The following is a 144,179-nucleotide window of genomic DNA, read 5'->3' on the forward strand; positions in this document are numbered from 1 at the left end:
TGTCGTTTGCCTTCCATATTCACCCAGTCTGCTAAAATTAGTATTACTTGGAGCTGTCTTTCTAGGGAAGAACAATAGGACAGAATTGAATTTACACCACCTGAGGGCACTGTAATACTATTTACTTTAATTTACAGGGCAAATACAAAAGAGTAGAGTTTGAAATGGTCCCAATTTTTCTTCCTCTTATGATTACTATCAACTTCTAGAACAAGCATACCACTGAAATGAATCAATATCATTAGTAAAGAAAAGATGTGTTGTTGAAGGCAGGTATCTTGGAAAGAAGGCCATCCTTTTCTCATGTCAGTAACATTTTTTCCTTGTACCCACTGTAGAATGATGGTAATTTTAAATACAATGCTATTATTATTTTAAATGATGTGTTACAAGTGTGGCAGTGATTGCTGTATAAAATCATGGAATTGGTTGGATTTAGGTAGGAAAAGACTTCCAAGATCACAGAGTCCAAATGCTGATCTGTACTGCAAGTCCAAGCACGACGGCATTCTCCACTGAACTTTACTCCTGGGCTGCAGTTCTGGCTGTTTACATTTGCTGCCTCTTGGCTGTGTGCAGAAAAGTGCAAAGCTGAAGTAAAAGCATCCGATGATTTTGCTGTGTCCCTGTACTTGCACTGCTTATTCTACTTAGCTAGAATCAGAGAGTCACTGACTGGTTTGGGTTGGAAGGGATCTTAAAGATCATGCAGTTCTAATGGCAGGGAGTGCCATGGGCAGGGACACCTTCCACTAGACTGAGTTTTTTTAAGAATATAAAAAAGTGAGAAATAGGAGCAGTAAAAATTCCCTACATGGACACTCGAGATGTGGCTCATTTTCTCTGTCTTGCCAAGTTTACGTTCTCTCTCAGCACATTCTAAACTGCCATCTCTCTCTTTTCTTTATTCGTTACTGTTTTTCTGCCTGGTCTCTAGTAATTTGATTTCACCATCTTATTATTTTCCCTGCTAGTGCAGGAAGAGGGTCTCCAAGTATAGCTCAAACAAGAAGGCCCCTGTGCAGATCAGGAGCTTCTCTGCAGGAAGATCTGCTTCCAGATGTCACAGCCTTTAGCACTGGTCACTCCTCCCTTCTTACAAGGAAGAGGCTGAACTCTCCCAGTGTATATTCACTTGAAATCACATCCTGGAACCTTTTTGTTCTCTTTATACAACATGAAACACAGTGAAACCTTCATGTCAGAAGCTAGACAGTATTTAGAATTTTGTTAGAATAATAACCAAGCGCATTTCCACCAGAAAATTGCCTCAAAACTGTGCTTTTTCAGTTTGATCATTTCAGCAATCCAGGAGTACATTCAGGAATAGTTCTGTAGATAATACATTCTACAATGACCTATTTGACAGACATAAATAATACTTTTAAATTGTGTATGCTAATTGGATTAACAAGGGAATGGAACAGTTTCTTTTGCAATTGAGGACAGAAGTGAATGAGCTCAACTGTGCTTTGCATAACAGGATTTCTTAGTATATATAGTAGAAAACAGAAAGTTGTGTCAGATAATATAGTTTAAAAATAAAATCATTGATAAATTATCCCATATTAAAGAAAAATGAAAGTAAAAAAGGATTTTAAAAGCTTCATTTAAAGACAACCCTACCTTTAAAAGGCTTGGTATGTACCCTGTATTGGAGACAGGAACAGATATATAGTTATTTAAGAAATCTTAGCTTTTCCAATAAAGCAATTCCAATAGAATAGAAAAAGACAAGGATATCCTCTGTAACTAGTCCTGTTGGTTTGTATGTCTTAACTTGTCTTTATATTTGCTTAAGTATCTTGAAGCAGTGAGATTTTCCTCCCTTGAGATCTGATCAGTCTAATACATTATTTTATTACATTAAGATCATCAATATCAAATAGGTTTTAAATATATTCCTGAAATCTGACCAGGAAGTTAGTTTTTGCTCCAGTGAGAGACTGAATTACTGTGGAGGGTATATGTGCTGTGTTTCACAGCAAGTGTTTATGAATGAAGCAGATGTTTGGGCAGTTTTATTTCTAGCAGATTTTCTTTTATATATGATATTAGCAAACACTTTCCGGTGATATTCTATCAGCATGGAATGTAACTTTTTTTCCATATATACACATACGTACTGTATGTGAAATCACGAGGCTTAACTTTACTTTCCCACATTCTAATGTGCACTTTCTATCCTCTCCCATGCAAAATGACCAATACCTCTTTTTTTCCATTCTGTCATTAATTTTTGCTCATTTGACATCCAATTTGCCAAATAAATTATGACAGTAATCCTTTCTTCTGTACTGTGGCTTCACTTTATTCCACACTATGTATTCAGATTTTCTGAGGTCATTCTTCTCCCCCACTACCCCTTGTTTTGGTAATGAAAGATAGGATTTTTTAATACTGGTTAAAATAATTCTGAATTGTTTTACATTCATTTTAGCTCAGATAATCTGAATTGCAGAAATTAAATGTATCTTGTAACCATTTATGCAGAATGTAAGGACTTTTTATTTGTTGATGATATAGAAAAACTCTGTATGAACTCACATTTGGAAGGAACAATACTAACATGATCTGTCACTGGAACAGGTGCTAAAAGACTAAGAAGCAGTACTTTTAAGACCTCATGGAAAGAAGGGCTTGAAATTACCTTCTCAAAGGGAGAAAAGATTGTAGAAACATAGAATAGTTGTTTCTTTCCGAAAACAAACATTTAGAAAATGTCTGCCTCAATAGGAAAGATAATTAGAATTGTAAATTAGACATAAATGTGAAGAAGGCAGAAAACATCATGGATTTTGAAGATTAAACCATTTTTTTCTGTACAGACAATATTTCTCTTGAAGTACATATATCTTAATTTATCCGCAGAATAGTCAGGCAGAAGGAGATGTGCTTAGTGCTTGCCTGTTAGTGCAGTTAATGCAGAAATGTCTTACTCAGTGTATGCACACCCAGCAGAACGGAGGGGAGAGCCCTGTGCTGTCAAAGGTTCCTCCTATCAAGGGCTGCAAGCCTGCCCACCCACCCTGGCCAGCTTCTAGCCAGGGTCCCATGACTGTGTTAATGCCAAATCAGAGCTGTGAGAGCTGCTTGCTAGTCATTTATCAAGTTGCATAAGTAGTGAATTTTTTCCATGCATAAAGAAGATTACTTTGTGCTGGATCTCAGTGTTACCCTTACTGTTCTGACTCTTCTCCTCAGCCTGTGCTTTTTGCATTTCCCTATGATTATAGAGGAAAACTATGTTCTGGGGTGTAATACTTCTGGTGGAGGAGTCAGCAGGATCAGGACAGCTATTTTTGTGCACTGCCTTTCACTATGGCAAATTCATAGTCAGTCCACCCTGCATCCTTGCCTGAGAAAGCCTCATCCCCTCTCTCAACACCTTTCCTTTGCTTTGCTCTCCAAAGCACTGAGTAACAGAGGTGTTTGTGGGATTTCACGCACAGGATGTCTCAGGCAGTCTATCTGCAAGATATCTGCCTATGCTCTGAAGCAGCCTGTGCAATTTCTGCTGTTTTGAATCTGAAGGACTGGTTGGCAAGCTTCTATCTGAAGTGTCACAGTCCCTGGCTCTCCAGGCTGGTGCCCAGCCCTGGCAGTCCCTCCCCAGGCTCATCCCTCTGCCGGGCCAGAAGGGAGAGTGGCACCGGCAGCGTTCCCACAGCACGGGGAGAAGGTGCTGGCTCTGGTCCTTCTGAGCATCCCTGCCACTTCTCTTCACCCCCTTTTTGCCCTGATTTAATGGGACTCACTTTTGGTGATAGAATTTAATGGCATTTGGATCAGTATAAGCATTCATTTAATGGTCTGCAAGATATGCAAACTTTTTATTTACAGCTGCAATAGATAGTCTTGTTTAAAAAATTAACCCTGAACAATCTGAAGCATACAGGGACATATATCTGGGACATTTGAGCTAGGAATAAGAGTCACTGAACTGAGAAGTGAATGCTCTTTTTTCATGGAGCTTTGTATATGATGAAGTGACATATGGCTTGGTTTATACAGGACCTAAAACTCTTAAAGTAGTATCTCAGAGCATTTTACTTTCTTCCCATAAATTCTCAGCAATAAATGTTCTATTTCAGTACAAATACAAAAATAAAATTTATTTGGTAAAAACTAATTCAGATGGGCAAGAAAGTAGATAAAAGATGTTATGCCATCAGAAAAATCCAATCACAGGCAATTATGAACTCCATTGACACTGGAGGAAACAAGATATGTGGATGATAACTTCTGGTGCATCTCAAAAGGAAGTACTCTGGAAAGATTTCGATGTTCATTAAAGCACCTGCAAGTGTATTCAGTTTGCAGAAATGGAACTTATGTTCAGATCAGCCCTACTTGGGGAAACCATCTGCAAAGAGACTGAAAATAATTATTTACTGATAGGGCAGGAGAAATAAAAAAGCCCCTTTAATTTTTCAAATTTCAGACTGTTTTTTTCAAAGAGAACAGAAAGAGATAGGAATGTTTTATGTAGGCTCTTGAATGCTCTTAATAATATCCAAAATTGCTATTTAGAGCAGAAGCACATATTAAGTCATGTAGGATCAAGTCAGGGTCAGTTCGTAAAATCCATATTTGCAATTAACTTTCAGTAATGCCTCAATTCTTACTATTCTGTTAAATTCCATCAATTTAATCAGAGGTTAGATGACATGTTAAGCAACAAACTGACAAATTCTGCCAGCAAAATGATACAGCACATACAGTTCTTCCTGTCAGCAATGTGCAGTCAAGTCTTTTCACCAGCTACCTACCTGGGCTACAGGAATTGTTTTGCATAAAGATAGATTCAGTTGTTGGTATGAAGCAGAAAAACTGGCTGCTTTTGTTTCTGTTGATGCTGAATTTCAGTTTTTAGTATTGTAATTATATTTAGTAGGCTTTCAGAATATTTTTCAATTACCAGCCGATCTAAGAAAACAAGACTACTCAGAAGCTGAGCTAAAAGTAATGCATTTTGGGGCTAGAAATTAGCAACAGAACTTCACTAAATATGGCATGTATATAATGAGATCCCATGTGTATTGCACATATCACTACAGCCAGATGTAGGTTATCTTTACATCAGTCATTATAAAGGCCTCTGAACAAGTGAAATATTTAGGACATTAATTTTCATTTATTGATTATCTGAGATCATCAGGTTGAATAAGAAAAAAATAAGTGCTTTGCAAAGAGACAGTAGGATCTAATCTTGTGCAGCTAGAGGAAAGGAGTCCCTAGGTCTGGTTTTTGCTCCCTCTTGGTTCCATGTGTGGCCTTATCTGTTGGTTTTGAAGGTCTGTAGAGAAAAGTTCATCCATGGAGAATTCTTTGGAAACCACCCAATGAAAAGGGTCAGTACAATGTCAAACATCACATTAATTTGATTTCAACATTTACAGTCATTTTTCCCAAATTCCTCTAAGCTCTCTGGCTCACCAAGGACAACTCCCTCTCACCAGGTGACCTTGCTTTTTAAAGTGATGGAAGAGTGGGAGGCTTCCAAGCAAACGCTGATTTTTTTCCTGACGGAGCAGGGCTGAGCTGAGGGGTATTTCTGCACTGCTGGCTGCTGCAGGAGGAGGAAACCTATTACAGATAAAGGCACAGCTGCAGTGAGAGAGAGGCAGTGGGCAGAGAGGGACAGAAGTTGCTCTGAGATATTCTTGCTAATCCCTCTTCCCACTTTCACTCTGCAGCATTAAACTTTCCTCCAACTGAAACATTTTTCCTCAGTTATTTTTGGAGAGACAAAGGAAGGGGAGTTTGTTCACACTTCTGTTGGAGAGAGCAAACATTTCCTTTTAATCCCGAATATTATTTACAGATTTGAAACTCCAATATTATATGATATTATTTTTGCTACTGAACAGAGTAATGGATGCATTCAGAGCATTTGAAAATGGGTCACTCTTGCCCAGTTACTCTGCTCCTGCCAGATGGGATCCCTTCCGTCGGCCCTTGGACTCCATCCAGCCCTGGCAATTCAGGCTTCTGGCAGCAGTAATGTTGTTGGTGACCTCCCTGTCACTTGCTGAGAACCTGGCTGTAATCCTGGTAACTTTTAAGTTCAAGCAATTGAGACAACCTGTCAATTATATTATAGTCAATTTGTCTGTGGCTGACTTCCTGGTCTCACTGACTGGTGGTACCATCAGCTTTTTAACAAATCTAAAAGGTTATTTTTTTATGGGATACTGGGCTTGCATATTGGAAGGATTTGCTGTCACATTTTTTGGTAAGCTTGATTTTGTTTGTAGTTATACGTTCTTTTGTAAAAACTTCCTTCAATGTATTCTACTGTAGCTTCCTAAGTCACTGACTTTGCATGCCTTTGAATTCACTGGTATTTTCCCCTGCTACATGTATTCGGTAGTGGAGAGTGAAAAATATATCTCTCTATCCCTGTTATATACATGGCCTGTTGCATGTGTAGTAATCATTGAATATGTTTCACAGAATGAGGAAAAACTTTCCAATAGAATAGCAGTGTTGAGGGGCTTATGGTAAAACAATTTCAGGACAAAAGTCCTTATGCATAGCTATTTTCAATATTTATATTTAGGTGTGTGCATATATGGATAAAAAAGAGAGAGAGGAAAAGAGTGAATGGCTGCCCATAAACTGTGGAAAATCTCAGGGCACGGAACATCTTGTGTTCTCTGTCCTCCAGGGGTTCTGAGGAGCAGGGACACACCTGTAACAGTCAGTCTGCACACCAACATCTTTTTGTGATTTTTTTTCATGGCTTTGTTCACTTACTACAAAAAAATTTTAGAAGTACTCTAAGAGGAAAAATCCTCACCACAAAGTACCCCATGTAAATACACCTCTGCAGAGTAAATGGGAACAGGGCACCTACTCACTTGAGACAGATGCTCATTCCTGTCCCTGTCTCTGAAGCTGCATGAAGACAGCCAGGAATGCTTGTCCCTGCTCTAAATCACACAGTGCTGATCCTCAGCCTGAAAAGGAGTCCCACAGCTGCTCTCTGCCTGTTTAAGCTAGAGAGAGGGAATGTCACTGAGGGACAATGCTTCTACATTAGTTTGTGGCATGTAAGCCATGTCCTATGGAGAAAGATCAGGCTATTTCAAGATTTTGGTGTCCCACCAGGTAATATTTGCCTAAATTGATAATTTGATGTTGTGGGCACCTGTCTGCAGGTTTGAGTTTTCTGATAGCCTGAAATAATTTTTGCAAAGATAATGTTTGGAAGATTTTAGTTAATTAATTTGGATGCTACACATAATTTGCAGCTTTCCAGTGTAGAACTAAAAGTGCAGGTCCAATCACTTAACTGGCCTGATTAGCTGCTGGGTTTTGTAGCCCTTATACTGTAGACTGGCAAACTGGACAAACATGAAATTCTTATGCTCTTCATTAGTATTAGAATAATGCACATAAATTGCTCATCCTTTCATAACTTGTGTTGATAGAAAAAGTTTCTGATGTTGTGGGCAGTCAAAGAGTGTGGGCAGTCCAACTCTGCCCATAGTTGTTGCAGAGTCTTCATCTCCAAAGATACTCAAAACCCACTGGACTTGGTCCTGAACAACCGACTAGATGGCGGGGCTTGAGGGGGAGTGATGACCTCCAGAGATGCTTTTCAAAATAAACAGTTGAGGGGTTCTGTAATTTGGGATGGTGTTTGCTGTTCAGTGATCTACCCAAATTTGATGCTGACTGTGTTCTCTTGCCACAGGCATTGTAGCTCTCTGGTCTCTTGCTCTGCTGGCTTTTGAGCGGTACGTTGTGATCTGCCGCCCGCTGAGAAATGCGCGCTTGAGGGGGAAGCATGCAGCTCTAGGTATTGTCATGGTCTGGAGTTTTTCCTTCATTTGGACCATTCCACCAACAAGTGGTTGGAGCAGTTACACCCCCAGTAAGATTGGAACTACTTGTGAGCCTAACTGGTAAGGCCACTCTCGCAGAGTATGGTAAAAAGAATGAAACTTGCAGTTCAGGATGCCTCAGGGCCGCCAGGAATTTAAAGGAAAGAGTGAAAGATTATGTAAATCTCTGGGAAAAAACAGATATAAAGAAAGTTGTAATAAAACTGATCAAAATTTTCTGTGATCAGTTTCTAAACCAAAAATTTCTAAAGGGTGGAGCCTCCATCTCTAATGAAAATAATCCCTCTAGACCTTGTGCTTTTTGTAAGGGGTCAAAGGACAAAGAGATAGATTTTTTACATAAAACTGGACAAAGCTCTGAGCCAGCTAGTCTGAGCCCATAGCTGGCTCTGCTTGGAGCAGGATGTTGGACCACACATGTCCCTTCCCACGTGATCAGCCCCACAGTTCTTTTGTACTGTACCTATAGTTGTAGGATTCCCTCCAAGCCCCTGGGCAGGGGGATGGCCCAGGGCTCCATCTGGGGATATGACTAGAGCTGCAAAGGGGCACGTTGAATAAAAACATTTGACAAAAATACTAGTGACATCTTTGAAAAGAAAGAATAATATTCTAAGAAGATAAAAAGAACACGTAGTAGTAATACATACAAAAGTGTTTTGTATTTTATACAGGTACTCAGGAGCTTATGCTGACCGTACATACATTATTACATTCTTCACCACCTGTTTTATAGTACCCTTATTGGTGATTTTGGTATCCTATGGAAAATTGGTGCAGAAGTTAAAAAAGGTAAGAAGAAGCACCCATAAGTAAACTTTTAAAATGTGTGTACATGCCAAAGTTTGGAATTACTGTGTTTGATTTTCTATACAGATCAGACATAAGCAGGTCAGATTTGCAGACAGCAAACACACTCAGTTACATCCCTTGTTATATAATTACCCTTACGCACAAAAATTCATGCTATGGTTAGAAGTGATGTTTTAGAGTGTGGAGTTCATATCACTTATCAGTACATCTCATTAGTCAAACATCATACAAGTGAAAGAATGTCTGCCTCATAAATAAACAGAATGATCCAGTACTGCTTTATTCACAATTATGCTTCAATTTGGTGATATTTCACAAGACTCAAACCAGGCAAATTAGAACACAGCTTAAAATGATTGCAACTGTAAATTTTAAGAGTGCTGCCTACTACTTAGCAATATGCTCAGAATAAGATGTAGCCTTTGTAAATAATGCAATGCTGTTTAATAAACAAAATATTAGATTGTCCAGGAATATTTAAAAGACTTGAGAAATGCTTTTGAATTTTCCTTAATGGTTGTGTTTACCTGATCCAAAAGTGAAGCTGCAAAAAGTGACAAAGAAGACAATAAAACAGGAAAATTCCTATTTGGTCCAGGATTTGGGAGCAAGATTTTGGGACAACATTGATATTTCTATTTACTCTGAAAACTCTGAAAAGCCGGTACCTGCAATGCATTCTGCAACTCTCTATTGAATTGCCATATGATTATATCTCACAACTAAGCTAATTTTCAAAACTCTGACTACAGTGAGCGGGGAGAGATCCAAGCACCAGAACTGGTGTCTTGATTTTCCCAGCCATCCTTCTTCATACGTTTTGTTCCACTCTTGTCACAGTGCAGGCTTGTTCCTGAGTGGAATAATCAGCCCTCAGTCACAGTGACCCCAGCTTTACAATGCTAATTGTAGCTTTCACTTCAACATCAAAGTTGATGAAGAAATTAATCTTTGGGGAAATAACAAATCAGTAGTTTACAATTGAGGTAAATTATTATGGCAGTATTCCTTTGCTTGGAAGATAAAGCACCAGTATGTTTTTATTTATCATTATTTAGAGAGAAAGGAAAAGCTATATGTGAAAAAAATACTAGGCTGATCCAAGACAAAGATGAAACCTTTGAGAGTGCAATACAGGAGATAGTGTTCCTTTTCCAGGGGACTGCAATTCTGCTGAAAGGGAGGCTGGGCTGCTTTCTGTGTAGGAGCAGCATACATTAAAAAATGCTATAGAAATCTCATATATTGGCAGGGACTATCTTATCAGTACCAAACACAGCCTTTGTTAATGCCTAATAAATTGCAGTTATTGTAACAATTAATTACTGTTGTTGTTGATGTTGTTGTTATGTTTATATTTGGTAAAAACTGACGTGAATTGCAACTTTCTACAGAGGTGAGGACATTGCCCTTCCTAGGAGGTGCATCTAATGCCTCTTTAAGCACAAACATTGAATTCTCCGAGTGCAGTTCAAAAGTATTAGGAAAAATGTCTCCATACAGTCCTAATATTACTGCAGGAAGTTAAAAGGCCATGTTATGCAAACAGATCTTATTTTATTATAATGTAATATTGCAAGACCTGCCATCAGGTTTTTCTGGAGCCATACAGAGTTAATTATTTCTCATGTAAAATAACATTTCATAACAGCACCTTGTTTCTCTAAGTCATCAGAAACCAAACAGAGATATTTCCCAGAAAGACACTGCTTGACATCAGCTAATTTCTGTATGAACCTCTGCGCTTAAGTTTCTTGCATGATCGCTGAGGAAAAGAGGGAGAGCATTCCTGCTAAATGCCCCAATCCCACTTTAATTCAGTTATGATTAGATCATAAATGCTCTTCTGGGGAAGGCCATAAAGCACCACGGAGCCAGACAGACTCCCCTGGTGTGAATCTGCCCCTCGGTGAGGAGGTTGCACAGCCTCGGCAGTGTGCTGTCCGTAATACCCGTGCCAGACACCCAGCTGTCTGCAAAAGCTACCTGGAATGGAAAGTGGTCACTATCTGCTTATGACCCATCATGATGTCCTCCTTTTTCACTTTGACAATAAAAATATGAAGATGCTTAAGCAAAGGAAAATTTCCTTTAAGCAAAGGAAAATTTCCTAACGCTGGTATATGGTAATTTGTGTCCCTCAGCAGTAACTTGGGCACCTGTCCCTCTGTGCTGCTGCACTTGGGAAGAGCAGGGCTTTCCTTCTAGCATGGCAACTGCACAGCTCACTAAAGTCACTGGTTGGACACCTTTTTTTTCTAGAATCTTTTCTCTTTTCTTAAAAGGTGTCAGATGCACAAGGCAGGCTGGGAACCACCAGGAGGCCTGAAAGACAAGTGACTAGAATGGTTGTTTTTATGATCATTGCCTTTCTAATCTGCTGGATGCCATATGCCACCTTTTCTATCCTAGTCACTGCATATCCCTCCATTGAGCTGGATCCTCGTCTGGCAGCAATTCCGGCCTTCTTCTCCAAAACAGCTACTGTTTATAATCCAATTATTTATGTCTTTATGAACAAACAGGTACTGTATGCTCTCAGAGTGTTTCTAACACTCATATTTTGCTATTTTGTCTTGATTTATAACAAATTATTTCTACCTACCTATGTGTTAGCTAACAAGCATTACGGTATCCAGCATTTAGAATGAAAAAATAATCTGCCTGGTGGAAGATAGTGTAAACCTCTGAGCATTATGGAAATTTGAATGTTAGTAATTATTAGGCTTAGATATTATAAAGGAAAATCAGCCCTCAGGGAACATGAGTTAGCTTCCTGTATGAAAATTATGTTCTCAAGACTGTCCCAATATATTTCAATCATTCTTTAAGAATGCAACACCATTAAGTTGATCTTGAGGTGGAGTGCACATTTTCAAAGCTTGAATTTGTCTTGGGAAAATGAGGCGTTTGTGGTTCCTGTGCAGGGGGGAAAAAGTATTGCAGATGCCCATTTGACAGGGAGGTTTTTTCTCTGGAATGAGGGCAGAGGATTGGATGCAGGAAAAAAGAATTGACATGTGGATGAACCAGAGTGCTGTGTGTTCACAGTGATAACAGGCATGATAATAAACATGGGCAGATTTCTGCAATGAATGCAGCAACTGAGAGTGGTGGTGTTAAGCTCATAAATTAAATAAAGAAAAACAGTTAAGCAACTGTTGAATACGAGATGTTGAATTTATTTATCCCGTCCTACAGAGAGAGCTATTGCTTATCTCACATCCTGTGGACAGTGCCCTGATCTCCCAAACCATGTAGATGTGTGCTACACTTTACTGTTTGTGGATGAGAACAACAAAAACCCATCTTTGAGTAGCCGGGAATTTAGTATATGAAAGCATGAGTCTGGAGAAATGGCCAATCATGTCCATTAGATATGATTACCTAAAAGCAGAAAAGAAAAATTGTTTTCTAGATTAAGATTGGATCTTTCCAGAACACAGTTAATTTTTAGGTTCAGAGTTCTCTGTGATGGCATAGGGTTAGTTCTTTATATTCCCAACTGAATCATGGGAGAATTTCCAAGACTTTTAGCTAATATGCAGATTGATTTATAGAATTGTATTTACACTTCTTATGTGTTTTGACTGATCTCCTGTTTTTTCACCTTTTTAGTTCAGGCAGTGTCTGATTCAATTGTTCAGTTGCAGTGCCACAGGAACTGCAGAGTCCAACAGGAACCTGGCTGCAGAGGGAGCAGCGCTAACCCCGGACAGAAGAGGCAGCGAGATGGCCCCCATGGCAGTCCACAGCACCATTCCTAAGAGGAAAACTGGAGATGAACACAGAAGCCGACAACATTTGGCTCTGTTGACAGCTTCAGAAAACAAAAAGCGTCCCATGTAGAGTGGGAGATGAGGTAATTTATGCAATGCTACAGTGTATTTAATTGTTACAATCACCTAATAGAAAGATATGTTGTCACCGGGGTCATTGTGGTCCTGTGGACGCACAAGCTGTTGAAGTCCCAGTAAGAGCTGCTTGGTCTATGGGTACAGTCAAACACCCAGCCATAAGGTGAGTCCCTTCCTCCACTGCATTTCTCTTCCCAATCCACAACCAGCTTGCAGCAGGTAGTGGCACCACACTGCTGTGTCTCTCTCCCTGCACTCCTGAAGTGCCTGTTTCTGCTTAAGTCACATCCTCACTGCTTTAATTGGGCTGCTGATTCCAGAATAAATTATTAACTTGTTACCACACCTCTGCTTTTACAAGCGAGAACTATAACACAAATACTGCTTCTGCAAACAGTGAAAACTAATGGAAATTGCCAGCTTTCCATGTCTGTATTCCATCTCATATTTAATTCACACAATGAAGTGCAGCAATATATTTAGCTTTAGTGGAATGTCACTCGCACATGAAAAGTCAAACCAGGTTATGAGTGTTATAAAGACAGACCTCTGTTTTATGAAGTGTTTGGGATCATTGTGTGAAATGTTGCTAAGAACTAAGCTTGTGCTAAGGCACATTGGAATTTTAATCCTATATAAAATCCATCTTTAATTGAATGCATTTTAGGGGAAAAGGCAAAGGATGACTGTATTTAAATGCTTTAGGATGGAAAACCATTATTTCTAGAGAAGACATTAGAACAATGCTAGCTGGAACAAATGTTGTTCCATAACGGTATAGTGAAGCTACACTAGTTCCACCCTGTATGGGCCTTAGCTATAGAAATGTGATTTGGAAGGAATCATCCATGGTTCAGTTTTCCTTCCAAAAAATAGAATTATTTTACACAGAATAAATAAATTTTGTTTCTATCAGATTTTTTTCCTGCTTTCTGTTAAGTTAATGTTTGAAAAACTAGATTGCCTTGAAAAAGAGTGGGACTACCTGAGATACCTGTGGTCAAAGCTAGTCCCTAAGCAGTACCTTGCTGACTTAGAAGTCAAGAACCATTCCTGCAGCAACTGGAGATGCTGGAGGGTCAGGAAAAGGTAATACAGACACCCAGCACAAAGCAGCACATCCTGAAGCCCTGGTATGTTGCAGAGACTGGTTTCTGTATGACTCCCTGCTCGTGAGGAGGAGAGCTGTAGCGACTGCTGGGGTGGAGGGACCGGCACGGGAGCGTCCCTGAGCCACTCTGGCCCTGGCACACCAGGTGAACTTTGCCATGCTTGGCCCTCTGCTCCTGCCCCTCACAGCACCACACCCACGGACAGCCATGCTCTTTGTTTTGCCTCTTACAAAAGCCCTTGGGACCTTTTCCACAAGGTGTCCTTTGCAGAAGAGGAGGAGAGGTTAGGGACCATCAGATCCTTTTCTGTTTTCTGATTAGAAGGATGTTCAGATTCTGTTGCCCTGATTTCATTTTGGGATGGTAAGAGCCAAAGAGAGGAGTTAGTCTACAAATAAAATCATGAGCTGAACATGTGAGAACTCGCTGCAAAAGACTGTACAGTTTCCCTATTCACCTCACAAAATTTCATGAGGTGACTGCCTTTTAGAGTGCAATTTTGGCTTGAACTTTTGCAGGGCTCAATCTTAAACACAAATGTTGATCCTTATTCTGACAGGCACATTCTTTACCATTATTTAATCCTGTGTAATCTGTAGCAGAGCAATGAACAGATGTATATGCCTTTTTACAATGTTTTGGAAATACTGTGAGATAGGAAGACTATGGTATTCAGTTATTAATTCTCTGCACCTTTTTGTGCTCATTAGTCTGTTAAAACAGCCAGATATGATTTGAAAGTGAAAATTCTTGCATTTAAGGCTCAGATTTTCTCTTTCAAGGATATATTGACCTAGGTTAATCACAAGTTAATGGTATTACATATATTAAATCATGAAGAATTGGCAGAAGTGCTAGTGTTTAATTAAAAGCAACAGAATTATTTTATCTCTGGAGAAGGTGAGGATATGTAAAGTATAGCTCTGTAGTAGAAAGCAACAAAAATTAAGTAATCAGAAAGAAAAAAGAAATGTAGAAATGCATGGAAATGATGTAAAAATGTATGGAAAGCAGTAGAAAACAACAAGCTATGAGATGTACCCATCCCTGATAGAAACAAGGAATAATAGAATCAATGGGTATTTTAATTTAAAATGTCTTCAGTAATGTTTTTCAGGAGGAGGAGGATACCTTTTTCCCAATTACTGGTCAGTACATTTTTAAAAGCGTGAACACCTTGACACATTGTCATAGTGGGCCAACCAGAGCAGTATCAGCCTGTGAGAAAAATGTTACAGGGCTCCCAGGAGCTGGTTGTTGCCTTTCAATGTAACATAATAAAAAATTTTTTAGAACTACAAACAAAACTAGAGGTTCAGAGTTGTGCACAGTAATTAAAGGGACACATTTTTGCAGTATGTGGTAAGAGCATGACATGAACATTTTACCATATACAGAAAGTAATTTAGGCAATGGATGGTTTTAAGACCTTAAGATTTCATTAATAAAAGGTGTTAACACTGCCAAAGTCAGCTTGCTTACACTTGATTGGGAGTTAATAAACAGCATCTTGTGTTCTTGAATTTTCATTTTGCCAGCAAGATCATGCCTAGAAATCACATTTTTTAAAAAAATTGTAGCATTGTTTATTGTTTGCAAAACTAGCAACATAACAGTACACCCCTTTCTGCTTTTTGATCATGGCATTTTAATGATGTAACCTGGAGAAAGATACTGCCCTTCCAACAAATCTTCCATGGCATAGGGGGATAATTGCTTTGTGCTTTTTCTTAAAAATGTCAGCAATACTTCATCAATCTACTTGTTTGTAATGGAAATCGGGCTTGGGTTTTTTTTGTTTAATATAAATGATGGTTGCCAGGACAGTTGCTGTTGTGTTATGAGGTCATGTTGGTTCCTTTGGGATAACAGCAAGAAAGACACCGACACTGAAGCCTAGCTAAATGATTCACTGAGTGAAAACCAGAAATTATGGAAAAGATAACAGCAATCTTAGGACCCTTCTGGTGCTAGACATCTCATGTTTCAGCACAAAATTAATCTCTCCTTTTAGGTCATGACACGCTACCCAGACCCTATCCAGGATGAAGACAGCCTTGTTCTTGACATCTTTATAGCATGTCCCAGTGAACAGTTACCCATCGTGTGCCTGCACAATGCTGGACTTTCTAGCTGCCCACCACGGTTCTCTCTGGAGGAATGAGCCCATACAGGTGCATTTTTAAGGCGAGTGCATCCGGACATCACGGCGTGTGCGCAGGGTGTGACGTGGCCACTCAAGCTCACGAAGGTGTCTGTAGAGCTGAGGCCTCTGTTTAAACTCTGCTCAGGCTCTGTCTGAAATCACTATCTCCTCATTTCCATGTCGTCTGCTGTGGCCCACCAGAGCAACCCTGCATTTATAGCTGTGTCAGCTTTTTCTCGTGGAAAAGCTAACACACAAATCTGTTCTTAAAGTTGTATATTCTTGAAAAAAACCCTGAACAAACAAGTGGATTTGGGCACGGGGGAAAATATCCAAAATAGCTTTCAAAAGTCATTTCAGTGAGAAAAAATACTGAGGTTTGAAAGAACATTGACCAAGCTATTTTTCACAGCCTCAAATTTAAAGAAAGGATACATTTTAAAAGGTCATAAGATCAGCTCACCTCATCACCCACTTGCAGGTATAATGGTGAAAGCTTAGGCACTGAATGTAGTGTTGGTGCACTTTACAAACTGTTCATGTTCTTGCTTTGACAACAAACAGCACAGCTTCTCTGGGGATTCCTTACTGCTTTTTGAAGATATAAATGTCTCAACATACAGATTTTGTTTCTCCTAAAACCACATGTACAGGAGCACTGCTGGAGGAGTTCTTTTTCAAAGTGCAATGGCATGGAAAGGGGCAGAGATTGTTACTGAAGGTCAGCTCTACCAGAAGTTTACCATAAACCAGATTATTCCATCATAGGTTGGATGCAGATTAGCTTCTAAAGCATCTATTTGTATCTCATTATAAAGATATAAATTAATGTAACATTATAAAGCAATTATAATTGCTCCTTTTGCAAATATTTTTGCCTTTTTTTTTTGGTAAAAATGCACTTAACCACATATCTGAGTTTCTTTCACTTTTGAGTGATAAGACCTTGCCCTTACCCACACTGAACCTTTATTGCCAAGGGCTCCGAAAGCAAAAATGCAACAATCAGTCAAACCAAGTTTGAGAAACACATTTCTATTTGTTTCTGAATTTGGATGAAATATTAATTCCTGCCTTGTTTTGTTTTGTTTGTTTCCTTCTTTCTCTTCTTTTTTTCACTGTGTTCAGAGCAACACCTCCAAAGTAAAACACTTCTAATATTGTCCTTTTGGTTGCTCTTACCTGCAGATCTGACATCCCACTCAGAGGAGACTCCTTCCCCCAACAAATGCACTTCCAAAGGACAGAAGGGTTTGACAGTGAGATGAGGCCCAAGCCTAAGCAGGCTCAGCAGCCACCTAAGTTTAGAGTATCCATGATGTTCCTCCACCCCTTTTCCAGCCTGAGTGTTCCCACAGATATACACAGGGCAAATATATTTGACATATTTGTTCACAGTCTAGCTAGAGGAATAATATACATATTATATGGGTAGAACATTTCTGTTTAATTATGACCTCAGTGAAAATGATTATCCAAGAAAACAGAGTCATGAACATTAACAATAATTCTCATCTCAATTATTAAGAAACATAATTTTAAATGATTGGTGAAGATTCCTAGAAAATTTATGATAATGTTCTTTATTATAATACTTAGTATTATAGATTGTACTATTTTTTCTCTTTATTACATTATATTGAAGTCTCTTTCCTTTTCTATGTCACAAATAGTTAAAAATCTGTAAGAGAATTTAAGGGCCTTTCAGCAATTTGGCACACCAGTTTTATCTCAACTATTATCTAGCTGCATCAAGATATTAATGTAGTCATCTCTCTTTAGTCTCAATGAATTACTATAAAAATGTCAAACAATTAGATTATATTGGCCAACACAGCCCTGTTTGATTGAGTGCAGATGTAGGCCATGTCCCTTGAATCACACTGATGAAGAAGCAGAAAGGTTTGTGGAATTCCAGTGCAAATTTATTTCAATGTGGATCCCACTTCATAGTCTAATGCCATCTTGCAATACTAATAACCAAAAAATGCTAAATATGTATTTTCAGATGAAATAAAAGTCAATGCCATTCAGGAGAAATACCAGTGAACTGTGTTGGAAGAGAAAAAACCAAAAACTATAAAACAGGCACAGATGCCAGTGTGCTGTTGCAAACACAGATACTGCCCAAGGGCACAGATGTGACTATACCAAAGGAGCAAAAGGAACATTTCTCTAACTTATGGGAATAGTAATGCTTAAATTCTGTTTCTGCTGGACCAGAAAATGTAGTATGTGCTTTTGTGTCAGGAAGACAACCAGTCTATAGATATTTGATAGCAGTACCTTGTTACAAATATCTCAGTGTTGGCTTCTGTGCCGTTCTGGTGGCCCCTAGGACTGTGTGCATGGGACTTTTTCTGCATACACAAACTGTGCATGCAGTTGCACGTGTGGGCCTGTCATGGAGTGGCAAGGGACAATTCCTTACAGATAAAATACTTCTCATTTATCTGCCACCCACACAGATGTGAAGAAAAGCTAAAGTTATGCTGTTATAACTTAAAAGCTGGAAACAGTTTCTCTTCCATATATGATAAAAATTCAGAAGGTATTTATGTCAGTGATATTTTGCTACAGCAGGCACACCAGAAGCAAAACATACTGACAGTGTATCTCCATGGTGAAGTCTGCCTCAGCTGAAGAAGTCTGTTCCCACTGTATGCCTGCACCTCTGTATCCACGGGTATCTGAGCTTCTTGAGCAGCAATGCAGGAGAAAGCATGCACCTGTGTTTTTACTGACAGTGACAGGATTACTTGCTAGTCATCAGAAACAAATAATGGCCTGGAGAGGCTCAGATGCAGAATGACAAGTTAGGAACTCTGTGTCAGTACCATGCACAGTGACCTATGCAGTTTAGCTGCTGCCTCGCTGTCAGGTTTAACCAAAGTACAGGTGCTCATCTACATACCTCAGCTGCAGCATATTCCATACTCAGTTTCTACTCGGGAACCTACTTCAAGAGTTACAGGCTCCAATAAATTTTGAGGATATGACAGAACTGCAAATAATTCTGAAACCTAATCTTTTGTTCCATCAGGAAACCTTAGTTAATTCTCTCCACTGGTGTATTGACAGGTAATTAATACACATCAGTGGGAGAACAGACTGTTCTGGCTGCTTCTACAATAACGAGAACTCCAGCAGACAAGCTCATTACCACCAGAATGAAGGTCACGATGTCTGCTCTGAGCAGATTAAATGTTTTCAACACAAACTTGTTTCTCTACATTCTTCTTCCAGGATACTGCAGATCACAGGTCTTAAGTGTAATTCCACTGTCGCTGTTCTCTCATCAAACCCACTTTGTACTTAAGAGGCTGTTCTCCAAGCCATTGCCTGCAGTTTTCCAAATGAACACTTCTGTCCTACAATATGAAATTGCTCTCCCTTACTGATGGATGATGACCATGTCTTCATTGCACTAATCAAAACACATTGGGAACACTGATCTCTTTCTTAAAATTTTGCCTTCAAAAAGAAGACAGAGAAGAGCAGTGTGGACACTGTTGCTATGATATAAATTTGATCTACTACCCGGTATCCAGTCAGATAATAAAACACCTGTATTACATAATATTTTCGCACAGAAGGCAGTACAGTTTATGATTGTCAAGGGATATTACCATCTGCACTTCTGAAAAACTGAGGTTTGTTTTGTTTTTTTTCTTTGATTTCTGAACCTCTCCCTGAACTTCTTTCACAATTGACATACTTGGGCAAAATTAAGAAAAAACCCACTCAAAATTAAAAATAATTTTAGACAAAAATGAATCTGGTTCTTCAGTTCACTGTTATTATCTGCAGCTTATCTCAGTGTACCTATAGCACAGAAAAGTTGTGTCAACTTGTAATTGTGAAATTGTTGATTATGGTCATGGTAGGCCCATAAAAACCAAAAGTCTTAACCATCCACCTTGTTAAGAAACTTAGGACATTAACTTCAATTTCTTTAATAAAATTAAGTCATCACAAAAGTCAGAATAAAAATATTTTTAGATGCCTTTTCAGGAAATAAGCACAAATCCTAATTAGTGCAGCCCTAATTTCTGGAAAAGCTGTACATCTTTGTAAACATCTAGTTTCTCCGACCAATTTCAAATGCTAAATGTCAAGTATGAGACTATCAAGAAAAGTGAAAAGCCATGAACATTCAGTTACTGGAAAGGATGCTCTACTCAAGCTCAGTACAGACTCACTTTCAATTTAATCTTGACAGTTTTCACCCTCTTCTGCCATCATATGTGAGGCTGAGGAATATTATGAAACTAAGGGAAAAGAAATCACAGTAGTTATTCAGTGACAAAGAAACATCTTCCTAAATATTTCTCATAGTAATGGACACTGTCACAAAACACCCTTTTAACTTCTTATACCTTCCTAGCCCAAAATATTGGCCTTTACTTCTGAAAGGGGTCCTTATTTTGTTGACTTCAACTGTTTTAACTCAGCACTGACTTGGAGCACTCTTTTGGCAGAGGAAGAAAACATTTCTTCACAGATAGACTATTGCATTTACAATGTTTATTTTAGTATATTTAAAAGTAAACATACATATAATATTAGGTATCAAGATTCATCTTTCAGGAATATTAGAATTGATATTTTATCCATCAGCAATATTGTTAACATTCCATACTGCATTTTTATTAGAATGACATTAAGTGACCTAAAATTGTTCCTCTTAAGTAAGTTGTAAGTAACCATAAGCCTCAAGTAACCACCTGGAAAGCTGCAATATATTAAATACATTTCCTCTCTTCTTATTCTGAAGTGAAGATTGTTGTGCCTGCTACTTTTGAAAACGCTACTACCGTGTTCTTGAAAGATCCCACATGCTCTTCTATCACTGGCTGAGAAGTATTCCATCAATTTATCACCTGAGTACCAATCTGGGTCTTCCACCAACCAGTAAATATTTCAGGGCACATAGACATGCCTTCAATTTTAACTTGACCACATCCTTAAAACCCGTGCTGATAACTATCTGTCACTATATCCACACAAAGACACTGCATTTGGGGACCTGAATTAATACCCAAAAAGGACTTTAGGATTGAGAGACTTCCTGGTGACTTTACAGCGATGAGCTGGTCTTTCATCCACATGCCAAGAGAAGAAAGGATTTACACTCATACAGGGTGGCTGAATTCCCTCTGATACCCTATTCTGGGAGAGCTTCCAGGTCAGATGGTGCCAAAGCACAGGCTGGAAGGCTTAGAAGGTTGTAAAATCACAAAATTAGTGTTCAGACTCAAGATGAATGGTCTTAAATAATTATGGGAATGATCTGTACACCACACTCAAATCTGCTGTAATTTCCCTGCCTATGAACACCTGCAGCAGCAGCTGCTCTGCTTTGGTATCTGCTCCTCTGCATCCCTCTGCAGAGCACACAGCAGCCTCGCCGGCAGGACCAGCCACGGCCCCTCTGGAGAGAGGGACACGTGTGGCATGAAATCATGAATACTGGTTAAGGAAGTATGATTTTAAAGAGGTTAAACCAGGGACTAAGGACCAAGATACTCTTATTTTTGTTTTACCATTTGGTAGCAAACTTGCTGCAGCTTTTTACTGCAGACTATTTAGAACCACACACTTTACTTGGACAGCTATGTACAACTGCAATGATGTTCTTGTCCTAGAATCTCATTAATAAATTCACCACGATTTTTTTCTTCCTCACATTTTTCAGATTACATAAATTTTAGCTGACCAATTCTTTTCATGCTAAAATATATTATGAAATGTCATTTCTGTTATAAAAGCTAATTGATAGTGTGATTTGTTATGTTGCTGAGACATAAGTCAGAAAGTTATTTTAAAGCCCTTGATACATGGAATAGCACTAACTGCTTAATATTTCTTGTATGAATGAATACAGTGCATGGGAATGATGTAGTGCCACGTAGATGAAATATTTTCAGAAGCTCTTATTCTTGTTGTTTGGGCTTGTGCCAATGTCATTCGACAAGAGAACTCATATGTCCTAAGGTGTATCTAATGTAATTTATTTCTAGGTCATTAGTTGGTAGGATTTTTTTCCTCCAGGTTGCTGAACACTATACAGTATTTCAAACATTAAGAGCTCATAGTCAAAGAAAGATGTACATTAGAATTCTTTTAAAAATCAGATAAGTATTTTAAATTTTAAATTATTTTAATTTAGTATTTTTATTTCATTAAAACAATTGACTGATTAATATAATAAAAATAATTTCTCACTCTTGTGAAAGTCCAGATGGAGAACTGCATCTAGCTCAAGAGTTCCCAGTTTTAAGAGTGAGTCCAGAGGAGGCCCTGGAGCTGCCCAGAGGGCTGGAGCTGCTCTGCTCTGGGACAGGCTGGGAGAGCTGGGGGTGCTCACCTGGACAGGAGAAGGATCCAGGGAGAGCTCAGAGCCCCTGGCAGGGCCTGGAGGGGCTCCAGGAGAGCTGGGGAGGGACTGGGGACAGGGATGGAGGGACAGGACACAGGGAATGGCTCCCACTGCTGAGGGCAGAGATGGATGGGAGATTGGGAAGGAATTATGTTAGGAATGTTATTAAAGAAAAACACAGGAAAATAAAGAAAGCAAAAATTATTAACCATTTTATTTAACGCTAATTTGTTTTCTAATTAAACTACAACTACTTCCACATAAAAAGACCAGTTCATTCAGAATAAGGTCACTTGGTAAATTTCCTAGATATGTTTCAGATGAATTGTGCATGCAAAAATAAAATACATAAAGGAAATGTTTTTCCAAATGGAAGCACTGACATTGATACATTCCAATTCCATTCATGCATCAAGACCACTTTTCTTTAAAATATGTTGGTACTTACCAAATTTTTAAAGGATTCACTAAGTTAAAAAAACCTTAGCGCACTAACTGAAATTTCTGAGCTTTATATGCTATTTTCCTGACATGCTAAGATGAAACTGTTTACATCTGAAACAGTAATATGTACATTTTCTTAATCTCACCTCTCCTTAGATCAGCATGAAAATATTGACACAAATTACATCAGAATTATGTTGGGTAAACCATAGAGCACACAATTAAAAAATGATGGATGACTTGCAGGAGGATCTGAGGAAGTGCAAACAGTCTGCTCTTCTATTTTGTCTCCAGGAGAGCTGTGAGAATCTGCTTCCACTATAAAAATATATTAAAAACCATTGTTATTTCTGAATAGGACTAAATAGAAGAATGCTGTAAATGCCATCATTTAACACATCTTCTCTTTGATTAATAATTGTGGTTCTTTAAAATTCTTTAAAAAATATTAACAACTGTCACTATATTGAAGAAGCCTTTTCTGAAAAAAAAACCCCAGAAAACTAGGAAATATTTCCAATCTGAGTTCCTTCTTCAATTCTATGACAGTTCAAGCTATAAATAAAATTTATTTTATTAAACCTTATTTTAAAAAGTAGGTCCTGTACATTGAAAAATAGCAGTACAATTTTATAGACAGTATATTAGAAATTATTTTACTCAGAAATTCTTCCCCTCTCTCCAACAAGATGCCAGATATTTCTTATGTCTAGTATGCCCTGTACAATGCAGACTGTCTATAATCACTGCAGATCCTACTGATCTTTTTGCAGTTTATAATCCCATACCATATATTGTCTATGTTGTGCTCCTGATTTACCTTGTTAGTAACGCTACCTTACTTGTTCAGTGGAAAAAAAACTTTTAGTCTTTAGTCAGCTATGTCAAAGCCTCCCCAAAATTTTATTTATATAAAATATAGCTACTCCAATTATGATATTGTATCAATGGTCTTCTGACTCCCAGCTCTTTTAAGAAATTTCAAAGAAAATTGTAATAGCTCATCTGTAAGGTTTCACTTACACCTGTGAACCACCTATCTACAGGCTGGAGTTAGTGTTTATAGCCACTGTTTTATACTAAGCCTTTTAATTCTTACTTTTAACGGAACTCCTCTTCCTGTGACTTCTACTTTTCTGAAGAACATGAACTGTCTGCCCAGTCGTTTTACCAAAGCTTAGCAAATCTGGAAAGAAATGTTAGTTTCTGTGAGTTTTTAATGAAAGTTTTGAAAACCAAGAAAATACCAACCATACAGCCTGTTGCCTTCACCATGAAATGGTGAAAACCATTAAATGGCTTTTCATTTAAAATGTAATGAAAAAGGACATCACAGATTTAAGCAATGTATCTGGGCAGATATAAGTCACACCCAGGGGATTTTTTCCCCCATAGTTTATGTAACTACAGATGGCCATGTCCTGGGGCAGTGCTTCTCACCATATAAATCCTATTCTTACCCTATGACCATAAACAAACACCCCACCAAATCTCTTTTAAGTAGGTTATTGTTCTGTGTGAAGGATCAACCTGTCAACCCCATGGTGGCTCCTGCCTGCAGTTCACCTCCTACGGAAACTGCAGGCAGAGTTTGGTAAGGAGCAAAGAAAGAGACAGGAGACAGGCAGATACAGCCCTGAGCACACTCACACACCAGGGTCTGGAGCAGTGCACACCCCAGCTACGGCAAACACAAACACTCACTCTCAAACAAGGTCTCCAGCCTTCCTGCATTCTCCTCCGAGTTTGTGTACCACTGGGGGGCTATTACAGAACCAACACCTGTAAGGCTTAGAAGCATTGCTGTCTCTCTTGGTCTCTCTAGAGCAATACGTAGACAACTAAAGAAGATCAGAATTATGAGATCAATAAAAGAAAAATGTACATAATACATAAAAATATAACTAAATAGACAATGTTTTTTGATAGAAGGAGAAAGAATGTCAGAGTGAATTTTCTTATATGCTGATCACCAAGTGTTTTCCAACATTCGTATGGCACTTTGAATTTAATACAATGAATTCAGGTAACCTTCTCTCAACATTTTTGCATGATGCAATTTTACCATGGGATTTACTCTCCTGTCATATGACTAGAGTTCTGGACATCTCTGGAAATCTGAAAGGAGTAGTAGGACCCTAACTTTTACAAAACACTGCAGAATACCTTTTAAAAGAAAGTCAAAAAATTGAGAATCAGGTGTGAAAAGACATGTTTAGACATAAAATATTGCAGGAACGGAAACCTTGTTCTTTGTCATAAGTATGGTGTTGATTAGGAGGCTTAAAAGGAAATCACACGCAATGTGGGATTAGAGATTTTACTGCTGAATATTTCAGTAAGCATCTTCAGCAAAATTATGTTAGTCATAACAGGGGAGTGATCCTCTAAGGTTGAAACTGCAGTAAATAGAAGGCCGCATTTTGGTTTTATTCAGACCTGCTTTTTATAGAAACTTTATCAAAAGATGATAATGAAAGATTTCTGCAATCTTTTGGGGAGATTCTATCTGATGATCTATGTGACTCATTTTTTAAATGAATGTTATTCTAAATTTTCAGGAAGCTTTTGGACTTAAACATGTAACTCATTGATAAATTCACTAAACTATTGAACTGAGACTTCAAAATTTTTGAGTTTGAAAAACTAGTTTAAGGAATCATGTTTTGGTTTACTTTAGGAAATGGCTGTTTGGGATAAAAAAGGATATCAAAAAATACCAGGAGTTTGTTTATATACACTCAGACATCTGCATATTTACACATGTAGATACGTGCATAACCTATTTTACACACAACTAGATTTACCTTATGTATTGCTGCACTAATTAAAGTTTTTAGAGATTTTTTTTTTCTATTTCTTCCTCATGGAATGAATAGTTAGAAAAGTCAAGAGATATTTATGTCCCCAGGATGTGCTTTGCTCACTTGCTGCCCCGGCACAGTGCTACCTCAGCCTCAAGTGCCTTTCTGCAGGGCTGCTCTCCAGCTGCCCTCTCCAGGTTTTCACCTGTGTCCAGCATTACTTTGTCACCAGTGAGGAGTCTGTCATTTGCTCTTGCTAAATTTCATGTCACTGTCTATTGCCCAATGCTCCAATCTATCTGCAACCCTCTGCAAGGTATCTCATCCCTCAAGTGCATGACCAGGTTATCTGAAAATTCAGCATGGTCTAAATAATTAATGAATAAAATTAGGACACTGTGGCATCTGTCAAGAATTCATACTGGAAATGCAATAAAAGAATGTAAACCCTACTACCTGCCAACTCAAAAGCAATGAAAACACTGAAATTCTTTTAAAGATTAAAAAAAAGCTGCAATCAATACAAAAAATTCGGAACAGTTTATTTTACATGCTATAATAATTTGTTTAAATAAAAATCTGATTGTTAAACTTTTCCATGTATGAACCCTCTGAGGGACTCTTAGCAGTTTATCTGTCGAAGGAAAATTTTATATATTCAATTAGAACATTTTGAGAATCTTGTTCTCAGACTTGTGAGGTATGTGTAATACAGAAAGGTTTCTGTGCCATATTTTCTTATCATTGCCATCTAACAGAGCTTTCATCCTATTTAGTCCTATAGAGAAGCTCTTTTTGTTGCAGAAATAAAGGATAATATTCATAACTCAAAATTTTAACTTTTCTTTGAAATAATCTACTTTAGTGTAGACCTTACTGAAACTGACTTTACCTACCTTTTGTGGAAATCAGAGTTTACAATTCTTTGGTAACTTTTCTGTGATCTTACCAGATCCAGAAGAATCACCAAACGGCATTCTGGAAGAAAATATAGCAATGGTGTTTGCACTGATAATAATGGCCAGCATAATAAATAAAGTAAATCAGGCCTTTTGTGAGTTAACTACTTTCTTGAACACAGTCTCAACCACATATTTCAGCTACAATTTTCAAGTATTATGTAAAAGTACACTAATAGTCATCTTAGCATTATTTCATGTAATTTTGCTACATTTTACATAGAGTTTTGCACGGTTTTTTTTTCCCTATGCCACATCAGCATAATTGGTAATGAAGTCCACATACCATCTTATTACAGCCAATGATCTGTATGACCCAACTGTAGTTATGAACTCTTGGAAGTTTATGGTATGCAGATGTTGAATTTTTTTTGTACCACAGCTCCTCTCCACAACGTACAACTAAGTTACATCCCTAACATACCTTATTCTCCTTAAAATTCTCCAGTGAAACAACTCAAAGTCCTCTCAGAATTAAAAGGTTTTGCCTACTGTTTGGTTTGCTGTACCTTAAATCTGTAACTTATTCTCCTATCCCAAGCAGATGAGAAGTAAATTACTTCTCTGCCTGGAAAGTCTTTGACACACTTAAAACTTCTATCACATCTCCTCTCAATATGTCAGTCTTTCCTCTGAAAACATGTTTTAAATGTATATAAACTTATCAATGCATATATATTTATTAATAAAACTAAGCACAAAAGCTGTGGTGCAGCCTTTTGACCACTCCTAATGTTCTCCAGCAGTAACTTACTCCATGTGGTTGATATTTTTCCCCAGCTGAGACCTTTGGAATACTACACAGAGTGGGAAATTATTTCACACAGCTTGCACGTGACACCCCTGAACAGCTACCCCTGTACAGACCTCGGGGGCTTTTTACAACTAGCACGGGTATGTTGCTTAATTTGTGATCCATCCCTTGATTCTGCTCTGTAACTCTACCCCCTAACCAGTCATACCTTAACTTATTAATGATTAACTGATTATTTTCCCTGAAGTATAATATCTCCCATTAGACTTTCCCAAATTACACCCTGCATAAAGCAAGGTTAATTTGTATCATAATCTTGCATTTCAGGATTTTCTAAACCACTGCATCCTCTTTGTCAGCCTGGTCTCATGCTCAGATTTAGCAATTATTTATTTTATTTCCTCACCTAAATGACCAAACCAAATACTTCATAATATTTGGCCTAGGTTAGAGCTTTCAGAAATCTCAGACAGAATTGATCCTGGCATATTTTAAGAGTAGGAAAAAGGGCAAGGTTTAACAACTTTCCAAAAGCTGCTAGACCTGTAAATATCTGGTCTATGGACATCTGAAACACCATCTTCAGACATGATCCATGAATATAGAGAAAAGATATTTTCATATTTCTTGTAATATTTACATATGGATATTTAAATCACTTTTAAAATCAAAGCTTCATAAAGAAGCTTCCTGTGGCTCTACAGTGCTTCACAATCTGATGTGTACTGTCCTCACTTTCACATGTCAACACAATATAGCTACAGTGACAAGTTCAGCACAACTCTGAAATCAAGCTTCTTCCAGATGTGCAAGGAAAACAAGGGGAGAAATAAAGATTGTTAATCTGAAAAACCAGTCCTGAATCCAAGCCTTATGCTACAACAGAAGGACTAATTAGTTGGAAGAAACAGAGAAAAAATACCCTCTACAGAGATTACAGAGATTTTACAGAGTCTACAAATGCTCTGTAATACCAGAGTAATCCTTCAGCATTAACCTAGCCCAATTATTGCTTGCCTCAGCAGAGACTTATGAATTTTGGCACTTGAAGTGGCACTGCAGAGGTTGTTCTTACTATTAAAAAATATCTTAAAACCAAATACTAAATTCCAAAGAAAATGAGACGGTTTACTGAGGAAAACATTAGATACTGACTTAATTTTTGAAACCTATGAAATTCCAACCCATGGAAATGAAGAAGGACTAAGTTTATTTGTGAGGATTTACAAGAAAGCTGTGCAACAGAATAAAACCTACATAATGCAAAGGTTTTCTGACTAAAAACCCTGAATCTAGAAAAAAGCCCTTAATTGCCTACACCAATATTGTGATAATGATACAATAGGGCACATTCAGGAATAAAAGTTGGTGGAATTAAAAATATTTCTCAATTTGCTTATCTTACTTGGGATGTTCATAGCAACCAACCAATCAAGCAACACATGAGACATGAATCTCTCCATCCCATAGAACAGAAATGCGCTACAGTTTGTCAGCAGCTGCTCCCATTCAGCTTGGCTGAAAGGAAAGAAGAAGGAAGAAAGTAAGTTACTTTCATGTTACTCTTTTACAAGCATACTTTTCAGAAATTATCCATAGCAAACAGATCAGTGCTATTTACTCCAGAAATAATTATAACAAAAGTCAGCATGCAAAGCAAGAAGATAAACATGGCTGCAGAATTCTGTGAGAAGTGTAATAACTCATATGAATTATTAATACTAAGCTCTTGTATTAAAATGATTAATCAGTAACATCTCATAGTGAGCAAGAGGCATAGTGTATTTTTAGATAATTACCAGCCTCTCCATCAAAAACCAAAATTTTAAAAAATCATCACTGTATGTATGGTACAGCTTTAAAACACAGTCTTTGTCTAACATTCAAATGGAGTAGTCATGTGTATACCCACCAGGACATGAGCAATTGGGTTTTAAAAAGAGATGTGGATAATCAGGCCAGCTGGCAGCAAAGACTGCCATTTGGTAATAATGATCTTCTACAATTTTTATGAAAAAATAGTAGAGTACCTACTCAGTGGTATTAACTAAGTAATCAAAATTCCCAAGGACTGACTGCTGAACTAGCAGTTAGGAAGCAAGGTCCAGTGATGGCCATGTTGTCTCATGGGGCTTGCCCCAGCTTGACCTCTTGAGTTCCCTTTTATTTCCCTATGGCTACCATCTTAAAATAAAGTATTTCTATAAAGAACAAAGTGTGTTTATGAGTAGACTACATAAAACAGTAGTTGCTTCATGATCAATGGTTGAAATTGGAAACTGTGTGCTATACCTTCACTACTCTGCTTCTGAAATCTGCGCTCCCATTTGCAGCTGGCTGAAGGTGCATGGAGATGCTTTGGTTTTATGACTCAGATTTGCAAACAATTATGAGCAAAGCCAGAAATTACACTTCTGCTCACATGTGCGTATTCATCAAAGACTGCACCAGAAGACTTTCTATCAAAATTAGATTATTTAATATACAGCAACTCTGACAAAACCAGCCTGCTTAAATCACTTGGCAGCACTCTACTTCAGATCCCTAAAATAGTCTGTATACAAACCTAGATCTGTGTTTGATACAACAACAGTGGTTTGTTACATGCTTATCAGCTCAGCAAAATGTGACCCTATTTTATGGACAAAGTCTCTGAAAATAGGCACAATTTTAAACAAGAAATATGGATAAAACAAGAAAGCAGATAGAATATTACATACCTTGGAGCACGCATATTGCCAATGACACCTTCCCACTGCACTGTAAATAGGTCATGGTATTTTTCTAGTATTTCCTGTATTTTTTGGGAAGGACTGGAAGCTTCTGGAACAACAGAATTTCATCATTAGGAATGTAATATACTACAAACTACTTTGGGCAATCTCAATTTCAATAACTTTAAAATGACACGATCATATTTATGGGATTTTAAGTCATCATTAGATTTCATGTTTTCTGAAACCTAAGTCTGGCTTTTAAAATTAAAACAACTGGGACATTTTCAGAATAAAATCAGCATGCCCATTTGAATGGTGTCTTTTATAGTGAACAAGGATTATTTGGTAGACGGGTTAAGAACACAAAGAAAAAATTTTAGGTATCCTGAAAAAAGGGTAAAGATTTGAAAACCAGTACTGCTCATACAGTTCTGTGGCAGAGGCTCAGAGAGGACTTTAGTGGGTGGATAAACTGACTGAGTTTCCAGAGTCCTGATTTCAGGAAACAAGACTTCAAAATCACCTCTTCTCTCCAAGGACATTGCACATTTAACGATAAACAATTTTCTCCTTTTGACTACATTTTCATACTAGTATAAGTTAAAAGATACACTCTAGAGTCAGACATTGAGCACATGAAGTGTTTTATATTGATCTGCTCTGAAGGAGAACTGCAAACACATGGAGACACACTGTCATGCTACTGATTGTTCTTTTGCATGGTGTTTAGACTTAGTATCTATTTCAACACCCGAAGGGAGCCAACAAGACAGATGGAGACTATTTACAAGAATAGTGACAGGACACAGGTGAATGGCTTCACACTGAAGCATAGTGGGTTTAGGTTAGATATCAGGAAGGAATTGTTCCCTGGCAGGGTGGGCAGGGCTGGCACAGGGTGCCCAGAGCAGCTGGGGCTGCCCCTGGATCCCTGGCAGTGCCCAAGGCCAGGCTGGACACTGGGGCTGGAGCAGCTGGGACAGGGGAAGGTGTCCCTGCCATGGCTGGGTGGCACTGGGACAGGGGAAGGTGTCCCTGCCATGGCAGGGGTGGCACTGGGACAGGGGAAGGTGTCCCTGCCATGGCTGGGGGTAGAATGACATGAGCCTATAGGTCCCTTCCAACCCAAAGCAGACTGTCTTTCTGGAGCTAAAAACATCCATTAACTCTTAGTTGTGCTGTTTCACAGGGGATAAGCTGTGCTGTTCTGATGAAAAGGAATACTTTTTTTGCCAACATCTTGATGTCACGACTTCATTTTTTGGTACAAAACAATTCTAACTTCCACGGGTAGATCGTGAATAAAAGATCATTTAATATATATTACCTGCTTCTCTTCCTTCATTACAGGGGTCCACAATATCTGATAAACAGTTAATCACAAACAATGTATTCAAACAACAAAAGAAGGGAATTTAGCTGATACACTTATACAATAGTTTGTGAAAGGATACATTTTAAATTACGTGTATCAACAGGCAAGCAATTAGAAGGTAGATCACGATTAATTGGTGCCTACGATTAAAAATAATACACATGTTAAAGTTTCAATTAAATCCTAACAGTATTGCATTATTTGTGTCAGACAACTAAGAGAAAAACATGTCAAACAATTAACAAAGTTTTGAATCTGGGTTTAAAAGCATCATGGCATTCAACTGTCACTGAAAATTAATAAACTATTCTGCATTAGCTAGAATGCATACACATATGTTACATAGATATATATGCAAATATAAATATAAATTTATAAAAACATACGCAATCACTATCTTTCTTTGCAGTATTATTTTCAGTATATAAATTACTTTAAGTAACTTCAGTTACTGAAATAAATAGCATATATATTATTTTCAGTAACTTTAAGCAGCTTCCTTTGTGGGTTATTGAATATGTCCCATGTATAAAGCGTGATTCTTCAAAGAAAAACTCCTTGAAAAATCAACAGGAAGCAAGATTCTTATGGACTTCTGAGACATTCACTCCACTTCAGAATTCTAGCACACATAATGAGCTTTTATGCAATCCACTTTCACATTTTTCTATGCAAGTTCTCTGGTTATTTACAAAAAATGTGGAAAGTTCACCATATTCTTTTTCTGATGAGCTTTTGTGCTTTTTTCTTTAGATGTTTCAACTTTTTTTTTTAATTCAGTTTCTGTGAAAATGAAAAGAAAAAAAATAATGTATGGGCAGTTTTAGCAAATAAATGTCTTTGAAGGACAGTATATATTTAATATAATGAAGTAGTAATAGTAATAGTACTGCTAGCAGTAATAATAAAAATAATAACAACAATAATTAAAATACAAACATAAAAATTCATTTCAAAACACAGCAAGGTAAGGACATTACCCAAGCCTTCTTGCCTAAAAATAAAGGCATTAAAGTGAAAAACAAGGAGGAGATGTGATCCCTTAGACATGAAATGCTTCATTACACTGCCAATTTTGGATAGAGTTGAACAGTGATCATCAAAGCATTCTAAGTAATTTACCATATCTATTAATTGTTGAGGTTAATGTAATAACTGAAGTTTCTGTGGGACACACAGAGATCTAAAGGAAAAAGGAAGTTTCATATTTGAATTGGATTTTTTATTTCTTTGAGGGAATTTTAAAAAGCACAGAAAACTGTCTTATGTTTATCACTGTACATATGATTATCACCAAGAGTACATCTCAGCCTGTTTTTACTGAGTGCCTTGGAAGTTCATGGAAGCTTGAGATCCTATTGCTCATGTTTCCTCACTCAGTGCCCTCTGTCATAATTGAAAGAACAGAGACTTTTCAACTATGCTGCCTCTCATTTATCTACTTCTAAAATTATGTAACCACAAGTTCTGCAATGAAAAAGGGAAAAACAGGAATAGAAAAAAACCTACATGTTCTAAAACTTGTATTTTTGAAAGGCCCCTAATAGTACGTAAACTAAAACTATGATAATTTCAGATTACTTACAGTTCTTTCCCTTTAAAAAGAAGGAGTGAAATGGAAAAACAGAAAAGGCTATACTGGAGGCTAAATACTGTTAAATATTACAGATATGGACACAATACAAGAACCTCTCTAGAACAGCATACTTTCATGATAGAGTGAGATTTTCTATACTTGGTCTATTTTTTTATCTTGGACCAACTAGTTTTAATAATTTTATGTGGCTCTCTCTACGTATGAGAAAAATGCAGCTTAAAATTTTTAACTTTATTAATAGAAGGTATCTTTGACTCATACAAAAATGGCTTGCATTTATTACTCATTTCTAGACCTAAGAAATAAGTTTTAAGATGCCATAAGGAGAAGTTTACCAGCTGTCCAACTAGCTTACTTAACCCCAATTTGCTAGAGTTTATGTATGGTATAAGTGTCAGCAGTAGGAAAAGTTCATAAAGCCGGTGGGGATTTGATGTTGCACAGGTGTAGCACAAGAACTGAGAGGAAAGTGTTTCAGAGAGTAAAATTTTACATTTGGTATTTTAAGCAAAGTCTTAGAGTAGCGATCAAAAAGAATACAGAAGTGTAAATTCTTACTTCCTTTTTTTCATTGCTGCTGAAAATAGCTTTAAAGTTTTAACAATATGTTTGTAAGTTCCTTTACAATTTTAGATTCCACTGAGTTTTACATAATTCTGTAATGTGTCAGAGTTTTTTTAAATTAGCTACCACTGCTCCTATAATTAGCCTGTACATTATTGAAATAAATCTACTGCTCTATCTAGTCCACCTAAGGTACTGGAAACCTACTGCATGTGCTTGTCTTCCAGTAAAATAGACACCACAATTCATACTTAAATTTTTAAGTGTCTTTTCTATGCATCATTATGCTAAAAGAAAAAATATTTATCTAATAGTACCTGACTCAGCGCAACGTAGTCGATTGTAGAGAAACTGTAGAGAAAAATCTCTGGAAACAGAACTTATTCCTTCTTCCTTAAATATGCTCAGAGCTTCCAAAGGCAACTCCATCAATAATGTATCCCCTAGCAATACTACACACGCTCCTAGATCCACAGGTGTATCTAAAGAGATGTGACAGAACATGATTGAGATTGAGTTCTCAGTTTGTCTATAGACAATTGCAGTTAGACGTAAAAAACCTAAGTTTCCTCCATTGTATGACACAAGAACTTCATTGTACTGTGGAGTAAGTGCATTAAGAAAAAATATTTCTTTTTATATAATTACTCTTAAGATGTTGTCCAATTTCTACGCACTTGTTAGCACCAATTCTTCAGAGGGAAAAACATCCCTTTGTTTATAACCAACCATCTCAGGTCCAAGTTCAGGTCTATACAATACATTCAGGAAAACAATATTTGGAAATGCAAAATTGCCACAGCAGTGATTGGCTAAAAAAAGTTAGTTGTAAAGGCACTCTTATCCAATACTGCGTTGTTCTGTAGAAAAATTCTGTTTCTGTTATTTAGGGAAAAAAGTACTAAATATTATTATGGCAATATTTCTGCTCTACAGAGAAAGAGCATATGCATGGGAGACAATTTACCCAGTTACTGCAGATGTGTATTCTTGAGATGTGCTTAGAGACATACTGCAGCATTAGGTTTGTATGCAAGCTACCATCCTGTGAGAGTCCATACAGTTAAAAGCAAAAAAAAAAAAAAAAAAAAAAAGACAAAACAAAGACATCTACTGATCTACCGACTTGAGAAAGTTCTTTATTCTAGCTCTTCTCCTGAAAACTGGTTTGTGATAAAGCCATTTCATTTAGGTGTCTACAGAAGCATTGCTCCAGCATCTAAATCTGCCTTTGAAAGTATACTGAAATATTTGACTTGATATAGAAAATAAAACAGAGAAAAACAATGCTAAAGCCTTTGTCCTCTCCTTGTTTTAAATAAAATTAAAATTGAAATTACTTAAAATTGAAAAATTGAAATTGAAGTATCTGTCCACACAGACACACACACACAACTCAAGGGATCACATACCCTGCATTCCAACTTGTTTGGTGTCCTTATCTTTCACTTTCTTTTTTCCTGTTTCAGATGCTGAAACTGATACACACTGGGATTCTCTGGGAAGAGGAAATTAATGGAAAATATTATGAGCTTCAATTTCTGCATCAGTTTCTGTCCTTTAGAAATCCCATCTTTAATCATTTTAATTCTACTGTTGCATCTTGAGCTTCAACTTGAGTATAACTTAAGCTGGAGAACAATGCTTCTCAGAAAAGACCATTTGTCCTTCACATTGCTCAGTGTCTTAGTCTGACATATCCTGAATATACTCTCTTTCAAGGCATGACACCTTCATTCAGTAGGGTATGCTTTCTAAAACCATTCCTTTATTTGAGGGACTTGAGTCACAGTTCTGTTTTCACAAATGATAATCAAAGTCAATATATCTTACCCGACAGCAGAAAAATCAAACTGTGACAGGGTTGGTTTCAGATAGTCTTCCATAATTTCTATTATTTCAGAGAAATCTGATGTCAAATCAAGCTCACTATCACCTGTTTTCTCTGTTGGAGTCTTTTACACACATAGAAACAAAAATTAGAATACTTTCAATCTCTATTCTTGTTAAATATCATATTATGTATAAATTTTGTAATATTTTAAATCAGAGAATAAATGAAATAATGTGAAAGATCATAAAATAGAAAATAAAAATATAAGAAGTTGGTTTCAAAACTACTTTATTTCAAAATTTTGTACCATCATTTTGCAAAATACTCTAACATTAGAATTACTAGAAGGTGTCAATACTTATTATTTAAACAATTAATATACTTCAGCAATTTCAATGGAGAATGGCAGAAAACTACAGCAGAAAGAAATTATAATGTGTTCTTTCAAATAATGAGAAGAAACTGCATAAGGACAACTTTGAGAAGTGACTAGAAACTGTATGATGCATATAAAAGAAGCAAATGAAAGCATATGGAGAGATCAGTGGAGCCAATTAAGGGAAAAAAATTAATCAGAATGAAGAAAATAGAGAAGGAGAAAACAGAATCATGCAGGAGAGAAAGACATTGAAAACTGAGGTTTGAAAAATCAACCTAGATGGACAAAAATCCACTAACTGAACAAACTCAACTAAATGGTGAAGATGTTGCTATTAATGATTTAATCCTCATCCAATGTTTGTGTGGCTCAGTATAGGGTGCATGCATAAGTTCTAGGAGTTTAATTCATATGCTTTTTAAAAACCTAAGCCACTTGTCTTTTTCACCTGTTCAGCCTGACACTATCGTAGCACCTTTTTTTTGACTTACCCAAATACAGCAATCTTTACAAACTTGCCAGTACAACAAAGGCTGGCCATAGGCAAGAGAAAGTGATCATCAACACTTCAACCATCTTCAATATTTGGTATTTTAACTGAAAGATGGCAATGTGATGAATAAAACAGAATTATAATTCAAGAACCAGATCTGTCAATGTGCAGGTTAACCCAGACTATTACTGTATCCTGTATCTACCTGTGCCCAAAATTGTCACTGTTCCTCTCAGGCCCTGCAGCCAGAACCAGAACCCCGGGGCAGGGGAGTGCCAACCCCTTGTCAAAGTCAGCGGCCCACGCAGAGCTGCCTTGTGCCTTGGCTCTCTCTTGCCTCTGGCTCTCTCTTGCCTCTGGCTCTCTCTTGCCTCTTGCCTTTTGCTGCAGAGCTGAGGCAGTGCAGGTGGAGGCTCCCCTTTTGGATTTTCTCCTGCGTTTTCTGGGAGGTTGCTGTGAGAGCGGTTTTTCACCTCCCCTCCCGAGAGGCTACATTTCACGGTCCTGGGTGTCCTCAGGGCAAATTCCAGGAGTGCCTGTCTGCAGCTAGCAGCAAGAGAGGGGAGCAGAGTGGCCCTGCTCTGCTGCCACTCCAAGTGCCCAGCTGAGGTGAGAAGGCACCGAGTTTCCCCAGCCAGCTGCCCTGCTGTCTTCTCTTGAGAGGAAGGCAAAGCCCCAAGTTCTGACCCTTCACCGAGTGCCAGTCGCCAGAGTGTGCCAGCTGCCTGAAATCTCTGAAATATAGCCCACTTTCAAGTAAACTGATCTCAACTGCACCATTTTAATTCTGATTAACTACTGAACGTTTCAAAGCTCCTGAATGACAAATACAGCAACTATAGCACAGTAAGATTAAATTTTGAAGCAGAGTACCAAGCATATAGTAACTGTGAAGACCAGGGATGCCACACTTGGAACGAACTGAAAAATTCTGCAAAAAGAATGTCTATGATATTTTAAGTACATGTTTTTCACCCAATTTTAAATATAAGGTAATAAAATACATTACCACATCTGTTTTGGAGACACACTCTTTCAAGTCGTGAATAAGAGTTTGTTTAAGAGGATTCTTCATCCTTTGCTGCTTGTAAAGACGCATTTTTTCCAACAAAATATGAAACACATCCGGGTTCACAGGAAATCGAGAAACTTTTGCCTGTACTATTAAAAGAAGGATAACACCCTCGTAAGAGTCTTTTTGAGACACATTTGTACTTGAAGAAATGATTGCATAAACACCATCAGTTCCTAGTCATAGTATTATTTGAAAATAAAATCTAGATTGATAGACAGATAAGCACAAACTATATACAGATATGTACAATAAAAAAACTCTATTATTTGTTTTGAACAACTTCAGCCTTCAAATATAAACAAAAATAATATAAACTGTGACTAGATACATGACGTCTGATAATGAGACACGTATTTATGAATTTATGTTCCTTGAAAATTAGGAAGAGTTAAAATTCTTTTTTAAAGTATCTAAAATGTTTACTAGCTGCAACAGTGAAAGATATGAGCCTTCTCATAATATCAGTGCAATGATGTTTATCTCTTAAAAGTAAGAAGTACTTACCCATCCGCTGAGTGAGTTTTCCTTTCTGCCTTGCAGTACTTACTTTGGGCACTTCAATCAATGAACTGTACAATTGTGATCTGTGGAAACCAGAAAATTGCTGAATAGATTATTTGACTGTCTAGCCTTGTTTATATGACTCAGATTTATTAGATGAGTAATTATTGCCCTATAATTTAATGTGCTCGCAAATACTCTCATGATGCATGAACTACTCCCACCTTGGGTGCAAATTCTAGCTGGAACAAACTCAGAGTGGTAAGGTAAATTCTTTTATCACTGTGTAACCCATAAGATAGATTTCTATTTGTCCCATGACAAGTGTTAAAGACCCTTTAAATTGGTGAATGCTCTCATAGTCTGTTGCTCAATTTATGAGCTAGTTTATTGCAGTTAATTAGGCTGCAATAATCAGATAATTGGTGGCTTTATAAAGCTAAATATGACCCCTTCTAACATTTCCAAGAGCATAAACAATAAAAGCAGAAAACTCTTAACAGAACTTAGGAATCCTATTAAGAATGGCTTGAAACCTTTCAAGTGACCTCTGGGGATTTAAGAGATAATTAGGGAAATGGAAAGAACAAAAAACATAACATTGAGCTGCAGGCAATTTTATTTATATATTAATTAGTTCATTATCCTAAAATTCAAGTCCATCAAAATTAGAAGTGAAAGGCAATATTCAACCACATTAAAAAAAGATTATATTTGTAACAAACAGTGCTAAATCAAAATGATGAAATTTTATACCTGTCTTCTGAATGCTGGAGAATAACTATGCAGAAACTGGATGGCAATTCATCCACTATATTAAAATGTTCAACAGGAATACAGAGGTTTCTCCATGCCTGTACAGTAGTTCAAAAGTACTATTATTTTCAGACTTTATAAATCCCATTCTCATTTATTTCATTATTTCTATCAAATTGATAGTAATTCTAGGAAAGAATGCACTTGAAGTCCCACACACTCAGCAGATGTGCCAGGACAGGAGGCTCTGTCTGAACAACAGGAAATAGTTTCCCTGCAAGGGAAGCAAGCACTGGCACAAGTTGTCCAAGGAGGCTGTGGAGCTTCCATTCTTGGAGATAATTCAAAAGCTATCTGGACATGGTCGTGGACAACAAGCTCTAGGTGGCCCTTGCTTGAGGAGGAGGGGTTTACAAGTTAACCTTCGGAGATTTTTTATAGCCTCAACCATTCTATGATCATGTAATTTTTGCGCAGTGCAGAAGAACTTATAACTATTAGTTAAAACAAATAAAAAATACTGCATCTTAGTCCAGTCTCCATACCAACATGACCTGTACAGCCACTACACAGTTTCTGAAGTTAAAATGCTATCAAATAATAGCAGAGTATTAGCAAAGGAAATTAGTAGAATAATTCATAGTAACATTTACTTTTGAAAAAATGTTTTGCTAGAGACAGTTCACCAACAAGTAGTATATAAAATTCTATTTGGTTTACATGGCAAGATTTGGATAGCAGGGGGAGGCACAGGGGTGGCTTTAGAATCTCAGAATTGTTCAGGTGGGAAAAGCCCTCAGACACCATCGAGTCCAACCACTCTCTCAGCACTGCCAACCCACCACCAACCCCATGTCCTGTATACACACATATATCTCTCTGTGTGCATTTATATAACATATAATAAACCCCTAATAAGTAGCTCAGAACATTACCACTGAATTAGCAGTCAGTTGCTGTTCCACACATTTTAGAAGATCACTTGTGTTTCTGTTTTGTTTTAACTGATTCTGCAGATGTAACAACGCTGCCAGCTGAGAGCTGCTAGTGTTGGATGTAGCAGTTAGAAGGATATTCTTCATCATCATAGACACTGAACAACTCTGCAAAATTTTTACATCTATTTATTTTCCTTCACAAAAGTAAAATTAATAAATACATAAACTATGTTTATATAACATATATCTATGTTGAAGAGAAGTTCTCTACCTTGAAAGGTGAGATGGACTAGCAGAAGACTGCTGTTTGTAATTACATGTTAATGTAAACAGTCTGACAATAACTAAGGAAGATTTCTTAAATACAAATAGCTGGAATTGATTTCTTTGTCTACATTTACCATCAAGGTTCCTGCATTTAGTCATCTAAGGTCTACATGGAATGATAAATACTGTGTTTTTAGCTTAGCCTTTCAGGTAAGCTGAGTCTTTTCTGTTTCTGTGCTTTAATAGACACCCACCATATCAGACAGCAGACTTCTATGAAATGCAAAATAATGGGTAAGACTATATAACTTTTCTTTCAGCAAACATACTAATCCTGTCATTTGAACTAGGAAATATGGGTTATTTGTTCCTGATAGAGGGAAAAGCCCTACAGCTTTTCTGCATCTTTCTTTGATGGAGCACATACTCATATGCATACACCTTCAAGCCATCTATGGAAACATGCTGTGCAGGTATCAATCCGAGAAACTGAATGTCAACTGAATTATCTGCTTCAAAATAATGACTGAACAAATCCAGAGAAACATTTTTTAAATTATTTGTTCGGGAAGGATGAAATTATTTTGTGGCAATGTCTTATCTTTGCTAATGACAATATAGCAATTTATTCCTGTTAAAATTTTTTCATGTATGCAATCATCTATGAAAACATCAGGTCAAACACAGCAGATATTAGAATTGTTAACAAACCACTGATCTAACGTTCTGAGCTTAGAAGATATACCATATATTTGATGACCTATATTACACTCTGGTTCTTATAGGTGGAACCCTGCATGTGCTCTCTATGGGCAATTTTCAGACTATGCAAATACAGTTTTGTTTTTGCAACTTCAAACATCCTCCCACTGAAAAGCAGCACAAACATTAGTTGCCTTACCTGGTGAAGTGCCAAAAACTGGCTAGTTGAAATTGGATCAAACTGTCGAAAGCATTCAGCCATTTCCAAACTAGCAAGAGCCAGTACATCAGTAACATTATGACTGAATGCAATAGCCACAGACTGTAGCAAAGCCTCGTTGGATTGAGATAGACACTTTTGAGCCATCCTTTGTTGTGTCTAGATGACAAAAAATAAAAAGCTTTACATTAAAATTGGTTAATATTAAGTATTTGTTACACATACACCAATTACAGCATGTTAGAGAAATGAATTTTCTTTTTAAGGCACTTTGTGTATGATCAAAAAATGCAAATACTGATTAATTTTTTAGCAGACACCAACACTAAAAAATATTTGGTCTAACAAAGAAATTTCTTTTAATACAAAATGTGTACTCAGCAGAACAGACTTTAAATTCCAGGCAATACGAGCAATTCAGAACCAAGGATCAATACAACTGTTTCTGCGGACAGTTAACATATTTAGTCCAAATTAACCCACAAATTTCTTACCTCAGGTATTTATTGATTTTACTAGCAACACAAACTGTACATTCCCAATTCCTAATGTGCTTTCAACAGCAGTAATTAACAGAGATCAGCTCAGTGAATTTCACAAATGTTTCGCGATTGAAGTAATTTCTTTCTTTGTTCCCAGTCTGCAAAATGTTATGCTCCCTTAAAAAGTCATATCTGTGAGGCAGAAAGAAACTGCTTGCTCATTTAGTCTTGGTTGCTACATGCTCAAACAGTGGGAAACCACTGAAGGAGAAATTATTTCTTTCTGAGAGCAACAACTGGGTAAGCTCATTCAGGAGCTCCCACACAATCTACTGAGGAGCAGGACTGGGCTACACAGCAGAGAGGGAGAGAAAGCTCTTGGTTGGAAGGCATTTTGTAGATTTTTTTCTTTTTTAAAATCAAGTTTGTTACAACATTTCCATTATCAGTTTAAACAGAACTGATAAGTTGAGTATTATTCCATAAAAAGAAAGCACTCAAATTCTAATGCAAGCTTATAAAGTATTATACCTTTAATTCCTGTATTTTCCTCCTAAACTTATCATTATGACATTTATTAGTTGATAAACCACTCTCTGTCACGCCCTGTTCACTGCATTCTGCTGAAGTCAGCGAAGATTTTCTGGTGTCTGATACAGCATCTTCCTACCCATCACAGTTAAAAAAAAAAATGAACAATTAATCACTCCATTAAGTAAGGCAGGCTTCATTTCTTTCGTGAAAGCTTATATGGAAACTGAATTAATCATAAAAGAAATCACTATCTTAATTCCTTCATGGTGAGAGATTTAGTAATACTATCAACCATCAAAATTTCTTAGTATGTTATGAAGGCAATATAGTGAACATAAACTAAAAAAGCCCCCCATAAAACTTCAGAGAGTTTGACTTTCTCATATTTGTCCTCCACTCATTTCTTCTGAAAACTTTAATTCATCACTGAATTTATAATGCCTCTATCAATTTTCCTTTTTAAACAAGGGTTCTTTACCAGGGTTCTTTACAAGGGTTCTTACTGCAACACAGAAGGAACTTGCAAAACCAAGCTTTTAATCTACATACCTGATCACATGGGTTCACAGACTGTACCTCACTCACCCTTTAAGGCATTCGAGGAATTTTTCTTCTCTCTTTTGAAAATGTCGTAATTAGTATATCTCACAAACAAATCAAAAATTAGCTACACAAGGATGCAAGCAGAAGCATGTTTTTGAAATTGCTCATTTTGCCATCCATTTTTACTATGGCTCACATGCAATATATAAAATCTAGCCCTACATAAAGAGAAGCTTTTATACAAATGTATATAGAAAAAATATTAGAGCAGATAAACTTTACACAGAAAAATAAATTTATCTGAAGAAAAGAATGCATACCATAACATTTGGCTTCCAGTAAATCTCTGAATATATGGGATCTACATTGATGGCAAGTAAACGAAGGGTTTTTCCAGTTAGATACAGGCATTTGCATTTGATGTTGGGACAGCCTTTGCAAAGATTCTGTATGTTTGCTAACTGAGCCAGTGTAATATGAGCCATGGTGCGTTTCATATACTTCCAATCCTGGTAAAATACATATTTATATTTATTTGCTCATATATCCCCACACAGACAGAAGAATGCATTTAAAAAAAATGCAACACATATATATTCACATACAAATTCATACGTTAAATGTGATTATACTTTCAACTACAAATGAGCTGTCTTTAACAGATGCACAAATTCATTAAAAACTCATTAAGGAAAAAAAGTTCAATGTGACATCCATAAGCAAAGTTCAACCAGTGCCAAGGAAAACGTGGGATAAGGGTAGGGAGGCCAGCAAACCACCCACAGGACTAAAACCACACACTTCAACCCCCGTGGCTACAAAACAACATGACTGCTCTGGGAACCCATTTCCTCAATAGTGGAAGAAGTTGTGCTATGGAAAACCTTGTTATACCTTTTATGCAAATCATAGGACTAAATATTTTGTATTACCTGTTCTATTGCATCATCTTCAATGATGACTTCCTCCATAAATTCATAAAATGATTCTTCTTCTATCTTTTTGAACTTTTTCTCAGTAATGACAAGATGAAAAATATCCAAAAGAATTTCCACAAGATTTATTTTTCTAAGGGCTAGTTGTCTCATTAATGGGATACTAACATTTTTACTCTGAAATACAAAAGAAAATAAAATTTTAATTTCAAGTCTTTTTGCAAATTAACCTCAAAATAAGTTAGAATGTTGTATTTATTTTAACCAAAGAAACCAACATTTTAGCATTACCATCTTGATAGAGCAGAAATATTGCAATGAAGATATTTAAGCAATTTTAAACAAAAATTTCAATGATGTCAAATATATTACAAGGCAATCAAAGTAGCTCCATAGAGTAAGAGCAGCTGGGTTTTTGTTTTTCATGTTCTATGTACCTGGTACAAATATGTAATATCTAATAATGCTACATACACACTAGAAAGTAGGCTGCAGGCTTTTATTACCCAAAATACACTATTTTGAAGACAGACATTATTTATAATGCTTTGTGAAGATTTTTTGGTTTTCCTGAGAAGAGACACATTTTGAGGAATTTTACACTTTCAAGGTATTTAGCAAATTAAAAATATCTCCAAATTGATACCTTTTTCTTTTGTAGCTATTAGATAAATGCCAGAATTAAATAAACTTGACAAAGACCAAACAAACCTCTCTTCATACCTTTTTCAAATGTAAATTCTTTTGGCATGCAATTTCTCCTTCTATATACAAAGAACGTTTATCATTACAAGAAGATAAATCCTGGAAGCCCCAAATGAGATTATCCAAGAATGAGTGAATATTACAACTGAACCAGATTTCCTTTCCACAATTAAGGTAAAAAAAGTCAATACCTCATTAAATGCAAATAAACTACAAACGTTATGAAATACTTCCTCTGTTTTGGATACTGCTCTCTGAGCTAAGCTATAAGCATCTAGATAGTGACTGTGTCTGTTTCTTTTGTTCCTTTCCTGCTTGGCAGCCATCCTGAAAAAAAAAAAACAACAAAACAACACCATAAACTTAAAAGAACTAACATAAGAAAGTGCTTATTTTTAAGGTATCAACACCATTGAACATATATAATAAAATGATTAATCTATTAATTAATAGATCAAATAGATTAATTATAGATTAAAAAAGATTTAATTTGTATGTGTGTTTTTGAAAAGTACAAATAGGGCAAGTGAACTTTTACAAGTTATTTTTCCAATGTCTTACTCTTAGAACTGTATGGCTGCAATGCAAGAAGATGCCGACTCAAAGAGAAGAAAGGCAGATCAAATTCTAGAGTGTGTTTTTAGCAGGGACACAATGGCAGTATATCAGGTACAAAACATATCTCAGTTGTTTTAAGGGGTGCCTTGCAAACAGCTGGGATTCCAGTATACCATGTTATGCACTTTTACTATTGCAGCAGTTTCTAGAAAAACATTGACTTGGTTTGGAAAGACAGGTGTCTGCTAAGGAAGGCAGGAGCCTCCCCTAAAATGGAAAATGTAAACCCCCTCTCTCTGAATTGCTATAGATTTGAAATTAAGGGGCTCTCAGGCAAAAAATATGGGAGTAGGAATAACAGTTCTTTAATGGGGATGAAAATAAAAAGATAAAATAAACAATGCAGTGAACCAAAACAACCCTGCCAGCCAGAGCACAGCCTGACACCCTGTGGGTCAGGGTGCTGCAGCAGGGCCATTGGAATTGTGGCTCAGCCCTCCTGCAGGGCCAGGGGTGGTTCTGCTGGAGCAGGGATCCTGGAGAAGGGGGCAGAATCCTCTGGAGATCCAGGGGCAGAGGCAGCTGCTGCTCCTCTGGGAATGCAGTGCAGAAGCCGTGCTGGCGTTCCAGAATCTCCAGATTCTATCCAGATATGAATGCCTGGCTCCTCCCTCTGGGCTCACATCTCCCAGTGGGATGTGTAGTTCTTATCAGCCATGCAGGGACATTCCATAGCCTGTTATCAGCAGGTGTCTCCCCAGAGGGAGGAGTGGGTGTGGAAAAGATAAACTGCCCCCTGAACAGAAGACAGCTGACGTAGAGATGGCAAATAGAACACAATTCGCTTTGCAATCCAGGACAAACATTTCAACAGCAAAAATTGTAAAAGCCTGTAAATACTAGAGAATGATTGGTGTGGCTGCTAAAATATGTCTACAAATGGGAAGTCAAAAATCTGACTTAAGAGACCCGAACACTTTGTTTTGACCTCAAAAGAGAACGAAAGAGAACTCTGCCTTCCGTGAAAACAATTTTTGATTTTACAGTACGTTTCTGAATACAGAACACATGAGCAGTGCAAACAGACATCTAGCACCAATATATAAAACCTAACTATGTTATCTGCTCTTTTCCATCTTAATTAGACTACAAAAAAGTAAACAAGACACTTCAAGGACTAGTTTAACCTAAATAAAATTTTTCAGTAGAGGTATATTCTTACCTACAAATATTTGCACATTCCAGCAGTATTTCAGCACTGTAGTTTTTATGCCCATGATGAAGAAAGTCCTTCTCAACTTGAACTAATTTATTGTAGGATTCCTGTAGAATGTGTGGCAACTGAGGAGAATTGGCATCTATTGTCATATGATCCTGGGCAAAATGTATCTGAATAAGTGTTTTTCTGGAAAGAAAAATGAAATACAAGATAGCAATCAGAAAGCACAGGCTATTTTTGAGAACAAGCACATTTCTCTCTGCCTTCCTTTAAATTCTAAGAAGTCTACAAAAAGCACCACAATTGTGTGTTTTACAAATATAGTAATTCTGAAAAAATCCAAATATTATATTTTGAGATTAGAGATATCACTTGTTCCATGCATCTAATTATTCCATCTTACTCCTAATTAGTCTTCTAAGAACAAATTAACTGAGAAGAGTGATAACAGTCTTCCTTTTCTAGTAGAAAAGCTTCCCATCTATGGAAGGACAGGAGTGTAACTGTTGTACACATCTCTCCCTTCACCAACACATTTTAAGGTCTCTGCTTGGGTTTTAGTAGAACTGAAATCATTGTTCAGTTTCACCATAAACAGGCTTCTTGGTTCATGCTGAGAAGCCAATACTGTAGACTGCAGTAGTGTTGTGGGAGTGTTCAAACAGATACCTCTGCACAGGCAAATATCCATTGCACCTTTAGGTAACCTGCACTGCAAGCTATGCACAATAGGCTGTGGTGTCAGGTTTACCAACACAACAGGTAGTGGGGCTACATGCAAGCATTTGAGAAGGAAATACAGAAATTTGGAAATAAATTTAAACTTTCAAAAACCAAACCACCACATAAATTACTTTGAAGAAAAATATTTGAAAATTTGCCATACTAAAATAAGACAGTATTGTAAAAAGTACATATATTTGCAATGTAGCTGTGTTTTAGAAGCTGGGCATATTTTAGAGAAAATACAGCTTACCTGGCTTCAAGGGATGCAATCATAAAGCCCAATTCTGATTGCCTGCCAGGTCTTTTCAATACAGTAGATCGAAGCACACTTATAGTATGTTCCAGTATCTCACAAGCCTGCAGATAACACGAGAATTTTCATAATTCTATTTTAAATGTCTACAAATAATAATAAACATTTATTTAGAAAGCTTAAATTTTGTACAGAATATGTTAGTTATCCCGAAGATGGCTGGCTCTTGATAACTGTAAATAAGTCTAGAAAGTTTGAGTTACAGAATCACTGAATGACCAGGTTGGAAGAGATCCTCAAGATCACTGAGCCCAAACCAAACACAACACCTCAACTAAACCCTGGCACCAAGTGCCACATTCTGGCTTTTTTTAAACACATCCAGGGATGGTGACTCCACCACCTCTCTGGGCAGGCCATTTGAGTACTTGATCACTCCATAAAAAACCTTTTCCTAATATCCAGCCTATATTGCCCTTGGCACAACTTAAGACTCTGTCCTCCTCTCTGTGTTATGATCATACTTAGATACTTTGATGATTACATGAATGGTGCACACACATACAAGGAAAGAGGATGGAGCCAGATTCATCTTGGAGGTACATAGCAAAGGACAATAAATAGGAGTTTCGTCAAAATCAAAATAATCCCTCTACATGACACAGCCTTGAACAGTTTATCAAGACAGGTTAGATCATCACAGACACAAGACTTTATTTATGCTGAAACTCATGAAAGTTAAGGGTTTAACAGTAAGTGGCTATTTTGATGTTGTAGGGCTTTAGTAAAAAAAAAAAAAAACTGCTACAGAAGTATCTTCCAGAATCTAGAAATAATATTTGTAAAACTATTTGAAACACTTGGGAAGGAAAAGCACAACAGAAAATAATACTGAAAGGTTTGATTTTTATCAAATACAAAAAATAAATACCCCAGTGTTAACAGGACTGTCTGAATACAAAAGATTTCCAATTAAGAGAGTCAGATCTCTGGGAGTTAAGTCATACATACTAGGTTATACCTGGTTTTATTCCAATAGGAGAACATACAGCTTATCATAAAAACATCCTAAACTTCTGTGGGCAGAATCTCATTCTGAGTGTCCTGCATCTGTTGGAACCTGTAATTAATGTCTGTTAAACGCTCAGAGAAAACAACATTAACTACATTTAACACCTAATTTTGCTTCTATTGGAATGGAAAGACTATAATATTTCACTGAGAGAGACCATTGCTGAAAAAACCCCAACCACAATCTCCAAACCCAAAAAATTTCCTTACCAAGTTCTGTTTTCCTTCCCCCTCTTCCTCTAGAATTGCTTCCGTTAGACTAAGAGTACTGTTATACCAAAATTGTTCATCTCCTCCCAGAAGCTGTGCCTTCTCAAGGAGTGCTTTAGCTTGTCTGTGGTTTCTTTCCAGGTTAGCCAACACAGCAAGTAAGTACAAGCACCTTGACATATCAGATAGGGCCCTCAATTCCTAGAAAGAGAGAGATGTGATCTATACACTAAAAATCCACTACTGCTATTCATAGTTTTGTCTGTCCATATTTTATATTAACCTTAAAGAAATAGAAAGTGAATGCTATTCCCCCAAGTTATCTGCTGAATTTCTTAGTTATTCCTTATGGTACATCTACTTCATATTTCTTTCTGTTCCTGTACCTTCTATTTCACCAGTCAAAGAAACTATTTTTCTGCTATTATTTAGTATGTATATATCTGCTAGTGTTTGTCAGCATCTGATGAAGAAATGTGATGATGAAAGATTTTTTTTTTTGTCAACTGTACAGATACGCTAGAGATCCAGGAAATTCACAATGTTGCTTTACACTAGTACTGTATAAGGAACAAATATTGTATAATATTTGTTTACTAGCATACAGACATACAGGATTCTATTGACAAATTACATAATTAAAATTACTGTCCTCCCTAATGTATTTTGAACTTTCCTCAATACACAATGCCTATTAATGCTTTATAAAGGGGCATGTATTATTCATTAATATCATTCATATATTATTATTCAAAGTATTCATGATTGTACTAAATTTATATAGGCCGTGTTTTCTTACAGGAGAAAAAATATTACACAAAATAACAGGATATCAATTACATTTTCTTTAAGTTTTACTGCAATTATTATATTTCAAAAACTTTTAAAATGAAGCACAGGGCTAAAGTTGATAATGTTAGATATAGGGAAAATATCTGTAATGTATAATCTTCCATAATAATGAGATGAGGTGAATCTGTTAGGTGGAACACTTATATGGACACTTATTCCAGATCTAGGAAATAATTTCAATTTTATCAAAAATTGCAGTAAATCCATAATAAATCTCAAAATTAAATAATCAGACTTTCAAATGATCAAAATATTGAGTGGATGGGACTAAATGCTCTCTCTCTCTTCTGAACAAACCTTGAACTTTTCCCACCTATTTAAACAAATAAGGTTGAAATATACCTATATCTTCCAAGGCTATTGCAAAGCAGACAGCTGACACTACTTCAGAAATTTATATAACCTTCAGACAACTCCCATAAAGTTGGACTGAAATGCCATATATTTAAATGTACATATTATATATGTTGAAATGTAATAAGAAATTGGTTTGGGGTGGTGGGAGACGGCTTAGCTTTGCAGTTTGATTATTATTCTGACGAATAATTGCATTTTGCCTACACATGTTATTAATGTTTCTTTTCCTATTTAATTTGTATTGTACCTGAGTTGCAGCATGGGCCTCTGAAAGCAGAAGCCTTGCTGGTTGATACAAGCCTAGCTGAATTAGTACTTCAGCTTTTTCAACCCACAAGTGAGGGAAAGAAAGTGCACTCAGTCCTTTTCCTGTTACTGCATTTACCTCAAAACCCTGAAAAAATTAAAGAAGTATTACATCTTCATAAATGTCAAAAAAACCTAGACAGAATACAAGTTGTTAACTGTGATATCCCACACCTCAGCTATACTTGTATTTTCTAACTTCAAAATTTAACATTATCTTGCAAAAACAACATGTAGTTTATGAGATTTGGATTTTATAATCCTCAAAAGGCATTTAACTAGTAAGTAGATATTATTTAAATTAACTGTATGACAGATTAACTACTTCAGATATGCTACTGTCACAAAGTTGACTTTTAGTAATAACTAAAAGAGGAACACTATTTACAACAGCTAAAAGAGGTGATTTGAGAGGGATTAGTAATTAGAAAAACAACGCACAAGTATGGAAAAAATATACAAAGAGAGCAAAATGGTGTGATGACAATCCAGACAGCATTGCCATAATAAAGAGCAAAGTGGAGGTAAGCGTTAAAGAATCAGTAAGGCAATTATCTTCCTAAAAAAGAGACAGGAAAGACAGAGCTGAAATGCTTGCATGACCTTGAAACAATATGGAAGCAGAAGCAAAACAGTACATGCTGATGTAATGGAGAAAGAAGAGAAAAAACAAGAACAAAAGTGAATACAGTATCTTTTTTGCTTCTCAGTCGCTTTAATCCATTTGCATTAGTCCCCAAATCCATTTGTAGGAAAGTAGTTTTACTTTGTATGAATAAAGATTCCAATCTTGTTTCTCCTCGATATAAATAATAAGCCACGCAAACCTCAGCTTCAGATGATTGCTAGCAGAATTTAGATAGCATGCTCTTTTAATTATTTTTGTGTTCATGTATTTCTCAAGTATTATCTGAAAGCAAACTAGCAAGTGCATTTAAAAAAAGGGGAAGAGTAACTTATAGAAACTGAAGTAGAAATAAAAACCTTTTCCCTTGAAGTAAGGATATTCTCATTCCTACTACCATTAAGCTGAGCATTTTCAAATAATACTTTTCTTTCTTCTGTCTTCATGCATACATTTTTTTCTTTTTTCAGTGCAATCTCTTGCCTACACCTAAATCACAAGAATGAAAAAGGAAACTCAAGTATATTTGAAAAAGCATTTCATAACAAAGTATTAGTGCATTAGGAATCTTCACCATATACTTACTACTCTGTAGATAAACGCTAACCAAACATGCACAGAATTTTAGGGCATAGCTAATATACCAAAGGTGTGTTCCAAGATAAATTTTTTCACTATTTTCCCTCAACAACACTTATCATCTGTAGGGAAAACAGTCCCAAACAGTCCCCCTCAGCAGTGAAAATACATACATTGCTTGCTCTAATTCACTAATGTATACGTCTCCAGCAGCTTTCTCATGATACACAGATGCCTGACTCAGTTTTAAATCTGAGCATATCAGGGCAATTCTACAAATAAAAAGAAGAAACGTTTAAGAAACAATCTGAATCCTTCATATGTTGCTTCATATAAGCACATTATATACACATAGCACATATTCCCCATTTGTCAATCCTGCCTTCTCGTGTCTTGATTAATGCTGTAAATAAAAACAGGGGAAATTACCCATGGACAGAGGTCACAGAATCAAATAATAGTTTGGGCTGGAAGGAGCTTTTAAAGATATCTTATCTTTAGATGATCTTTGTGAAAGATGGCCTTACATCCAATCGGACTTTGCCCAGGGATGGGACATCCACCAGTAGCCCCAGTCTAGTCCATCAAACCTGTATCACTCCAGCTTAATGGCAAAAATTATCTACTAAGACTATAAAAATATTTATATGGTTTCACAATGGCATGCAACCACCTCCACCCTGCCCCTCCATGTGTATGTGCTAATCTACTTTTCTGTCCTGATTAAAGAGTAATATATTCCTACATATCTGTCCAATCATATATAGACATCAGGTCACAGATATATATAAAATACCATGAAATAAACACAAGTCTTGAGGAATCAACAAAAAAACCAGTCTGGCAAATCTTGGCTGAAAATAATTTCCTACCAGAAAGTCCCTTTTAGTCTTGTAAGAAAGCAACTGAGTAATCAATCGCAGAGAAACAGGTATATTTGAACACATGAATATTTACTCTGCCCGGTGGGATCAGTTTTCAGGCATTTTAAAGATTCATGATGTGGTGTTTCATGAACCATCAGAAAATAAGCTAATAATTATTGCTTATGAATGTTACTTATTAAGCAAACATTATTTAATGCCTATTAAAAAAGCATGATAAAATGCTTTAACTAAAACAGCAAGAATTTTCAATTGCAAGCATATTAAATACTTTTAAATCCCAACTTTTAGGGGTTATCATCCATAAAAAAATAACATAATTTTGGTCACAAAGACAAATCTCTCTAAAAATGGACTTACTATGGCAACCACTTTGCACCCTTATGGTGGAGAATTTATTTTTGATACAAATAGGGAGTCTGCCTTTTGAATACTTAATAGATAAGACTTTCATAGAAATTTTTTTGACTTTTCAGTTAGATGACAATAAGGCATTTCAAAAATTTTTCACATGAAAGCAGCGTGACTTCATAATGTCATATGCTTTCCACATGGGAGATGATTTTTTCTAACAAATAAATTTAGTGGCTTTAATTCCACAAACCTTTCACCAAAATTCTATTAAAATGCACTAAAAAAGAAAGGAAAATAAATAAAAATCCATTACAAACACAAAACAGTAAGTCAAAAAAAATTCTTGTTACTACTTGGTGAGATATTAATGGATGGTCCACTCCATTCAGTTTCTCTTTTATTTAAAATAAATAAAGGATACAAACCGAAGGTGATAGAGATCAGATAGACTTCTACATTCCAGCACTTCACTAGCAATAACTTCAGCTAGCTGAAAGACTGGAAGAATCAAGTGGGGGCAAAAAATTTTCTGTAGTTCTTTTGATAAAAGGTCCATAAAATACAAAGTGCAAGTCTGAAAAGAAATTTTTTAAAATTCAGTCAGTCTAAACATACTTTTGTAGAAAATAAATTTTAAATTAATGATTACATCTTCAGTTCCAAAATAAACCTGAAAAAAGACATAATGAAACTTTCTAGCTGAAAGAGCAGCAAGGTACACAGAAAGCTGGTAAATGTTTTCTTTAAGTTAGCTTCATTTCAGCATGCAGAGAACAGGCTAACACCTCGAAGTATTAATGAATACTACAATACAAAAGTATTTGGGACAACTGTCTGAAGATACACAGACAGAAAAACTAAAATGAAACCATTTTCTGGTACTGATTTACTCCTAAATAGTAAATGCTCTAGATTTTTGAGGAGTATACTTACAGGTTTTGGGAAATTATCCCAGTGAATACCATAACTATTTGTTTTCTGCTTAAAAATATCTCTGATTTCATTGGGACAGTCATACTGGGCCCATTCTTCCACATCTGCTGGTAAGTTATCAACTGATTCTTTCCCTTTACGTTTCTCCTTTGTAACTTCAACCTATAATAAAAACAAGAACACTTATGAGATCAAATTAACAATCCTATTAGTATTAAATATTCAGCTAAAAAATGAACCCATTTGCTTAATGTTCTTTGAAGTTTTGTCAAATTTGGGGTGGTTTTTGGATCTCTAGACTATGGGTTTTACAAAACAGCAGCATCTTGACCAAGGCAACAAACAAAAGAAAAACTATTTGTAAATTCATGATGCCTTGAGACTGTGATCAAGAGTGGAGGAATGATCCACAGACTCACGGAGAAGTTCTCCCCAGGTTATGAGAGTTGGTACAGTAAGGCATCTGAACTATTCACCAAAGGAGCCCAGGGAAACATCTCTAAGAAAGACAGTGTTGTTTTAATGCCACAGAAAAGTGGGTCTTACTTGTTTCTTTTTGTCCTTGTCTTTTTTAGGAGTTTTTGACTGCACTTTCTGATGACTTGCAGGTTGTGAAGTCTTTGAGAATGCTTTTGTAATAATCCCTGATGCTGACAATGACACCTAGATTATCAAATAATTATATTTAATTAATTTCAATTTGCAATATTAATAACAATAATAATCTCAGTTTCCAGTAACAGTTATTATCCACTGCAAGTCAGTATCTACTAACAATTATCATGTATCATAGTTTGCTTACATAATAGTTTTCTTCAGTAAAATAACAATTTCAGAGACTCCCGGATGCTTGAATTTTTTATACAAGCATGGCAATGCAATTAAGCAGCAGAACTGTCAAAAGACAAGATCATCCTTGGGATAAACACTACACTACCTTTTTTTAACTTATATGGTTGGAAATGCAATTCTTTTTTTTCAAACCATTAGTCTAACTAGCTTTATTTTCTACAAGGGACGAATTTTATAATGAAGTAATCTGCAAGATGGCAGAGTGACTCTGTACTTTTTCTGGGTCAGTCTTTTACAATGCTACTACTGAATATTATATTTAAAAAATTCTAAATATTAAAGCATACAAAAGAATTAATCAAAACTTTCTCTGTACAAGCAGGAGCACAGATTCTAATCTTACCTAAAATTAAAAAGAAACAAAAAAACCCCAACAAAAAACAAAACCAAAACCAAACAAGCAAAAAACCAACCAAACAGTAACAACAAAAAAACAAAACCAAAAGCCACAATAATTTGAGAAGACTAATATGTGTTGCTGGAGGAATCCAGAGTAGAATAGAAAATACGAAGCAAAAAATAATGCTGGATACTCAAAACAAAATAAAATCTCAATTAAAGGTAACACATCTTTAAAAAGTTAGAGGCAGCTTATTTTTTCAGAGAATTTTTTTTAAGGTCTTCTACTAACTTATTTTTGGAGTACTAACACTAAAGAGCCTGCTTTCAAGCAGATGTCTGCAGTCAGGTCTGCTTTACCTTGTAAAGGCAAAACAAGGTATCCTGAAGTACTTTAATTCCTTTAATACCACACGGTTATTTCTTTTCTTACAATATTGTTCAGCTGTAAATATGATTCTTAGAATTACTATCAATATCTTACAACTGGCACTGATGGCAGCATCAACTCTAAGTCTTAGTTTTAATAGCTTATTCAAACAGTAGTACTCTCTTCAGGTAGTTTTTTTCCCTAATAAGATGCACAGTCTGGATATTAAAAGTTATGCTTGTGTAAATTTGAAAATGTCAATATTCCATTTTTACTTAGCAAATTCCTGTCTCACATCACATATTAAATTGATTTTTATTTTATTTTAAATTCTTGCTCATAATTACCACAAATAAGTGGTAACAAGTTGCAGGCTTTCACTTCTAATTGGAGTAAAATTATACACAAGCCATAGCTTACCAATCTACTTGGTAGGTCCCAACTGAGACTGTTCCTATAATGATTTGTTGCATTACTATTATCAAGTACATATTTAGTTCCTTCAAATATTTATTTTACTTAACATATACTTGTTTTCCTATGATCATTGCCGCGATTCTGAATAGCCATTTCAACTGGGCATGTCTATGAGAAGTAAAGTAGATTTGATTGATTTGAAATGCTCTAACTATGAAAAAGCAATTAGAGAAATCAATCAGTGAACACTGCCAGCCTCCACAATCCTTTTCAGTCAAATGACAGTCCTTTTGACTCAATTTCATGAAGGTCCACCTTCAGACCTGACAGAAATGTCAGTATGTATTCTGCCACTACTGAGATTCCTTAACAAATTAAAAATACAAAGTTGAGAATCTATTGCACAAAACATATCAATGGACTCCTGAGAAACAATGGCCCACTGCTTTTACCCTTAGTGTCTCCTCTCCATTTTCCTGAGAGAAACAATTTTCTTGTTTAATCCTTAAACCTGAGAAAATACATTAACTGCACCGTACAACAGAAAGCTCTAAGGGCAGAGTTAAACACCAAATGAATAGCTGCTACCATAATTACACGAGGAAATGTGAAATATATTAGCCACATTATTATAACACAATACAACATATAATCTCATACAATCTCACCTGCCAGATACGGATGATACAGGCATATGCCATCAAACAGTGCTGCTGATGAAAAGAAGATCCATGACCAGAAAATAAAGCCATTAATGTCTGTGCTCTAAACAAAGCTTCCAGTTGTTTAACATTACTCAAATCTTCCAAATTCATTTGGGGCGTGGTACCATTTGCTCCATTGTCCATCTTAGCATTTTCTGTAGGCAACAATTTTGGTATAGCATTGCTTTCTGTTAAAAAAAAACAGTAAACACATGCTCATAGTGACAGCATTGTAAAAATGTATTTAAAAGTTAAAATTTATGAATTAAAAATGAAAATACTTAGGCGAAAAAAAGATAAATGGAAATCTATCTGCTAAAGATGTTCTTGTTAAATAGATGCAATGCTACTTGTACCATATTTTTAATTGACAATGTAACAGTTGTGTATAATAAATGATGCAACCTTGACAGAGAAATTAAATCCACAAAAGGCTGGACCAGGTGATCCTCTGAGGTTCCTTCCAACCTGGGCTGTTTTATATTTAAATCTAATTTCTGTTATTATATTACTTGAATTTCCATTAAGAGCTTAGCAAGGATAGTAATCATAAGCAAACTGGGGAAACTGGGTGGATTACAGAACAGATACAAAACCACTCTTTTCTGGGTTCAGAACTGGCTGGATGGCCGGGCCCAGAGGGTGGTGAACAGTCTGTTCAATATCTTTATTGATGACATGGATGAAGGGACTGAGTCTTTCATCAGTAAATTTGCAGATGACACTAAGCTGGGATGGTGTGTTGATCTGTTGGAAGGTAAGAGGGCTCTGCAGAGGGACCTGGAATGGCTGGATAAATGGGGTGAGTCTAACAGGATGAAGTTTAATAAATCCAAGTGCTGAGTACTCCATTTTGGCCCCTATAACCCCCTTCAGTGTCATACCTGCGGACGGTGTGGCTGGACAGTGCCCAGGCACAAAGGGACCTGGGGGTGCTGGTGACAGCCAGCTGGACGTGAGCCAGCAGAGTGCCCAGGTGGCCAAGCAGGCCAAGGGCTCCTGGCCTGTGCCAGGAATGGTGTGGCCAGCAGGAGCAGGGAGGTCACTCTGCCCCTGTACTCAGCACTGGTGAGCCCTCACCTCGAGAGCTGCGTCCAGCTGTGGCCTCTCAGCTCGGGAAGGACTTTGGGATGCTCGAGCGTGTCCAGAGGAGGCTGGAGAGGGGCTGGGAACACAAACCCCGTCGGGAACAACTGAGGGAGCTAGGGGTGCTCAGCCTGGAGAAAAGGAGACTCAGGGGTGCCCTCATCACTCTCTACAACCCCTGAAAGGTGCCTGTGGTCAGGTGGGGTTGGTCTCTTTCTCCAGGCAGCACTGACAGAACCAGAGGACACAGTTTCAAGCTGCACCAAGGGAAATATAGGTTGGATATTAGGAAAAAGTTTTTTTACAGAAAGGGTGATAAAGTTCTGGAATGGCCTGCCCAGGGAGGTGGTGGAGTCACCATCCCATGGGTGCCAGGGTTTAGTTGAGGTCTTAGGGCATGGGTTGGACTCAGTGATCTTGAAGGTCTCTTCCAACCCAGTGATTCTGTGAATTCTATGAAAACTTAAATCACCATAGAACTGTAAAAAAAACCCCCAACAGAACCACTAACAAAAGAGTATGAACAGAAGGTTGTTACTGTTACTAATCAACTGTGTGATAGAGACGCTGCATATTTTTCTTTCTCAATGAAAACACCAGAGGTACTCATCTGATCCATGTCGTCTATCCCCACAAAAAAAACCCAAAAAACAGCAGAGCAGATGTTCATTAATACCACACAGGACAGTGTGGTTCCAGAAATCAGATACTTTTTTTCCCAAATGAATATTGACTGGGGTATCCTATCAGAATAGGTCACTAAGGTCATACCAGTAAAAGTGGATATTTGGGTGAAAGGAGCAAAGAATTTTTACAGTTACAAAGCAGTTGAAGCAATACATCCCTTTGAAAGTAATTTTTGAAAAATTAATGCTAAGATAAAGCCAAGGAAAGGATAATGGACTTAGGTACCCAAATCTTGCCATAGAAACAATTTCCTTCAGTTTCATCTGTCCCTCCATGAGAACTCACTTGAAGCAAACTGTCCAGCATTGCCTTCTGGTAGCATCTCACATCTCAGGAATCACTGTGTCAGAGGGACGTAGTATCTTACTATATCAAAAGACTGAGGGTAATTCTCCATAGCATAACACAGAATTCACATATAAACTGAACTTGCATTGAATAAATGACAGTAAGTGCATGAGAAAATACAAGCAAGCTTGTGCCACTCCTTTTGATAACTAAGCTGCAAATTTAAAATCTCACTCATGTTACCTGCTGAGAAATTGCTCTGAAGGAGAAACACCCATTACATACCTTCCTCTTGTGAAGATTGCATAGGGAATTTCATACAAAGCAGAAGATCTACTGCCCATTGCAGAGGTTTAATAGCATCATTGAGGGGAAACTGATTACAATATAAGCATTCAGCAAATTCCATTAGGTAATCAACTCTCTCCCATTCATCTTCTTGTTTCTATAAAAGTAATAAAGGAGGAGTTAATTTGTATTTGTTTATGTAAGCCATCAAAATTATATTCTTAAGTTTTATGTAGTCTTAACAGAAGCAAAAAGTAATAATTTGACATCAAGCAGTTTTATTGGCATCACATAATCAGAATTACGATAAATGGAATGTAACAGAAAACTCCACCACCAGTTAAATCTTTGTTTTATTAAAACCTCTTACTAGTCTTAGACATTTTTCTTTGGCAGAACTCAATGAAAATTTTCCTGGATATAAAGATTCAACCATAGAGAGTTTTCCTACTGAAGAGTAATCTCAAAGTTATAAAAAGCAATGGCCAAGTACATGGCCTCCCTACCCATTCAGGAACTTGCAGTCCTATGAATCACTTGAGAAATATCATTCTATCAGCATGGGAACAAACAGTAAGAACTGACAAACCTGCAAAGCAATGTTTGCATTTTGAAAACAGCTTAACTGTCCAACAATGCTTCTGGAGACTGTTACCAGGTGTCGCCACACATGTGACAAGTAATCTTCACTTTCATGACTGGCTTTCTGAATGGCCATCATAAAATTGCATCCTGATCCTGCCCTCACTGTAGCCATAAGTTTGAAAATCAGGCTAGAAAAAAGATCAAAAAAAATACAAATTACTTGCATCTGTACCTGTAAAGTTTCTTTGTGAGTGAGACACATATACTAGTTCATATCTGTATAGTACAAAGATGCAAAGCTTATAAATTGGCATAAAAGGGCATGAAACCAACTCAAGACAAGATTATATAAATGGTACCCCAGACAATTTTGTTTCCATTTAATAAAGAAGGGTTTGCAGTTAGGAAAACTAAAGTTTCTGCTATATACCCACATTTCATGCATCTATTTGCTTGGGAAGTAAGAAACTACTTATATATAAGTTTTTTAAAAATAAAATTTACAAGTATTAAATTTACAAGTATTAGCAAATTAATGATAGGAAGCACTGCCTGTGTGTGTCTTTTTCATGGAAAAGACACAAGAATATTTTGTGTTGTAAGGAAAGGCTGTTTAAAAGTAATCATAATACTTTCCCAATGTATATAAAATGAAAAATACTCAAAGGTTTTATACTTCTTAAGAACCAAAATGCTTATTTTAATAAAAAATAAGTCAACTAGCTTACAGTTTGTGTCTTGTCTGAGGCAAAACTTGAATAGCTTCATCCAGGAGTTTTAGTGCTGTCTCCCAGTCAGCTTTATCAGCATAGATGTGGAATAATAGACCATATAAGGTGGTTCTTAATGTCAGATCTTCTTCAGCACCTTTGAAGTATGTTCAAATGATTTATTAATATACTGCAGAATTAGAATAATGATTACAAAATATTGGGTTTTCTTTTATTACCAGAACAACAGAAGGAAGAACATGCCTGGGAGAAAGCATCCAACTGATAACCCCATATTTTGAAAATCCTTTGTAATCCACTGATGCAAAGGACATGTATCTTTCTTTTCCTTTTAAAAAAAACCAAAAAGCATCAAAAAACACAAAAAACAAAACAAAACACAAAACCCCCCTTTATCTTTCAGTTAACATGTATCTCTAAGTATTATCGAACTTTTGTTTTGTCTGTGAACCAGTCCATATCATTGATATGAATAGTAACCTGTAACTTAAATAGTTTCTTGACCAGACAAAAGCCACAAGCATTTCTCCAGAGTGAGTCCTATACTACAAACCCAATACAAAAATAACCAGACTTAGTAATATTAAATTGCTTATGCTCATTAAAAAACATTAAATCCTGAAGTACTCTCAGTCAGAGTAGCTGAGGCTGGCAGAGATCCTACAGAGCTGTCTGCCTACACGCCTGCCTAAAGCAGGCTCCACTCTTCACCAGTGAGAATTTGACTATCGCAATTCTCACCTAAAGGTCAAAGACCTGCTGTTTCCCTCTCCTCTACAGCACAATTCTGCATCTTCAAAGAGAAATTTACTGTCTTGTTTCTCAAATAGATCCCATATATGACACACTAACCATTAAATACATGTAGGATGATGCTAAGAACTTAACTAAGCTGTAGCCACAACATTTGGGTAAGTATTACATTAGTGTCATCAAAGATTTCTCAGATTTGGTTTAATAAGCATTTACTTCCATGAAGGCACAAAGATTGTCTAATTTAGTGGCCTTCTACAATGGAGTGGCTGCACCAATGGACACAACCTGCAGAAGTCATCCACCTGGATTTCTGTAAGGCCTTTGACATGGTGGTCTGTAACCTTGCTGCTACTGAGTGGGAGATACAACTTTGATGGTGGTGGATGGTTTGATGGAAAAGAATTACAGTCACTGGCTCAAGGTCCATATGGCTCAGTATCCAGAGGAAACCAGTTTCAAGTGGTATACCTCGAGGTACACCAACACCAGGGATACTAGAACCAACATTGTTCAAATCTTCTGGATTGAGTGTGCCCCCAGCAAACCTGCTGATGACACCAGGTGAGAGGTGTGGTTGATTGATGAGAGGGAAGGGATGTCACCTAGAGGGACTGACAAGCTCAATGAGTGGGCCCAAGGCAACTTTTAGAAGTTCAACAAGATCAAGTGCAAGGTCCCTCCACCTGAGTCAGGGCAAACCCCAGTGCCAGTGCAGCCCAGAAGATAAAACAAGAAGAGTCCTGTGGTGAAGGATAGGATTTGGGAGTACTGGTAGATGAGAATCTGGACATCTGCAGGTAGATCCTTCTCTAGATGTGACTGCATTTAAAAATTGACTAGTTATCCTGGTCTAGGATCACTGGAGATCAGCTCCTGCCTCTCACAATGGTTACTACAGTGTATATGTATTTTAAAAACTCAGTAACTCCAGAAATAATCAAATATAGAGCACTCTGTTAACAGGATTTTTTTTTCCTTAACAGCTATCAGAAGTTACTCACTTCTAACTCATAAGAATTACTAACATTTGCAGACCAAAAATACCTATGCTACCTGTAAATGTAAATTTTCATTATCTCTATATAAGTATTTTTTAATACCACTTATTAAGGATTCACTCTGAAATTATGCTGTGGTGGAGAGTTAACTATACACACATAATGAAGTATTCCTTTTTACTGGTTTTAAATATATCTCTACAAATAACAAACTTTAGGACTGTGTCTATGGGCAATTTCTGTTATGTATCTAAACACTGTCAAAGTTCCATTAAACTCACAATTATCACTGTGCTTTTAAGTACACATTGTACTCATCAGTTCCTACACACCCAGAGTAAGCAGGCCAGTCACCATCACTGATTATTTGTGATTTATACATGGCTTGATAAGAAATCAAAAGAAAGGTTTCTATTCTTGTATTATCCCACTTGATGATCTGAGATGCAGACTCATATTTGTACCACTAAGCTTGGATGCAAAAGACATCAACAATTGTGCCCATAGAAATATACAGGAAAACTCACAGCAGCTGCACTGACATGTAAATCAAACCAAGAAAGAGAAATGGATAAGCTCCATGGAGTTTTAAAGTAAGAAAAGTTGTAAATGTGCATGGAAATTTCAGTGTCTAGAAAAAATTCCATCCTGTGAGATGTGTTATATGACACACATCACCTGCATACTGTTTCAGGAGGATAACTTCTCCGGAATACACATGCTGTTCATAATCAACAAGTATTTAATTTTATAACAAATTCCCAGCACAGTCTATTTTGACTCCTTCCTACGGCCAAAGATCTAAACAGTCTGTTAAAAACCTGAAGCTATGTAAAGTAAAACTTTCCTTTTGCAGGTAGAAAAAAATTGAGTCTGCAGGTGGGAGAAACCTTAACTCAGTAACTTTTTTTCCCCGAGTTAGTGTTTTAGGATCTGTTATCATATTTTCCAAATCTATTATCATACTTGCCAGAAGTGGCTTTTTTTCTGGATTTTGAATATTTTCTAAAAATTCTTTTTTGTAAGCTTCATGAAGTGAAACGCTACAGTGAAAATCAGAAAGCAAATTACTTTGCAGAAAACTGTCGAGAGTTTGAAAATTGCCCAAAACCAAAAGAATCACCAAATGAAATACAAGAGTATGTGACTGCAGGTAAGAAACCAGAAATGTGTTTATGACAAATAAGTCACTTCTGCCTCTTAGGAAAAGTATCTTGAAGTTTCTTTACCATCAGCACCAATCACTAAAAACAAGCAATACCTATTAGAAATTCTCACCTGTTTGTTTTTAGATTCTGCTTTAATTATATTCTTAAGAATTATTTCGGTAGGTTCTTTAAACTGTTCTCGGTCATGTGGTGAGTCTAGCAAAGGTAAACATGCATTCCAAAAGTGTGTAGCTGCAAACATTACAAGGGAATAATTTCCAGCTTCACCTGCATGCCTGAAGAAAAGGAAATAGAACTTTATAAGGAAAAACAACCACACTTTAGCTATAATAAAGATTTTACTTTTAGGAACATTTGGGTTTAGCTGATCTATGGATCACCTCAGTGATGAGGACTTAGCATAAGAGCTTCATAGAAAAGCTATTTTCCATTTTTATATACCAAATAATTTCACACACTCAGCAGAGCTAGGAATAAATAAGTAGCATATTAATGATAATAATTAATTTTACTGTATTTCTGCATAATCTTAGCTCAAGAGCATTCATTTAAACAATAGCAGAAGCCTCCTCAAGATGTTCTCGTTGGAATAATGTACTTTATTTGGTTTCCTATAATGTTAATTTCTCATTCCATGAAACCATCAAAAAATAAAACATAATAATTATTCTAATGTGGATTTTGCTTAGTACAGTACCCCTGTAACACAAGAATATGGCCCAAACACCACTAGCTGCATTCAAATTGCTTCAAGCATATTTCTGCAAAAGATACTTTGAATTAATAAAAGTTAATAAACCTCCATATTGTGACACAACACAGTACTCATCTGAGTGATAATAAAGCTTGGCATTTTAGTGAAAAATTACAGATTGATGTAATGTAATATAATCACCAATTGAATAATGTTACTGTTACTGTTTTTAAAAAAGCACTTTTTTGAAACTATCAGTATGATCACCCTCTAAACAGCACTCTTTAAATCGCATTTAGTCTGCTATATCCAGTTCTAGGCCACCCAATACATGCCAGACACGGAGAAACCACAAGGAGCTCAGTGAAGGGCCACAGAGATGATCCAAGGGCTGGACTGCACCTGCCTTGAGAAGAGGGCTTTAGGAGCCCTAACAAGGGGAAGTTTCTCAATTACCTAACTAAGTTATTATTGAGAAGCAACAGTCAAGCCTTCCCAGTGAATGGCAGGATAAGCAAGAACAGGCATAAGTTAAAGCGAGAAAGATTCAGAAATGCTCCCCACGAGTACAACCACACAGTGGAGCAGGTTATTCACAGAAGCTGCACGTCTCCATTCCTTGAGGTTTTCACAGCCAGACTGGAGAAAGCCCTGGACTGGCCCTGCTTTGAGCAGGAGTCTGAACTAGATGCCTTCTGAGCATGGCATGATTCTCTGACGCTACAAAGCCAGCTATGTGGAAAGTAGTTGATAAATTTACTGAAGTGCAAAAATCTGTCAAATCCTTTGTTAAAGATTTCAACTTGCAATTATGTTGATTTTTATCAGTCTTGGGAGAAAATATGATGATTGTCAAAACAGCAACTGAATTTTAGATCTGTTTTATGTTAGTTTTCTTTCAACATAAAACGTACCTGGCACTCTGAACAAAGGCTTTTGATGCTGCTACACGCAGATGTTTTCTTCCAGATAAATTATCCATTATGCTCTTGCCTTGTATACAGGCTGCAATGCTTAACATTTCTTGTCTCACCCTGTTACCAAGCCTGCATAAACACAAATGTTTCAAAAAGTGCTATGTTTTACAGGTTAAGATCATACCACTTCCTATTAATGATGTACTCAAGTTGCTTCTATATAGATGTCCCTTGCTTAGGAAGTTACAAATCCTTTTATTGAGTTTTCTTTTAAAATTAGAAAACTTTTCAAAAACTGAATATTTTTTGAAAAGGTAGACTAAAATATCTTGTTCACACCTCTACAGAAAATAATTGTGAAATCGGATTTTAAAAAACTATTACTTATATTCAGCAAGGAAAGAACATAGATTTGTCATTTTCTCCCTATTTTTCACTATTGTACATCAAAAAAATATTAGGCCTAAGTCGAACTTATACACCAAGAAATTAAAAACAGGAATCAGGAAAATGAGACAATTTTTGATACTCTATTTTGAGATTTGTCATGCTTGTGTCTGGTAAAGTATGCCCAGGGCTCTGGAGAAATTGTTGTGGATCGCACTCCACTACATGCAGAAAAAACCAATACAGATTTCAGTTACAGAGTTAATCAGTTAAAAATTAATACACAAATAAATTGATACCATTCGTTAATACCACTGACTAATAGCAACTTAGTAAGAAAAGAATAAATACGACTCGCAGGAGTTTTCAGTGTCTCTGCTGCCGAGCCCTGGGCGAGCCGCGTGCAGGCGCGGCCGTGTCCGCCAGAGGGCGCCCCTGCCTGCGGCGGGCGCTGCGCAGGCGCAGCCCGGCCTCGAACGGCCCCGACCGCGACTCCGCGCTTGACCTGGCCAAGACTGTCCTCCGTCCTCGGGAAACAGCAATGACAACTCAGTGCTGCACAGTCAAACGTTTTATCCTTCATTAGCTGGCAGATTGCTACATGTGCAGCAAGTAGTCTCTGAATTTCTGTGAAGTTCTGAAACGATCTATTTAATATTAAGGTAACTAAACTTACTGGGTTTTACATGTCCTTAAACCCATGTAGAAAACAACTAGGAGTTTCAAGGGAACAGTATACTGTTTCTATAAGTTCAATTATTTTGCAGAGAAAAAAATGAACACTATTGTATCTGAAATCTTTCACATGTTTATTTCAAACTTCCTACATTCAGAAAAACTGCTATTAAATGGAGTTGATTCTTTCCTCTTTGGATAAAATTATACTCTACTTTTGGAGGAAATTGTTTTTCAAAAGAGAGGGCTCAAAGGGTATCACCTTTTTTATAATATAGGATTCCACCAATAGATCCATTTATATATGCCTTTTTTTTTTTTTTTTTTTTTTTTTTTTAAGGCCAAGTTTCAAAATATCAGTTAAGTAAGAGACTGGGCTTTTAAAGGAATTAGTTACATTCCTATTGTACCCACATGCATAGGTGGCAGAGCCTGGAACACAGGAACTGCTCGTATCTTTCACCACCCCCAGCTTCAACTTGGTCCATGAACTACACAGCCCTTCAGTGTATTAGAGCCAGAGGAGCACTGAAAGCAATTTACTTCATCAAAAGAAGTGGAATCAGCTATTTTCTGCTTAGAAATTATAAAAGAGTCAAAATACTATGATTGCCAGACATCATTTCAGAGCAGCAGTGCTCCTGGAAGACACCCAAACACAGAAATGTACAAGCTTCTGACTCCCTTGGACAGCCAGCTTCATCCATCTGAATGGGGTCCAGAGCCACAATCTGGATCTCCCACTGCCTTCTACTTTCATTTTCATCTGTAGCTGCACAATTTTTTTGGAAAAAAGATTCTTCCATTTTGTTTGTGACCAGACACATTTACCCTCTTTACTTTCTTCAAAACTTAGTTCAAGTACATTACCATATTATAGGAAATTCTATGTACTTACACGCCATATTTCTTAATATTTCTATTGAGGACAAAATTGTCATCTGATTCCAAGATCCTTTTGGAACAACTCATCACTCTTTCATAGTCTTGTGATACGTATGCAAAATATGTAAGTCGTGTCAGTGTCTGCAATTCCACTAAGGAATCTGACCAACTGCATTCTAAAGCCAAATCCAGCAACTAGGATTAAAAAAAAAGGTTTATTTTAAAGGTTTTTATATGCTTTTTTTACAACCCACCTGGGCATGGAACAAGTATATGATAAAGCTATCCAGAAAATGAAAGAGCTACAAGTACAATCAAAATATACAACAGAGAGGCCTCGTTTACTGTGTAGTAAGTATTAACATAGTGTGTGCAAATCCAGGTATAATTGTGCATGCCTTCTGGCCTTCTGGACTTGTTCTATGTCCTCAGTCATCTTTCAAAAACCAGTGGAATAAGACTTTCAAAACTCAGAGCCCATTCTAGTTAAGCCGAAAGTAAGAACGGGACATAGAGGCAGTTTTGCAACAACCAGTAATTGCAGTAAGTAGTTGCTCTGTATGCTGTTATTTATGAGGCAGCTCGGGAGAACTTGGGCTCCACAATCTTGGAGGTCTTTTCCAACCTAAACATACATACGTACATGTAGATAGGTATATAGTTACAGATAGTTTCATATATCATTTCATTATAGGATCTAAATGTTTTCATTTCTTTTGTACATGTCAAAAGCCCTCCTTTTTAGGATAATGGTAATTATTAATTAATTGGTCCAAATGAAGATACGACAACACTGCTATACAAAACTACGCCAGTGAAGCGATAGCTAAAGTTAACTCATAATATTTGACATAAATCTGTACACCAACTAGAATTAGATACCTATTTATTCATAAGGACCCAGTTCTTAGTTGTCAGTAACAGTTTGTGGTTGTCCTACCAACCTGCTCATTTTATTTTACACAGTCAATCAATAGTGACCAAGTGTAGTTGTGCTCTACCTTGCAACTGTCAAAAGAAAATTCACTCTAATGTGAAGTTTTCTGTTGAAATGTTGAATGCTTCTAATACAAACCCAAACCTCCCTATAACTACCTGAAGAGGCTGGAGCAGGGAGGGGTCAGTGTCTTTTCCCAGGTAACAAGTGACAGGACAAGAGGAAACAGCCTCAAGTCGCACCAGGGGAGGTTTAGGTTGGATACTGGGAAAATTCCTTCACTGAAAGGGAGTTCCCATCCCTGGATGAATTTAAAAGTTGTGTGGATGTGGCACTCGGTGACTTTGGCAGCTCTGGGGGCAACTGCTGGACTCTGTGATCTCGGAGGGCTCTTCTAACCTAAACAACTTAAAGCTTAAGTTTTCTACAGAAGAAAAATGAAAGGTTAGAAGTATGGTTCTGTACAGAATTCACGTGAACCTGTTATGCTCATTTGATGGTTACTGAAACTATCTGCTAGAGCAACAAAAGCATAAACTGAATATTTATATTCTAATGGTATCTGATCTTTGGATAAATGAAATTATTCTGTCACAAAAATCTCCTTCCTATCATAAATATTTAATCTCTTGGTTAAAGAAAATTATTTAAAATCCATTTAAACTGGATTTGAAATCAAATTCATAGTACACAATTTCTTAAAACTCAAGAGCTTATAAAATAAACCCTAAATACCTGAGATAAGCTGGGAACAGTGAAATCCATGAGACCCAAGCCACTACATGAATACATTTCCAGACCAATAAGAATTCTTGCCAGAGGATTCTGTACTCCATCATTATTCTAAGCAGAAATGTAAAAAAAAAAAATCAGTGTCAGAGATTTTTTTTTTGCAGGTTAATATAATTAAGGACATTAATTGAGATGATGATGATGATGATGATAATAATAATAATCATAATAATGTTGTTTGAAAACCTCAGTTCGCTCTAAGTAATTCCCTGCTCTCTACTGTGTCCTTAAAGTGGTTGGTTTTTTGTATTTATATATTTTTAATTAACACTGTGAACTCTGAAAGCCCACATCAACAATACAATGAAGGCAAATTTCATATGTCACTGAGGGTTTCCAGTTTTATAGACACTGTAAAATAAAAATATAAGAATTAAATATTTCTTTCCAGCTTACTAGGTCTATAATGTATATATATAAAGTGGCCATAGTAAATGTTGACATTAATATAGCTGATTTTTCTTAACACTTTTAACACAGCCATTTTATTATTTTACATTTGTCAATTCAAAATCAATTTTGCTCAACAGTCGTCATATGACAAATATCACCATGGCAGCTAATAGCACAAGGAAAAGTTAAGAAATGTAGACTCACTGCTATACCCAATGTGAAAAATTTGCTGTGTTCTGTAAGGAGCTACAGACAAAATTTATTTTTACATTATGTTCAAATATATAGAAGAAAATGTACCTTGATAATTTCAATCATTATTATATGAGTTTATGAATTTAACTTTTCTTTGTAAAGTTTCAACATGAGGCAGGATTTCACAGAAATCATACCTCCCCCCGAGTCCCAAGCTGATGTCTGATCTGCTGCTGATTTAATTGCTTTGCTTTCACCCAGGTAGCAATGATCTGTTGTTGTGCAGCCAGAGAGACTTTTTCATTAGGTATGGTTCGAGTCATTGCATTTAGGGCAAATTCACAAATCTAAACACCAAAAAGAGAAAAAAAAAAGTGAAATACAGGAGGATGTGGAAAGTTTCTTGTATGGAACATGCTATCCATTAGTTATTTTTAGTTACTGCACATGCATCTCTAAGCCTAACATCTGCTTTAAGCCAACCCAAGGCAAACAGAAGTTAGAGTCCTCAACCCCAAGTTGGTAAAGAGCTCCAATGTGCATTTGGGGAGGATTTGTGGTGACAGAAACTGTAAAAGAAGGTAGCTTTTTTAAAAAAGAACTTCTACTCTTGAATTTATAGGAATTCATTCTGCTGTAATACATGACAACAGAATGAAAGGGACTACAAAAAATCAGGGGTTTGCACCTCTAAGGCAGCTTTGATATCAGGAAATCCACTAGGATCTACTGAAGAAGACTGGATTATATTTTCTTTTTCCTGTTTCTTTGCTGCAGCTTTTCTGCTACTTTCTACTGCTGCATCTTCTATCTTCTCAGCAGGTTTTGGCTTCGGAATCCAAGAAATAATTAGGCCTCGAGCCAAAGCATTACATAACATCAGTAAAATTTCAGTACTTCTGTACAAGAAAACAAAAATCAGCATTGCATACTGCATCAGATCAAAATAAAAAGGCAGAAATAAAGCTATTGATTTCAAGAAGTAAGCATTACTTGAAAATCTAGTTTTTTCATAGAAAGCAAAATTATGGATATTACCCAAAAAAACTGCCTGTTGGTAAAGCAGTTCAATGATTAGAACTACAAAACCCAGAATCAATTTTCAGTTAACATAAATTTTTCTCATATGAAAAGAGCAACTTTTTTCTAAAAAAGTATCCTAAACCAAGCTCTTCACATTTTTTATGGTTTTCGTGCCAATCCAGTGCCAAGCTGAAATTTTTGAGTTTTTGGGTCTTGGTGTTTTGGGTTTTTTTTTCAGAAAATATGAACCTAGTTATATCTAAGAGATTATTGCTAGTACATATTGATGTAAGTATCAAAATAAATAAGCAGGTATTACCAGTCTTCATCTCTGCACAAACAGAAATTTAAATTTTATTCCCCAGTACTGTTAAAAGAGACTTCTTTGCTGCTGGTCGTTACTCTACCTAGTCGTGAGGTCACTCCCAACAAAGTTCCAAAATATCTAGGAATTTGTCCTGTAGTCAGACTTTGACTAGAGTATCTACTCCACAATTGTTGATCATTCTCCCATTGCAATTACTGCAGAACAGGATTTCTCTAAACCACTGTGGAATCCATTTTCCCATTTTCATGGTCTACTATTGAGCACAGTCTCTTTATTTCTTTTGTTTTCTATTTTCTCATATTTCAGAACCAGTAGTAACCAGCTTACACTGGTTAGAATTATTTGCAATGAAGTATCTTTACAAAATAATTCAAGATCAGAGAACTGACAGCAGGCAAATGCATGTCGAGCTGTTGTGCAAATTCAGAGCCTCAGAGAATTTTCCCAATTTTCTGACTAACTTAACAAAATGCTATTTTGCATGCACATGTTGCTATTCCACACTGAAGAGAAAGTAATATTTATTAGCCAGAAGTTAGCATGGCTTACAGTGTATAGTAGCAAAGAACAAACAGGAAGGATTAACACTTAATTTTCATAATTTATCTCCTGAGCTACTCTATATATACCAAGACTCCTTCACTGCCAGCGAAAGCCAGCAATAAATATTTCACAGCATAAAGTGACTTTTGATGTTTGCAATAATATTTTCTGTGTTCTAGAAAAAAGAGTATGTTCATATCCAAACATCTCAATTTACCCGTTGTACCCAACAGTCTTGATGGCTCGAAGAAGAGTCTGCAGATACTCAATAATGTCCCTCTGTCTTCCTGAAGAAATCACATGTCTGTTATAATTTAAGATATACACCACAGCATTGTGAACAATCCAGGCTTCATTCAATTCTTCTCCTATTTCAGCTGCACGCTTGAAGTTCTCCATAGCATACTGAGATAAGTTGTCTATCCATAAACTATAAAATTAGTATAAAGAAGCTGTTATTCCAAAGCTTCCACACTACAAGGAATTCTATTGTAAGGTTAAATATGCAGTACTACCAACAAGAACAAAAATTTAATTACTTTTCAGTTGCATTTATTAAGTTCTCATCCACTGATTTATATTTTACTTCAATGAGAAGAGGTTCAGAAAAGGAAGTAATATCAACATAAAATGAGTAGTCTCTCACATTCAAATGCTATTAGCTTAAAAAACAGTGTCTATGGTTCATGTTTCATCCACATGTTCAGGTTTTTTAAATGCGTGTGTGAATCCACCCATCAGTGCTAGAAATCAAATAACCATGTTGTCTCTACTTGAACATAGATATGAGAGAGGCATGCCATCTGAGAGTTAAGGACACGTCTTTTTTACTCAAAACTGCATGTGTTGTTGCACTCAAAGACATTTCCAGGTGTTTTGAAATGCTGTAATAGTTTTAAATAGAATAACATTTTCTTCCCAGTCAATGCAATAACTTTCAATAAACTTATTTTCTTTTTTAATTATCAAAATGTGCTATTACTTTGAAAAAACAATACTAAAAATACAGTCCTGAATGGTCATATAGAACTTCCATGGTTCCAAAGTCATAGATTCAAAAGCACGAACTGACAATGGGTATTACTATGTCAACAATGGTACAGGACACAGTACCAGACCAAAGTCCTTTTCTTCCTATGGGTTTTAATCTAATTAGGTAAACTCAAAAATAGCTAATAGCAAATTTTGGAACAGAGTTCTCATCTTCTTTGCCCCTTGGCTCTGATCAGTTATAAATTTTCCCATTCTACTGAACATTTGCAAGCAGACAGTGTGAGAAACTTTACTTAATTTTCAGATTTCATGAACAGACCTAGGGACACAACTTTGCCATCCTGATCTCTCAGGACATGACCACTGTAACAATAAGGCTGATATTACTGTGAATGTGACCAGCAGAGAGTCTAAGCATCATCTTCAGAAATCTCTCTCCTCCTCCTTCTTCTTTGCAAGAAATAATCGTCAGACCAGTAAAAAACAGTGCTTGCTATATTCTACTCTCCCAAATTCATTTCAGTTGATTGGATGGTGCACACTGGATTCACAAACTGGAATAATTCATCATATGCATTCAGTACTATGAAATCATTATATGTATAGGAGCTATAAAGCAAGACAAAAAGAGCTTTTTGATTTAAGAAAACATATATTTAAATACAGAATTTAATTATCTAAGTGTCAATGTACAACTATTTAATTATTTTTAAGCTTGGAACACTAGCTTCTAGTTTCAGAGAAATAAATGTTAAATGAAAAATAAAATCCACACTCCAGAATGAAAGGAAACCTAAGAAAAAATATCTCAAACTATTTTTTAGATGATCTTCCCATTTCCCATGACTACCCACAAAAATGAAGAATCTGGTGACAATTTTACTAAGGAGAAACAGTTTTTGTAGTTATCATTGGTGTCATATAATAATGATCTGTTACAAGTTCCTTGGTCTTGATATGTATTACAAAAAAGTACCTGTATATTTTCCATTCTGGATCACTGTCAGGAAGATATGAAACATATCCTGGATGACACTGGTTTGTAGCTTCTGGAGGTAAAGCATGATCATTCAGTTTGACTCCCTGCAATCTTAATAAATGAACAGTTGCCTGAAAAGACACAGAGAAATAAATTCTCTACCCAGGCTATCATTGTAAAAACAGATTATTACTTCATATTAGTGCTGTTACCTCTTCAAAAATTAAAAAAAAACCAAAATGTTTTTTCAAATGCTGTACAGGCACATACAAGTATATTAAATACAACGCTCAGTACTTCATAAGCTTAGAATTGTCTACAGCTAATTTTACTAAATAATTACATGAAGAAAAACCCATAATTTATATATGTAAGTTTTTCAATCATGCTGGAAGTTCATGGATCCAGAAATGTAACGTCAGATGTCAAAAATTTACAGCAGAATCTCTTGTAAAGAAGTGTTATTGACACCTGCAGTAAAACTATAGCTAGAGATACTTTCACACAGCATTTTGATAAGGTTGCTTTATGAAACCACTTCTTCCTTCACTTCCTATGGAGATAGAAAATAACTAAACTCAAAATTCTGGTGCTTCAAGATTTGTATATAAAACAAAACTAAACAAATATGAATGACAGTTATGTAATTTATTTACCTCTGCATTAATAAATCTTATTTCTGCTAGTATTCTGAGTAAATCTGCTTCAAAAGAAAAGGATTTAGCAGGCAGCAATGATTTTCCTGATGAGCTGCCATGTTGACCATCAATCATCACAGTTGCACTAGCTTTGTTCTTCTGTGCTAAAAATAAATAAACCCATTATTATTTCCATCATCATCTTCAATTTACAAATCCCTACATATTCTTAAATTCACAAGGAATGGTTAGCAAGAAAAGATTTTTAGTTATTTCAAGTAACTAACTTTTTCGTTTTTGCCATTCATTGCACTCAAAACCTGTTCTCAAGCAGTGTTGAGTCATTTGTTAGCTGTGATTTTTCTGTATTTCAAGTTATTTATATTCCTCAATATTTGCAGCAAATAACTTGCTCCAGTCATAGTATACATACTGTAATTTCAGTGTGAATACACTCCATGGCCTCTAGTTCAATTTCATTGCATAAATGGAAGTGGAGCATAGAACTGGATTATGCAGAGGCTAAAGTCTGTGCATTTGAATCATGGACTGGGTTGACTTTCTGGTAATGCACACATTGGAAAATTAGTTGGAAATTTAGATTAATAATGAAGAGAAAGGACTGAGATTGTTTTAATATAAACACAAAGTTTGTAAGAACACACCAGTTTCTATTCATAACGCTTTTGGTGCCTGGTTGCCTTCAGTTTCTGGTAAGTGTACTTATTTTTCCCATATTTTGTTTGGAAATAAGACAAAAGACTAAACATGGCTAGTCTGAAGATGCAAAACTTGTGAAAGAAAACCAGCAAACTGATGTGGTATTTTAAGTGGACTTTGGAAAAAATATGGAATAGGTTCAATTAACTTTGGCTAGTGAAATGAAAAACCATTTCAACTATTCTTAAATGTGAGTTTTACGAATTCCCTGACAAAGCCAACTTTAAAAGCCAGTAAGCAGAGAGTGATTTGAAAGTGCTTTTCCCCAAGTTAAAAACTCTTAAGGTGTGCTAGGTTTCCAGCAGACCCTCAAGGAACAAGGTACAATGTTGGATACCTCAGAGGAACCACTCACTAAGAGGGGATTAAAGGGTAAAAAATGTTAACACGTGAGCCTCATACAAAGTGACTTACAACCCATTTTTCTACAGCTCCATCAGACATGAATGATATGGACCTAGATGGCCATGAGGAAATGTGCCTGTGTTCTTAAGACAGGCAGAGGTACTTCATAGAAGTACTTCTCTACAGCACTGGTGAAACACTTCTGACAGCAGAGTACAGCTTCTACAAAAAAACATAATGAATGATTTCTAGATTTGGAAGTAGAAAGAATATTCCATGTTTGCCAACATGCAGTGCCAGAAAAGAAACTCAGGGAACTTTGGGAATGGGAGGAAATAAAACAATATTGTCTGTCTCCTTTTAGTAACTTAAATAAATGATTAAAAAGTTCCTTACAACATTGAAAATGATTTGTCACTTACTTTCTTTATGCTTTGTTGCCTCCCTAAACAAAATATCATCATACAAGAGGCAAAATCTACATGCTGCCCGACAGACATCCCACACTTCCTGTTTACATGCAACTTTTGCCAAATCTGCCCAAAGTATAATTCTACCAAAGAAAAAGCATAAATAAAATTAGTTAATAAGCAGGATTAGGTTCCACAGTTCAAGACTGACAAAAATAATCATGTCAATAAAGATGACTATCAGGAAAAAAAATTACATCTCATCAAAATTAATAAATGGAAGACTTCTTGTCAGTAACAAAGGTAACACTATTATTTTATCTATTAAAAATAATCTCTTCAGCATACCAAGAGACAGAATTCTTCTCTTGGATAGTAATTCTATTAAAATTTCAAAACATGTGTGACAACCCTCATTTTCTATCTCATAAAGTAAACTAAATATTTCAAAACTCATGTTGAGAATTTAAAAATAAGTCTTGAAAACTAGCTTGGATTTAGAATATTTTAGAAAACAACTGCCTTTAAATTTTAGCACAGGAATTTTTAGTGCAGCAAAAAGGTGGACACATCCTTTTAACTAAAGAATGACAAAATGATATATAAATAGCCAAAATGAAACCTGTCATTTTTCTACAGATTAATCTTTCTGACTTTCAGAATGAACTACTTTGGTTTTTTACCAAAAAAGTTGTAGCACATGATGTACTTCTTAGGTACAAGGACTTAAAGACACTTGTAAGTACCAATTCTTCATCAAGCACAAGCCTTAAACCATGCATCCCTCTGTATATGTTGGGCTCATTTCAATAGAACCACTGAGTTTAAATGTGCATGTGAGAGAGCAGATTAGAAACAGGGAAAGAAAAAAATTCTGCATAGCATGGAAATGTAACAGAGCTTTCCGAACAAGAAATTATATGCACACTTCAACATGTTGCCAGAGGCTGAAATATTCAACCTCCTACAAGGTACCATCCACTAAAAACCTCTGAGACAGAACCTTTCCTCTTAAAGACTTCTGCAAAAGATGAAAGAGACACTTCTGGTCTGTAGCAATTTACCTTTCTCTGCAATTTCCATTTTTTAAGTGTTTCAAATGTTCATCAACTTTCTTCACACTTTTAGTATGATGCTGGGCTTTTGCACAGAGGTAGCTTATTTGACTATTACTTTTACCTGAGAAAACTTTGTAAAGAAATAAAAATTACTGGTAGTTTTTTATATATTAGACATTTTAAAATCCACAAGAATGGCAAGGAATTAGATCCATAACTCTTTGCTGAAACACTCAAAATCCATCCCTTTTCTCATTTCTTCAAGCTTTCCACAAACCAATCAACCAACATAAAATCATGTACTCTACCAACATCTATTTTGAATTTTTCCTGTATGCTCTAGTTAGGTTCATTCAGTAGCAACTGAACCATGTAATATGTAAAGTACACACTCATTCTGAAAACAAAGGGGTTTTTTATGCAACTGAAAAGAAAAAATAACCATATAAATCTGATGTTCTGTCCTATGTACATTTAATATAATAAATTTGCATATGTATTTTCTTACTCCTTCAATGCACATGTGTAAGCTTGTGGCAACTTAAGTCATAGAAAAAGGAAAAACTCACTGCTTGGATGACAGCCTAAGAAACAACTGAAATTTTTCAGAACAAAATTTTATAAATATTATGTTAAAAGAAGTCTTGTAATAGCTTCAATGTTGTAATAATCTCACTCATTTTAAAGACTCAGCCTGGAAGGCTAATGTGTACTCAGATTTATTCTCAGAGGAACCTCAAAAGTAATTTTACAGTTGTCAAGGAGCAAGGAGACGTCCCTGATTTTAATTCTCTTCATTTCACAAATACAATAAATTTCATCACTTTAAATAATCTATGAAAATGTTTTCCAGCAACATAGTTTTCACATTCTTAAAAGGACTGCACAGAGTGGAATAGTTGATCTGTAAATATGACTTTGGCTTGTAAGTGATTAGTTAACCAAGTTTGAAACAGGGATATGAAAGGTGAACTTTGTGGCCTGGCTGAACAGACAGCATGAGAGAGCTGCACGGTGTTCCACAGCACACACAGGCTTCTCTGGAGGCAACAGGACTCTTTCTGTAGCATTCCCTTCCTCCAGCATAATCTCTACTGCAGGAGCACATTGGTTTTACTCAAAGTTAGTAAAATTAGTCACATACTCACGCTTGATTTATTGCCAAGATAGTACAAAACAGTTTAAGCAATCTGGAAAGTGCGTTCCCTGTCCACTCTTCCTCAACCAGAAGCTGTATAATCACAAACTGATTTTGTTTTTCTGTTTGGGGCATAAGGAATGTATCCATTTATGTTGCAAGTTTTAGAAAGTAAATAATGAATTCACACTTAAATGTCTGTGCAAAACTAGAGCTCTCAAAGGCAAGATCTTCGAAGAGAAAAACAATTACAATATAGAAAGAATACCCAGTGTAATTAACCCTGGGTATTATTGTGTGAAATTTCTGAAAACACCACTGAAAAATGACCTTGGTTAAAAACATTCAGGAATTGTACACAGTGAAAATAGAACTACATACAGCACAACAGTAGGATTCAGAGGAATTTGGAGGGGAAATCAACACGTTTTCCAGCATCACCATGCAACTTTTTTATCCCTAATGAAAATGACAGGAAGTCTGCCACCGAATTCAGCAGAACTATCACTTAATCTGTATTGCAATATTCCCCGTATGTTGCCACCAGATACAATGTCAAGCCTTTAAGAGTGTGCAAAGCAAAATAAGTAACTTTTAGTCACATGCACATACTTTACCTTTAGCCTCATTTTCACTATCAAGGACTATTTGAAATACATCAGGAGCTAATGCAAGACCTGCATTTACCAGAAGTGATCTCTTTTTCTTCATGTTATCCTTTTGTTTTCCTCTTTTAGCCTACATAAAGAAAAGAACTCATCATCATAAGGCCCATTTTATATTCCAACTAGATCTTATTTACTAAACATAACAGAATACACATCATATAACTTGCAACTACCAAAAAAATACCCACCATAGACTTGTGTATCTTTAGGTATCTTACACATCATTCTACAGCATGACTGTCATTGAAAGTGACTGTGGAACTTCTGTTGATATTCACATGATTACACCACAGATAATTTAATACAAAGTGCTGTTTCTGCTTCTCATGAATCTTTACAGTATACTCCTCCTATGTCATATAACCTGACATTATGTTATACCTTTACAAACACAGAACAGAACTGATCCACAACCAACAGCAACATATCCAGTCTGCAGGAGCTAGGAATTGCTATAATATAGAAAAAAATCCTGGTCTTCTAAAAACTAAGTAAAGTCAGAGGAGGTGTGGGTTTTTTGAAGCACATTTAAACTGAGTAAGCTTGCATGGAAAGCATTTAAACCAGGAAAACAATCAGTTACCAGTATGATTTTTGTTCAGGTGCTAAGGCAGCACAACAGAATTAGATGCAGTAACTCTTGACAGTGCCCATATTGTGACTGTAGAGTATATTATTTAGTGGCATTTGTGAGAGCCACATTATATTGATTTATCTCATAGCCAGCAAGGACGTTTAGCAATTTGGACACTGTGCTTCTCATTAAATAAAACTGTTTCATGCAATGAAATCCTAATTATTGAAAACTGCTATTCTTTTTTTGCTGATATTTCTGCTAATTAACGGCTCCCTGCCTTTCCCAAGAAATAAGCTTTGAAAGAATTGGAAAAAAAATCCTTTATTATGATCTTCAGACTGTGAAGCAGCACAACCACTTCAAGGCAACAAAGCAAAGACAGTTTGCTGAAAACAAACTGATGCTGGCTCTGCTAACATGCAGTTCTACTAAGCAGCTGTCTCTCCTCTCCTGGACTTCAATAAGCCAGCCTATTTCAGCTACAGACTTTGTTCTCCATGCTTACCTGTTCAATCAGCATTACCGCCTGGTCCTCTAGATGCACAGGTGACTCATATAGCATAGCACTCAAACGAAGGCGGTTAAAACTCAGTCTTAGATGTTCTTGATACTGCCCACTGTTGTTCAGGTGCATAGCTTTTTGCAAATGTTCCAGAGCAGCCTCTAGTCTATCCTCATCTTCTTCAATACGAGCTATTTCCATATGAACTTGACAACGCAACAAAATCAACATGCTAAGGATTACAAATTTAAGTGTAAACTGTTAAAATAAGGCACACTAAAATTCTTAGACCTAGAACTCACATAAAGATGAATCTTGGTAATTAAAAGTGACTCCAGTATTAAAATTGATATTCTCTTCTTAACTGACTCATTGCTTTAATTTTCACTATCATGCCTTTTTAACTGAAATTAATAAGAAAATTTAACTGCATATTACTTTCACTGACCCTGCAGATGAAAGCAACACATCTTGTGGACTAACTGGTCTTTACATATCTGTAGAACTCTTTTTCCTAGTAGTACTGCTTAGGCGTGCAAATCAGGTGAAGAGGTTTTCAAAAGCAGTTAACTGACAGAGAAACTATAATGTGTTGGATAAGGACTTGTGACAAAAGTTCATTCTCTGCTCCTAACATTTAAGTAGACGCTAATACCCCTGAAACTCTAGCCCTGGCGATATTTGCTCAGCTCTTTTAAAGATGTGGCTCACCTCAGGCATACACATTCACCCTAAGTACGGTCTCTATCCAGGTGTTGTTGACTTCACTCTATGAAGCCAGCATATCTTCACCAAAAACTGCATGTTCTCCAGTCTCAGGCACACCCAGCTCCCTACCCATCACCTGCCCCAGGAGGCTGCTCATGACAGTTCAGACCTCTACATACTACTACTGATTATTTTCAGGAAGAAAAACAAAAAAATCAGATAAATTAAAGCAATGTTATGAAAAAGAGAGAGAAGAAAGGTTTTCAAGCCTATCAAATATCATGCCATAGAACCAATTTATGTCCACATCAGAGCCAGCCTGACTGAGCAAGTAGCACCCTTTTCCTGTGGACCAAAGTAGCCACAATTAATGCTGCTATCAAACCAAAAATTAAGACAGGCAAATTAATAGACACAAATTACTTTATTCAGTCTCTAGAGACAGTACCACATCAGTTGGATTGTTACGAATATACATGCGACAAATCCTCAAACCCTAACCTCTTCAAAATCTCCCTGCAGACTTTTGGAGAAAAATTGCCATACTAACATTTAGTACAAATTTCAAAGTTGTCTATGCTGATCTTGAATTCTCTATATGGAAACAGAGTAAGAGTACAGTAATACAATATAGTGCTTTCATGCATGCGTATATCCACTCTTTATATAACTGAAAAAAAAATTTTAAAACCCTGAAACTAGATTCCTCACTTTCCTCTGCAACACATGCAGCAGAAACCACCTACTGTCCTGCTCACACGGCAGATGGTGTCAATTGCAACTCGCTCTACTGCAAAGGTTCTGATCTCTGTTCTTAAGAGTCTGACGATGCATAGGTCCAAATTTAACAAAGTACTGAATACTAATATTTACTTGTAGACTCAAATTAACAAAAAATGTGAAAATATTTAGGTGCTTAAGGTTAAATACAGCACAATAGCTAACAGAAGAATGCACCTTAAAAATAAGTTTTCTTAATACAGGAGGTTTTTAAATTAAAAAGAAGTATCACCGAAGATACTTAGTATCTTGCAAGAGTCTTTTTTGACCTATAATATAGAAGCCATGACGTTTTTTCAGAAGTCTTTTGAATTTTATTTTTGTAACCAACAAAACCAATGTTAACACAAGAATCTAGACCACAGTCCAACATATACACTTCAGCTTTGGAATTTTCTCACATAATTTTGATTAATTAGAGTATTTTTAAATTCCTAAAATATTTCAATATTTGTTACAGATCTTACACTGTGTAAGACTGTGCCTGAAAAGAACCTATATTTAAATGATTAACAGGGAAATATATGTAACATGCAGACATGCATTTATTACAAGATAGTGGAAAATTCTCTAAGACACTTAATATCACAGAACTTGAGGTTTTAAATGAGTTTGATGCTTTGAGACCTTTCAAAAAACTATACAGCATTGAAAATTACCTGTCAATCTCTTCAAGGACATCAGCAACTGAGATCAATGGCTTTCGCACATGTTGATGCAAATTGTGTTGTAGTAGTGGTAAGCACAGATTCCACTGGGTTGCACAAACAACCTGAATCACACCAGGATCTCCCAACTGAACTGCACGTCTTAACATTAATTCAAGATTTTTGATCAATTTCAGCTGAGCCTACATACATGAAGAATTAATTAGCACCACTGCATTAATAAATGGAATTTCTTACATGTTCCTCCAAATTTTAATAATAGGACTGTTTTCAGTAGAAAGCAGTCCCTCAGTCAGCAAACTTTGGAAAGTATTTCTTTTAGGTGCTCCAGGCTGCTATCACGTATTTCTGGCAGAAGTCTGTCAGCTACTCCCCATTCTTATGATAAACAAAAACTGGTAATTGTGAATACTCATGAATTCAGAAGGTTTAGCCATTTGGGGTTTTTTTTCACATTCAGCTACAGATGCAGTACAAAAGAGGAAAAAAGGAAATACTATGAATGGAATTTGCCATACTGTCAATTAAACTTGGCTCTTATTAAATCCAGAAGCCAATATGAAAATCTAGAAGCCAATATGAAAAAAATCCAACAAAATCCCTCTCCAACTGCATACACTATAGACTTAAAGTTTAGAAATGCCTAAATAACTTCTTTTACATTTTAGTATTAGTAGTGCTTCATATTATGAAGAATTCATTACCAAGAGTTTTTTTTCAAAAGGTGAGTGGAATTTCTGAACTCCAAAATGGTAATAGTCCTAAATAGGAGTAAGTCTTTGCACTACCAAGTTCCATTAAACATATTCCTACTTCCTACTGAAGGAACTTAAGGCGACTCTAACAACTGGTCTAAACTGCTCATTGTAGGTATCTCTCTGACGCCATTGATAATATTTATATTTAGGCTTCTAACTTTGATGGTCTGAATTACAACTGAGCCAACCAACCACAGAAATTCAACAAAATCCTTCCTCCTAGTGTGATCAGGAACAATCCACATTTTTCTGATGTAAGAATTTGTATTAGATTAACCATAACATGCAATCACAGTTGAGAAGGACTCAATAATCCCTAGTGGTCCTTTCCAACCCAAGATATTCCATGAAAAGAGATTCCATAAAGGCAAAAATATGAAAACATGCCTCAATGCTACCATCTTTACTCTTGGAAAGCAATATATTATGAACCTTTATGGTCAGACAGAAAACTTCAGGGAGCAACACACAACTGTGGTTTTATTTTTCTCTGTTTCCTTCTTGGAAGTCCAATTTAAAAGAGTATGAAGATTAAGAGACTTTCTTATCAGTATAATGTAATTAAGAGACAAAGTCAAATGCAATATTCCACATTCAACAAATTAAAACTTTTACTTTTTTCTCAAAGTTAAAGAATGTACCTCAACAACTCCTTCGGTATAAGTCACAATTTCGGTGCCACCTTTCTTCATTTCATATTCACATTCCAGACATTCTATCTCAAGAAGTTTCCCTTGCTCCTACAAAGTATTAATACACAAAATGCTAATTTTAATAATTAAAAAGAAATACCATAATTGTTAAACCCATGCAGTTACAGTAACACAGCACTGTATTTTCCTACTGGAAATACCACCATACTAGCCAGTTAACTGCAACGATACAAAGGGAACAGGATCTGTTGTCTGAACTGCAGTCGCTTGTTACTCACTGGAAGCTGCAAAATAACTTTTAAGCTGTTCATTGCCAGAATTTGCAGCAAGAAAAACAGTGTACACATGATTCCTCCTATACTGTAATTTGATTTCAGTTCTAATAGAATAATAGAATCACAGAATGGTTTGGGTCAGAAGGGGTCTTAAACCCCATCCAGTTCCAACACCCTGCTATGGGCAGGGACACCTTCCACTATGCCAATATGCCCCAAACCCCATCCTGACCTTGAACACTTCCAGGCATGGAGCAGCCACAGCATTTCTGGGCAACCTGTGCCAGGGCCTCACCACTATCACAAGCAATACTATTTTGACAATATCTGATTTAAATCTGCCCTCTTCCATTTACTCATTAACATTATTAAAAAGGTACATGCTTGGAATAAACAGGCACTAGTCAAGACAGAAAGGATTCAGCTTGATGGGCAGTGGAACTTTTAAGTGAAAAATGAGGTTAGACTTTTAGCAGCTTAGGAAAGACCTGACTATTAAATCGTATAAATTAATTGTATGGATCATAGAAACACCTAAGTTATGCTGTATTTGGGTTAAATTGGTGTACTAAGGAAATTTAGACAGCCTCTTCATTCCTAATTCATTATGAGCTATTATCAAATCACTCAGCATGACCTTTGGTAAATGAACATTCCCATGACTGGATAAGAGAAAAGAGATTGTGAAAAACTTAATGACAAATCCACACCGAGATGGAATTCATATTATGATTGAGAAATTTATAAGTACTTGGCAAAAGACAAGGAACTGAAATTTTGACATAGATTTCCCTTACTCTACTATAACAAGAAATCACTGTCAAGTGATGCTGAGCAATCAGAAGACGGTCACTTAAAATCACATTAACTCTGATGGAGAATGTTGAAGTAGAAACCAAGTTTTTCTGTTGCTGCCACACAACATATTCCCCACTACTGTCTACACAAATACTTAGATTAAATCCTTGTGAATCTTTGATCTAGGGGATTTAAACACATCTTCCAGTGGAATGCTATGGATTTGTATATGATTTTAGACTGTCAGGAAATGTTCAGAATAATGTGCCTGAATCAGACACCTGGAATTAAAAAAAAATTCTGTGAGGATAAGTTCAATTTTATGAGTAACTCTAAGTGGGATCATTATAATAGAAATTGGAGTTTACCTACTAATCATACCCTTGCACAGGCAACATTTTAAAAACATAGCAAAAATTTACAGTTAATACTTATTTGCCAAAATAAACTGCACTGCTAATCACCCTAGTCTACCCACAGCCTGCTTTCTGACCATGCATCAGGAATAGATCAAGTATCATAATAATTATATACCAATGAATATATAAACAATACACAGATGGACAGAATACTGTAGAATCATTACTACTATTTTTTAAATGTAAACACAAAAGGGGTGTGGGAGTGTGGGGGTGTGTGTAAAAAAACCCCAAACCCACATAGTTAAAACTTACAGTAATTGGAGCACTCTTCAAATCAAATATACAATGACGGGCAAGCTCAGTGCAGTTTACTTTCAGAGAAAAATGAGCTAATTCCAAAAGCAAAGGAATCCTTCAAAAACACAAAAAAAAAAAAAAAAAAATTCAGAGAATTTTATATTGCTCTCCCATGGAATTAAAAAAACACTCTTTGAAAGTAACTGTGTAATGCATCTGAAAACCTTTAAGTAATATGAATATTAGAGGAATTATTATTATTATTATTATTATTATTATTATTATTATTATTATTATTATTATTATTATTATGTTAAATATTATTATAAATATCGTTATTATAATTATACTAGTAATGCTGATCGTCAACAAGGAAAAAAGAAAGAGTTCAAAGTTGGCTACATGAAAAATATAAAACTTAATCTGTTTATGGAAAATAATTAGCATACTTCTATGCAGTCTGCACAAACAGTCCCTGAAGAAGACAAGAAATACAGAATGAAATGCATGAAGCACAGACATGGTGAAGTAAGAAGCTTCAGATTGCAGAAAGATTGCAGAAAATTTTGGAAACACAATTCAATGAACTGGCACACAAAGCAGTTAAACCCATCAGTCTGCTACCCAGGAACCAAGAACACAGACATAGAGATGGACACTGTGTTCTAACTGTTTGGATGTCTGTAAATAACCAGATGAGCATAGTGTACTGTCTGGAACAGAAGACATGATGAGATATCTGAATATTGTCAAAGAGTGTTTACCTTAACAAGTAAAAAGGTAATATTACTTCCATATCTAACAGCTGTGATGCAACTACTGGAATAGTGGTCAGTTTAGTCTTTCAAACTTATGCTGAAGAGTTGGGAAGGGCCCCAGGAAAAGTTAAAAATTAACTACAGTCTGAAAAGTACGTGTCAATTTTAAGACCTTCTAAAAATCTCATTTTATCAAAAAGAAATTATTATTAAAATATTAAATCATGTTATACAAACAGCTGTATGAAAAAAGATATTTAATCTTGGGTTCTGCCATAAAGCTTAACAGGATTTTGTGCTTTTTAAAGATGACCTATGTGTTAACACAACACAAACAACTAAGTAACAGCTCAATCTCTGCAAGGTCATCAGGAATTTTGACAGACTTCAGTGGAAGCAGAATCAGCTTCTTCATCAATTTCCAAGGGACTATGACAAATAAAACTCACTTCACATTGAGAACAGATGCTGAAGGTACATTGTATTGTTTCAAAAGCACATATAAGGAATTCAGACTTGCTGTGGCATTTCTTGGAAATACATTTGTGTCCCATTGCCTGCAACATATGAGGAATTGGGTCATAATTTTTTGTGACAAATGTTACTGCATTAAAAACTTGAAATAACTTTCCTAACTTCAGAATGTATGGCTCTTATTCCAAGGTATCAGTGGGCTGCCTGGATATTGAAATATCAAGAAAAAAAAATCTATAAAACCTAACTTCAGTACAGGAATTAATATTTCAGACAGTAAATTTTATTCCAGAAGAAAAAAAAAAATAGGTGTGCAAGACTCCTTTCCCATAATGTCAGCATAGATTAATCCAGTGCTAGTAAGAAAAGAATCAATATTTTTAAAATGGGGAAATCTTGAGACGCTGAAAAAAATTACATGAGATTCTTCTATGAAGTCTAATTTTCAAATTTTCTCATACCTTTAAAATTTAAAGAATTTTAAAAGCATTATGCTCCATGAGCTGTACATTGTATTTTAGATGATTTCCCCCCTTTATCTTTATTTTCTTGTACACAGCTTGGGGATGGAACTGGAGTCCATTTGATATTAAAGTGTCTTTCAGATTCCTATGTTCTTTCTCCTGGCAATATCTGTACAACACACTAATCTCTATATTCCCAAAGAGCTAGTTCACTTTTTTGATGAAGCTGTTTAGACAGACTTGACTATTACTACCCAAACTGTCATTATGATTTTCCTTTTGAGGAATTAAACACTGCAGTTGATTTTTTCTACAAGCATATGGGATCCCTGAACCTGATCCTACCTCTGCAACATGCAGCATCAAAGTACAAGTGAAAGGATACATTTTCATACTTACAACTTTAACAACTGCATTTTATAAATAACTGAAAGACAGATGGAATTTTGTATTTCCTTCTCCACCTGGGAAATAGCCATTAGTTTGTGATACACCTATAAAAAACAATTTAATTCTTATTTGATTAAATTAGCAAAGGACCAGCACTCAACAGGGCTAAAATAAAACAGGTATGTTGATTGTTTTCATAGACTTTAAGGGCAATGAGGCTACTATGATAATCTATGTTGTTCTGCATAGATAATACGAAGATCAACCCCCAGGAGTCACCTTCCAAAAATCAGGATCAGAACTATAAGCAGAAATATAAATATGGAACTACCTTCTGAGTTAGAATCCTAATTAATGCATTTTTAACACCTTGTGATAGAACTTATTCTGAAATCATCTCATCCAGCTGAGAGAAACAATTAAGTTTTATATGTACCTATAGATTATAGCCAGGGAAAAAAATATTATTAAGCCATTACAATAAACTGCAGTTACTTCAATTTAGCTGTAGAGTTACACATTACTAGTTGCAGATCATTTGACTCTCACACTGACTGCTACACCTATCAAAACTGATTACTTAAGCTGTACTGGAACAGTAAGTTTTGCAGGACTCCAGTATGCTGCTACTAAAGCACTCAATAGCTTGGATCATCCTTCTGTAGCCCAAGCACAGTTGTAGAACTACTTCATTCTTCTCTTTAAGGACATTGTCAAACGGCTCTGCTCTGCTCAATAATTCTTATCAAAATACAAAAGCAATTTCAAGCTTGCCCCAGGGTGATTGCTTTATTATTATCACACCTTTGGAGTGCTGCATATTGGTTCTCTTAATTCAAATGTTAGAGAAATTTGTAATGTAAACATACACTTTTGGAATGCAGTGATTGGGGGGGTAGACAGAAAAAGACAACAGACAGTCTAGCAGAATGAAAGAAAATATGCCTGCATACATCTTCTGAGTTTTATTTGCCTTTTTCTGCTTTTGCCACATTTGTCTTTGCCCTCTTATTTCCTAAATTAAGAGCATGCAAGAAATGTGAACTATTGTCATATCCTCCAATTTTCAGAATTATTTGAAGGGTTCAAGCTGAATCACTGAAGTATTTATCAGCATGAGAAGTACTAAACAGATACTAAATACGCCCTCAGTGGCATATGTAAGGTTAAGTTGCCCTTACAACACCTTCTCTACAACAGTAATTAATCCCAAACAGAATTTTTAGGGTTAGCCACAGTTATCCGCATTATATTATGATGTGTCAAAAGAACAAGGAGTAGAAAGGAGCTCTTTAGCTTATAGCATCAAAAATGTACAATTAGTGAAAATCTCTGCATACCTACTGAATTGTTTGGTAGATAACAAAATTTAAATGAAGAAAACATCTTATGTAACAATTATAACTATGATCTTATGAAATGTAGAGACAGCTCCTGTCTTAGTGGGAATTTAAAATATTTTTCATCATTACCATTAAAGAAAATATTTGAGAATATTTATCTGGAACATTTTCCTTAATAAAGACTGCTGCAATAGATGAAAACTCTTTTGCTTCTTCCAGTTTTGAAGCATCAAGGAAGCACTCAAGTAAATTTCTGCAGATAAAATAAATGTTTGGATTAAGTACTTATTAACACTTTCCAAAATAATCCTTAGTTATATTTTTTAGCACTCTTTGTATTCAAGATACCACTTCTAAATGCAGTATAAGCAATTAGTACTATAAAGCATTGACTTAACACAAAAGAGACCCTCTGATTTCTACATTTTTGCTTCTTTCAGATATATACACATATTTAGTGCAGATCACAATAAGAATCTTGGAAATTTGGAGGTTTTTTTGTGAAAACTTTTCTCAACAAGATACCTGGAATTAAAAAGATTAATTATTTAAAAGTGTATGAGAAAAACATTTCTGTGGGACATATTGTAAGATTCTCCCTTAACTACTGGAAAGGCTAGTATTTCAAAGACATTTAGCAAAAGAAAACTATTCACACTGGAAACAGCAACATATCTACTGGGGTTTCCATACTTTCTCTCATTTGACTGAAAAAGAGCCTGTGACTCCACAACATTAATTAACAACAATAATAATCATAATTTTTAAAAAATGTATTAATAAATACAACTTAAAAAAATTACAACCATTACTTTTATAACACAAATACACTGTGTGCATTTGTTTGTTTTCATCAAATACCCCAGGAAGAGTTTGATATCAGGAAACTGTATGTATTACAGATAGTCTTTAGCACAGCCCTTGGAATGTTTTGTTACTTCCCTCCGGTTTCACTTTATAAAGAAAATGCTACATAGGAATAAACCACAGTCACAGACCACAGAAACAAAAAAAATCCACAAAGAGAAAGGGAAAAAACTATGGTAGGAGTGCAAAAGGAACTGGAATCAGTCTGTTGAATAGGGGATTAAAACATCTCTGCCAAAAGATTGTGGGACCTTGAAAAATTACATAGACACTCCTCCTTTTGCACATAAAAATGTTTTTTTCAGTACAGTTATCTCAAGGTTCATGCTCCAGCTTTGTTCAGGAAATGCGAGAATGGTAACACATTGATATTTATACACCATTTATTTCCAATTACTATCAATGATTCAAACACTACATCAAAAATTACTGTGAAACTTCAGATCCAATCTAGGACACTGCTGTTTCTTTCACTAAAACTTCAAGCTTAAAGTAAAGATAGAAATGAAGCACCTTTTTACGTTCAGTACATTTATGTCTCTTTAAAAAGTTATTAATTAAGGTTTTCACAATAAATACATCTACAACATTACCAGTGAAACATACCTTATTAAAGGCTACCTCAGCTAGCAGTCCCAAAAGGACTACAGAATGCCCATATGAAAAAAATACAATTAAACTTACATCATAAGTTCTGCTCGCCATTCATTGTCTTGCTCTTCAATTTGGTTTAATGCTGCAACAATCTGTGAAAGACTGGGAATAAGGCAATAGCGGAATCCGGGCTTAAGAAATGGCCTCACAAGTTGCCAATAAAGAACTGAGGCATTATACACCAAAAAAAAATACCTGAAAAAAACAAGAATGAAAAAAAATTAAGTATTTCATGAACTTGAATAAACATAAAATTACAGCTTGAATACTGTAAGACACTTCTAAGAAGTTAAAAAGTGCAACTTTGACTTTTCATTGGAGGCAATCCTAACTAAGAACTGAGAAGACAAGTACAGCACAAGAAGAATATGGTAACTCTTGCAACTATACTCAATAATTAACCACTTAAAAATCAGCTAATATGTTGCTTTCATTCTATAGATCATAACTATAAAAGGGTAAGAAATACTGAGATATCTAACAGCTTTAAACCGGACTTGACACTCTGTCAATGTAAGACCGCAGTATCCTTATGCTGTTCCAGCACACACAGCAGTAACAGAAATTACAAAATGGAAGGAAAAATCTAAAGGAAAAACCCAAACAACACAACTCCATGCTACCTAATGAAAATCAAGACAAACAATTGAAAAGACATATCAGTAGCATTTTCTGAGATTTAGAGTTAATCCTGTCAGTAGGGCCTACCTTCTGTCATGGGTTGCAAAATCTATGGCCTTCATAAAAAACAGCACAAACTTTTCAAACTCTTCCTAGAACAGAACAAAGAAAAGCAAATGCAATTTGAATATAGATTTTATAAATCAGTAGATTCTTTTCCTATTTCAATATGAACTATTTCATAAATTTAATTTTCAGACCAATCTCAACAAAAATATACTGCCAAAAGAAGTTGCTGCTATAGAAACAGAATAACTAAAAACTGGTTCATAGCCTATTTATATGTTTTCCTGATTTTAAATTTTAAGACTGTTATTTTCAACTTACTTGATTTCTGCCAAATATTAATTATCAGGACTGAAATGTTCCAAAACTAGAAAGCTGCATACTTTTTAAGCTTTTAGCAAAGAAAGTTCAGAAATATCCAAGAGCAAATACAGCAGGGAAAAAAGTTGTATTCGTTTGTCCCATTAAAAATCTCGAGGAATTATTTTCTTCAAAAAGGCTCCAACAGGAGTTTGTCAACAGAAAATTGTGACAGGCATGCCCTTTTTATCATTAAAGGAGCTGGGAACCAGCTCTTCAGAGGAAGAACTAGGCGTCCCGGTGGACACCAAGGCGCAGAACAGCGGCCAGCAGCGTTCCCTCGCTGCAAAGGCGGCTGACAGTGCCCAGGGGTGCCTCAGGAGGAGTGCGGCCAGCAGGCTGAGGGATGCCATCCTTCCCTTCCACTCAGCACTGGAGAGGAACACTGGAGAGGAACACTGCTCCCAGTTCTGGAGTCCTCAGCAGCAGAGAGACATGGTTGCTGTGGAGAGTCCAAGACAGAGCTGCAAAGGTCAAGAAAGAATTGAAGTATCTCTCCTATGGGGAAAGACAGAGAGCTGAGACTGTTGAGTCTGAATAAGGCAGCTCAGGGAAGATCTCATCAGTATGTACAAATTCCTGAAGGCAGGGAGAGATAGAATTATAAAGGGATTTTTGAAAGAGTAGGAGAAGGACGCATTGCACAGGAAAGCCAAGGTGGAGCTGGATGAGCAGGAATGGGATGACACCAGAGGGGGTCTCTACAGTATGCTAGAAAAGAGAAACTAAAATCTCCAAGAGAATTGGGACTGATTTACTGAGCTCTGGGTGCCATAAAAAGGGTACTGAGCAATAAATGGGAACTGCCTAGATAAAGAGAAAAACAGAGATGAAATGTGTACTAAAACAGAGAAGTTGTACTTGGCCCTTAAGAACACAAACATCTTAATTAAGAAGGATTCCTTAGGATGGAAATCAAAATAAGGACAAATTTATCTTTTTTAAGTGAATGATGATTACTTAGTCACACAGCATGAGATGTTGTGCCACTCATACTTTCATAAATTATCTAGGAACACAGCAGTGAAAAAACTTTACAACTGATGTGAAGTGGATCTTAAAAGAGCATTACAACAAATGACACAAGGAACCAAGCCAGGACTGAACAATCTGGGATCATTTTTAACTTCAAAGAAGTTAGCAAGAGCCAAGAAGAAAACAGCAAATGTTGATTGAGATTCACAAAACATAACAGAATAGTTTGTTAATTTAGAAACATAACTGGACATTGGATGTTTTAAACATGCATGAAGTTTTAAAGTGACCACTCATCAGTTATTCTGCACATGCACTCACAGAAGAAAGACAATACAGAAAACGTAACAGGAAAAAGATTCTAGCTTGAAAGCTATTTCTTATTCAAAGAAACTACTAAAACTTTTCTTAGGTATATTTGTGAACACAAATAACACAACCTATGAGCTACAAATATGGTAAAGGCCTAGCAGGAAAGCCATATAAGGACTGGCTGAGGTCCCTTCCCTTGTTCAGCCTGGTGGAGTCTGAGGGCAGACCTCACTGCACTCTGCAGCTTCCTCCTCACAGGCAGTGGAGGGGCAGCAGTGACTTCTGCTCTCTGTGACCAGTGACAGGATCCAAGGGAGCCACTGGAGCTATGTCAGGGCACGCTTAGGCTGGACATCAGGAAAAGGCTCTTCTCCCACAGGATGGCTGGACACTGAACAGGTTCCCCAGAGCAGTGGTCACGGCCCCAAGGCTGACAGAACTCAAGGAGCATTTGAATAATTCTCTCAGGCACAGGGTGAGATTTTTGGGGTAGTCCTGTGCAGAGCCAGGAGTTGGACTTGGATGATCCTCGTAGGTCCCCTCCAACTGGGAAAACTCTATGATTCTAAACATCTGTTGAAGCTGTTTTGGGGGGCTAGATATCATTTACATATGATCAAAGCTGACTGATCACAGTACAAGGACAAGTGAAATACTGAAGACAGAAAACAGATCCCACTCCATTTTAAAAGCAGCAGGAGCTAAAACCTACTTTTCATATATAGGGAATTGTAACACCTCAAAGCAACACACAGAAGCAGAAGTATCCTGTTAAGGGGCTACCACCTCTCATTACAAAAAGCCACGACCCAAGTATTACATGGACATGTTACTGATGAGTGCTGGAAGTACACTGCCACAGAAATGAGCTGTACAACCTGTCTGAGGGCCTCTTCAGTCCTCCACTTCCCATAAACCTATTAAATGCTTGCCAAATAAAATTGGTGATTATTTTAGCAGTTACAGCTAATTTGGTCGGAAGGTATCACATTTAAGTAAAAAGTAAACAGGGTGACTCAAAACATCAACCACATGAAAAAGTTTACAAGTATTCTTTTTTTTTGTCTCCTCCAAAATCTTTGAAATAGTAGTCTGATTCAGATGGTAAGTTTTGTTTACCCCACATTACTTGTTAATATATTTCCTTGGATTTTTTGCAGAGTCGTGATTATCCTTGTGTATTTTAAATGACAGAAAGCAACACATAAAAACCTAGTAGTAAATACCTGTAAAACCAGGCTTAATATAGAGCAACCTTCATGATTTCTCACCAAATTATCTGTAGAGCGTGGGGCATGCAACTGGCCTTGACACAAATATGCTCTGCCAAGAAACTGGTTCATAGGAAATCTTCCTTTAAAATACATCTGCAGACAATCACTGCTAATTTCCAGATATCCCAGCTAAAACCCAAAAAACAGCATTTCAATATTTTAAAAATTACAGCAAATAATTAAGACTTGTTAGCTTTTTTAAATGCATGCCTAATCAAGGGTAACATCTAACTCCATACCAGTATGTAAGCAATATTCCATAGAGATGCATATCAGTTGTGATATAAGCCTATTACCATTTATTAAAGGCATAGTTTTGTCGTTCCAAATGTATTTGATAAAAAAAGCTTCTTTAACAAAACTTCTCATTCAGTCATAGAATTGCTTACAGTATCCAAAAAAAGGTTTCCTTTTTAAACACAATTGCTAACGTAAAGACAAAATTCTAAAAAGAATACTGCGTTGTTTTTTTTTAAGGAGGCAGGATTTGTCAGTGCTACATCTCAATTTTCAGACCACAGGCAGATTTTGACTAGATTGCAGCTTGGGGGAAAAAAATTGTTTTACTACAAACTCTGTCTGCTTAAAACCCAATCACTTAGGATCATAAATTGAATATTAATAAATACTTCAAAATTTAAAATCTCAACCACATTTTATAGAAGTAATTTCAATTAGCAACAGCCTTTCATCATTAGAATGGACCAGGGTTATGATTATTTTTCTTAGAGTTCTTTTGCCTGGTATGGATGTTCACAAATGCCTTTTCTTCAATCGTAACCAAGTTGCTTAATGCTTAGTTTTCCATAACAAGAAAATAACAGGCATGGCAAATATTTTTGTATACATCACAGTACGCCTTGCTAATTTGGGTACAATTACAAAAATCACAAACCACAGAGTTTTAATGGAAAATGCATGTTTAATACTTTCCTCGGGTACTTCTAAGATTTTTAAAATAGTAACTGTAACAGCTGTAAATACAGCGCATCATATACATGTTTTTATTTAATACAGATAAAAGACTTAAATTACAAACCTGAAGCGCTTGTTCAGCACATAAAACATATAAATCGGTGCTGATGTAATCTGTTGAATCAAGTGCAGATTGTCTTTCACTGGCTGATTTGATTAACTTGTAAGCATTCTTCAAAGCCTGAACATCTGAAATTTAAAAAAAGGAATAAAGAAACCTTTGTTTCCAGGTGTACTGACACGATTGCATTCTAATGAGCTACACGATATCCATTCTCTCCTTTGAAGAAATAAATTAAGAATTTAGGAAAATAATGTCACACACACGTTGTTCCAAGTTAGGCATAGTTCTAAGATGGAGCAACACCACAACAATTAACAACTCTCTTACTATTTAAAGTCACCGACGTTAGCACACTAGGAAGAGAATTTAGAAATCAGGTTAAGATCAAGCTGTTTTCCGATCTGAAGTCGGATTTTAATTTCACATCTTTTTAAAGACGGTGGCGCGGTCGCAGCGGCCGGCCGCCCGCTTACCTCCTGCGCTCTCTGCGGCGAGCAGCTGCGCCCTCGCCGCCAGCTCCATCCCGCGCCTGGACCAGCCTTTGCCGCGAGAGCCGTGGGGCAGCTCTAAGCCGCCAGCGCGAAGCTTTCCCGAAGGTCCCGAACGCTTGCCCGGGCAGCCCAGGGATGCGGCTGCCGGGGGTGCCCGCCGGACATCCGCAGGCTGCCCCTCGGCCGCTCGCGGTTCCCACAACACAGGCGCGTATCCCGGCAGCGTTCCCACAACACACGCGGGCCCACACGTCCTCCCTCTCTCTCTTTCCCTCCCTCCCTCCCTCCCTCTCTCTCTTTCCCTCCCTCCCTCTCTCTCTTTCCCTCCCTCCCTCTCGGCCCCGCTCGAGGGGCCGGGCCAGCCGGCAAGGCACCGCCCCGCAGCCCCGGCGGCGCTCGCGGGCGGGGGAGCCGTTAGCGAACCGCCGCGGCAACGGGCAGCGCCGGGACGGCCTGGCGCCTTCCTGCCGATGAACGTAGTGCTAAGAAATGCTGTCATCAGTAATTTTTGTCCCGTGTTGAGAGCTTCTAACGTGAAACCCTTGGAAATACAGCCTACACCACCTAAAGCAGAACAAAATGCCCAAGAACGTTGGGATCACATCTGCCAGTGCAGGAAGAACTCATAGGTGAGAAAAGAAAAACGAAAAAGAAAAAGATAAAGAAAAAGAAAAGAAAAAGCTGCCTGACTGCACTGACATCAACACATACTAAATGAAGTGTTTAGAGCCTGACCGCTGTCCCTCATACCAGATTCTGTGAGAGAAATCACTGTGGTCATGAAGAAAATTTAAAGGCTCATGTATATAATTTCAGTTTTAATCCTGAACCCTTTGCACTTCGAACTAGACTGCAACTCTGTACCAGTAGGGGTTCCAGTACAAGGGTCTGTAAAGAATTCAGGAGTAGACTCAATCCCTACCTGTGCTACATAACACCTCCCTGGCCACAGTACCCATTTAAATCAAGTAACTGTCTTGCTTCTATGAATATCGATGACCAGAAATAAAACTAATCTGAAATTAGGTGGACGAGGAAAAAACCCTATAGCAAACCTGTGTTGATTACTGAAGCAGAAAGCAATATATTGGTCTATAATAACAACGGTTTACTATGGCTTACTGTGATATATCTATATCTACATATATATATAGATATATATAGATATATATACACGATGTTTGTACCCAAACTTTGTAACTCTTACTTGGCTACAGCCCAGGTGCTTCTGAATGTCTGTTGGCAGAATCCCAGGCTCAGGTAAGACTAGTGTCTCCTCATATACAAATGAGTATGTGAAAGCTCAACTGACTTCTGTAATGTAGATAATAGCCAAAATGGCATCACCATAACATAAACATCTAAAATTTTTCTATTACTTATTCATCCTCATGAAATACCTGAGTGTTATGATCCAGTTTAAACCCAGAAGAGCAAAGAAAACTAAGTCTCTCTGCATGAAATAGAAAGAACCTTGAAGGTTCAAACGATATCAAAAAAACGCGACTAAACCAAACGAGGTCAAATGTTGTTGCCAAAAATGGATATCTTTTATTTAATAGTAGAAGAGGCAAAGAGAAAGAGAAAATAAAGAAATTGAAAAAGAAATGTGCATGGGGGTTGGGGGAACCAGGGGAGACTGACAAGGGTTAGGTGGAAGCACATCACTCATCCGTGGGTCCCAGCGACGTCTCGTGGCTCCCTTCGATCTGGTCTTCCTGGCGGCGAGTCCCCTGTCACCGCCACGCCGCCCCACGCCGAGGAGTAGAGAATCCCATGGATTAATATGGCTTTGGGCCAGGTGGGAACGCCCACGTGCCTTCCTTGCAGGGGACCAGTTTGACGCCGTCCCTTGCAAGACTCTGGATTTGTTGCATCGTGCAGCAGTGCTCTGGTGCAGGCTCCGGGGACCCCTTTGGGGGGGCTTCGATGGGCCCTGACACTCTCTGCTGTCCTTTTCCCCGGGCGAAGGGGTCCCTCAGCTGGGCTCCTCTGCACAGTGCAGGACGGGCGGTCGCTGCGCCTCTGACCAGGGGATTTTCCCGCACACGCACAGAGCCTTTTTCCTCCCACCCTTTGGTGCCGGGGTCTGTGATAGCCCTGGGGCTGATCTCCGCCCTGAAGGTGTTAAGTTGTGCTTTGCGAATGTCCTCAGCTCTGACTTGTTGCTTTATCTTATCTTCATCAGCGAGCCTCAGTGTAAAGCCTCTGTCAGGGTGTGTGGTCTTTTCTGCAGCTTTTGTAACCCAGCTCTGCTACAATAGACAAAGTCTTTAATGAAAATGTTTAAGTCATAAACTATAATATTTCAGTCTCTGACACTGTGCTAAGAGTCTGGCTGTATTATCTCCAATTTCAATGGAAAATTACTGGTTGCTGTATAATGAAAAGTGGTCACATGGTTTGTGACTATCAAAATCAACTAATTTTGTCATGGTGAAATGACCAGGAAAACATAGGAAGGAAACAAACAAGACCAAGTTAAAATCAACAATTTTAATTAATTTTTAAGTTAACTAAAAGGAATTAAATCAAGGAACTGGCTAAAGAAAAAAAGAATAATTGTATATTTGGGTGATGGTCATATATCACCTTTCTAAGCTTTCTGACTTTTCTAAAATCATAACCCAATATAGAATGGCTGGTATTCAAATCTGAAAACTTAAGAAATAGGTATTTGTCCTCCCAGTTGTTATGCAACAACAGTTATGGTCTCCTGATACTGTATAAAATAGAAACCAGTGGCAAATTGCTGGTAGCTTGTGGTAAAGGCTCTGTGTTCTTTACTGCCACCAGAGTCACACATCTGTACAAATGAGAGATTAAAGTAGTCATATTAACCCACATAGTAAAAACTTTTAAAATAGAGCATCTCCTGTAAATGATCAAAAGAAAGTGCACCAGGGATATTACAGTCCACTTGCCTTCTATAGGATTTCTTTTATTTTCCTTGAATAGACGAGGTACTAGATAACATGCCTGATTCCAGTCCTCCTACAGGCAAGGTGAGTCTAGAGATAATGAGAAATAGTATAGACCAAATACTCCCTAATGAGAATTATATAGATGTCATTGGTTTGCTCCATCTGCTTTTTTATTATAATTACTTCCTGCTTCTTTTGCACTCTGATTTACAGGTTCAAACATCTCATTTCCTGTGTTACATGTTTGTCTTTCTCAAAGGGCTTTGATGCAGTGTGCTTTTTTAACATGTAAGAAAATACAAAAATGCTTTTCCGTAACATTTTCTCACCTGTTGCTCCTTTCTTTCTGTTCTGTCCTAAGGCAGCTTAAGGCCAACTTCATTATCTGTACTGTGAGTGCTGTCCCTTATTGCATACCGTGGAATTCCTGTGTGACCCTGAGGAGACTAGACTTATAGATTCTGTTTATTCCCAAGCTGCATACTAATGTAGAGCCATGAATGCACATAAAGGGTAATGAAGGGGAGAAACAAAAGGTTGCAAAGAGATTTAGACAAACTGGAAGTATTATCTATAGACACTATAAATCTTATTTTCTTTGTTCAGAAATTGATCATGATCACATAATTTGTATTATTAAATTATTTTCCATTATCAATCTGAATAAAAGTTTAAATCAATCTGGTTTTACTTAAATTTAATCACTTGTTCCTAGAAAGCACTTATGACAAAATCACTGAAGCAGTTAATCCACTGAGGAGTGGGTGTATTTTACATAGAATGAAAGACAGTAAATGATAAGTAAATATCCGATGACACAATGCCTCTGTTGTCCGTGCTGTCCTTACTTGCCAAAATGTAATGGCTTAAGGTATCTCTTCTCTGTCTTTGCGTCTGATGAAAATCTAGTGCACACTGAACATAGGAATGAAGCTAGATCAGAACAAAGGCCTAGCCAGTGAGCTTTCCTTTGACAGACATGAGCAGTAGAAGGCTAAGGAAGAATTTCAAACAGGGTATTGCAATATTTCCAGAGTAAGGAATCCCTGAAGCATCCAACAGCTTAAAACCGGCAAATTTGAGCAGGCCCTGTTACAGTACCTGCATTTTTGATGACCTTTGGCATACTTTCATGAATTTGGCTTATTTGACTCCTTGAACACATACTGACTTTTTAATCTCCACTATATTGTGCCAGTCAGATTCAGATGTTAGGTAGATATTGCATGAAAAAGAACCTCACAAAAAGTACCTTGAAAAATATTTTTATTTAAATGATACAACTGTAAAAGTCAAACTCTCACAGGACTTATCTGTGTGGAATTTTAATTAAGCTCTTACATTTGTTTGGGAAAAATTTTCATGATGTCAAAATTAAGAATCTTCTCCCATCTGGTCCACTGTGTAGAAATGCTTGTGATACAGTCTAGAATTAGTGAAACACTGTGTTTTTACCTAGGTAGCTCTGCAGACCAATTTATGCACTCTAACGTAATGTAAAGCAGCGATTGCATAGTGACCCCTCAATTTATACTTTAATATAAATTATATAAATGATCGCAGAAAAGGGTAGCTCATGTTGAATGTTAAACACAACTGTTCTTAACGCAGTCATTATGACATAATGTGAATTCATTAATGGTAGATGATCGCTTGTAGCTGTCAACATAGAGTAGCGACAGTAACCTGAAATTAGCTCTAAAATTGCTGTTAGAGATGAGCGGTGCCCTGCCCCGCCCCTTCCTGCCGCGCAGGCGCTGTGGCTCCGTGGGTGTCCTGCCATGGTGTGCGGCCATGAGCGGGTCCCGCGCCCTGCCCCTGCTGTTCCTGCTGCTGGCGTCGCTGCCCGCCTTCAGCTCCGCGGGCGCGTCCCGGCGCTCCGGCGGCAGCAGGTGCGTAAGGAATGGGCTTCTGCCGCTGCCGGAGCGGCCCGAGGAGGGTCCGGAGACCGGCATCGGGCCGCGCTCCCGGCGGGAGCTGTGCCTTGGCCGCCTGTGCTTCGCGGTGGTGTTGCCGCGCCCCCGGGCCCAGAGTCATCTTAGCGCTGGACCGGGGACTGGGAAAGGCTTCCCGGGGCCGACAGCACGGTGGCCGAGATGAAGCGAGGCTTGGTTACTCCGAAAGGAGGCAGTTGGCGGTGGGAGCTGGGAAGTCTGGCTTTAAGTAAAAGGAGCCTTGGGTTGCTATGAGGAGACGGTCAAACAAGTACAGACCGCAAGATGCTGTCAGTGAGGAAGATGATTTCAGCTATTAGACAGTAAAATCTGTCTTTGCAGATTGGCCTTGTGATGAGGACCGAGAGGAGCTGTAATATAGGGGCACTGATTTTGTTTTTAATCACTTTTTTTTTCCCCGGGAAATGTCAGAGTGATTTTTAATTACACTTACAGAGTGTCCACAAAGTTACTACAGTGACAAGAAAGGTTTTCTGTCATTGATTTTCAATGCAGATTGTAAAACAGCTCATCTAAACAGATAAAAAGTTTATTTTCATCAAATAAAACTGTGTTGCGTTCTTGGCATTATGTAATGTAAAATATGAAATTATGCAAGTATTTTATAGTTTGCTTGGGGGGGCTTGTCTTTACAGGTCTGTGAGTGAAGTGTGTGTGGAAAAGTCACTAATTTTCAGAAGTAATACCCCTTATTCTACAGACATCGTTTCTGATCCTGGTGGACAAGATCCACTGTTCTGTGTGCAGTTGGATGACTGTAAGCAATCTTTTTTTCACATGTTTTGTTCACAGATTGCCTCTGCTTAGGGACTATTTTTTGAACTGCACGTTGTAATTGTTGCTAATTATTTTGACTGTTACAGTTTTGGAGAGACCATAGTGATCAGGGTCGAATCACCAAAGACAAAGATTATTGCACTATTATTAAGGGTAGGGTTTCTGGCTGAGCACAAATAAGTCTTTATCAATTGCTTATGTGTCTGAGATACCTTACGTAGTTGGCTACGCATAGAGCAGCAGATAAGGGTTGACGTTTAAAGTATCCCACTACTATAATTTATAGAAAGTGTTTTTCTTATTGTGTCTTGGATTCTTTATTATATATGCTTATTTTCATCCTTTCTTCTCTGCTGGTGGTGATTTTTTTCACTGGTAATCATATATCCTGTAGGATATGCCATTAACATTCTTTTCTCTTTTAGCTTTCCTCATTGTACTTCATTGAAGTGATTCCATGTCCAGTTCCTGGCATTCAGTGCAATTGCTTCATCTCACATTTGAACACTTACCATTTTCTCTTTCGAGTTATTTGTTTGGGAATTGTGGTCCACAGTTCCATCTGCTTCTGACTTAAATTTTTGAGTATTTTAGGTTGGGAGGGGCTCAGGAGATTAACAGGTACAAGAGCTCGTCAAAACAAGATTAGATTTTTATTATCTTGTCCCGCTTTCAGCTCTTTACAGATTTTGTCTGTGTTTTGCATACAGGGAAGAGCAAAGAAATTATAAGAGCTTCATAATATATAGTATGATAGGTAGTAACACTAGAACTTTACCTATTCAGTAGGTCTCACAGTAAAGATGAATTTAGATAAGGGTTTAACCACAGTTTAAAGTAGTGTCAGGGTCCTGGGCTTTTCAGCCTGTAACTTGGAATCTAAATTTTACCCTTTTCCTTATAATATCCTAAAAGTAAGATTAAAAGGATTCTGAATTTTTAATGTTATGCACAGAAAGAAACATCAGTGTCTAGATTGATGGCACCAGATTGTTTTAGTCATTTGGTATTTGGGCCCTGTATCACATGATTAGGCCCACTGAAGAGGCTTAAGCATTTGACTGCACGTGTATGTTAGTTGTAGCACACCTGGGAACAGAATTCACTGTGCACACAGCCTTTTCTGTGCTTGTTGTTGGAAGAACATATGGGGAAGACTTTAGTTGGGATCACCTGAAGGATCATAAGGTTTTCTGGTATTTTTAATCCATTTAATGTTGCCTTTAGTGAACTCACAAATGGGTGATTAAATTTGTAATTCAGATTTCATGTGTGTCTAATATGGGCATCTCACAGAAATTACAGCGCATATTAATATAGCTGTTAAGGAGTATCATGCTTTTTGGGAAGTTGCTTTGTGTATTAATACTTGTTTCCTATGAACTGTACTCATGATATTATCCTGTTTAGTAGATCATATTAGCCTATTATAAGTGTTACAATGAATTAATTGATATAAGGCACCACGTAGCTTACAATTACTAAAGTTATTTCTTTTAAACATATTGGCACAGTATTTACTCTTGTCTTCTCTAGTAACTTAATATTGGTTGATTTATTTTTTTTTTCTCTTTTCAAACTCTAGCAAAGCTGGACTATTTTCAACAGCCACAGGATATCAAAGAATCTGATTTTGCAGAGTTCTTACAGAAGTATGGCGGGCACTCTTTCTTAGCACCATCACAAGTTCAGCCATCATTCTCTGCTTTTTACCGCGTGAGTTGAAAGGAAATAGCAATCAATTTGCACGTGTGCTTTTACTAAACCTGTCTGTAATGATGTCTAATGAGAACAGATTGAAAGATCTTATTTTGTACTTAGAAGCCATATTATCATAGGATCATAGCGTATCCTGAGTTGGATGGAACCCACAAGGATCATTGAGTCCAGCTGCTGGCCCTGCACAGGATGCCCCAGAAATCCCACCCTGTGCCTGAGAATGTTGTCCAAATGCTTCTTGGGTCTGTCAGCCTTGGGACTGTGACCATTCCCTGGGGAGCCTGTTCAGGGCCCAGCCACCCTCTGGGGAAGTACCTTTTCCTATATCCAGCCTGAGCCTCCCCTGGCACACTTCCAGCAGTTTCTTTGAGTCCTGTCCCTTGTCACAGAGAGCAGAGATCAGTGTCTGCCCCTTGGGAGGAAGCTGCAGAGCGCAATGAGATCTCCCCTCAGTCTCCTGCAGGTTCAACAAGCCAAGTGACTTTAGCGATTGCTTGTATGGCTTCCCCTGGAGACCCTTCACCATCTTTGTAGCCCTCTTTTGGATGCTCTCCAACAGCTTTATGGCTTATGTTGGGGCACCCAAAAGTGCCCTCAGGGCTCAAGGTGAGGCCATACTATTGTGCAGAGCAGAGTGGTAGCAGCTGGTGATGCTGAGCCAGCTGCACCCCAGGACACAGATGGCCCTCCTGGCTACCAGAGCACATTGTTGAACTTTGTTGAACTCTTAATCTCTCAGTACTTCCCATTCCTTAGTATATAAAGTATTTCGGGATAGCTGCCTTTAAGAGGTTGGACAACCAGCTGTACACAAAGAAGTATAGATATGTGTCTTGCCCTCGGCATTAGTATTCCGCTGTAACTTTGTGATTTCTCCAAATTCTCTTTTCAGGCTGGTGATCCAATCCTCATCTACTTTGATTCGTCATCTGTGTTGAGCATGCTTAGACAGCCAATAAAAATTGGAGCCAGTGGACTTTGTGTTGATGGGAATCCTGCTGGTTAGTAAAGGGGGAAGAATATCTTAGGGTGGTTTGCCTCTGTTTTATCTGTTGTCATGTCTTAACTTACCTAGGCTTCCTGGACAGTAAAAGCACAAGCTGTACTCGTATTTTTGCCAACTTGAGCAAGAGCTGCATGACTGACCCTGCCCTAGATGCTGCTTCCTACTACCATGACTTCACTGTGCTAAAGGTCCATTTCAGATTTCTTGCTTTTGTTCAAAATCTTAGTTGTTTGACTTTGCATTGCCTTCCACTGTGACTTCAGATGACTGTAATACTGAAGGTCATTTGGTATGTCATTGCTGATCTCCCAATTGCTGGGGCCTTCTTGCTGGGAAACTGTAGTAGCCACTCTCTGGCCAGAGAGAGCAGCAGGCACAACTTTCCCAGGCATTGTCCTAGGGAAGACTGTGAGAAGATCTGAGAAAAGAATGATAAACAATTCTTATCTTCACTTGCTGCACCTGTTGTTGTGAAGATGTAGAATGTGTTATGGAGATTTGTTTACCAAAGGGTGATTTCTTAATTGGCCAGTGGTGATTGTGTTTAGATTCAAGGACCAATTAAGAAAAACTGTACCGGACTGTCAGTAAGGATGATGAGTTTCTTAGTAAGTGTAGTATAATAAAGCGATTGATCAGCCTTCTAGAATCATAGAGTCAATGCTAATTATCACCATGTTGGGGACACTGTGCTGCAAGAGGAAACCTGTTAAAAATGTCATGACTGGTGGTAATCCTTCAATTCAAACTACTTTCCAATAAACTTCCGTTATTAGCAAATTCTTAATTTATTTAACAGGTACTTCATTGATACCTCATAGTTCTAATCGCCTATCTAAAATTCTCTCGCATTTTAAACAGATTGTTTATCAGAGTATATCCTGTCTGTTCCATCAGCTTGATCAACCAAGCAGTACTTGTTCTCAGTAAAGAATTAGGGTGGGTTTTTTTTACATAAAGTGCTATCTCTGAAATCATACTGATGCCCCCTTATTAATATTAGCTCTATTTATATCCATATCAATTTCTCTACTATTTATCCTGACAATAAATTCAAAGTAACCAGTTTACTGTTCTGGGTTCATCCCACACGTTTTACTGAATGCTTATATGAAAATGTCTCCTCTCATCTTGTAGAGTTTTTCTGGTTTTCCAAGAGGAAACAACATTGTAAATAGGAGTACTTATTAAGGCTGATGACTCAGTATACCCTTCTACTGGAAATCTAAATCTACTTAACTAGTAGAGAATAGTCTGTTGATCAGATTTAATTAATGTTTTCAGGACTTTCTTTGTCACTGTTGCCAAAGTACAGTTTTTACTTAACTGGATGCTGAAGTACTTGATTGCAGAAGATGGAGTTTCAGAAATGGATCAGAGATGTGACACTTAAAAGTACCTGCATTCTGCAGGACATAACTAGGCCAAGCTTAAATTTGTCTTTTGGTATTTTAAAGTGCCTTCTGTGAACTATGTCTGTGATTTATAGATTGCAAAATGATGACGTTTTCACATCTGGAATAAACAAAGTAATTTTGTCAATAAGTATTCAGGTTCTTTTGTAATGATATTATGGCTTTAGTCACGAACACATCAGTTTACTTCACTTTTTATTAGTATTGTAAAATTGTTTGCTTATTTTCCCCAGGTCCCAATTAATGACACCATTATGCCATCCATGAAGGTCAGTCTCTGTTGCCAATGAAAAGAATTTCTGTTTCTGAAGGGAAAATGGGAATGTGCTGTGTCTAAGACAAGATTTTTCTTGCCAAAAGTAGGACATTATAGAAAAAAAGAATATAAGTAAGGGTGTATTTTTGAATGAATGGGCATAGATAGGACTAAAGTCAGGGAGGTAGCTTGTTTTCCTGGAAAAAAGATTTGAGATCTGGAGCAGTGTGATGCGCCCCCCAGATCGCAGCAAGGAGGTAAATCTGACTTGGATGGAAAAGCAGTGAAAAAGAGTAAAAAGTGCACTCTCCTTTTGAACAGTTACTGATTGTTAATATGCTTACTGTCTCCAGGTAAATGTCACTGCAGTCTCACCCCCTGGCGCTCCCCACATGAAAGACAATACATGCATCAATGTTGTTTCTGAGGTATGTGAATCTTCTTTCCTTTTCGAGCAGCTTACCACAAGCTTAAAGCCATTGCCCTATTACCTTACTCTGTCTCCTGTTATTCTCTAAATTGGACTTTCAGGTGATCTATGAGATAGAATATAGTGGCACAAGTGGGATTCAGAGTGTTTCTGTCCAGTTCAAAGTCAGCAACATCTCTGTGAGCTCCAGATCCTCTCTGCAGCAGCACTTTACCATGCACTTCTGGGTTAGTATCTCCATCCTCCCTGGAATTTTACCATGTTTGTAGTCTGTAGCTTGTGATTAATTTTTGTACAGAAGACACCTGGAGAGGTTAGAGGAGTATCACTGTGGTACAGTAGTAACAGAACCCTGGGGTATAGATGATTGAAGAGGGGAGGCATTTCTGGTCTCAAAGCATGCTAGTAAAAAAATCCAGGCTCAGCACAAGCATGTAGTCTTTCATTGCAAAAATTTCAAGGAGCTGATTATTTTTATATGATTATTTTTGCTCTTGGTTTGGTGTGGTGGTTTGGTTGTAGGTGTTTTTTGTATGTTTGGGGGTTCTTGGTGGTTTTTTGACGGTGGGATGTTGGGTTATTTTTTGGTTGGTTTGGTTTTGGGCTTTTTGGCACTGTTGTCTTTTGTTTGGGTTTTTTGCTTGTTTGTTTTGGGGGTATTGTTTTGGTTTTTGGTTTGTTTTGTTGGGATTTCGGTTTGTTTTTTTTTGGGGGGGGGTTTGTTTTTATTTGTTTGTTTGTTGAGGTAGAAGGGAAGATGATAAGTCAGCAGCATGGCTTTGTGAAGGAAAGGGTTGAAGCTAGGGCTGTTTCTGAAGTGTTTAGTGTTTGTGAAAGAAGTTACTAAATTTATTACAGGTACTTAACACTTTTGCCTGTGCAGCAGGAAAGAAAGCTACTTTGAAGGGGTAGAAATCTGGGAAATACTAATGTGTGTTAAGTTCACATAAATCATGTCCCATGGAAGCAGTGTAAAATTGAGTAAGCGATGACCTCAGGGCTTGGTAAGTATGCAATGCAGCTTTGTTGAAGTTATGCCCAGAGTGCCATACAACCATTTAGAAGTAGAATGATCCGCTAAGAATCAGGGTCAAGGCAGGGTTTGTTCTGCAGTTCTTCTGTAGGATTGCCCTGACTGATCTGTTCACTTCCTCAGAGATAAATGTTGAGCAATAGCAGTTCATTGTATTGAGATCTTTGCTGGTATTATCCACATTTCAGGATACTGACATTTAGTTTTTTACCTCCGGGACTGCAAGTGAAATTGGCCAGGTAAGAAAGAGTCCTCGGAAACAAAATGTTCAAGTAGTATGTAATAATCTGTCATTCAAAAAACAGCTTACACTTACATTTTTGAGAATGCAAATTTGATCTTTGGAGATGAATGGATGTCATTGATGCTAATATTTTCCTTTTTCCTCTATTTCTTCTCTTTGTTGCTTCATAGACCAGGACTCATTCTCATATGTTGCCTAGAAGTGGAAACCCTGGCTATATTACTGGAGCACCATTGTTGATTGCAAACAGTGGTGCCAAGCAACATGTATCCTTTTTCTGCTATGAGTTTTTGTTTATCACTGTTTTGTTTTTTTTTTAAATTTCTGTTACTGCACTGTCTGAACTTTTATAGTGCTCTAATAGGGATAAGGAGGAATATGAGGTGAGTGGATTGTTAAATGAGATGAGTGTTGTGTGTTGTCTGTTTATACTTTTGTTTGGCTTCTTGATATGCAGTCTGTCAGATGAGCATATTAAGGAGTGAAAGTGATGGAAGTTGTTCGCAATTCCTCAGGCACACAGTACAATTTGGAAGGAATGTGAGAACAGGCTGCAAAATCAGGTAACAACACACTCTGCAGTCATGCTTTACAACAGTTGGAAGTTGTGGACTTAGCATGTTTTTCTATAGTCTCTCATGTACTGCTGTGGAGCCTAGGTCCTTCCATGAGGTCACCAATGTGTCTCTACAGATCTTTCACATACTCATAAGAGAATGTGAATATAGGAAAGATGGTGGACTGCTAGAATAATCTGAACATTGAGAAGGTCTTCTGGGACATGTTGAGTCTCTAGTCTGGCAATGTGTCTTGGGCAAGAGTAGAGTTGAGGAGTGAATCTTGAAAACTGGTTGTTTTGATGATTTAGATTGTCCCTTTGACAGGACCACTGATGGGATAAGATGGCTGAAGAGCTGTCAGTTTTCGTTATCATTATCCCAGCCATATTTTTCTCCTCATTGCTGAGAGGATTGAAACTACATCTATTTAATACTAATACTTGTTGACTCATTATAAGAGCAGAAGAAATACGTGTTGCAAAGAAAGGATGTTGATAGTGGTTTGGATTTTTTTTTGTCCTGGAAATCACTTTCTTAAAGGTGTTCTTTTCTCATTTCCAGCCTATCCCCAATACTCGAAGACAGTAATTGTAGTTACATACAGCAGAAGTTATACAAGGCTTTTCAGGGGATGAACAGAACAGAAGACTTTGCTATAACTGGCAGTGCTCATTCAACCCAGGCAGAAGAGTGGATGACCATTCTGATTGAGAACTGCAGTGTGGCGGTAATATGAATGCAAAAAGACCAACTGTAAATATTTTTCTTTTCATATCTTTGTATTGCCTCGGGGAGATGGGGGTATCTGGACTTTTTTTGTATAATGATCCTATAACTCTCAGGGGTCTTAATAAGTGAAAGCAGTCATTATGGTTCATATTATTTGAACACTTCACAAAAAAAACCCTCAAACCCAACAAACCCTGACAGATTTCCTATCTCTTGAATCCTGTTCCTGCTATTTAAATGGGCAAAAAGAGTTAAATTCTGAATCCAGTGTTATATAATTTTCTGACAGCCTTTTGGAACTGATAGTAGCTGGCTACTTCCTATTAATTATTATTATAATCCTTTCTGGTTTTCCAGAGTAGGGAATATTTTTGAAGGGATATTTATATCCTATTATATTACCTAATAAGGTTAAAATTTGTGAGCCAATTGCATTGTAATAATTGTTAATCTGTAGGGGGATGGCTAAGTGGAATGTGAAATCCAAGAGGTAAAGCTGAGACAAATTCTAATTGGAACTGAGATGACAATAAGATGTATGTAGCTCCAAAATGGGTGGTTGACATGACCAAAAGTTACAGAGATAGTACTGAAGTGATTGATTCAGGTTCTGTGACCTGTATTATCCAAAATATTAGACATTGGTCATAATGGTCCTTTATCACTTTTAAAATACTATATTAAATTGATTAGCGTATATTTTATTTTCAGGCGGTGAATTGCGCTTCCTGTTGTATGGTTCCTGTGACCCTGGAGATACAGATATTGTGGACTAAAGTGGGCCTCCTGTCCAACCCACAAGCTCAAGTACTGGGTACACGGCACTTTTACCAGTGTCAGCCCCTCAAGGTATGGAATCAAAAACCCTCCCTCACACACAGAGGTAATTAAAGGGGGTTTACAGGTTATTTAAGAACCAAGGAATGAAATGGTCTTGAAACGAAGTAAGTTGAGATTTATTGAATTTTAGCAGTTGTCTGGCTGCAATGGTAGCCTTCTATAGAGGAAGGTTGTTTTGTGGTCTTTGCAGTACTGTCCTCACTCAGTTGTATGACTGGAAATGTATGACCTTCTTTCTAACCCTGAACCACTTTCTGCCCCTTAAGGACTCAATCTTTAAACTTCCAGTTATGGTTGGTATAAAGTTGTAGTTACAAACATCCAGTAGTTTCATGTTTAATATTTAGTTGTCTCTTAAAGCCACAGAATGCTGATAATCTGTGCAGAAGATTTCTGTTCCTCTAGAGCTTCTGAAATCACCGACAGGTAGCTGAGGAAGGGACTCATGCTGATGGCAGCGTATTTGGAGAATTGGGGAGGAAGGCTGTAAGCCAGAGAGAAGGTATTCAAGGCCAGGTTGGATGGAGTTCTGAACTACCTGATGTAGTTGAAGGCCTCCTTGCTCATCATAGAAGGCTTGAACTAGGTGACCTTTAAAGGTCCCTTCCAGCCCAGACCATTCTGTGATTTTGTGATATCAGCAGGAAGGAATGTGTCAGCTAACATGACCACAGAGGACAAATAAGCAGTCTTTTTCAAGCATAGGTCAGTGGATCCCATTGTGATTTTTTGGAATCACATAGTCGTTTGGACATCAGAAATTTTTCAAGGCTTACACATCTCTGTAAGGGCTTAGGGGAAGCAGCTGACACCCACCCAGGCATCTTCATGATTGTGAGGAAGGTATCTGTCTGATCTGTTAACACTCTTTGAACTTCAGACTCAGTCTAAATGAGATTTTACACACTTGTTTGAATGCATCTTGTGTTACCCTTTTGTTGTCCCTTCTTGCAAAATACATGAAGAGAAGAGGATAGGAAGATGTTTACCATGTAAAGCTCATATTGCCCTGAGGCAAAGTGATACTCCCACCCCATTACCATATTATTTAAATCACCTGTTACATGGCTTCATTAACAAAACTTCTGTCTGAGGAAGAAGACTTGCATTCCTAATAAAAGTTTAGGGTGCAAATCCTTCAGGATTAGCTAATCAAGAAGAATGAGATTCAGATTTGATTTGCTTGAGCAACTGATGCTAATTACTTTAGACCCTTAAGGTATATTGCAAATCTAATAATAAGGAAGCAAGTTTCTGACAGCAAAACACCCCCATGTCATTAAAATCAGTACTGACTTCATCAGTGACATCACATATCCACAAATTAGGATTGTTAGTAAAGACATTTTAGGAAACGACCAACTTGTTCTATAGCCAGCAGTTATGAAGTGCAACTATTTGTAAGCATACTAGGCTGCACATTTCTTTCAAATTATTCCACTTCCCAGCCTATAGATTCTCTGAGAACTATCCTTTAGTTCCTCTAATATTCTTTAGATAAACCTTTTTTTATTTAGACAACACTGTGTCACTGGAAAGTTCCCTAAATAACTGACCAGAAAACAGAGAACCTAGGGAAGACATCCCGATTTCTGCACCCATCCACAATATCTGATCACAGTTGTATTTGGACTTGATGAAAATACAGGACGTTTTAAAATGATGTTGAGTTCTACAAGAGCATGCTGGAAGTTGCTAATGGTTGCCTTCTCCCAGCTGTTCAGGAGGGATTGTGTATGGAGTTTTTTTCCCTGCAGTAATCTCTCTGATTTTAAGGCAGTTTTTAAAAGTCCAGACACTTAAATCAATCATCTTGAGGCTTCTTGTTGACTAGGGCGACTTGGCCTATTTTTGAGTGTGTTTATTCATTGATAGAAGAACTTATATCAGAATTGCTTGAGAAATTCTACTTGTAACTGCTCAGCAGTGGTGAATTGTGATCAAGGACTGATCTGGCATGGAGGGCAAGAAGGTGTTAAACTGGCTGGAAGGAGGAACGTTAGGACACCTTGCAAGAGAGCGAAATTTCCAGGTGATGGGAGAAGAAATAGCTTCAGCATTTTCTTGTAGCCATTCTGGAATGGGAGCTGCTCAGGGGCCACCTTTGGGCAGCAGAGCAGGCCTCAGTAATGGACCCATGGCAGGCTGAAGTGCTGCATACTGATGCTCTCAGGACTTGGCACACTCCCTGTAGAACCAAGACTGTACTCAATGCATTGTTCATTTTGTTGGTTTTTTTTTTTCTTTAATTTAGGCACAGATGTATTTTTTAATTCACCTTGAGGGATACCACAAAAATTCTCCAATAGGAGTCGCAGTATTTTTTTCTTAAGAATCATGAACTCTATCTTGCAAATTTTTTGAATGCTTCCTACAGAATTTTGCTCTAAAGGCAATCTTTGAAATTCTTCTCAGGGGAGTGATTGAGGTGGTAATTTCACAGGTTGGCATAAAGCAGTGCAAGCAAAGAAGGCGTGCTGCCAGTAAATGCCCTCTTAATGTTAGCATGCAGAGCTAGGAAGTGGGGCAAGGAGTGAGTTTGCTCTTTGGCAGCAGCATGGTCTTAAATCAGCCCAAGGTAGCCATGAAACTCCATGCAGTTCAAAGAGCAAGTGTATTAGTTTTCTTGCAGCACTCTGTTAAAACAGAAAAGAACTGAGTCCTTAGAGGTTCAGTCCCCTCTCTGATCTTCACTGATCTGTCTCCTTCCTGAAACAGCATCGTAAAATGTGAGCAATAAATTTATATTGTATTGTGTCCCTGCTTTAGTTTATTGTCATAAATTGATAGGATTGCATCTTGTGGCAGTTCTTTCTGGTTGGAAGCACTTGTCCAAGGAGCCAGCTATCTTTTATAAAAAATAAAGCTAACTTGCCTCTGTTCTTATTGCTAACTAGCTGGTATGTCTTTCCTCTGAATAGAAGGCGTACTGTAGCAGACCTTAAGTCGCTGCTGCCATTTTGGAGATCTCTAGCATACAATGCACAGTAGATACTGATCTTTACTACACCCTCAATTTACCTGCTAAGTATCAATTTTGGCAAAGAGGTCTTACTCCTAGGACACTTAACTCTTACCATCCCAAAGACATCATGCTTGCCAGTCATCTACAGTGAGTCCCCATTAGAAAACTGAAGAGGGGTGTACCTTTTGTATTAAGACTGCTAAACTTTTTGCTTCCCTTCTTGCTGCAGTTTCTAAACATGAGCATGGTACCTGTGACAACTGTTGTTACCTTCACTGACATGACGGATTGGCCAGAACCTCCACGAGGCCAGCCCCAAATGCACTGGAAACTCCCATTTGACATCTTTTTTCCATTCAAGGTAGCCCTGAATGTAGAGAGAACTTACAGAGGTGATCTGGCTGGGTATTTATTGTTGATTCTAATAATGTCTAGTATTTTCTGCTTTTGAAATAGATGGGGACTGTATTTAAAGTGTGGTGAGTGCATTGATATATTCAGGATATGAGCCAGATGATGGAATTTTGTGATTAGGTTTTTATACCATTTCTGTGATATCTGTGTGCCTTCTGTTCTTGAATTAAGCCATGGGGGCTGCTTGTCCTCTCACGCTCCTGTTCTTTGTGTGTGAACCATCTGTGAACATCATTGCTGTGACACACTTGAGAAATGTAGAGATCCAGGGACACTGCTTTAATGAGAGACAAGGAAGAAAACATAAAAACTATTAGTCCATGTTCCCAGAAGAATGCTCTCTAAACCAGGGAGTATGGAGAGAGAAGCAAAGTTCAATCAAAGCATTTTGGAGCTGCTTTCAGTTGGAGAAGCATCTGATTTTGGAGCTGCTTTCCTGTTGGAGAAGCATTTGATTTTTCTGTGTGAAACTAATCGAACATTTAAAATACAGGAGCTCTCCCAGGTGGCCTGAATTCTTATTTTATGAGTAAACATGTGTGCCAGTCACCCCTAACCTGTCCTTGTTAGATGATGACAACCGCACCTCTGTGACATTTTTTGAATCTTGCTTTTTTGTGTCTTTTCAAATACAGATATTCAATTTTCATGGTTTAGCTTTTTTGTGTCTTTTCAAATACAGATACTCAATTTTCATGGTTTAGCTTTTTTGTGTCTTTTCAAATACAGATATTCAATTTTCATGGTTTAGCTTTTTTGTGTCTTTTCAAATACAGATATTCAATTTTCATGGTTTAATCACTTTTTACATTAGCAACACTGTTGCACAGAGCAAAGTAATTGTGAATGCTCTGAAATACAGTTGAATTTTAGTGGTTTGTCAAAACATCTTCCTGATCTTTTTTTTTCCCCCTGGAAGAAATGGGCCTGAAGAGACTTTTTCCCAGATAACAAACATTCTCTTGTTCCAGATGGGAACTGAAATGAAAATAACTACTGAAATTCTAGTAGCACATCAGAGAGACTTGTGAATAGTTCTGAAGCTAAAACATCGAATATTTTAGGAAAATTTGTAGGTGTATTAAGACTGAAGCTTGCTGCAATACTTACCTCTGGCTCAATCTCTGGGACTAGGAAATAAGTTTATTGTTTTTGAAGTTAAAGGTGGTCTGATTACCTAGGCTTGTTCCAGGAAGCTGTTGGATGACAGTATATTTTTTTTAGCTAAAGATTTTATTATCTTCTTCAGATGATGGAAAAATCTGTCCCATTTGAGCCAAGTGCTTCAATGGAATCAATAAAGGCCAAAAATTTCAGAGCCTAGTTTTAATAAAATTTATTTGTTTCTTTTGTACCTGTACTGTACATAGCAACTCTGTTGCTTCTCCTCATTACAAACTTAAAAAAATGCAAAAATAAACTGAAAAACTAGTAATTAGTCAGGATATCAAAGGAGATAACACAAGTAAAACTAAAGTACAACCCATCTAAAAGCTTCTGTGTTAATGTCACATATTTATCTTTGTCCTTATTTGCATGGTTTATTGGCTGGGAACAAATTCTGTGCAAGTGTCTTCAGTGTCTGTTGATTCCTATTCTGGGGCAGCCCAGAAGCTGGTGTGAACATTCAGAGCTGTGTGCATTCCAGTATTACACAGGACTGTACCGTTACACAGCAACAACCTTTGATTTTTAGGTAGGTGTGGCTTCTCAGATGTGCCTGTAATACCTTTGAAAAGCTTTTTTCAGAATACATTTGTAGTATGTCCCATGTCCTCTCATGTCCCTAATTTGTGGAATCCAGGAAATTAATTTAGAGGTGACAGTAACTGAATTACAAAGGGTTAGCTGGAGAAACTTCCCAAATGTAATATGGGAACACATGCTAAAGGTTTGGGGATAGGGCTTGAATGAAAAGAATCGGGCATACTTGTTTTCTGCATTATTAAGGTATAACCACTTAGGTATAACCACAGAGATACTGTTTGCTCTATGGGCTGCAAATACATGAAATGCTGTAAGAATGCATCACGTTTTATACTGTAATTATCTGCCATAATTATCTGACCTCCAACATCCTATTTTTTAGCTCATGTTTGTCTCCTTTCACATTTTGTCATAGCAAGAAAAAAAGAGCTAGAAAGAGCCTTGTCCATACTCTGGTCCAGCCTGAATGAAAGCATATTCAAATTCTAACCACACGACAGGAGTGCTTGTGCGTTTAGAATCTGCACTTTCCTATGACAGTGCATTTTCGTGTCTACTTTATCATGTTGTGTTTTTTACCCCCTGCCTGATCTGAAATAGCCTGTGTTGCAATTCAATATCAGGCAACATTATGACACTGTCACACACAGGGCAGATGCATTTGTTAGATGTGCAGGAATGGAGTCCATGTCAAACGGCTGAGACAAAACTTTTTCTGCTGCCAGCATTCTAGCTAGTCATCTTTCCAACATCTCCCTTTTTTGAGACAGTAGGTCTGTTTTTACACTGTCCGAGTGAAGACGATCTGTACTAGGTAGTTTTAAAATTCCTTTCCAAACATAACCCTCGTTTCTTTAGAAGACGCAATTTTAAATTTCAAAGCAGGAGCAATTGTAGAAGCCGGGGGCGGGGCGGGGCCGGAAGCGACGGGAGGCAGCGGGCAGCCGGGCCGCGCCGTGCCGAGCCAGGCGGGTGAGTGGGAACGTTCCGAGCCGAACCGAGCCAGGCTGGGCAGCGCCGAGCTGAGCCGGCCGCAGCGGCCTCGGCCGTGCCCGGAGCGGAGAAGTGGACTAGGCCTTGGGCACGGGGTTGCGGCTCGGCTCGGCTCGGCTCGACTTGGCCCGCCGGGCGGAGGTGGCAGAGGGAGCGTGGGGGTTCCTTGGCGGAGGGGCGGTGCCGTGCTGGGTGCTGCCCGCCGTTCGTCGGTGCTGCCCGTTCCCCTTCCTCGTGGAGAACGGGGAGCGGCTGCCGTGTCGCTCGTGGTAGAAGGTTGAGGGCTCTGGAGGGAAAGAAGTGAGCTCAGCCTTAGAACTGGCGGGTTGCCCCGCACACCGCCGGTCTCTCGGACACCGCAGACTCTCCAGAGCTGCACAGATTCGGGGTCACTTTTTCTCGGCGGTCTCAGAGCGTTACTGCTGCGGGGAGTTCCCGGCAGTGTGAAATTCCAGTTTGGTCCTCTACGAGCACCCGACGAACTGGTAAGAGCTGCACGGGCCTCATCCATCCGGAGATCTGGGAGAGCAGAGCTGTTGCTCCTCTAGAGGTTTCTTTTTCCTTGCCGGTCTCTTGTGCCTACTTACAAGATTTCTCCATGCCCAAAGAAAGTATTTGAACCCTCCTGACACTTGCATGACAGCTAACAGTCACTCCCTAGGTTTTGACCCGACTTTGTGATAAGCCTCTGTTCTTCACACACTGTTTCTCCACAGTAGACAGAACAGGGTCAGATTAGGGTTTTTTTTAAGTAACCTGATAGCTCTCTGGGAAGAGTAATCAAACTCTAGATAATGGAGACTTAAGCAAAGCTTAAATGGTTTACCAGAATTATTTGACAACTGTGTCCATATTACGAAGTCAAGCGTTCTAATTTTTCAAATGAAAAATAGCTCAAATATTTCCATATGCTTATAAAAATTTTCCACCTGCGTATGCCTTTGCCGATGCTGTACCGTAAAATTGATGGATACTTGAAGTGTTCACCTTCTTCCTCTTCCCAGATTTGTTCTTGAGGATACAGAGAAGAAATCTACAAAGACTTAAAATAAACTTTTCTTTTTTTCTGCTCTGTAGTAAACTATTTATGTTCAGTCACTTTGGAAACAATATTGCCTGTTTCATATTTGTGTCAGTGAATATTTTTTGTTGTGTAAACTGCTTTGCTGTTTTTTTTCCCCTGTATTTCCTGGCTCTTCTAAGCTACTGTTTTGTCATGATTGTCATAAAAATTGTGTTCAATAGCAAAGTAAGCATCTTTCAAGCTTAGCTTCAGTAATTGTTCAGCTGTTCTTATTGCATGTTGTGTTACTAGGAATACAAAAGCAATGGTATTTTTATGGTTTTCTGCTGCATCTGGGGAAGAAAACATCTGAGAGTCACTGTGCATGATACTCTGAAAAGTCAGTTCAAGATGTAGTGGAAAAAAAAAGTAAATAGAATAGTAGAAATTATCACCTAAGGAATGAAATGTAGAATAAAAGACCGTATGCCAGTATATTAATGCCAGTATGCCAGTATATTAATCCTTTCTTTGTCCAAATTTGAGTACTCTGTTCTCTACTGCTGTTCCGGACTCTCTCTTGGCCAGCATATGGTGCTGTGTTTGGACTGCTCAAGGAGGTGGAGGAAGAGCAGTGGAGATCATTACATATATATGAAATAGCCTTGATATAAGGAAAGCAAGAGCATCCTATGCAGATATCTTAGTGGCAGTGTAGTCTAAGGAACTGCTGTGCTTCTCTCTTTCTGGTGCTAATATTCACTTGTATAGATGGGTGGGTCAGTTAGTCTCTGACCAGAATGTTACCATGATCAAGCTGTTTTCTTGGGTACAGGAATTGCAGCTTTGATCCAAAGGAATGGCAAAAGTGGTACACCTCTGGTGCTAGAATTGTTCAGGGGCAACTCGAGCATGACAGCACATGGAGGAATGAGGAGGTAGTTGCATTGCAAGTCTGTAAAATCATCAGTCGTATGAAGGTAAATAATCCCAGTCTCCACAAAGCTGGAAACATGGGGAGTATTCTACTAGTTTTGATTGCTCTCTTGTCCTACCCATGTACTTTACCTGGGCATCTGATAGACTGCTGTTCTGCCTATGAGTTTTGTTTTATTTTATTTGTTTACTTATGTGATGTCTGGCAATTGTACAGCCTTCATTTGATAGATGTAGGGAAACTGGAACAGAATGGGATCCTAGTTGTATAATCTTTATCTTAACAGCTGGTGCAACTTGATGTTTTACTGCTCAGTGCTCAAAACAGGTGGTAGAAGAAAGTAGCAAGATTTAATTGAGCCAAGAGTAAAGAGATGTTAGGAAGCAGGAAATGCTTGAAAGATGCTAATTAATCCTGTCTTGAGGTTTATTAGTGGTTTAATCATGCTTGATTAAATTAACCTGGCCTTTCCTCACTTAGAAAGTTTGATTAAAGCAGAGACTCTGTGTGATATTTTTTTTTCCTCTTTTTTGGCTTTTTAATTGGCTGGGGAATAAAATATTTGCACAGAGATGTACTTGTGTTTCTTGCAATTATGTCTGGGATATGCAGGCAGGTGGACTGAAGCATGTGTGCCTACACATATGGTTGTTACCATTAGGATAGTTCCATGCTTTTTCTTGAAGATGGAGCTCTCTTTAGGATTACTGAAGCTTCACTACCTTTAACTGTCTGAAACTGCAGTTTTACATTGCTCACTTCTTAGTATGCTTGCGAAGTACACGAAGGTAAGTAACTGCTAACCACATAGGAAATCTAGGATTCCCTGCCACTAACAAGGGGTCCTTCCATAAAAACTACTGGTTTCATGTGGCAAATGGAAGTATTGATTTATTTTGTATGCATTTTCTCTTACCAATTCAATACCTATTTGAGTATCTGAAAAACAAAAGCAGCACCTCAGTATCTAAAATGGTTATGGGGAACCTGTTGCTTTTTATTTGGAAGCACATTTTATAGAAGTTGCACACGCTAAAAATTGGCCAGGTGAGCTTAAAATGAGAGCATTTCCATTTCTTGTTAGCTTTTTGAAATGAATTACAGAATCACAGAATATTCTGTGTTGGAAGGGACCTACAGGGATCAGCAAAGTCCACCTCCTGGAAGGCTTGACTTAATACAGAAAAAAGGCTTGTCTTAATACAAGAAAAAATAAGTCATATAAGTGATATACCTTTAGTTACCATTCTAATTTTTTTGTGAGTGACTAACATTCTGGTGTTGTCATTCGTTTTACTTTGCAATTGCTAATAATTGGAGTGGGGAGGAGGGGAGAGCAGGGCTTACATGCATTAAGATGATTAAACCAAATTCCACTTCTGGCAAAGTAAAGATCTCCAAATAGTCTTCTAACAAAGACCTTATGATTATTACCTTATTTTTGGGGTATGGTTTCTTTGTTTGTTTGGGGTTTTTGCAGGGAGAATGATGGGGAGGATCTCATGGTTTTGGCATTTTTTCTTCTTTTTAGCAGGAGCTGGGGGAGTTGTTTAATTTCCCTTGTTTGGAGACAGCGATGTGTTAATGTCAGATAATTGTGAGTTGGATTTTCTGTTAATTCTTGAGACACTGAAGTTTTTCCAAATGTCTTGAACTCCACTTCTCACCGCTTGAATATTCTGCATTCCTTGTGAAGTTTTCTCTGCAATTTTGAGACCTTCATTTAAGATTGTTTCTTGATCCCAGAAGGTGATGTTTACAATTTAAGAAAACAAAACAAAACTAAAAAATAAACAGCCCCCCAAAGAAATAAACAAAAATAGCTCACAGAACAACTCCCTTGCAACAATATGGGAATTGATACTGTTGGAATTTATTTGAATTCTAATAGGAATATAACAGTGGTAATATAACATAGGTGAGGACAGGAAACAGTATAACTAGTGTCCGAGTTAAACTGGGGGACTGCTGTGCATTTGGTGGTGTCTTTGAAGATGAAAAGCTGTAAATTTGTGCTTTCTACCAATTGCAGTGATGAGTGCTTGAAGATGACACTGAGTTGGGCAGGAGTGTTTGTCCGCTGTTGTGCAGGAAGGCTCTCCAGAAGGATCTGGACAGGCTGGATTGATTGGCCAAGACCAGTGGTATGAGGGTCAATAAGGTGAAGTGCTGGTCCTGCCCGTGGGTGACAACAACCCCATGGAGTGCTCCAGGCTGGGGGAAGAATGGCAGGAAAGGGCAGGGTGTGCTGGTCAACAGGCTGAATACGAGCCCACGTGACAAAGAACACCAACGGCATCTGGCTGGTATCAGCCATGGTGTGGCCACATGCCCAGGGTAGTGACCATTGCCCTTCACTGGGCCTGGGCACTGGTGAGGCCTGCAGCTTTAATCCTGAAGTCAGTTTTGGGGCTCTCCACTGTAAGAAGGACAGTGAGGGACTAGAGTGTGTCCTGGGAAGGGAATGGAGCTAGGGAATGGTGTGAAGCACAAGTCTCATGAGGAGAAGCTGAGGTAGCTGAAGGGGTTCAGCCTGCAGAAAAGAAGGCTCAGGGGGAAATCTTCTTGCTCTGTGCCATCCTCCCCGACAGGAGGATGCAGCCAGGTGGGAGTCTGGCTCTGTTCCCCAGGAACCAGTGACAGAATGAGAGGTTATGGCCTCAAGAAGTGCCAAGGGAGGTTTAGGTTGGGTATTAGGAAAAACATCTTCACAGAAAGGGTGGTCAGGCACTGGTACCCATTCGTTGCTCACAGTAGTGATAGAGTCACCATCCCTGGAGGGATCTAAAGCACCAGGCAGTGCCCATGGCAGCTGACAGTGCTTTTCCTAGCTGTGTAGATGTGATGCTTAGGGTTGGATTAGGGCCACCACGGTTGTGGATTGGTTGCATCCAAGGGCACTGCAGTCAGGGATGCATCCAAAAGAGGGCTGCAAAGACGGTGACAGGTCTCCAGGGAAAGCCATTCAAGGAGCTGTTGAGGGCACTTGGCTTGTTCAGTCTGGAGGAGTCTGAGGGGAGACATCCTCAAACATTGCAGCTTCCTTCCTAGGGGCAAGACAATGCCCCTTGGAAGGAACAAGACAATGACCTCTGCTCTCTGTGACCTGTGACAGGACCTGAGGAAACCGTTGGAGCTGCGTCAAGGGACGTTTAGGCTGGACATCAGGAAAAGGTTCATTCCCTAGAGGGTGGTCAGGCCGTGGTCATGGGCCCAAGGCTGGCAGAGCTCAAGAAACATTTGGACGACTCTCAGGCATGTGGTGTGGTGGTTGGAGCTGTCCTATGCAGGGCCAGGAGCTGGACTTTGATGATTCCTGTGGGTCCTTCAGTCCTCAGGATATTCTATGGTTCTAAATTACCCCAATTCCCTTAATTTAGAAGTGACTTCAAATGGGATATGGTAAGTAAGTGGAGAGCAAAGCCAGCACTCTTGCACTTGTGAAGAGGTTTGGGCTGCAGTGGAGAAAAGAAAGGATGTAAAGGGCATAAGGAGCTAAAGCCAGTCTCGGAAGGTTGGCTGCAGATCCCTTTCATTCGCTGTGCACCAGACTGCAAACATGTGAGAGCAAGCAGAATCCAGGTTAAGGGAGGCCGCTGTGGGAGATGGCTCAGCAGTTTGTGCTTTGGGTGGGGCTGTCTGAACTAGTCTGGGGCTTAGACTAAACAGTTGTTAATGCTGTAATTTACAAAGGCCAGGATTTTGTGCTGCAACGTGGAGTGGGATTACATCATCTACCGCTAGCGCCGGGGGGAAGGAGCGCGGGCGGGTACGGCGAGCTGGCCGTGGGTGACGCGACGCGGCTGCTGCCGCCGCCGCGGCCGCGGATTGGCTGCGGCCGAGGCCGCTTCGGGCGGGGATTGGCTGCGGTGGGTCAGCGGGGCCGCGCAGGCGGGAGCGCGCCCGTGTGTGGCCGGGCTGCCTGCGCGTGCTGCTCCGTGGGCCCGCGGAACGCGCGGGGTCCGAGCCCCGGGGAGAGCCGCGCGGCCCCGCGGCCGCCGCTCCGCAGGGAGGCCGCCGAGGGCTCGGCCCTGCCGCCGCCGCTGCTGCTGCCGTACAGCCCCTCCTGTGCTGCAGAACTCATTTATAGGCTGGATCTGGCAGAATGGACTAACAGCAGGCTCCTGCAGGTACTGCCCTGTGAAGCACTCGGAAGGGTTCCGAGGCCAGGACAAGGTGCTGCCCTTGCCGCGCCGTGACCGCCCTGTACTGCTGGGATGCGTTCTTGAGAGGAAGGATTCGCATGGCACTTGCTGCTCTGAATTGCCGCTTCTCTGCGCGTGTACCAGCTGCAGAGCCCCGGCCAACCTATATGCGAGCTGCTCTAAAGACCATTTATTTGAAGTTTTCATTTATTTTAGTCGGTTCTTCTGAACTGGATTCTCTCTGGAAATGTTTCTAGGGTTAAAGTTTACACGAAGAGCTGCAGATCGTTTTGGTTTTTTTGTTGCTTTTTTTTTTTTTTCTTTTTTTCCTTGCAGTTGGTGAGGTAATGAAGCGGTTTAAATAATAAAAGCCTCTGAATGTTACCGAGGACTTAAAATTTGTATTGTGGGAAAGACTTACTTCATAGAAATTGTGTGCATTTCCTTTGAGCTTGTTTTATCTCTGTTTCTGTGCTCAAGTGTTTTGCAAAATAGTTCTATCGATCAGAGTTTGACTTCCACATTTTTTCACCTGTGGAATGTCTTAATGCTCAGATATTTGCCTTTATATCTAAAACTGTGAAAAGAGTTTATGTAGTTTAATCAATTCACTAAAAGTAATTGTGGACATACTAGCAGCTCTGCAGCTAGCAGACTGAACAAACAGTGTTACAGACTTTGGTTTTCAAGGCACATATTTTAGAATTTGAAGTCGCTGGTTGCTTTGGAAGGTAACTAAGTCTCTTTACACTGATCTGGAACAGCATTGCTTTACACTGACTGAACAGCTACTTAACAGCTCTGTTTTTATAACGATAAATACATGAAAACTAGGTCATGATATTGATTTCTATGAGCAATAATACAAGGATAACTTTCATTATTTAAAAAGATTAGGAAAACGATATTTTTAAAGGTCATGTTTGGAGACTAGTTTGGAAGAATTAGGTTTTTCTGGTAGTGGAAAAAAAATTTTAAGCTGATGCTCGGAGGAATACTTGAATAATGCATTTTGCTTTTGTTTATTGCTTCCTCCTAGTAAGGCAGGAAAGTTTTATTTTTTAAAAATTTATTTTTAATTCAACACCTTTTTTTATTTTTTGTCACTGAATCTCAGAACCCTTTCAGCTATGGAAGTGGTGGAAATGTGAGTGGAATGGAAAATGAGGATTAAAATTAACTTTAAATCCTTGACCGAGTGAGAGGAGAGAAGGAGTTTGATTAGCCTGGAAGAAAGCCTGTAGTTACATACTGTAAACTGTGCTCTGTCTGTGGTTTCTGGCAGCATCCATTTCCATTTCACATACTGATACCTGCTGCTGTTTTAAACTCTCTCTTTTCTTGTTAACTTGCTATCCTTGCCTTCTCTCACAACCTAGTTTCAAAAACATGCTATATTTTTTAATCTTTCTCCTTCAAAAGATCCACACTGATACTTCTCACTCTTCGTTGTCTGCCTGCTTTTAGCTAAGTTGTCGCTGGCAAAGGGAAACAGGAGACGGTCTTCCAGAAGGACAAGGTTGCTCTTACTTGCAGGCAGCCTGTAGTGAGAATGTGAAGTGGTTCTCCAGCAGATCAGTAGGAGCAGCCAAGGAATCGGCACAGTTTGATCTGGCCAGTGTGGGTCTGTATTCTGTGACAGCGAAGCGCCGGGTGGAGGTTTTTACTATATCAGGAGTTGAAGGTCTGATAGGAGAGGTAAGAGGAGGTGTCTGGAGGTAAAACTTTAGGTAGCGTGCCTGTTTCTGTGTGTAGAGGGAGCTAAAGAGGACTGGGCAGTTCCACTAAGGGTGTTTGTTGTGGAAAGGGGTCTGGATAAAGAACCTGGTGTTTGCCAGCTCATGTCAGGAGCTGCTGGATTTGGAGCATCTCTCTGAGACCCACTTGAGAAGACAGTGCCTAACAGAAGAGGTCAAGGTGACCTTCAAGGTGGAAGGCTGAAACATAAATTGTGGGAATTGTGCAACCCCGGAGGCAGGTGCATGAGGTGCCTGGTAAGGGTTCAAAGGAGGAACCTTTGTCAACTGTTCCCCCCCTTTAAGCTTACCCTGTTATGAGAAGAGAACTTTGTGACAGTGTTGCATGATCTGCTCAGAATCCTTTGTGTGCCTCATCCTGGAAATACAGAACTGTGAAGGACATTGCAGATTAATATTATTAAAGTGACATGCAATGTAAGCTTTCCTAGACAAAACAGGATGAGCATTATGTGCTGGTGGCTGCCTTGTCTAATGTAGTTGTGTGTGTTTTGGTAAGGACTATAATGAGGGATAATAGTAAGCTGATGCAGGGTAATGAGGCCTCTTCAAGTGTCCTCTTTTCAATGCTTTCTCTGTACCATGGTTTGTGTAGTTTTTTTGCTTTGCTTCAATGTTGCTGGAAAATGGATTGAAAGCAAGGAAAGGAAGGAAAGTTTTGTAAAAGGGGAAGGAGAGGTTTTGTGGTTTAAATACCGTCTGGGAGAACTGGATTCTTCTTAATCTTGTTTGTTTCCATGGTGAAACTAGATGCATTACTTGAACTAGACCTGTCATAGGAGATGGGTAATTGTATATCCCTTGTTTGCTGTGTACTTACTCTAGTGAATTTTAGAGTTAGAAGAATCCTGAGTGTTTAAAGGTTCAGTCAAGGGAAACTAATGCCAAATGCTTGGAAATCTGTGTCTTTACTTGTAATCGTGGATAAGATCTTGTAGTTTGATAGTGCTCAGGGAAAAGTGAATGAGCATATTTCCTGTATTGAATAGGGCTGAGATTCATGAGAAATATAGTAAGATGCTCTGTTGTGAGGTGTACAGAGAAGTTTGTATGATACAACCTCTCTACTTTTATCTTTTTCTTCCAGGCTTCTCCATGAAAAAAATGTTACTTTTATCCATTGTAGGTACATTCACTGATAGTGTTTTCCCTTCTCAGGGAGCCATGTTTTATTCTTTACCTTTAAAGATCTGGCAGCGAGTAAGGAAGAGGGGACTTAGTTCTTCTGTATCATAGTCCGTGTGCAAATTGTGCAAAGCGGAGAGTGGGCATGAGGAAATTGTATTAAGATGATACAGGAAAAGAGGAGTTGGACTGAGGGAGTGGGCGAGGAGAGAAATATAGATGGAAAGTCATTGCTATTTAACCATCCTCCCTTCGTTTTAACTTGCAGGTATCCTTGATTTGCAGAAGGCATCTCAAAATGTTGTGTCGAGCTGCTCTGAGCCCTCTTGTTCGTTCCCCTGGATGGTGCTTTGTCTCACTGCCACATGTCACCGCAGCCATTTCCCGTTTATGTATGTATGAGAGAAAGCACACATTTCTAAAATGTTGGTCAGTATGTGTCTGGGCATGCTTCTGCTCTTTCCTATGTTGAAAGGAAAACCACGTCATTAATGTCGTTTAAAATGTACAACCTCTGAAGTGAGCTGTAGTTGAAGCTCTACTTTCTCAGTGTTACTTTCTCCCTTAACTCAATAATATTCAGCTGGATGTCTGTGTATTTTTCCTTCTGACATACATTTCAAGGAAAAAAAAAAAGTCGTAAAAGTACTGCTGCTGTGAAAGTTCCTTATTTCAACCTCATACATTCCTGGAAAACAAGATCTGATTGTGTCTGCTCCCCCATCTGCATTTTCAGATGTCTTGAGTAAAGCAAAGGGCAAAACTCAAATTTACTTGGATTACATTCAAGTGGAAAGTGCATGCAGGAAACTTGAGTTTAAATACATAGGTGCCCTGTAAATAGTTCTTCCCTGAAAACCTAATTTAAGAGAACCATTCAGTGTCTGCTTGATTAATGATCCGAAATACGAAAGGTAAGGACAGATAAACTGTAATAGATCAAGAGAGTAGCTGTTTGCCATTGCATGCAAGAATGATTTCCCACTGTTCTGTCTATTAACAGCTCTCTTCTATTAATAACTATATGAATTAGATGTTAAAATCTTGAAAACTCTAAACTTTTTATTTGTGAGGTACAGCTCTGTTGACTTCTGTATTTGTAACATTTCCAAGTATTCCTCATTTTCTGAAGTCAGTAATTTTCACAGTGCTATGAGAGGGTTGTTCCCGAGTATTGATAGTATCCAGCAGTGGAGCAACTTCATCAGTTGTGATCTAAAGCTGGAGTCATCATTTATGGCAGGGATTCTTTTTTGTTCTCCACATGTTTTCTCCTGTTCTGTTCAGCTTGTGTGTTTTGAAATTCTGCTTCTTTACTCCTGAGAAGCAAGCCTTGTGCAGGCTACACAGTGAAGGATCTGCAGTTCCAAATACTTAAGTATGTTTCGTATGTGTCCCTTTCTTTATTAAGGAAGTGAAACTGTTGACAGGTATGGGATATAAAAACTGGAATCCCTTTAAGCTTACTTGTCCAAAACCTGGACTGGATGGCTATGTCAGTTCCTTCCTAATTGCATATGGAGCAAATTAATGGGCTTGCATCTCCATAAATGTTTTGCATGTGTAATGTGGGAGTCAATTTCACATCTCGGTCCAGTGTAAAATAACTAAAAGAGGTAGATTTATGTGGCCGTAGAGCAAGAATAATGATTAGGACTTTAGTGGGGATGAATTGAATTCTCTGCTTGTTCTAGAACTGTGGCCTTTTCCCTTATTTTTCTTTAAAAAAGTAGGGTTTTCTTTTCAGATACTGGTTAGCTCTCAACAGCTACCTTCTTGGAACCTTTTAAACCCTGAAGCCAAGAGAACTGGAAATAAATTCCTTTCTGATTACACTGTGTAGGTTAGGCAAATAGTAGTACTAAATAGTAAGGTATAATGTTCACTGATTTGTAAAGATTCCTCTGCATCTTCAGATGATACATTGATTAGGATTGACTGGAATAGAATAGTTAGTTGTAAGACATCTGGAGTGGTCAGCTAGTCCCATAGCCTGATGCTTCTTGACTGCCGAAATCTAAAGTACACTATGGGCATTGTCCAAATGCCTCCTGAACATTGACAGGCTTGGAGCACAAACGCATCTTCAAGAGGCTTGTTCAAGGGCTTGAACACCGCAATGTCACCATATGACTTGGAGTTTGTATATCTGTCACACTCCTTCATTTTCCCTAGTTGAGCAATGTGCAGAAATACCTGGCTTAGAGATGTTGTAAAAGCTATGTTTCTTTTCTAAAAATCAAGCCTTCTGTGCTACTTCAGACAGGAAGACTCTCTGAAACTGTTATCTAATGAGGCAAGGCAAAGTAGATTGTTTTTAAAACTAGTCCTTGAGATGTGAGCTGTATAGACTCTTTAACAGTGTCTTTCAGTTTGGTCTTCTAGATTCCCAGAGTCAGAGCTCTGTGTTGCATGGGATATTGCTTTCTATACCTTAGGGATGGTTAATGCTGTTCAGATACTTCTGTTTCTCACTTTGTTTTAGTGAATTGAAAGCTAGCTTCTCATTCCCAGTTACTGGGAAGTGTATTGTGAAGGGTCAAAAGTCTAAATGAAACACTTAAAACTGGTTTGGGTTTTTTTCTTTCTTTCTCTATCCACAGATCTCCCTTGCCAGAGATTAAGGAATGAATCCATCCGTTGTTGGAGCAACATTCCATTTATCACCATGCCACTCAGCCGTGCACATGGAAAATCATTTGCACACCGCAGTGAGCTGAAGCATGCAAAACGGATTGTAGTAAAGCTGGGTAGTGCTGTTGTTACTCGAGGGGATGAGTGTGGCTTGGCCCTTGGGAGGCTGGCTTCTATTGTAGAGCAGGTAATTCTGTGACTGAACATTTGTGTTTACTTCAGGTACTCAGTGATTGTTGGATACTACAGAAGATTGTAGTAAACCATCACAAAATATTGATACTCTTTAAACCAGTCCCTTTTCAACTCCCTATGCTGCAGTACTATAAACCACGTAACTCACTAAATTGTTTCTTGAAGGTGTGGTGGGTTGATCCTGACTGTCAGCTAAGCATCCACACAGATTCTTGTTTGCTCCCCTTGCCTGTTCCCACCACCAGTGGCATTGGGAAGAAAACGGGAATAGCAAAAGTAAAAAAACTCATGGGTTGAAATAAAGATAGTTTAATAAGTCAAGGAGAGGGGAAAAGAAATCTGTGATGGCAATCGCTACCTCACACAAGCAGACCAATGCCCTGCTAGTTCTTGAGTGGTGGCCACCTTGGAAGATGACCTCCTGTATCTAGCTATTCTGCAGCTCTATTACTGTGTGTGACATTATATGATGTGAAAAGTCCCTTTGGCCAGTTTAAGGTCAGTTGTCTCAAATGTGTCCTCTCTGAACTTTTTGCCCAGCTGCTACCTTACCTGCTGGGATCGGACATAGTGGAACAAGGAAAGCCTTGATGACTGTGCTAGTGCTGCTCCTCGTGGGGGAAAGATGAGGCTTTGATGCTGTGCAAGCACTATTTAGCAATAGGCAAAACATTGGAATGTTACCAAAACTGTTTTAGAACTGAAATCTGAAACACAGTATCATACAGACCCCTATAAAGAATTGTAACTCCATCTTGGCCAAACCCAGTATAGAGGGAGAGATTTGCACAGTGATATTTTGTGCAATAAGTAAGATATGACTGGGGCATTAGTTGTCTGTAGTGGGAAGGTGGCACTGAAGGATGTGAACTCTGCAAAATGAGTCAACCCTTCTTGATCACTTGAGCATTAGCAGAGTTCCTCCAAAGAAAAGCCTGAAACCTCATTACTTGTAGGAAAAACAGATGGGATCAACTCATGTATTTCTTCTCCAAAATGAAAGGGTTATCTTGGTGAGCACTGGACAGATCCTTTCTGGGCAGTAAAGTTAAGCTAATACATTAAATTCATGTAAGACATTTAGCTTTGGAGCTTTGAAAGGCGTCTGGCCAGATACATGTAAGGAGGAAGTAATCAAAAGCTTTACTATTGGGAGTTTGCCTCTTCACTTCTAGAATTCAAAGTTACTGTATAATGGTAGCTTTGGGAATGGATGGATTCAAGCATTTTTCTGTCACAAAAGCTGGTATTGTGAAAAGAAGATTTGTAAGAAGTTATAGATTGCATGCAGTCCTTGGCATAGCTTCCAGGTGGCTAGGAAAGTGTGCAGAAGTATCATGAAGGGCGATTGCCTTGCTTTGCACATCCATAGAGAAATCAAAATCCTTGTGTCAGCAGGAATTGAGGTTATAGTAGCCAGGACTGTTTTGCACTCGCTGATATTATGCCAGGCACTGTTTCTTATTTCCTGTACTTACAGGTCTCAATGCTGCAAAATCAGGGCCGAGAGATGATGATTGTCACCAGTGGGGCTGTAGCTTTTGGAAAACAGCGGTTGCGTCATGAGATCTTGCTTTCTCAGAGTGTGAGACAAGCACTTCATTCAGGCCAGAGTCAGCTAAAAGATATGGTGAGAGGCTGGTGGCACTCCTGCTTTTCCTTGAGTGTTGGGTACTACCTGTTCAAGTCATTGCCTGACAGCTGCTCTTTGTCTTTGTAGGCTATTCCAGTCTTGGAGGCCCGAGCCTGTGCAGCAGCTGGACAGAGTGGATTAATGGCTCTGTATGAGGCCATGTTTACACAGTACAGCATCTGTGCAGCTCAAGTAAGGCACTTCTTTCCAAGATTGACTTGCTACTTTTGGAGCTTATTATTGTCACATAAATGGTAGCTTATACAAGAGTGCCTTGCTAAATATTTTGGAAACTGGGTTATCTATTGTCAAGATAAAATGAATATGCTTTTTCTTTTTGGAGTTCAGGTGTGTCCTTCTCTTTTATAGGCAGGGATCTGTTAATATCTCTTCACAAAACCTGAAGTTGATGGTCCAAAGGGAGAGTTTAAAAACTGCAAGTGGCTAAACTGCGACACATTCTGTAGAGCTGACAGAAGTGTATATCCACACTTCAGAACTTGCTGTCCATCTCCTCTTGGAACCTTTCCAACTTACGGATGATGGTATCCCTGGCCTGGGTCTTATACTGAAGGCTGCAAGTTGAATTACTCTTGTGTCAGTTGAATTAGTCTTAAATAGGCTTTGCTTATCTTAGATACTCTGAAAATGCAGAATTGCTTTAAATGTAAGGCCTTATTTGTTTAGACACTTTTAACAAATTTAGGAGCCTGGTATGAAGTTTTCTTGGAGGAACTCCTTACTGTTATATGGTAGAACCAATATGGCCAAATTGTTTATAACATAGCTAAAAATAATGATAGGTCATGCTGGATTGTAATCTTGTTCAAATCTGTAGATAACCATCATTCCTTTGATATAAAATAATTGATTGCCCATGCCAAAAAACGTAGCATACACATTGATTCCAAGTGCTATTGTACATTTGAGTGGTGGAGTTGTTTGCTTAGTTCTCAAATGTCCAATGACAGAGTAAAAACAGCAAAAAAAACCCTCTCCAGAGCAGACATTGAGGGTGTTTTTTGTCTTAAAACAAAAAACAACTGAAAGAAAGGGGTGCTATCTGCATGCAGGAGGCAAGATTATTTCAGAAGAGCAAGTGAGTTCTAGTGAGTGGAAGAAATGTTTTGATATAAAGCATCCCTTCTGATTGCTACAAGTAGGAACATTAAAATGGGAGGAAAAACTGGAAAGGCAGCATTTTTGAGCAATCTATTGATTTGTCTAGGGCTTTGGTAGTTATCGTGAGCAATCTATGTTCAGTCTTGTTTTCCAAGTTTATTCTTAGAACGTGTGACCTACCAGCTTGAGATAGGCTATTACAGGCTTCAGTGGAATAAACCTGCTCATATTGTGGAAAGAATATTTCTCACTTGTATTCTATATATTTTAAATGGGGCTTTTGTTTCTGTAGTGACCCAAAAGGCATGACTGCTCTGTTATTACATGTAAACACATAAGTTTATATGATGTTCTTATAGGAAAGGTGGTAGGCTAAGTAGTTTCTTTCTTCCTTTTAGATTTTAGTCACCAATCTGGATTTCCATGATGAGCAGAAGCGTCGCAACTTAAATGGAACATTACATGAACTTTTAAGGATGAATATTGTCCCTATAATTAACACTAACGATGCAGTTGTTCCACCTCCAGAGCCAAACAGTGATCTGCAGGGGGTAAATGTGGGTAAAGTATTGCAATGGAGGGGGGTCCTGCTTGCAGATGGTGCAGCACTAATGTGTACTTGACTAATGCCATAACAGGGGACCTCTGAAGTCTGCAGCAGAGAAACAAAGACACAGAATTAGTATGTGGACAGAGAATACTGGAAGACTGTCTGCATTTGGCATGATACAGTGCTGTGGGGTGAAACCAGGGCAAGTATTGTCTGCTTTACCAAAAGCAAGCATGCCTCTGCAGGTCATCTAATCCAGCACCCCTTCTTAAATCAGCGTCAGTTAGTGCCTCTTGCCCTGTCACTGGGCACTAAGGTGGAGAAATGGAAGTACTGATGACACTGCTTGTCATTTGGATTCCACTTTACTGAAGCATATGTACTTTCACACAAAGATTACCTTTGAAGTTTCCAGTGGGTGTGAAAAAAGTAGCTCAGAAGGACTTGTTAGTGCTGAGGTAAATTGCTTTTTTATGTTGGCACCAAATATTTCTTAGTTCCACACACTATTCACTGCTTCTGATATGCATGTGTATTGCAGGTAATTAGTGTGAAGGATAACGACAGTCTGGCAGCACGACTGGCTGTGGAAATGAAAACTGATCTCCTGATTGTTCTTTCAGATGTGGAAGGTTTGTGAGCTATTTCTTTAATTTCTGATTTTAGTGAAGCACGTCAAATTGTCAAACCAACCTCTTTTCCTGTTTTACTTCTCTCTTCAGTTCATCTGTTTTTCAAGGACAATTGCAATGTACTGTGATAACTCCTTAAGGCCTATACCCAATGTTGATGCTGTGGCATAAGCCAAGCACTGTCTGACACACTGTTGAATCTGGGTGGATGAGAATGCATGTGAAGCTGAGACCTGTTCCAGATCCCAGAATACCACATGTACTATGGTACTTCTGCTAGCTTCTTGGAGTTGTATGATAGTCAGGAATAGTATGCAGGATAAAAGCTATGTGTCTTGAATCAGGAGTATAAACCAAATACTATTCTACAGTAGTTTGTTTCTTTTGGCAGCAGGTTCTATCAGTGAATTATCGGTGTATAGCAAGTCCTGGTCATTGTTTTTCAGGTACCTGGATCTTGCTAGCTTTTTCTGTCTCCCTTACTTTTTGACTTACGCTGCTCTAGTCTTCTGAGCTGTGTTGTTGTGACATTAGCCTGTCCCCTATGGATGTTGAACTTCCTGTTCTAGAGAGAGGAGGGTAGTGGGTACAGTTCCCGATCAATGCAGTCCGGATCACCTTAAGTCACATATTCTTTTCATCTTCTCCAGATGGGTTTCTTTCAGTAGATCCTTGCCTTCAGCACATGCTTGAGGCCCTGAGGAGGAAAGAGGTGTCTTTCCATTTAGCACTGTTTCTTTTAGCAGATGCAGTTGGATTTCATTCTCGTCTAGCTGGTTAATTCTGTTCTAGCTGGTTAATTCTAGTCAAAAGGACTGTCCTGGAACAACTCAGAAATAGTCTAAAGAGTTTGTAAAAAAACCCCAAACCAGCCCACCTCTCCTCCAAGCTTATTTATTCAATGTGATGGCTTGTTTATGGAGAGATGTCCTCTGCTTTCCAAGCTATCAAGGATGGGCACAGGTAGACTGCACTTGTGTTCTCTAGTTTGTTGTGGCAGTATTTGTGCACATAGCATTTGTGGGTAGAGCTGAAGTTGAGTTGGGTAATCAAAGTGTCATTCAACTCCAAGCGTAGTGACATTAAATTACTTGATTTCAAAAAATCTTAATAAAGAGTATATCTCTGTAGTGTTCTGTTCCTTCTTAGTTGAATTGAATAGTTACCCTTTTTACATGTTTTGCCTTTTTTCTCACTGTGCAATCCACCTTTCAAGGACATTGTCTGAGTGTTTGGTGAGGAGGACTATTCTTTGCCAGTTTAGTTGAGGGTTTGTAAGTTCAGTTGAGGTGTACGTAAGGCCTGATTTTGAACATCTGAAAGCTACAAACTGTCTTAAACCTCAACTAAATGTCATTACCTCCCAGCTTGCTTGCTGCTATTCAGCATGTGAGCTTTTGGCTTTTTATTTTTAGGTTTTCAATAAACCTATACCTTTTGGGTCTGCCAGTTAAGAATTTTGTCCTTTCAGTCCCATGACAAGAAGGGTTCAGTGGAAGTTTTAATCCTATAAAATGGAACACAGCTTTTTAGCCTCATGTTGGTTGCTTTTGTTGTTTTCTCTTTTTTTCCTTTTTTCATGGGTGGGCTTTCGACATGAAGGTATATAACTGATTTTTATGATTTATTTCAGGACTCTTTGACAACCCTCCAGGGTCTGATGATGCAAAGCTTATTGACATATTCTACCCAGGAGACCAGCAGTCTGTAACATTTGGAACCAAATCCCGAGTGGGAATGGGTGGCATGGAAGCCAAGGTAGAAATATGGAACATTTACTTCACAACTGGGAAGGAGAGGGAGCTACATGAGATGGTTGTGCTTTGTGCTGCTGGATGGATCTTGTGCTTCAGATTGATCTTTGGCAGGCTGCAGGAATGGGCAGGCAGGAACCTTAGGAGTTCAGTAAAAGGGAATTCTGAGTCTTATGCTTACGGACGCTGGTATGGGCTGGAGAACTGACTGCCTTGAATGCAGGTTCAGTGAAAAGTGCATAGGGGTCCTGGTAGACACCAAATGGGATGTACTCCAGCAATATGGCCTTTGGGCAAAGCAGGCCAACAGTGGCCAGGGTTGTATGGAAAAGAACATAGCCAGCAGGTCAAGGAAAATTATTTCATCTACTCAGCACTCGTGAAACCACATCTGTAGAGTTGTGTGTGGTTCTAGATACTGCAGTACAGGAAGGACATGGCATGCTACAGTGAAACCAGCAGAGAGACATGAATATGATTAAAGAATTGGAGCCACTGTCACACTAAGAGAGGCTGAGAGCTAGGATTGTTTACACTGGAAAAGAGAACGTTTGGGTATAAGTAGCTGAAGGAAGGGTTTACAGAAGGCCGAACAAGTTTCTTCTTGGTGGTATCCACGGAACAGACAACAGGCCATGGGCTCAGAATGAAATACAAGTGAATAAACTGAAATGTTAGAATTCTACAATGAGGTTGCTGAAGCACTGGAGCGGGTTGCCAAGAGAATGATTTGGAGATGTTGAAAACCTGGCTGGGTGATGTCTGAAGTAACTTGCTCTAGTTGACCCTGCTTTGAGCAGGCAGTTGGACTATATGATTTCCAGGGATCCTTACCAGCCTCAGCTATTCTTTGAGTACCCCAAAATGGTATGTGGGTTCCTTTTGCTTTTCTTTTAGGTCGATGTGAATTGAAAAGAGCAAGTAAAGAATTACACTCAAGTAGATTTTAAAAGATGACATTTAGATCTGTATTTTTGTGTTTTAAATTAAAGTCAGAGTCTGTCTCAATTCTTTCTTATGTTATAATTCAAAGACTTTGGGAATCCCTGTCTCTTAAATCTGATATGGTACCTCCCTCTCCTTTGTGAGTTCGTACAATGTACTGTTTGCTTCTGAAGGATATATTGGTGGGGAGACCAAGGTACTTCAGTTGTTGAACGCAAGATTAGTAGAGGTGGGAGGGCTAATGGGTTTAGTCCTGTGTACAGTCAGGTGGTCTCAGTATTCATTGCTGTGAGTACATAAACATGGGTGTGTTGTTTGGCTTCAGCGTATGTCTCTCATGAGGCTGAGATACGCACTGCTGTAGTATTAATTGCTGCAGGTTTCCCTGGGACATATCTGGAAGGTTGTCTGTAAAAACCAAAGCAGATCTTGACTAAGCAGGAAAAGAGCAAAGTAAAGTTCTTCACCAGATATGTTGTTGATTATTCCATTTTCTGAAGACTCGGGTAAGGCACACTCTTAGGTATCAGAGCATGGGCTGGAAGGTGGCAAAAGGAGGAGCATTTGTAACTATGGAATGTACAAAGCTTATTCAGGAATGACTTTCCCTTATCTGGCTCCTAGGATAATTTAAACAATTCCAGGTATTGAAGGTAAAGCTGCCAAGGTTAGAGAGTACTTTATTGTAAAAGTAATAATCTGTAAGAGTTACTTGGTGTCTTTTGAGTCACATAGAGGCAAATCTTGATGCAGGTGTAGTAACAAAAATTTGCTACAGTTGAGAATGTAGGAGACATTTTTGGAAAACTGTAGCATCAATAATAGAAAACAGCGGCTCAAAGAACAAATCTTGTTTTTCAGCGTAAAATTTGAGCAATAATGAAGCAGCTGGTGATCTTTTGGTAGCCAAGTTTGATGTGATAGGCCTGTCGGGCATTTGTGTCTCATAGTGACTGTGGACTGTAATACCAAATTGTAGAGCCATATTAGGAAAGCATAGAAGTGAGTAAGCAGAGAAGCTTTTGCAATTAAATAAATAGCATAATTAAGTATAAGTAGTGGATAATATTGCCCATATTGGCAAATACTTGACTGGGAAAATAAATGAAGGAAATCACTGGCAGTATCTCTTCAGCAGGTAGCATCTGGGATTGGAGAGAAATCATATTCTGCTCAAAAATGTGCAAAGAGGCTAATATTAGGACCAGTCAGTACACAGGGATTTCAAAGTACCTTTACTAATGAGCAAATCGTTATGTAAACTTAACATACTGTAGAAGGATTAAGGAAATATCAGTATTCCAGCACTGAAGTTTGGAGATCCCCAAAGTGTGTTGAATGCTCTTTGAAAGCATAAGCGATCAATCTGGCCATCAGAGTGGACCAAGAAGTCTTGTTGACAGTGGTGATTCAAATAATCACCAAATAATCTCTTGCAACTGGCTCTGTCCTTTCCTGTAGGTGAAAGCAGCTCTGTGGGCCCTGCAAGGAGGCACTTCAGTAGTGATTGCAAATGGAACCCACCCAAAGATCTCAGGTCATGTCATCACAGATATTGTAGAAGGAAAAAAAGTTGGAACTTTTTTTTCAGAGGTAAAGCCTGCAGGTGAGTACAGAGTTAATGTGTACCTTTAGAGTTGTAGAGATTTCCTGAAAAATTAAAATTTCTCTAGAGCTGTGCAATAACTTGAAAACGACTCGCTGTTTGCAAAATGGATTTTGAAAGATATTTTCTGAAGTAGGGGTAGAAACTGCTGAATTCCCTGCTCTTCTTCCCTCCAGCTGATAAACTGGTACATCAGACTTGTATTTGAAGAAAGCAGTGAGTAGAGTAGAAGTTTTGCCTTTTGTAATCTTAAGAGTTATCAAGTATCTATGATTTCACTGCGAGAATATGGATATAGAATGTGCTACTGAACTAAGGTAGTGTTTAGGTTTATTTTTTGTCATTAATTTCTTTTATGACTCAGTCTTCTAGTATGGTAGGTAGGAATGTTTTCCTACCACTGCATTGCTGGAACTGTGTAATAATTGTTGGATAAAATCAGACCAAAGATCCCTCTCCTTAGCAGCATAGATACTGGGGTGATACTTTTGACTTTCACTTTAAGCCAAGTGAATTTCTTTGTGTATAGTAATCCTTAATGGATTTCTTGTATAAATATGTCAAATCATCCTTTGAATGCCCTTGGTGTCGTTATGCTCAAGTGCCTTTTTGGTTAGCCTTGGTATAATAAGTTGGTTTCATCAGTAAAGCTTCTAATCTTGTGATCCCGATCTGAGTCACAAATATTGCAAGTAGCAAAAGTCTGTCCCTGTGGACTGTTGTGGTCTTTATTCCAGTCATCTCTTTGTCTTCTGTCTTCCAAAACCCACACTTTGGAAATGCAAGTAACTTTAAAAAATCAAGTATATCTGCTTACATACATAATTTTTCTCCAAGAATACTAAAAAATGCCATATTTTGTAAAGTATGATATCACTTCAAGAAGCTGGTTTAAGATGTCTTAAATTAGTCATGTCCACACATGTCCACACATGTCCACAGGTTCTTTTCTTACACTTCCCACTTTACCTCTCTAAAATTTCTGCTCTGGCAGTTTCTGTGGGACTCTTCTTAAATGGAAGTTGGGTTCAGGATACCTGGTTTACAGGCTATTTCAGGAGAGTTAAAAATGGCAGATTTTTCACAAGCTACTTGTGAATTCTTTGCAGAAATGCTACCTGAACGCGGTGACTTGAAACAGAAACGCAATCTGTTTTATATAATTTCAGCACCTTGCTTCTAAAATACATACATGGAAAGGCAGGGAAAGCAATTTTTCTGCAAGCTGTTACTGTGGTTTTGGTTTCCATTATTGTTTGTGTGTTCCCATGCATACATTCCTCAGCTGGATACTTAAACTTTTCAAAGTTTGCCTCTTTTCTTTCAGTATCCTACTATGCGCTGGTGACTTAGCTATCCTGTTGTTCTTTTGGCCTTTATCGAGCCTTTCTGATTCATGCTGCACACTTGCTGTTACACAGAGACAGAATCTTTGTGATGATTCCTTATGTAGGGACCATAACAGTATTTTTGTGTCAGGTACAGACTTTTGTGTATTACAATACAACATTTTTCTTGAATTTGTCTATTACAAACTGTTTCATGCTCTAAATAAAGAATTGGAAGACAAATGGGCAAGCGCTCTCTTCTGCCTGTGCTGTTACTTTGTCTGCATACCATATTTTTTGGGTTTTTTTGCAGGCCCTACTGTAGAACAGCAGGCTGAAATGGCTCGAGCTGGTGGCAGGACCTTGGCGGCTCTACAGCCTGAGCAGGTGACAGAACAGTATGGCCAAATTGTTAATAATTTGCATGTGTGGCAAGTTTTACAGCATAGGCTTATAACATAAATGAACCCCTTGGGACAAGAATCTATTATTTCTGTGCCAGATCTATTGTTTGTATTGTAGCCTGCTTAAAGATAATAAAAGCAAAAAGATTGTGTTCCTTGGGGTTGTGAAGCAATATGAGCTTTTATGTGGGGTTTATAAAAATTCCAATTGCATGAAGTAACACACAGAAGTCAATTGTGAAGAATTGGCTGCAATAACTTGCTCCATTCACACCTGAGTTTAGCATACAACATGTATACAAAAGTGGAGCTGTAGACAATTACTACTCTGCAGCTAGGTGAGTATGATGTGGTACAAGGTGGTCTTAAAGGAAGAACATGTGAGTTTCGTGAAGAAGACTGGGAAAGAAAAGCAAGATAATAAAAAGCAAGGTAAAGGCTGAGGCAGTGTTCGGTCTTCTTTTTCAGTGTGATGCAGGCTGGAAAAATCAGCTGCCCAAGTATCAGGAAGGTTAAGATAGGGAGAGGATGTGGTCAGCATAAATGGACTATAGGAACTAGGTGTCAAACAGCATGGACTTTGAGTAAGAAGTCAGTTTAGAAAATGTTTTCTCTTTCAGAGAGCAGAGATTATTTATCGTCTTGCCGACTTACTAACGGACCAGAGGGAAGAAATTCTCTTGGCAAACAAGAAGGACTTAGAGGAGGCTGAAAATAAAGGTACTGCTTCTAACCTCCAATAGTAATACTGTCATCTTGGACCTCTTTGGACCTCATGACAAATGAGCAGAACTAGAATCTTCTGTCACCTGGGATTGGGCAGTATGGCTGACACAGATTATTGAACCCAGGACTTTGAGAGCTTGTCAGTGTAAACAGCCACAGCCTCCTTCATTGCATAAAACAGATGCCTTCATCAGAGAAGATGCTGAGGCAGTGCAAAACACCAAGTGGTGTATTGTAAAAAAATTTTTAAAAAATGGAACAAATATCTCTGTTACTGTCGTGAACAAAGCTGAGCATCTTCTGGGCTGGTTAATGTAATGTTTGGTTCCTGAAGGGAAGGCTATCATCTCTACGCTTAAATTGATGCTTGCCAAAGCATCAGTTGTCCCCTTCTGATTAAGGAAGGTTCTCTTTAGGTGGCTGAGATGAAACCCCCTCTTCTGTGTTAGGCTGATACATTCATTGAGAAGCTGGAATTGAGATGTTTAAATGGTGCCATAACAAGTATATGAAAAGGACACATCATGAATTGTAATACTATGTGGAAGGCACCGCTGACCAGGGTATTTGAGGGGACATTGCTGGGTTAACTTACTGTTTGAGTGTGTTCAGACTAGAAAATTCAAGTTGTTCTTGCCCAGTCTGCACAGAAATGCTATGCATGTGTCTGCACTTTGAGACATTTCTCTTTGTAAAACAGAAGGATACAATTACTGCCTGCACCTTCCAGAAATACTGCAAGGGTAGAAATTTGTAGGAAATTCAGTCAAGCATTCAGTACATGAAACAGGACAAACCTTATCTTTCTGGATGTGGTAGTTTGTGTGGTTTCTTCATGTACAAAGCACTTAAACCTCATTAATTGAAAATTTGGTCGAAATAGTCGTCATATTTGAGGGATTTTATTGTGACTACCAGACTTGATGCTATGCATTTTTAATCTCAGGTAGATTACTTGCTAGGGTGTGGGAAATACCTTATTTTTCCTTAGGTTCAGCACTCATTTAAGTCACTTCTGCTTGAGCCTAGGAAGACCAATCTATCTTCAGCACAACTTTTTCTTTCTTTTAGGGAGATTAGCCCTCCCTTTGTTGAAACGCCTTAGTCTGTCTACTTCAAAGCTAAACAGCTTGGCTATTGGTCTGCGTCAGATTGCAGCATCCTCGCAGGACAGTGTCGGCCGTGTAATTCGACGAACTCGAATAGCAAAAGACCTGGATTTGGAGCAGGTTACAGTGCCAATTGGTGTCCTTCTTGTGATCTTTGAATCTCGTCCTGACTGCCTTCCACAGGTTTGTAAGCAAGGTAGATTACACTGTTGAGTATTTCTGTTGGCAAGCAAACAAGAGACTACAAAAAGTATTGTTTCAAAGGACTCTTGCTTTGATTCTTCTACAGTTGATTTTTTTGGCATTGCTGTTTTTTATGCAGAGGTGTTTTCAGGACTTGCTTCTGCAGTGTTCAGTTAATCATTTGTCTTGTGCCAGGGATAAGGCAGGTATGTTAAGGGCAAATGCTTTCCTCTGCAGCACTGTGTGGAAGTGTTGCTAAAAGTAAATCCTGTTATAAGATGCATGAAAATATGGGTGCTGAACTAATGTTGCAGAGGCGAGCTTGGTCTTACTTTCTAGCTCCCGACTATTTTACTGAGCAACTGAAGTAGATTTTAAAATGAAAACAAACAAAAAAAACCTGATTAGCAACATTTCTTCCCACAATTAACATTAGGTATGTAGGAAGCTTGATTGAGGAGTTTTCTAATGAGCAGGTGTTTGAGTAGAAAATGATGGGTAGAGTCACTTTGAGGATGTGAGGCTCAATGAGTGGACAGCTTCGTACTTCATGCCAGATTTTTGTGAGTAGTCCCCGTTGACAGGGAAAAGGAGTATTCTGTAAGAAAAGTTCCTGTGAAACAAAGAGGCACTAGTCTTCCTTGACTACCAGCTCTGTTTGTTACAGATAACCAGTATGTTACCTTGTTGAATTTGTGTCTGTCTTCCTGGGCTTCAGCCCAGGTCTCTTGCCTTGCATAGCTAGCTGATGCCTTCCTCTTTCTCTTTGTTGTATCTTAAAACTTACACCAGACTGACTCCTGCTAAGCTTCCCTGTCCTGCCCTCCCTTCCCCTGCTTTGTTTTACAGACTTGGGATAGCTTGTCTTGGTAGTTGCTTTGCCTCTTGCAAGCCGCCTGTCCTTATACTCACATCAGGCTTCCTAATGCAACTTCAGAGGATCATCTTTGATTACTCTGCATTTGAATTCCATGATTTCTGTCCCATCCTGTATCTGATAGTAGGAGGGTCTCTGATTGAGAGGAGCAGTTCTCTCCTCTTAGTCTTCTACTGCATCTCATGCTTGTTTGGGTTAAGATTTAATAAGCTTCAAGTGAGCATATACAAACAGCATGTTTGCCTCTAATACTTGCAGGGTGAAATTGCAAGCATCCCTCAGAAACTGTACTGTATAGATTCCACCAAATCTAGTTGTTGCTCTGAAGTGTAGTCATGTTCTGCTAGTCTTTGAGACTGAACCATTTTGAAACCCCTTACCCTGTGTTCTACTGTTAATCACACAAAGTTTTGATTTTTGTGTCTTAATTCTTGGTATTTTTTTCCTTTTCATTTTTCAAACCAGCTCAAAACCTTTCTGTTAATCTTATGCCTCTTTACTTAAATAAGCTTATTTGTTTAGTTTCCTTTTATGATAGTGTTCTGGAGGGGCAGATAGAAGGTACTTTTGAAATGCAATCAGATGGCTTTTTAATGTCTAATTATATAAGTTAAAAGGACGCATGATAGTTATGTAAGGCAGAATTCTCAGATGGTTACACTTCAGTGTGTTTTTCTAATGTGTTTCTTGTTTTCAATATTCTTTTCAAATGAGGTAGATTATCAAGCATTTTGATTATTGTTACCTATTTGATACTAGAAGGGGAAAGATGTATCTGGCTGGTTATTTTATGAATCAGGATCTAAAGTGTGCCACCAAGCTAACTTCTTATTAGATGAGAGCCTGGCTAATTTTGGCATCAGCATCTCAACAATATACAATAGATATTCTAATGAGTGTACATTTGGTGAATATATATGCACGTGATGATAATGATATATATAATCTTTCCCAGAAGGCAGTAATACAGCAAAATAACTTTAAATACGGAGTTTGTCTATTCTAAAGAGAATAAACTCACCTCTGGAGAGGAGATGATTTTGTTTTCTGAAGGAGTGCATGCTTTTAAACTTTTTTTAAGTAGGTGGACAAATTGTTAGGCCATAGTGAATGAAGTTGGGATGAGGAATACGAAAAACAATACAAAACTAAAATAAGTTTTGAAAAACAGCTTTATTGCATGTGATGTAATCCGAGGTAGAAAGGAGCAAAACCCTCTTGCGTTGCTGGACTTAAATGGGTGAAATCTAACACCTTGAACAGAAGGGCAGCAGTATCTGTTGGTTTCTTCTGGTGATAAACATGGAAGCAAAGATGATGCTGGGCCTATTGTCTCAAAATTTTTTTTTGTTTTTTTTTTTGCTTAGAGCAAGTGTTATCTGTTTATGACTACTGTTTTGGACAGCATGATAAAAATGTTTTTCCTGTTCATAGGAAGAGCTTATTTATTGCTCTTTGCTGGAATGGTTAGAGACAAGAGTTCTTTGAACTAAAGTTTTTCTCCTTGGGGTAATTGCCCACACAACTATGCAATTCATATGAAGACCTATGTCCATAGTTTCTTCTGACTTGTTCACTGTAGTCTCTCCATCACAATAGTACCCTGAAAACTCAAGTTTGTTCTTGAAATTAGCATATTTAATTTCTGGAGTTAAATGTGCTGCTACTTATAATGGTTTTTCAGAGCCATGAAAGGAAAACTGTAGATTAATATTGAGTAAATCAGCTGAACAAAAAAATCCTGGTTTTATTTTGTGGGTGTTATTCTGACAAAAGAACCAGTGTACATTTAAAGGGTTTTTTTTTTCCTAATCATAAACTCCTTTGACAGGTGTCTGCTTTGGCCATAGCCAGTGGAAATGGCTTACTACTTAAAGGAGGGAAAGAGGCAGCACATAGCAATCAAATTCTTCATCATCTGACACAAGAAGCACTCTCTATTCATGGAGTCAGAGATGCAGTGCAATTGGTAAGTGCCTAGAGTTAAATCAACTATTTCTTTGCTGTGGTATGTATAAAAAGTGTGGGCAAAACCTGAGAGGTAAAACTGTAAGCTCTTTGTATTGCAACTACCACAGGTGAACACAAGAGAGGAAGTAGAAGATCTCTGCCGTTTGGATAAGCTGATAGATCTCATCATTCCACGTGGTTCATCACAGCTAGTCAGGAATATCCAGAAAGCTGCTAAGGGAATCCCAGTGATGGGTCACAGTGAAGGGATCTGTCATGTGTATGTTGACGCGGATGCCAGTGTTGAGAAGGTCACACGAATAAGTAAGCTGTGGGAGGGTGACTTGCATCTCATGGGTGTAATTGAACTTTGGAGTATGCAATGTATTTATGGCAATTTATAATTTATATATTATCAAAAAATCTTTGTTGTAAATGCTATGTAACTAATTATGTACTCTTAAACCTCAGTCAGAGACTCAAAGTGTGAATATCCTGCTGCCTGTAATGCTCTGGAAACTCTCTTAATTCATCGAGACCTGCTGAGGACCCCATTATTTGATCAGATCATAGACATGTTGAGAGTAGAACAGGTTAGTCACTCATATTTGTGGTTTTTTTCTGTTTTTTTTCTGTTTTTTTCTAAAACTTTGGAAGCATTTGGTCTGGCTGGTGTAGCCCTGTTTACATGGCATAACATTTTAGTTACCCACATGTGTCTTTGTACATGTCAATGAACTTTGGTTCTCCAGACAGCATCAAGTGTTTCTGTAGAAATGATCTGAAAGTAGCCTATTCAGCACAGCTGCAGGTTATTACTGGGATACCTTTGCTATATACTTCCTTGTATATAACAAAAATAATCTTCTGCCTTAAAAGCATATAGACAACCTTTCTCTACCTTTTCAAATTCAGTCAGATGCAAAGCCTTGTCTTCCTGAATCTATTAATTTAGCTTCTTACCCAAGTGAATTCCCTTCTGTTTTCATCCTTTCTGAATTTGCTTCACACGTGTGTTTTTTAAAATTTTCCTCTTGGATGCCCTTTGTTCCGACCCATTTTCCCTCCTGGTATGTCAAAGGATATCAAAAGGCCAGCAGACTAATTCATTGTCCAGACATAAGCAATGTTTTTCAGTAAAGGTAGCAGAGATGCATCAGGAAGAAGTATCCATGAAGTAGTATGAATTGCACATAAATCAAGGGTTTTCACACAGCACTGTGTATTTGACAAATAGAGTGCACAGGCAGTGATTAATGGAGGATAGAGAGGTCATATGTTTCGATGCTGTTAAAAGAGTTATAGTAAAAGAAGCTGGTAAATAGTCAAGGAGCAAGTTCTCAATGTTTGGGGCTCTTGAATGTCTTGTTTAGTTGTTTCTTGGGAAGGGTAGAGTGCAAGGTAAATGTTTGTATTTTGGATGAGAGGAATATGTGTACCAGTGCATTTCCACCACCAACCCTACCTGACCTCCTTATACAGTGGGGAGGATATTACCTTTGTCTAGTCTAAACTGACAACAAGAAATATGCAAATATTGGGCAGGATTATGCAATTAAAGTAATTCATAGTTGCACAAGAAAATGCTGGTTTACAGATATTGTCTTAAAAGCCTTCATATTTAATAGACTTATGCCTTATTTCCCATTTATGCTTCTCTTATCAAAATTTCCTGTTTGAGTGGAAATTCATCTGCATGGAATTTCTGTGCTGTATCTGTTCTAAATTCTCTCTCATTATTTAGGTATTTTGGCAGAGGTGGATAATGTGTTAAAATTTTCTTTATAACAAATGAAAACTATCTGTGTGAGGTTTTTTGGTTTTGGACCCAGTAACTCCTTTGTGTCTTAGATGTGCTTCAGAGATGGCTGGTATAAATTTATAAAATAAAAGGATAAAAGTCATTGAAGATCATAAGACTTCTGCAGGTGCAAACTTGGAAGCATTCCTTTCGTTATTTTCTGCATTGCAGTTGCTGTCCTAAAACAAAGGCTGGCGTCAGTATTTTAGCTGTTTTCCTAGCAGTGCTGTACTGGCCTTTTCTGCCTGGTGACTAAGTGATGCTATTGCTTTAAGTAATTTCAGATGAGTCCCGAAATAGAGTTTGTCATGATAGGTAGCCAACCAAGCATGTAATTTGTTGTACCTCATAGCTAATTCACCTACGTGCCAAGTTTCCCAAAGGATAGGTGAATTTTTCTTACACCACATGCATGTTGTGGATTAACTCCACTCAGTGACTAAGCACCATCCAGCTGCCTACTTGCTCTCCCCTGCTCCAAGTGGGACAGGAGGAGAAAATTAGAACAAAACCAAGGAAGCTTGTAGGTTGAAAAATAGCTTAATAAGTGAAAGAAAGAGGAAGAAGAAAGGGGACAAAGAGGAGCAAATAACCCAGTAAAAAAGTAAACCCCAAAACAAACTGAAAACCCACCAGCAACACCTACAAGGCAAAGCTAATTACTTGCTGTCTGCCACAAAAAAACAATGTCCAGCCAGTCTCTTGGGCAACGTCTACCTTCTTCAAAAATGCCCTCCCCTCAGTTTGTATTGCAGTACATGACATTATACAGCATGGAACACCCGTTTGGTCAGTTCTGGTCAGCTCTTGGCTGTGTCCCCTCCCAAATTCCTGCGCACACCCAGTCTTCTCACCAGGGGCTCAGAGTTGGAACAGGGGGAAGGGAGAACCTTGATGTTGTGCAAGTTCTGTTCAGCAACAGCCAAAACATTGGTGTTTTTAACGCTGTTTTAGTCAGAAGTCCAAAACATAGCACCACAGGGACTGCAGTCCATCCCATATTGAGTACAAGAGGCTAAACTTTCACCTGAAAGGCTCTGGTATGGTCATTAGCCACAAACAAAATGTTCCTGGTGTTGCAGGTAAAGATTCATGCTGGCCCAAAGTTTGCATCTTACTTGACATTCAGTCCTTCAGAAGTGAAATCTCTGCGCATAGAATATGGGGACCTGGAGTGCTGCATTGAGGTGGTGGACAGCGTTCAAGAGGCTGTTGAACATATCCACAAGTATGGAAGTTCCCATACGGATGTTATTATCACAGAGAATGGTTAGTGACCTGGCTCCTTCTTTATGCCGCTGTTTTGGTTTGACTGCTAATTCCTGGTGTTAGTGCAACTAACTACATACATTGTAGTAGTTAATCTCTGGGTCTGTGCCAGTTCAAAACCTTGCTAGAGCTGTGCCAAGGACAAAGGTTGACTCTTCAACCAAACCAAGCCCAGAACTTTTGTGAATCAGCTGCATTTAAGGTCATGTTGATCTGTGGCTGGCCAGTGTGAGTCAAGTAGGTTTCTGTTTCTATACTTCTTGCTGAGTTTAAATGCTTGTCACTAAAAGGCATGCATTCGCTACCATAACTACTGCCACAGGACCTGGTGAACTAGTGATTTATATTGGAAATAGAGTTGCTCTTAAATGTCTGCCTTATTGCTGAGGGCTACTGACCTCCAAGTTACTTACATGTGGCATTTCTGCATAGTAATTCTCACATAGTACTGCCAATAGCAATTGAGTTTAGGATTTCTCAGTATTTGGAACAATTCCTTGTTTGAGACTAATGGAGAGCTGACTGTAGCTTAACTGTCTCAAAATGCTGTTCGGGGCAGCTGTTCTTTCTCCTTGGTCATGCAGCTAAATCTCTCTTTGACTAAACTGAACGGAGTTAGAATTAGACATCTTTTTGGTTGCTTCTAATCTTTGTGAGCTTATTCTAAGATTTGCAGTTGTGTCTAATTGATATCCATACTGGGAGGAAGGTAAAAATGAGTGTGGCTTAGCCCAGGCTGTTTAAGTACTGTCTGATAAGGTTGCACGTGAAAGTTGTATTGTTTTGTACGTTCATTGTTTTATGCAGTGTTTGTTGGAATGCTTGATCATTCTGTATGTAATGGGTTTTGTTTTTCTCTGCCTCTTTCCCAGAGAAAACAGCAGAGTTCTTCCTCCAGCATGTGGACAGCGCTTGTGTTTTTTGGAATGCCAGTACCCGATTCTCTGATGGCTATAGGTTTGGACTTGGTAAGAGGGAAGATATTGTAGGGTTGGGACTGCCGAATTTTGTGGTGTGTAAAGAGTGTGGCAGTATGAATCTTGAAAGATAGGATTAGTCTCTTATCTTACTATCTAATAAAAGATTTTCAGGAAAGGTACTGTACAAGAAGTTGAAGCGTAGAAATTTCATCTACACAAAGATATTTTGGATCCTTTGAAGCTCTATTCAATTGCAGTGAAGTATACTGCATGCATATAGTGATAGAATGCAATACAGGATGTGAAACTGCTCAACAGCTTTCCTTTTGGTTTTCCTTCTACTGATGCTGTAAACAATGCAATGCTTCAGTCCTGCTGGGCAGATTGAGGTGCTGTCCAGTGTGCAAGTCCTGCAGTGTTAAGGAATGAAGGGTAGGAGCTAAACTGAGTATCAACTGATTAAATAAACAGGTGCAGCTACT

General features: G+C 38.0%; 4 protein-coding genes across 7 annotated transcripts in view; 3 read left to right on the top strand and 1 right to left on the bottom strand.

Moving 5' to 3' along the window:
• Positions 1–5,877: 5,877 nt before the first annotated feature.
• LOC311156295 (vertebrate ancient opsin-like) lies at positions 5,878–16,539 on the top strand (the record flags this gene model as incomplete). The annotated part of the gene is made up of 6 exons (XM_084210147.1): positions 5,878–6,238; positions 7,706–7,916; positions 8,531–8,648; positions 10,955–11,194; positions 12,288–12,531; positions 15,653–16,539. 5 exons carry the CDS (start codon positions 5,878–5,880, stop codon positions 12,516–12,518), a joined length of 1,161 nt encoding a protein of 386 aa, XP_084066273.1. The 3' UTR covers positions 12,519–12,531; positions 15,653–16,539.
• Positions 16,540–22,634: 6,095 nt separating this feature from the next.
• CFAP46 (cilia and flagella associated protein 46) lies at positions 22,635–93,331 on the bottom strand. The gene is made up of 60 exons (XM_084210185.1): positions 93,108–93,331; positions 92,635–92,759; positions 91,593–91,724; positions 88,696–88,760; positions 88,018–88,182; positions 86,596–86,719; positions 85,133–85,227; positions 84,245–84,352; positions 83,053–83,152; positions 81,294–81,392; positions 79,886–80,076; positions 77,742–77,970; positions 76,609–76,729; positions 74,860–74,983; positions 73,808–73,938; positions 72,339–72,484; positions 71,680–71,813; positions 69,928–70,140; positions 68,505–68,715; positions 68,014–68,163; positions 67,172–67,279; positions 65,513–65,694; positions 64,239–64,586; positions 63,550–63,681; positions 62,051–62,216; positions 59,262–59,346; positions 59,016–59,154; positions 58,292–58,475; positions 57,700–57,859; positions 55,318–55,541; positions 53,218–53,334; positions 52,672–52,833; positions 52,164–52,312; positions 50,670–50,772; positions 49,238–49,384; positions 47,782–47,982; positions 46,498–46,604; positions 45,525–45,707; positions 43,936–44,071; positions 43,037–43,216; positions 42,425–42,613; positions 41,559–41,693; positions 40,525–40,704; positions 39,354–39,521; positions 38,419–38,516; positions 37,666–37,745; positions 37,096–37,247; positions 35,214–35,335; positions 34,793–34,878; positions 33,698–33,862; positions 32,200–32,213; positions 31,932–31,997; positions 31,299–31,359; positions 31,172–31,207; positions 29,848–29,950; positions 28,533–28,645; positions 26,311–26,392; positions 24,315–24,451; positions 23,710–23,796; positions 22,635–22,928 (listed from the first exon to the last, which is right to left on the bottom strand). The coding sequence occupies exons 1-60, from the start codon at positions 93,154–93,156 to the stop codon at positions 22,792–22,794; spliced, it is 8,136 nt and encodes a 2,711-aa protein (XP_084066311.1). The 5' UTR covers positions 93,157–93,331; the 3' UTR covers positions 22,635–22,791.
• A 4,485-nt stretch (positions 93,332–97,816) lies between these two features.
• Positions 97,817–111,048, top strand: TCTN3 (tectonic family member 3). 2 transcript variants are annotated; one of them, XM_084210908.1, is made up of 13 exons: positions 97,817–97,941; positions 98,640–98,761; positions 100,367–100,497; positions 101,393–101,501; positions 101,576–101,694; positions 103,155–103,190; positions 103,531–103,605; positions 103,709–103,834; positions 105,055–105,150; positions 105,350–105,447; positions 106,006–106,171; positions 106,885–107,022; positions 110,208–111,048. In XM_084210908.1, the coding sequence occupies exons 1-13, from the start codon at positions 97,844–97,846 to the stop codon at positions 110,427–110,429; spliced, it is 1,536 nt and encodes a 511-aa protein (XP_084067034.1). In that variant the 5' UTR covers positions 97,817–97,843; the 3' UTR covers positions 110,430–111,048. The 2 variants fall into 2 exon arrangements, with proteins under 2 accessions (XP_084067034.1, XP_084067035.1); XM_084210909.1 differs by lacking the exons at positions 97,817–97,941; positions 98,640–98,761; positions 101,576–101,694.
• Positions 111,049–122,329: 11,281 nt separating this feature from the next.
• Positions 122,330–144,179, top strand: part of ALDH18A1 (aldehyde dehydrogenase 18 family member A1) — a 23,160-nt gene continuing 1,310 nt past the window's right edge. The window contains exons 1-16 of one of the 3 annotated variants that reach the window (XM_084209922.1): positions 122,330–122,451; positions 124,663–124,880; positions 126,369–126,518; positions 126,609–126,713; positions 128,042–128,200; positions 128,735–128,825; positions 130,459–130,583; positions 132,986–133,130; positions 134,772–134,845; positions 135,483–135,582; positions 136,660–136,880; positions 139,589–139,726; positions 139,836–140,031; positions 140,179–140,300; positions 142,591–142,777; positions 143,650–143,745. In XM_084209922.1, the coding sequence (XP_084066048.1) occupies positions 122,358–122,451; positions 124,663–124,880; positions 126,369–126,518; positions 126,609–126,713; positions 128,042–128,200; positions 128,735–128,825; positions 130,459–130,583; positions 132,986–133,130; positions 134,772–134,845; positions 135,483–135,582; positions 136,660–136,880; positions 139,589–139,726; positions 139,836–140,031; positions 140,179–140,300; positions 142,591–142,777; positions 143,650–143,745 (2,221 nt within the window). In that variant the 5' untranslated portion in view covers positions 122,330–122,357. Of the gene's footprint in view, positions 122,452–124,662; positions 124,881–126,368; positions 126,519–126,608; positions 126,714–128,041; positions 128,201–128,734; positions 128,826–130,458; positions 130,584–132,985; positions 133,131–134,771; positions 134,846–135,482; positions 135,583–136,659; positions 136,881–139,588; positions 139,727–139,835; positions 140,032–140,178; positions 140,489–142,590; positions 142,778–143,649; positions 143,746–144,179 lie in introns of those variants that run through there. The other 2 variants (XM_084209923.1, XM_084209924.1) reach the window with 2 other exon arrangements.

Source organism: Fringilla coelebs (genome assembly GCF_963513975.1).
Source record: "Fringilla coelebs genome assembly, chromosome: 8".
Classification (NCBI taxonomy): Eukaryota; Metazoa; Chordata; class Aves; order Passeriformes; family Fringillidae; genus Fringilla; species Fringilla coelebs.

Excerpts from the sequence above, each read along its gene's own strand:
- TCTN3 (XM_084210908.1), top strand. The coding sequence starts at position 97,844 with ATGAGCGGGTCCCGCGCCCTGCCCCTGCTGTTCCTGCTGCTGGCGTCG. Across the intron at positions 98,762-100,366 it reads CTGTGTGCAGTTGGATGACT|CAAAGCTGGACTATTTTCAA; the intron begins GTAAGCAATCTT and ends TTCAAACTCTAG. Across the intron at positions 100,498-101,392 it reads CATTCTCTGCTTTTTACCGC|GCTGGTGATCCAATCCTCAT; the intron begins GTGAGTTGAAAG and ends TTCTCTTTTCAG.
- CFAP46 (XM_084210185.1), bottom strand. The coding sequence starts at position 93,156 with ATGGAGCTGGCGGCGAGGGCGCAGCTGCTCGCCGCAGAGAGCGCAGGA. Across the intron at positions 31,208-31,298 it reads TGATACACGTAATTTAAAAT|ATATTGTGGACCCCTGTAAT; the intron begins GTATCCTTTCAC and ends ACTGTTTATCAG. Across the intron at positions 28,646-29,847 it reads GGCAATATGCGTGCTCCAAG|CCAAGCTGAATGGGAGCAGC; the intron begins GTATGTAATATT and ends CTTTCCTTTCAG.